This window comes from Engystomops pustulosus, chromosome 1 (assembly GCF_040894005.1).
Source record: "Engystomops pustulosus chromosome 1, aEngPut4.maternal, whole genome shotgun sequence".
Lineage (NCBI taxonomy): Eukaryota > Metazoa > Chordata > Amphibia > Anura > Leptodactylidae > Engystomops > Engystomops pustulosus.
The window spans coordinates 300,175,178-300,319,356 of record NC_092411.1 but is presented as its reverse complement, the minus strand read 5'-3'; the positions used below and the strand labels follow the sequence as shown (position 1 = coordinate 300,319,356).

The window sequence follows — 144,179 nt, the reverse complement described above, 5'->3', positions numbered from 1 at the left end:
TCATGTGATCAAAGGAATCATGTGATCGGGAAACAAGGGGGTGTGTATGTGTGTGTGCAAAGGTGTAGGCGGCGCCCGCACAGGACCGTCAGCTGACCAGTCAAGTTACGGACGTCGCCGACGGGCACAATCCCTCAAGCCGCTGTGTATACCAGAAACAAGGAAAAGTGAAACAAGAAACGGCAAGTTGCACATAATCCTAATGACATCACATAATTAAAAACAATATTCTATACAGTGTGGTATATCAAAAGGTTGCAGGGTGCAAGTCAGCTTGCTCCATATCTCTCTTCTAGCACCTAATACGTCTACAGGAAAACTGCCATGTCGTTTTTATCATTTAGTCCTACTGGACCTTCTGCTTCTGTCTTGAGGATCCATCTAGCCTCGCACCGGAGGAGCTCTCTATGTCTATCTCCTCCGTTGGTATTAACTGTTACTCTTTCTATTCCCGCAAAAGACAGTGCATCAGGGTTACCTGCATGCGCTGTGTGCACATGTTGTATCAATCTAGGGGAACCTTTCCCTGTGATGACTGAGCGATGGTGCTCCCTAAACCTAATGTAAAGAGGTCTAATAGTTTTTCCTACGTAGAATCGTCTACATGGGCAAAAAACAACATAGACTACGTAATCGGTTTTGCAACTAATAAAATGCTTCACAGTAGTTGTGACTCCTCCTATCCTGAGAGTCTTGTCCCTTAAATGGAATTTACAAAAATTACAATGGTGACATGGAAAATTACCTTGTGGGCTCGCTTTGTCTAACCATGTGGTTTTATCGTCTCCGAATCTACTTCTAACTAGAAGGTTCTTAAGAGTGGGGTTCCGTCTGAAAGCTATCATGGGTCTATTGACCGTGAGTGTTTTAAGCTCCGGGTCCCTTTCTAATATATTCCAGTTTTTCTGGATGGCCTTACGGATATTATTTTCATTGGGTCCGAAATCGAAGGTGAATGTAAATCTATCCTTCTCGTATTTTTTATTATTATTCCGACCCCCGTGTATTAGTTGCCTCCTCTCTAGCCTCGACGCCCTTTCAAAGGCCTTTCCAATAATGTCATCGGGGTACCCTCTGGTTCTTAGTCTATCCCTCAGTTCCACCGCTTGTTTTAAAAAGGATTCGTCTGTATCATTGATACGTCTCAAGCAGACGAACTGACCATAAGGGATGGCTCTCTTGACGTGATCTGGATGGGCACTATCGTAATGTAATAATGCATTGGTGGCTGTGGACTTACGAAACCCACTCACTAGGATGTGATCATGCAATGCGTCCACTTGAACATCTAAAAATTCCAGATGTGTATTGCCGAAAACGCTAGTAAAACGCATATTCATTTTGTTCCCCTCATTAAGGTAGTCTACAAAATTATTGAATTCCTGCTCAGATCCGGACCAGGCCATGAACACGTCGTCCACGTACCTTAAATAAGTGTGTATGTGTTTGATAAATGGATTGGCCGTATTGAGGATATACCTACTTTCAAACACGGCCAAAAAAATATTGGCAAAGGTACATGCGACCGGTGTGCCCATGGCCGTTCCTGTAATCTGGTTAAACCATTGGTTATTGAACAGGAACGAGTTGTGTGTAAGGATGAACAGTAAGGCTTCTCGTACAAACTCTATTAGAGCGTCACTTTTGTTTGTCTTACGTAGGACGAGGCAGATAGCCTCTACTCCCTCCTGGTGTGGGATCCTAGTGTAGAGACTTTCAACGTCAATGGATGTAAGCTTAAGGTCCTCTCGCCAGGGGATACCCTCTACGGCCCGTAAAAATGAATTAGTGTCTTTCAAATACGATGGAATATCGGCTAAGATAGGTCTAAGCAACCAGTCCACAAATTGTGACAAGGATTCTGTCACCGAGCCGATCCCCGCGACGATTGGTCGTCCAGGGGGTCGACTCGGTGATTTGTGAATCTTGGGGAGAAAATACCACGAGGGTTTTTTGGGGAATTTAGGGAGCAACTTCTCGGCTGTTTTATCTGTTAATACCCCTTTCTCCACTGCCCGTCTCAGGACCGAGCGCAAGAGTGACAAATACGTAGATGTGGGGTCTCCTGCCAACCGTATATAGGTAGAGGTGTCGTTAAGTTGCCTTTCGGCCTCTGCCACATAGTAGTCTACCTGCATGATCACTATGTTTCCGCCCTTGTCGGCCGGCTTAATAACAAGGGATTTATCCTTTTTTAGTTTTTGCAGGGCCTTCCACTCCTCGGTGGACAGATTAGGGGCCTGAGTGGGATAAATCAAGGCTTTCACTTCTCTACAGACCTGTTCGTAAAATATGTCGATGGAAGAGCCGGCCGGCAAGGGAGGACAAAAAGTGGATCGATTACCACCTCTAAATTCGGAGATGTTGGAAACGTGATTTACCGGGGTGTTATGTGTGGGGTCGTCATTATCCATCAATAGACCGTGTAATGTGTCCAGACAAATTAAATCTGTGCTTTCAAGGGGACTATTAATATGGAAGCCCAATGGTCCTATACAGGGTGTTTCTCCTTCTAGTTTTCCCTCATACGGTTTATCCCTAGAAATATTGACATCAAAAAACTTCCTTAATGCTATTTGCCTAATGGATTTATAAAGATCAATCTGAAATTGTACGAAATCAAAACTCCTAGGGATACTAAAATTCAAGCCCTTTGATAGGGCTGACAAACAGACATCGTCCAGAGTCGTTTTGGATAGATTTACAACGTTACAGTCCGAAGTTGGATCTGGGACAAGGTTAGTGGGTGCTAACGCCAGGAAACCTTCTTTCTTTTCTGGCTCGATCTCCATCTCCCTCTGCCTCTTCCGGCACCTTCCCCTCCGGATTCTGCGTCTCGGTTCGTTCCCCCTAAAGGGGTTCCCGATGTCGGAGTAATGGGTTCATCTCTGCCGTCAGTTGTAATCGGGCCTCGTTCCTCGGAGCTGCTAGAGTCTGATTCAGTCGTCCAAAAGTCTGTAGCACGGCGTTTGTTGGGTTTGTTTCGTTTTATGGGTTTCTTCGTTCGCCAACTAAAGATGCGACCCATTTCAAAATCGGTCTTATCACGCATGAACTTATCACGTTTCTTTTCTTTAATCTCCGCCTGTAATGGGACCAGCCTTTTTTCCAATTTTTTGTAGAAGATGTCATTCTGCTTTTCCGTAAGGCGGGTTCTCAACTCAATCTTAGCTCTGCAGCTCTTAGCTCTTGCAGCACAAGAAAGGCTTCGGCGGCACCTCCCTGTCCTATGCAGTAACTGAATAAAGAAGATTTCTGGGTGAGTGCCGCTCTCTATTGTCTTCATTTGAATGCATCCAACTGGTTGAACAAGCTGTGCACCACCCGTATACTTTGGTTTAATCAAGCCCGTTAGCACTGTGCCTGTGCCCCAAAGCCATCAATTACTTATACTCTTGGTCTGGCAGCGCCGACATCTCGCTGGGAGATTTGCCGGTCCCCGGCGTTTTTCTTGTTTTATTGACTTTGTGCATACTGTTGAGTCTGAGCACGCCGCAAGACCGTTATATTCAAGGAACTAGATGGAAATGGACACGAATCAGGAACCGGGCTGCAGCAACACTGCACTAAATATAGGCAGGGAGGATGCAAGCACATTCTTCGAACAGTGTGATCAAAAAGATGAGTTGCAAGTTTTAAGTACAAAAGCCTTGGAACAAAAAATCTCACATCTAGCAGAAAAAGAGATACGCCTCTTTTGGACTATCAAGTCCCTGAAAACCTACAACGAACACAATCGTGTTCCCAGAGGACTACGTCCATATAAAGAAGCATCACAGTACCAAGATGACCCCACTTTCTTGGAGAGATGGAATAGTATTCAACTTACCTGCTCCCTGGAACTCATGCGACTAGTACTTAGTAAAAACGAAGAAGATTATGAGCGTGTCACTTCCGACCTATGCAGAGCTAAGATTGAGTTGAGAACCCGCCTTACGGAAAAGCAGAATGACATCTTCTACAAAAAATTGGAAAAAAGGCTGGTCCCATTACAGGCGGAGATTAAAGAAAAGAAACGTGATAAGTTCATGCGTGATAAGACCGATTTTGAAATGGGTCGCATCTTTAGTTGGCGAACGAAGAAACCCATAAAACGAAACAAACCCAACAAACGCCGTGCTACAGACTTTTGGACGACTGAATCAGACTCTAGCAGCTCCGAGGAACGAGGCCCGATTACAACTGACGGCAGAGATGAACCCATTACTCCGACATCGGGAACCCCTTTAGGGGGAACGAACCGAGACGCAGAATCCGGAGGGGAAGGTGCCGGAAGAGGCAGAGGGAGATGGAGATCGAGCCAGAAAAGAAAGAAGGTTTCCTGGCGTTAGCACCCACTAACCTTGTCCCAGATCCAACTTCGGACTGTAACGTTGTAAATCTATCCAAAACGACTCTGGACGATGTCTGTTTGTCAGCCCTATCAAAGGGCTTGAATTTTAGTATCCCTAGGAGTTTTGATTTCGTACAATTTCAGATTGATCTTTATAAATCCATTAGGCAAATAGCATTAAGGAAGTTTTTTGATGTCAATATTTCTAGGGATAAACCGTATGAGGGAAAACTAGAAGGAGAAACACCCTGTATAGGACCATTGGGCTTCCATATTAATAGTCCCCTTGAAAGCACAGATTTAATTTGTCTGGACACATTACACGGTCTATTGATGGATAATGACGACCCCACACATAACACCCCGGTAAATCACGTTTCCAACATCTCCGAATTTAGAGGTGGTAATCGATCCACTTTTTGTCCTCCCTTGCCGGCCGGCTCTTCCATCGACATATTTTACGAACAGGTCTGTAGAGAAGTGAAAGCCTTGATTTATCCCACTCAGGCCCCTAATCTGTCCACCGAGGAGTGGAAGGCCCTGCAAAAACTAAAAAAGGATAAATCCCTTGTTATTAAGCCGGCCGACAAGGGCGGAAACATAGTGATCATGCAGGTAGACTACTATGTGGCAGAGGCCGAAAGGCAACTTAACGACACCTCTACCTATATACGGTTGGCAGGAGACCCCACATCTACGTATTTGTCACTCTTGCGCTCGGTCCTGAGACGGGCAGTGGAGAAAGGGGTATTAACAGATAAAACAGCCGAGAAGTTGCTCCCTAAATTCCCCAAAAAACCCTCGTGGTATTTTCTCCCCAAGATTCACAAATCACCGAGTCGACCCCCTGGACGACCAATCGTCGCGGGGATCGGCTCGGTGACAGAATCCTTGTCACAATTTGTGGACTGGTTGCTTAGACCTATCTTAGCCGATATTCCATCGTATTTGAAAGACACTAATTCATTTTTACGGGCCGTAGAGGGTATCCCCTGGCGAGAGGACCTTAAGCTTACATCCATTGACGTTGAAAGTCTCTACACTAGGATCCCACACCAGGAGGGAGTAGAGGCTATCTGCCTCGTCCTACGTAAGACAAACAAAAGTGACGCTCTAATAGAGTTTGTACGAGAAGCCTTACTGTTCATCCTTACACACAACTCGTTCCTGTTCAATAACCAATGGTTTAACCAGATTACAGGAACGGCCATGGGCACACCGGTCGCATGTACCTTTGCCAATATTTTTTTGGCCGTGTTTGAAAGTAGGTATATCCTCAATACGGCCAATCCATTTATCAAACACATACACACTTATTTAAGGTACGTGGACGACGTGTTCATGCAGAAATAAATAATAAAATATCCAGGAAAGATGGAAAATGTAACATAAAAATATGGAGGAGCCACTAATACGGCATACTCCCGTATATGCCACAAAGTCACAGAGTCAAAGATATAAAATTAGTGCTCTACTCCTTATACTGTTTGTCAAATGGCTAGAGCCTCTCACCACCTCTTCATGGACTGGAAATAAAAGATATCCCCGACTCCTTGCATCACCAATCGTCCTCCTTTAGTGGGTTGAAACACAATCCTCGTCTCGTTACCGTGTCCACGGTGTGTTCCCAATCCTACATCAGGAGGTATGCGAAAGGATAGTGCAGATTGCCAGGTTCAAAAAGGAAATAGTATTTATTGTATATACTCACATATTCCAATTTAAAAGCGCGCATGTAGTAAAAGCATAAGACGCCTAAAACACCTCGCCCGACCCAGGTTTCGCCTATTCAGGTGTTCATGGCCTGGTCCGGATCTGAGCAGGAATTCAATAATTTTGTAGACTACCTTAATGAGGGGAACAAAATGAATATGCGTTTTACTAGCGTTTTCGGCAATACACATCTGGAATTTTTAGATGTTCAAGTGGACGCATTGCATGATCACATCCTAGTGAGTGGGTTTCGTAAGTCCACAGCCACCAATGCATTATTACATTACGATAGTGCCCATCCAGATCACGTCAAGAGAGCCATCCCTTATGGTCAGTTCGTCTGCTTGAGACGTATCAATGATACAGACGAATCCTTTTTAAAACAAGCGGTGGAACTGAGGGATAGACTAAGAACCAGAGGGTACCCCGATGACATTATTGGAAAGGCCTTTGAAAGGGCGTCGAGGCTAGAGAGGAGGCAACTAATACACGGGGGTCGGAATAATAATAAAAAATACGAGAAGGATAGATTTACATTCACCTTCGATTTCGGACCCAATGAAAATAATATCCGTAAGGCCATCCAGAAAAACTGGAATATATTAGAAGCTTAAAACACTCACGGTCAATAGACCCATGATAGCTTTCAGACGGAACCCCACTCTTAAGAACCTTCTAGTTAGAAGTAGATTCGGAGACGATAAAACCACATGGTTAGACAAAGCGAGCCCACAAGGTAATTTTCCATGTCACCATTGTAATTTTTGTAAATTCCATTTAAGGGACAAGACTCTCAGGATAGGAGGAGTCACAACTACTGTGAAGCATTTTATTAGTTGCAAAACCGATTACATAGTCTATGTTGTTTTTTGCCCATGTAGACGATTCTACGTAGGAAAAACTATTAGACCTCTTTACATTAGGTTTAGGGAGCACCATCGCTCAGTCATCACAGGGAAAGGTTCCCCTAGATTGATACAACATGTGCACACAGCGCATGCAGGTAACCCTGATGCACTGTCTTTTGCGGGAATAGAAAGAGTAACAGTTAATACCAACGGAGGAGATAGACATAGAGAGCTCCTCCGGTGCGAGGCTAGATGGATCCTCAAGACAGAAGCAGAAGGTCCAGTAGGACTAAATGATAAAAACGACATGGCAGTTTTCCTGTAGACGTATTAGGTGCTAGAAGAGAGATATGGAGCAAGCTGACTTGCACCCTGCAACCTTTTGATATACCACACTGTATAGAATATTGTTTTTAATTATGTGATGTCATTAGGATTATGTGCAACTTGCCGTTTCTTGTTTCACTTTTCCTTGTTTCTGGTATACACAGCGGCTTGAGGGATTGTGCCCGTCGGCGACGTCCGTAACTTGACTGGTCAGCTGACGGTCCTGTGCGGGCGCCGCCTACACCTTTGCACACACACATACACACCCCCTTGTTTCCCGATCACATGATTCCTTTGATCACATGATCTCTCTATGAGTGACATCAGAGGGAGGACGGTTAAAACCCCAACTCCACCGGCGTCCCTCATACGGCTAGACGAAGCGCAGGAGTGCGCGAAACGGCCCGTCGCCGAAGCCTTTCTTGTGCTGCACCTCCCTGTCCTATGCAGTAACTGAATAAAGAAGATTTCTGGGTGAGTGCCGCTCTCTATTGTCTTCATTTGAATGCATCCATCTGGTTGAACAAGCTGTGCACCACCCGTATACTTTGGTTTAATCAAGCCCGTTAGCACTGTGCCTGTGCCCCAAAGCCATCAATTACTTATACTCTTGGTCTGGCAGTGCCGACATCTCGCTGGGAGACTTGCCGGTCCCCAGCGTTTTTCTTGTTTTATTACCTGATGTCCCTTTGCTCATAATGGGCGATTTTAATCAAGTTATGGACAGTGAGATGGATAGGTTCACAGACGCTGGTGGGCAAAGACAGGGTATGACATCCCTGGGGAGATGGTGCACGGAAATTGGGCTCCACGACTTGTGGCGGGAAAGGAACCCGGGAGTACGACAGTATTCATGTAGGTCATCTACGCATGAGTCATTGTCCCGCATTGACATGATACTGGGATCTGATGGAGTGATTCCTGTGGTGTTGGATATTGAATGCCAGCCAAGAATGCTGTCCGACCATTCGGCCCTATTGCTGAAAGTGGGGTGTGGGCGGAGGGATGGGCAAAGACAGTGTGGTTGGCGTTTGAATGCCTTTTGGCTGAAATTAATAGATGGGGGAGTAACAAGACATCACCTGAGGGAATATATTGAGTTTAATGAGGGGTCGGTACCGAGAGCTATTCTATGGGATGCTGTAAAGATGGAATTGAGAAATATTATAGGCAGGGAAATCAAAAGAGTGAAGACTAGGTCTAGGCAGATAGGGGCTGACTTAAGGGAAAAAGTGGTGAGAGCGGAGGAGAACTATATCATGTCTAATACTCACGAGGCGGAAAAGATATGGACAGAAGCGCAGGACCAGTTAACAACCCACATGCTCCAACAGAAAGATAATAAGCGTATGTTCTTAAAAGAACAATTTTATGCGGAAGGGGAACAAACTGGGAGGTTGCTAGCCAAAATGGCGCGGGCAAGGACAGAAAGAGCATATGTTTATGGCCTCAGGGAGGAAAGCGGAAATCTGGTAGAAGGAACAGAAGGGGTTCTAAGAGTTTTTGCGGATTTCTATAAGACATTATATACTACTAGAGTAGATTATACCGCAGAACAGTTGGAGAGTTTTCTAGGGGAGATCCGTATGCCACTCTTGAGCCCGGAGGCAAGGGAGATTTTGGAGGGACCCATTACACTGGAAGATCTGGAGCAAGCAGTTGCTGGTATGGCAAATGAGAAAGCCCCTGGCATGGATGGATTGCCGACTGAGATCCTGAAGGAATATGGGGATGTTTTGTTACCGCAATGGTGGGAAACTCTGAAAGAATGTTTTGATACTGGACGTTTGCCGGCCTCATGTTATGAAGCTGCAATTGTAGTGATCCCTAAGGAGGGGAAAGATGCGCAGTTGCCAGACTCTTATAGACCCATATCGCTCCTCACGTCTGATATTAAAGTATTGGCAAAGGTGCTGGCGACTAGACTGAGTTCGGTGGTGGGTTCAGTAGTGCATAGTGACCAGTCTGGATTTATCCCATCTAAGTCCACCGCCATTAATCTTAGAAGGTTGTATCTTAACTTGCAAGCTACAACGGCGGATAGAGAACATGCGGCAGTGGTTTCTTTAGATGCCACGAAAGCTTTTGACTGTGTAGAATGGGGTTACTTGTGGGCTGTGCTTAATAAATTGGGGTTTGGCCCTAATTTCATTAAATGGGTGCAGTTGATGTATGTAGCGCCATCAGCTAGACTGAGAGTGAACGGGGAATGGTCGGATAGATTCTATTTACAGCGGGGCACAAGACAGGGGTGTCCGCTCTCGCCGCTGCTGTTCGCTCTTGCAATAGAGCCGTTAGCATGTATGGTCCGGCAGCATCAGGATATAAAGGGATTCCAGTATAATGGAGGGGAGGAACGTATAGCCCTATATGCAGATGATGTATTGCTATTCCTCTCAGATGCAAGGCAGGCAATACCAGTGGTGGAGAATATTTTTGCTAGATTTGGGGGCTACTCAGGACTGCGTATTAACTGGGCGAAATCTGCAGTGATGCCTCTGACTTCTAGTACCCATACGCAGGTACAGGGGGGAGAAATACCGGTAGGGGATAAATTCACTTATCTGGGACTACATATTACTCGAACGGTCACGGACTTTATTGAATTAAATCTGGCTCCTCTCCTACAGGAACTGCGAGCACGTATAGTGATTTGGAATAAACTACCCCTGTCTGCACTAGGCCGTGCTAACCTGGTAAAAATGGTCCTGATGCCCCAACTTTTGTATGCCTTACACAATGCCCCAGTGTGGATTCCTAAATACTGGTTCCGTAGGTTCCATAGCCTGTTTAGGGATTTAGTATGGAAGAAAGGGATCCCAAGGATCCGGCTGGAAAAGCTACAGATGCCAAAAGACAAGGGGGGTCTGGGGAGTGTGTCCAAACGTTTCCTACGGCATTTCTGTACATAAGACCCAATAGATATCAGTTCCCCTCTAGCTACCAATTTATGTGCTTCCCATTGAAAAGGTTTAGTCAATTGCACATTAGTAGGGTGAGAGAAATGGGCATTCAGCTGTGCTTGATATGGTCACGATTGATTTGGTTATAGCATCACACAATGTAAGGGGATTTAACACGCCACAAAAAAGGAGCCAAGTGTTGAAATTATTAAAGAGACAAAAAGCATCGATTACACTGCTTCAGGAAACACATTTTAAAAATAACAAAATTCCCAATATACCAACTAGGGACTATGCGACATGGTTCCACTCCACATATTTAAAGGCAGCTAGTGGAGTCAGTATAGCTTTTAGTAAATCTCTTCCACTTAAAATTACTTCGGAACTAAAAGATACTGAAGGGCGATATCTCTTTAGGAGAAGAACAGGTAACAATAGCGAACCTATATGCCCCTAATATCAAACAACACCAGTGGACTGCCCAAACATTGGGAATACTAAGGGAATTTGCAGTAGGCGCTCTCATAGTAGGAGGGGACTTAAATCTGACACTTAATCCCGAACTAGACTCCAGCAGGGGGAATAGCCCTTCACAGAGGAAAATAGTAAAAGTGATAAAAGCACTTAAATCACTCAATATAACAAATACGTGGAGACTTCTCAACACAGATAGCCAAGATTACACATATTATTCAGCCACCCACCGGACCTTTCATCGGTTAGATTACATGTAGAGATGAGCGAGCACTAAAATGCTCGGGTACTCGTTATTCGAGACGAACTTTTCCCTATGCTCGAGAGCTCGTCTCGAATAACGAGCCCCATTGAAGTCAGTGGGAGACTCGAGCATTTTTCAAGGGGACCAAGGCTCTGCACAGAGAAGCTTGGCCAAACACCTGGGAACCTCAGAAAAGGATGGAAACACCACGGAAATGGACAGGAAACAGCAGGGGCAGCATGCATGGATGCCTCTGCGGCTGCTTAATCGCACCATTATGCCAAAATTATGGGCAACAGCATGGCCATGACAGAGTGACCGAATGAGGCTAGATAGCATCTAAAACATCCAATAATTGACCCTGACACTATAGGGGACGGCATGCAGAGGCAGCGGCAGCAGTGGCAGGCTAGAGAGTCTCATGGCGACATACCCTAAATGGACTCAGGTTTCACCAAAGGAGGTGAAATGATTTCCTATGTGAACAAAAGGTTGACGGTATATTTAGTCGATAACACAGCATGGTGGCGACATAGTGACCAAGTTCCATAACGTATCTGGTGAAACACCCGAAAAATTAGCTCTTTTGATAAGGGGACAACATGTGGAGGCAGCCATGGAGACGACTTCCATGATTAAGAGCTACAGTATGGGGCATTCATATTGCGCTGCTATGACTGCAACTTCAGGTCTCCAGCATGGCGGCGACAGATAGGCCGAGTTCCACTATGTATCTGGTGAAACACCTGAAAATTCTGCCTGACACAGCTCGTTTGATAAGGGGATGATGTGCTGCATATCCTCTCGTGCTCCAGCGTCTGGGGTATAGAGAGTTGAAATGAGATATTGGTGGACGCTGTTGAGGATCGTGGAGGCAAAATGGACAGGAAACAGCAGGGGCAGCATGCATGGATGCCTCTGAGGCTGCCTAATCTTGGGATGGAGCTGGCGGTCCACTGCCAGGCGAGCTTTCGCCTGTCCAAGCCCCTGTCTCTCGGCTCCTCCCCACCCAAAATGGGCTTGGGGGCCAGAAGCGTTTACTTTGAAAAAATTATAATTTTCAAATCAGGCCGGGTCGTTTGAATATTTCACCTAGGAATAATGGAATAGCATAGTGGTTCTATTTTTAATTGTTTTTACGGAAATGGTTCCATGATTAAGAGCGACAGTATGGGGCATCCATATTGCGCTGCTATGATTGCAACTTCAGGTCTCCAGCATGGCGGCGACAGATGGGCCGAGTTCCACTATGTATCTGGTGAAACACCTGAAAATTCTGCCTGACACAGCTCGTTTGATAAGGGGACGATGTATGGAGGCAGTGAACTAGTAGTAGATGAAAGGTGCTGCAGTTAAAACTATGTTAGTTGGATCTTGAGATGGAGCTGGCGCTTTGCTGCCAGGCGAGCTTTCGCCAATCCAAGCCCCTGTCTCTAGGCTACTCCCCAAACAGCACTTCTAAGAACCTTTTGTATAAGATCAAGTGTAGTAGCTTTCTTATAAGTTTAGGATATGGCGGGTGAGCGGAATGTAAACAGATGCGCAAGAAGCGCTGAAATAATATTGGTAAATGATAAAAGTTTGCCAGTATATTTTGTGGATTACACAGCAGGGTGGCGACAAAGTTAACAAGTTTGATGTGGAATCCATGAAAACAACCCAAAATTCTGCCTGACACAGCTCGTTTGATAAGGGGACGATGTATGGAGGCAGTGAACTAGTAGTAGATTAAAGGTGCTGCAGTTAAAACTATGTTAGTTGGATCTTGAGATGGAGCTGGCGCTCCGCTGCCAGGCGAGCTTTCGCCAATCCAAGCCCCTGTCTCTAGGCTACTCCACAAACAACACTTCTAAGAACCTTTTGTATAAGATCAAGTGCAGTAGCGTTCTTATAAGTTTGGGATATGGCGGGTGAGGGGAATGTTAACAGATGCGCAAGAAGCGCTGAAATAATATCGGTAAATGATAAAAGTTTGCCAGTATATTTTGTGGATTACACAGCAGGGTGGCGGCAAAGTTAACAAGTTTGATGTGGAATCCATGAAAACAACCCAAACTTCTGCCTGACACAGTTCGTTTGATAAGGAGACCATGTATGGAGGCAGCTATATGGACGACTTTTGGAGGCAGCTATGGCGATGATGTGTGGAGGTAGCAATGGAGACAACGTGTGGAGCAAGCTAAGAAGACGACATGTGGAGGCTGCTATGGAGATTTAATTTGGATAGTTCCTGTATTTGGCAGTCCAAAAAAGTTTTCAAACCAGAGGAGCAGGTTGGTGGTCCTCCAGAAAAATTAAATAAATTGAGTGCCTGTATGTGGCAGTCCAAAAAAGTTGTCAAACCAGAGGAGCAGGTAGGTGGTCCTCCAGAAAAATTAAATAGATTGCGTGCCTGTATGTGGCACTCCCAAAAATTGCTTAAAACAGAGGACCGGGTAGGTGGCCCTCCAGAAAAATTAAATACATAGAGTACTATAGCTAGAGCCAGTTGGCCCTGGCAAAAAATAGCCAGTTTCCTCTGCTTTAGTGTACAAAGAGGAGGAGAAGGAGGACAATGAGGAGGAGGAGTGCATACATTATTCAGGTTGAGCTTCTTTCTCCTGGCGGAGAATGAAAATCCGGAGAAAACCAGGCTTTATTCATCTTGATAAGCGTCAGCCTGTCAGCGCTGTCAGTCGACAGGCGTGTACGCTTATCGGTGATGATGCCACCAGCTGCACTGAAAACCCGCTTGGACAACACGCTAGCGGCAGGGCAGGCAAGAACCTCCAAGGCGTACAGCGCCAGTTCGTGCCACATGTCCAGCTTTGAAACCCAGTAGTTGTAGGGAGCTGTGTGATCATTTAGGACGATGGTATGGTCAGCTACGTACTCCCTCACCATCTTTCTGTAAAGATCAGCCCTACTCTGCCTTGACTGGTGACAGGTGACAGTGTCTTGCTGGCGTGACATAAAACTGGCAAAGGCCTTGTAAAGCGTACCCCTGCCAGTGCTGGAAAAGCTGCCTGCTCGCCTACTCTCCCTCGCTACTTGTCCCACAGAACTACGCACTCTGCCGCTAGTGTTGTCAGAAGGGAAATACTGTTTCAGCTTGTGCACCAGGGCCTGCTGGTATTCATGCATTCTCACACTCCTTTCCTCTCCAGGGATGAGAGTGGAAAGATTTTGCTTGTACCGTGGGTCCAGGAGAGTGACTACCCAGTAATCGGTGCTGGAATAAATTCTTTGAACGCGAGGGTCACGGGATAGGCAGCCTAGCATGAAATCTGCCATATGTGACAGAGTCCCAACGCGCAAGAATTCACTCCCCTCACTGGCCTGACTGCCCATTTCCTCCTCCTCCAACTCCTCCAACTCCTCTTCTTCTGCCCATACATGCTGAACAGTGAAGGACTGAACAATGGTCCCCTCTTCTGTCTCGCCAACATTCTCCTCCTCTTCCTCCTCATCCTCCTCCACCTCCTCCGATATGCGCTGAGAAACAGACCTAAGGGTGCTTTGGCTATCAACAAGGGAATCTTCTTCCCCCGTCTCTTGTGACGAGCGCAAAGCTTCCGACTTCATGCTGACCAGAGAGTTTTTGAACAGGCCAAGCAGCGGGATGGTGAGGCTGATGATGGCGGCATCGCTACTGACCATCTGTGTTGACTCCTCAAAGTTACTCAGCACCCGACAGATATCAGACATCCACGTCCACTCCTCATTGTAGACTTGGGGAAGCTGACTGACCTGACTACCAGTTCTGGTGGAAGTTGACATCTGGCAGTCTACAATCGCTCTGCGCTGCTGGTAAACTCTGGATAACATGGTTAATGTTGAATTCCACCTCGTGGGCACGTCGCACAACAGTCGGTGAGCGGGCAGTTGGAGGCGGCGCTGCGCTGCCCTGAGAGTGGCAGCATCTGTGCTGGACTTCCTAAAATGCGCACAGATGCGGCGCACCTTCGTGAGCAAATCAGACAGATTGGGGTATGTCTTGAGGAAACGCTGAACTATGAGATTTAACACATGGGCCAGGCATGGCCCATGTGTCAGTCTGCCGAGTTGCAGAGCCGCCACCAGGTTACGGCCGTTGTCACACACAACCATGCCTGGCTTCAGGTTCAGCGGTGCCAGCCACAGATCAGTCTGCGCCATGATGCCCTGTAATAGCTCTTGGGCGGTGTGCCTTTTATCCCCTAGGCTCAGCAGTTTGAGCACCGCCTGCTGTCGCTTAGCGATGACACTGCTGCTGTGCCTAGAGCTACCAACTGATGGCGCCATGCCCACGGATGGTAATTCGGAGGAGGAGGAGGTGGAGGAGGGGTGGGAGGAGACCTGGACTGAGGTAGGCCCCGCAATCCTCGGCGTCAGCAGTATCTGAGCAGCCCCAGGGTCAGACTCGGTCCCAGCCTCCACCAAGGTAACCCAATGTGCCGTCAGCGACATATAGTGGCCCTGCCCGGCAGCACTCGTCCACGTGTCCGTGGTCAGGTGGACCTTGTCAGAAGCGGCGTTGGTCAGGGCACAGATGATGTTATCTTACACGTGCTGGTGCAGTGCTGGGATGGCACATCGGGAAAAGTAGTGGCGGCTGGGGACCGAATACGGAAGGGCGGCCGACGCCAGCCTATAGGGCAGCATCTCCAGGCTAAGCAACTTGGAGATGTGGACATTGAGGGCTTGGGCGTGTGGGTGGGTTGCGCTATACTTCCTTTTGCGCTCCAGTGTCTGGGGTATGGAGAGCTGAACGCTGGTGGATGCTGTGGAGGATCGTGGAGGCGAAGATGGGGTTTTCGCACGGGAGGTGTTTGGGCCGTGGTCCTGGGCAGGGGAAGATGACTAGCAGATGACACAGGGGAAGAAGCAGTGGTGTGCCCGGCCGGAGGTGAACGGGCTTGTTGCCATTGAGTGGGGTGTTTAGCATTCATATGCCTGCGCATACTGGTGGTAGTTAAGCTAGTAGTGGTGGAACCCCTGCTGATCCTGGTTTGGCAAAGGTTGCACACCACAGTCCGTCGGTCATCCTGTGTTTCTTTAAAGAACCTCCAGACTTCTGAAAATCTAGCCCTCGCCACGGGAGCTTGACTACAGGCAACATTTGGCGCTGATGCACCAGCTCTGGCCCTGCCTCTCCGTCTGGCCCCACCACTGCCTCTTCCAACCTGTTCTGCTATAGGACTCGCCTCCGTCTCAGAAGCACTGTGTGCACCCGGCCTATCAACCCAGCTTGGGTCTGTCACCTCATCATCCTCCGATCCCTCAGTCTGCTCCCCCCTTGGACTTCCTGCCCTGACAACAACTTCACCACTGTCTGACAACCGTGTCTCCTCATCGTCCGACACCTCTTTACACACTTCTTCCACTACGTCAATAATGTCTTCATCACCCACAGACTGCGACCGGGGGAAAACCTGGGCATCGGAAAATTGCTCAGCAGCAAACGGACAAGTGGTTTGTTACTGTGGGAAGGGTTCAGAAAACAGTTCCTCAGAGTATGCCGGTTCAAATGCCAAATTTTGCTGGGAGGGGGCAGATTGGGGGGAAGGAGGCTGAGGTGGAGGAGCTGGAGGAGTGCTGATTTCGGTGACATGGGTGGACTGCGTGGAAGACTGGTGGACAAATGGCTAGAAGCATTGTCCGCAATCCACGACATCACCTCTTCGCACTGTTCTGGCCTCAACAGTGCTCTACCACGAGCCCCAGTAACTTGAGACATAATGAACCTAGGGAGTGTAGCTCTGCGGCGTTCCCCTGCTCCCTCATCAGCAGGTGGTGTCTCACCCCGCCCAGGACCATGGCCTCTGACCCCTGCAGTAGTTGGACGCCCACGTCCACTCCCTCGTCCTCTACCCCTAGCCCTCGGGTTAAACATTTTCAAAATTAAAGTGTAAACTTCAAATTTTTTTTTTTTGTGTTTTTTTTTTAAACAAAACAATGCTATCCTATTGCTATGGCTAGTTTCTAACCTACACTGACAGCACTCAACTGGATTTTGTGCTGTGCCAGATGACTTTGAGAAATAAACGTAAAAAAAAAATATATCAGCAGACTCGGCGTAATTCAAATCAAACCCCTAATAAATTTTCCCACTTTGATGTTTGATGTGGATATGTGTGTCACTAAGAGCTAAACACAACGATCGCAAGTCCCCCTGCAAATTCCTCACAATATGGTACTAGCTGCACTACTAATGCCAGCAAGCCCAGACACAAGCAAACCAAAAAAAAGGAAAATATAATGCTATTGTATTGTATTGAGGTGGATATGTGTGTCACTAAGAGCTAAACACAAGTCTCCCTGCAAATTACTCACAGTATGGTACTAGCTGCACTACTAGTGCCAGCAAACTCAGCCACAAGCAAACCAAAAAAAAGGAAAATAAAACGTTATTGTAGCCCTAAGAAGGACTATTGGGTTCTTGTAGAATCACTCCTGCCTAACACTATTCTAATAGAACACCCTAACGCTTTCCCTGACCAGCAGCAGCTCTCTCCCTAGCGGCATCCAGACAGAGAATGACGCGAGCAGCGCGGGCAGGGGCTAGTCTATTCCAGGGTCACCTGATCAGGCCAGCCAACCACTGCTATCGACGTGTAAGGGTACCACGTCATGCTGGGTGGAGTGCAGAGTCTCCTGGCTTGTGATTGGCTCTGTTTCTGGCCGCCAAAAAGCAAAACGGCGGGAGCTGCCATTTTCTCGAGCGGGCGAAGTATTCATCCGAGCAACAAGCAGTTTTGAGTACGCTAATGCTCGAACGAGCATCAAGCTCGGACGAGTATGTTCGCTTATCTCTAGTCCTTAACCTTTTCCCTTAGGAGAGTAAGCTCTTCCAGTTCCTTATTTGTGGCTATACATTTATTACTGTTTTCTAGTTTGGCTATACTTCCCAGCAATTGGTTCAGTTCCTTTGTTCTTTCTTTTTTAGTCCATGCCCCCAATGACATTAGTTCTCCACGTATGTATACTTTGTGCACTTCCCAAATGTTTGTTTGGGTGGTGTCCTTTAAGTTAGGGTCTCTAAAGTAGTTGTCTAGCTTCTTTTTTATATTGGCTAGGTTATTTTCCCTATCCAATAGTGTTCCATTTAACCTCCAAACACTAGTTCTTTCAGGTAAGGTTTTGAAGCTTAGGGTTGTTGTTACTAGTGCATGATCTGATATTGAGATGGGGGCTATATGCGAGCCCTTAAGCATGTCTGTCATGTGTCTGGCTACTAGTATGTGATCTAATCTTTCATAGGACTTATGCGTTTTGGAGAAGTACGAGTAGTCTATCCAACCTAATTGGGCTAAATATTTACAAAAGGCCTGTAGGACTTTCCTTGAGAACACTGATTTCCCTGTGGCGCTATCTAACTTTGGGTCTATTATTATGTTGAGGTCACCTCCTAGAATTTTTAACCCATCAGCTAGGGAATCCAATATAACAAGCGTTTCCTTTAGCCAACTGATCTGGCCGTTGTTGGGAGCATAGAGTGCTACTAGGGACACTGCTACTGAACCTATTTCACCGGTGACTAGCAAGAATCTGCCTTCCGGGTCTGAGCAAGTCAGAGTATGTGTGAAGGGAATATGTCTAGCAATTAGAATACTCACTCCCCTGGCAGCCTTCTTAAATGTGCTATGATAAGCATGTGAGAAGTATGTGGTGGGGAATTTTGGGATTTTGCCCGTTCTCGGGTGAGTTTCCTGTAACATACAGATATCAGATTTTTCCCTCTTGAGTAGGGTAACTATTTGAGATCTTTTTTGAGGTGTGTTCATGCCTCTGCCTCCCTCATCAGCAGGTGGTGTCTCACCCCGCCCAGGACCATGGCCTCTGACCCCTGCAGTAGTTGGACGCCCACGTCCACGCCCTCGTCCTCTACCCCTAGCCCTCGGGTTAAACATTTTCAAAATTAAAGTGTAAACTTCAAATTTTTTTTTTTTGGTGTTTTTTTTTTAAACAAAACAATGCTATCCTATTGCTATGGCTAGTTTCTAACCTACAATGACAGCACACAACTGGATTTTGTGCTGTGCCAGATGACTTTGAGAAATAAACGTAAAAAAAAAATATATCAGCAGACTCGGCGTAATTCAAATCAAACCCCTAATAAATTGCCCCACTTTGATGTTTGAGGTGGATATGTGTGTCACTAAGAGCTAAACACAACGATCGCAAGTCCCCCTGCAAATTCCTCACAATATGGTACTAGCTGCACTACTAATGCCAGCAAGCCCAGCCACAAGCAAACCAAAAAAAAGGAAAATAAAACGTTATTGTAGCCCTAAGAAGGACTATTGGGTTCTTGTAGAATCACTCCTGCCTAACACTATTCTAATAGAACACCCTAACGCTTTCCCATGCTATGATAAGCATGTGAGAAGTATGTGGTGGGGAATTTTGAGATTTTGCCCGTTCTCAGGTGAGTTTCCTGTAACATACAGATATCAGATTTTTCCCTCTTGAGTAGGGTAACTATTTGAGATCTTTTTTGAGGCGTGTTCATGCCTCTCACATTAAAAGTAGTTAAATTAATGTCAGATATATTGTTTAATTTGAATTGGATTGCATGTCTTCCTTATAAGTATATGTACACACCAGTGATTAACTATTAAAAGAGAGTATAACAGGGCCGCATTTAACATATGCCGCTTTAACAAAACAGACTTTTGATGAGTAGATGAGACTATAGTCTCTGGGGAAGGGTTGTGGGGCCAGGAGTCTGGTTCAGCCGATATAAGGGTATCTGCACGAACCAGGGCCCTGGGGGGGGGGGGTAGACCAGCACATGGTGGTGTGTGCCTGATCGGGTACTACAACTCTTACAACACTTCATTGTAAATAACAAGTTGTACAAGTTATGAGACCTCGATCTCTGTCAATTTGGGAATAAAAAGTTATATAACTCACGGGATCCGTGGTTAGGGACATTTAGAAAAGGATATCAGTTCCTGCTACATGCACTCCGGGAGAAGTCTGTAATTTCGACATAGTCCCTCAAGATGCTTCTAGGTCGCAGGTTGTCTTCTTCTTTTGCCTAGGTGATTTACCCTTCCCCGCCGGGGTCCACTTTTCCAGGCGTGGTAGGGTTGGTAGATCCATATGCTGTTCAGTGACCGGCATCCAGGACTGGATAACCAGTGGTTCGGTGTCCAGAATGTCCCATGTTTTGCCGAGATCCTTGGGGCTCTTGATGGTACATCTCCTGCCCTCTGATTGGAATGTTAGGCCAAAAGGGAAAAGCCACTTAAATATTATTTTCTTGATCCTCAAGAGGTCGGTAAGAGGCTTAAAGGAAACCTACCACTTCTGAAGGTAAGGAAAAGGCACAAAATTCCGGCACTTCAAGAAGGACGTCACAAGGTGCGATAACAAAGTGTTTCCTTTATTGTCTTAAAACGCCATGACACGGGGACTGATAGGTTGACGCGTTTCGACGGAGACCGTCTTAATCATAACCTGCCATACAATCTCTGAGCTTGCACCTTTTAAATCGTGCAGTTGTCACGTGGGTCGAGTCACACCCCCGAATCACATGACGAAAACTCCTCCCATCGTGGTCACATGACCGGGAGCGCGACTCGAACACATACAGCTCAGGTGGGTAAGTACATACTTAAAAACCTTAATTACATAAAAACATTTAACAAATCCATTTGTATATGTTGTTTACAATGTATACCAAATGGGTATCAGTAAATCTGTACAAAGGGAACAACCTATGATATAGCGGTGTATACTATGAATTATTCTTAACACAAAGTTTACTATTCAGAAGACATCTTACACTCATATCATTAGGTTATCAAAAGAAGTACATAATAATATATTATGGTCTGTTCTTTAGTGACATTCCTAGATAATTTAGAGGAAATAAGAAATGGAATTAGAGCATCGTGCAATACACATAAAATAACACATAGACCCCAATATGTATCTCATATATCCCATGAGCACCGTGCATTACGTTCATGTGTATATATAATACTCAAACTGCATGAATATATCCGATATATCCCATAAGCACTGTGCATGTTTATGAACATACATAACATGTCTATAATATTCCAAATATATATGATACGTAGCCATAGTCTTGGGATAAACTAAATCTGTAAAGTATACTGGAAATTCTAGAAGGGCTGAATCAGAGGAAATAACGTCATGCTGACTAATATGTTAGAATTATATCCTGCCTCTTGTTCATGCCCTGTGGGGTTCTGCTTTCCATTATGAAGATCCAGTAACTCTCCCTGTTTATTAGTTTCCTCTTCATATTGCCTCCTCTGATTGGTTGACTGACTTTTTCGAACCCAGTCCATGTGAAAAAATTTGTGGATTTTTTATGTGACTCTCTAAAATGCCTAGAGGCTGCTGATATTCCTACTGCTTCATTAGTGATGTCTGATAAATGACGACGTATTCTGACCTTAAGGGGGCCTGTAGTGTGTCCTATGTATTGGATGTTGCATTTAGTACATTTAATGGAATATATGGCATTGCATGTGTTGCAGTTAAGATATGACCGAATAGGATAGCTTTTATTGGTGGTACTTGATGTTATGTTTGTGTCTACCATAATGTGACTGCAGGCTTTACACTGTGTGTGTCCACATTTAAAGCAACCTTTAGTGTTTAACCATGATCCACTGGAGTTCTGACTCCTGAATAAACTAGGTGACAAAGACCCACCCAAAGTGGGAGCCCTTTTCGCCACACATTTAATGCCATCATTTAATATGGTGTATAGGGTTGGATCTTGTAACAAAATCGGAATAAATTTTTGAACAATTTTAGTTATTTCTTTGTATTGTCTGCTGTATGTTGTGGTAAACACTATTGGAGTTCTGGATTTCTTTGTATCTGGAGCATTACTCCCTCTCTCGTTTTTATCTCTATGTTCTTTGTCTTTTAATAAGTCTTCTTGTTTGATGTTACTAATCTTACATTCCGCTTTCTCTATACTGTCTTTTTTGTAGCCTCTCTGATAAAGCCTGGATTTAAGACTAACTCTCTCCCTTTCAAAGTCATCATTATCTGTGCAGTTTCTTCTCAGTCTTATAAGTTCTCCATATGGTATGTTCTGTGTCACATGTGGGGGATGGCAAGATGAGGCTAAAAGAGTAGTATTCCTCGCCATTTCCTTCCTGTAAGGTATACTTTTAACTCTGTTACTTTCTCCTATTAGAGTGACATCTAAAAATGGGATGGACTTACCCCCAAACATAGATGTGAATTTCAAATTCATGGGGTTATCATTAAGATAACCTACAAAGTCTTTGAAGGATGCTTCTGAATCCCTCCAAACCCACACCAGGTCGTCTATGTATCGGCCAAACCATACTATAGACGCCTGGTGTGGGTTGGATGATGAAAACACATATGCCTCCTCCCACTGTGACATATAGATATTAGCAAGGGAGGGGGAGAATTTTGCCCCCATTGGGGCCCCCTCCACTTGCAAATAATATCTCCCATCAAAGTAAAAAAAGTTGTTTTGAAGTAAAAAACCCGTGGCCAAAATTATGTATTCCTTTAGGGCTGCACTGTACGTACTATATCTATCCAAATGTCTCCGTAGGAATATCAATCCCAACTCGTGAGGGATAGATGAATATAGTGCGCTGACATCGCACGTGGCCCAGCTAAAGTTTTCATGCCATTCAAAATTTTTCATAATTTGTAGTAAATGTTTAGTGTCACGTAGAAAGGACGGAGTGACTCTGGTAATCGGTTGAAGGAAATGGTCAAGCCACTCCCCCAGCCTCTCACCCACTCCCCCGATCCCAGCCACTATTGGTCTCATGGGTGGTGGAAATACATTTTTATGGATCTTGGGGAGTGAGTGAAAGACTGGAGTGACCGGGTCCTCCACATATAGAAAATCCCTCTCCTTTTGTGAAATGATACCAAGTGTTAGCCCCTCATCCAAGATGTTTGATAGGCGTTTCTGGACTAGGTTGGTGGGGTTAGACTCAAGAGTGCGATAGGTGTTCCCATCCCTTAGCATGTTCTCATTAAGAAGTTTATATAGGGCGGCATCCATAACCACTATGGCCCCCCCCTTATCTGCTGACCTAATGACAACACCTGGATCCTCTTTAAGTTGTTGTAGGGCTTCTTTCTCGCCTTTAAGCAAATTCTGATGTGTATAATGTGAGCCCCTCTTTTTTGTTCTCTTATGTAGTGTAACAAGTTCTTTCTCTACTATGTCCTGGAAATTATCCAGAACAGAAACACGGGAGTTAATGGGGTAAAAGTCTACATTAGAGGTTTGGTATTTGCTGTTAACTGAATTGTTAACTTCACATTGTTCACAACTTAATGACCTTAGTGTCAACATATTGCCTTGTTCTTGAAAAGAACCCATATTAACATCAGACCTCATCAAATCCGCTATGTATTCATTATATTTATTGTTAACTAACTCTGGGCTATCAATTTGACCTACTGTATCAGTATCAGACACAATTACATCACTAAATTGTTTCTTTAACGTGATGTTTCGCGCTAATTTATTAATGTCCAGCAAAGTATTAAACAAGTTGAAATCCACTGTAGGAGAGTTGGCATGATGTCCTGAGCGAATGCTCAATAAAACTGATGCGCCTCATAGTGGAACAGGAACAAACAATCTTACAAGAAGTTAAAACTGAAATAAAAGAGGTGAGAGACTCACTTCAAAAAAACTCACCAGAATCAGCATATATACAGCAAACATCAGCTATAGAAGAGAAAGTTAAAGAATTGGAAGACCACATTACCACAATAAAAAGAAAGAAATTCGAACGTGATATCATAGATTACCGCAACAATGAAGTCTATGTCTGGAAACGTTATGAGCAGGGTGCACATATAAACACCAACACACCAAGATCAATTTTAAAAAAACGCAACAAGAGGGGAAAGAGGAGAAACTATAATCCTCGAGTAAGTTTCTCAGACACAGATGACTCTATGGATAGCTTGTCCTCTAGTCAGATGTTGACTCAAAAAGAAGGAGAATTGAGTGGAGCAAGACCGAAAAATCAAAATAAAGATGTTATGAATAAATCCAAATCAATAGAAGACCTGAGACCTCACAATAAACCGTCAAAAAACGGGTTAGAAGGTCGGGACGGAAACACAGGAGACATGGGAGTGAAAACTCGGGCCAAGAAGTCCAAATGACAGAGTCGGTGGTGAATCTATCCGGCAGGATTCTATCTGAGGATCAATTAAGATTACTTGCCAAAGGCCTTAAATTCTCCCCTACAGTGGATTTCAACTTGTTTAATACTTTGCTGGACATTAATAAATTAGCGCGAAACATCACGTTAAAGAAACATTTTAGTGATGTAATTGTGTCTGATACTGATACAGTAGGTCAAATTGATAGCCCAGAGTTAGTTAACAATAAATATAATGAATACATAGCGGATTTGATGAGGTCTGATGTTAATATGGGTTCTTTTCAAGAACAAGGCAATATGTTGACACTAAGGTCATTAAGTTGTGAACAATGTGAAGTTAACAATTCAGTTAACAGCAAATACCAAACCTCTAATGTAGACTTTTACCCCATTAACTCCCGTGTTTCTGTTCTGGATAATTTCCAGGACATAGTAGAGAAAGAACTTGTTACACTACATAAGAGAACAAAAAAGAGGGGCTCACATTATACACATCAGAATTTGCTTAAAGGCGAGAAAGAAGCCCTACAACAACTTAAAGAGGATCCAGGTGTTGTCATTAGGTCAGCAGATAAGGGGGGGGCCATAGTGGTTATGGATGCCGCCCTATATAAACTTCTTAATGAGAACATGCTAAGGGATGGGAACACCTATCGCACTCTTGAGTCTAACCCCACCAACCTAGTCCAGAAACGCCTATCAAACATCTTGGATGAGGGGCTAACACTTGGTATCATTTCACAAAAGGAGAGGGATTTTCTATATGTGGAGGACCCGGTCACTCCAGTCTTTCACTCACTCCCCAAGATCCATAAAAATGTATTTCCACCACCCATGAGACCAATAGTGGCTGGGATCGGGGGAGTGGGTGAGAGGCTGGGGGAGTGGCTTGACCATTTCCTTCAACCGATTACCAGAGTCACTCCGTCCTTTCTACGTGACACTAAACATTTACTACAAATTATGAAAAATTTTGAATGGCATGAAAACTTTAGCTGGGCCACGTGCGATGTCAGCGCACTATATTCATCTATCCCTCACGAGTTGGGATTGATATTCCTACGGAGACATTTGGATAGATATAGTACGTACAGTGCAGCCCTAAAGGAATACATAATTTTGGCCACGGGTTTTTTACTTCAAAACAACTTTTTTTACTTTGATGGGAGATATTATTTGCAAGTGGAGGGGGCCCCAATGGGGGCAAAATTCTCCCCCTCCCTTGCTAATATCTATATGTCACAGTGGGAGGAGGCATATGTGTTTTCATCATCCAACCCACACCAGGAGTCTATAGTATGGTTTGGCCGATACATAGACGACCTGGTGTGGGTTTGGAGGGATTCAGAAGCATCCTTCAAAGACTTTGTAGGTTATCTTAATGATAACCCCATGAATTTGAAATTCACATCTATGTTTGGGGGTAAGTCCATCCCATTTTTAGATGTCACTCTAATAGGAGAAAGTAACAGAGTTAAAAGTATACCTTACAGGAAGGAAATGGCGAGGAATACTACTCTTTTAGCCTCATCTTGCCATCCCCCACATGTGACACAGAACATACCATATGGAGAACTTATAAGACTGAGAAGAAACTGCACAGATAATGATGACTTTGAAAGGGAGAGAGTTAGTCTTAAATCCAGGCTTTATCAGAGAGGCTACAAAAAAGACAGTATAGAGAAAGCGGAATGTAAGATTAGTAACATCAAACAAGAAGACTTATTAAAAGACAAAGAACATAGAGATAAAAACGAGAGAGGGAGTAATGCTCCAGATACAAAGAAATCCAGAACTCCAATAGTGTTTACCACAACATACAGCAGACAATACAAAGAAATAACTAAAATTGTTCAAAAATTTATTCCGATTTTGTTACAAGATCCAACCCTATACACCATATTAAATGATGGCATTAAATGTGTGGCGAAAAGGGCTCCCACTTTGGGTGGGTCTTTGTCACCTAGTTTATTCAGGAGTCAGAACTCCAGTGGATCATGGTTAAACACTAAAGGTTGCTTTAAATGTGGACACACACAGTGTAAAGCCTGCAGTCACATTATGGTAGACACAAACATAACATCAAGTACCACCAATAAAAGCTATCCTATTCGGTCATATCTTAACTGCAACACATGCAATGCCATATATTCCATTAAATGTACTAAATGCAACATCCAATACATAGGACACACTACAGGCCCCCTTAAGGTCAGAATACGTCGTCATTTATCAGACATCACTAATGAAGCAGTAGGAATATCAGCAGCCTCTAGGCATTTTAGAGAGTCACATAAAAAATCCACAAATTTTTTCACATGGACTGGGTTCGAAAAAGTTAGTCAACCAATCAGAGGAGGCAATATGAAGAGGAAACTAATAAACAGGGAGAGTTACTGGATCTTCATAATGGAAAGCAGAACCCCACAGGGCATGAACAAGAGGCAGGATATAATTCTAACATATTAGTCAGCATGATGTTATTTCCTCTGATTCAGCCCTTCTAGAATTTCCAGTATACTTTACAGATTTAGTTTATCCCAAGACTATGGCTACGTATCATATATATTTGGAATATTATAGACATGTTATGTATGTTCATAAACATGCACAGTGCTTATGGGATATATCGGATATATTCATGCAGTTTGAGTATTATATATACACATGAACGTAATGCACGGTGCTCATGGGATATATGAGATACATATTGGGGTCTATGTGTTATTTTATGTGTATTGCATGATGCTCTAATTCCATTTCTTATTTCCTCTAAATTATCTAGGAATGTCACTAAAGAACAGACCATAATATATTATTATGTACTTCTTTTGATAACCTAATGATATGAGTGTAAGATGTCTTCTGAATAGTAAACTTTGTGTTAAGAATAATTCATAGTATACACCGCTATATCATAGGTTGTTCCCTTTGTACAGATTTACTGATACCCATTTGGTATACATTGTAAACAACATATACAAATGGATTTGTTAAATGTTTTTATGTAATTAAGGTTTTTAAGTATGTACTTACCCACCTGAGCTGTATGTGTTCGAGTCGCGCTCCCGGTCATGTGACCACGATGGGAGGAGTTTTCGTCATGTGATTCGGGGGTGTGACTCGACCCACGTGACAACTGCACAATTTAAAAGGTGCAAGCTCAGAGATTGTATGGCAGGTTATGATTAAGACGGTCTCCGTCGAAACGCGTCAACCTATCAGTCCCCGTGTCATGGCGTTTTAAGACAATAAAGGAAACACTTTGTTATCGCACCTTGTGACGTCCTTCTTGAAGTGCCGGAATTTTGTGCCTTTTCCTTGGATTTGCTACATGGCTATGGACTAGTTATCCGAGCACCAGAGGATCCTCACGGAGTGTGGACAACTAGGACGGTCTAAATGGTTGGGTGAGCTGGCTTATTTTTCTACTTTCCTCTACATAGTAGCGAAAGTGTTACTTACTTCTGAAGGTAGGTATGAGATGTAAACACCGGGCACCAGCTCAGGGTAAGCTGGTGCCGGAGCTTACCTTAGCTAGTGTTTTAAACCGCTATATCACGGTTTAAACACATTTTGATCTACAGCACCGAGGTAGCTTCGACGCTGCGCGCGGCCGTGCGCGCGTGGCGCCTCCGGCACTTTCTATGGAGGCGCGCGCGCGCACGCCGCGTGCATCGCCGAAGCTACCTCGGGGCTGTAAATCAAAATGTGTTTAAACCGCGCTATAGCAGTTTAAAACACTAGCTAAGGTAAGCTCCGGCACCAGCTCACCCTGAGCTGGTGCCCGGTGTTTACATCTCATACCTACCATCAGAAGTGGTAGGTTTCCTTTAAGGAGTCTTCGTTTATACAGCGTTGAGGGGGCTATATCCTGGTATATGAAGACTTGTTGATCCTCAACACTGATATCCCTCTTTTCTCCTGCTGCCCGCAGTATGTCTGCAGTGTTCTGGTAGCTTAATAGGCCGCATATAATGTCTCTGGGTGGTTCAGAGTCTTTATGTGGTGGACGAAGGGAGCGATGTATGCGCTCAATTGTAATGGCGTTAGCTTTCTCCGCGCCTAATAGGCCTCTGAAGAGCTTTTTGCTGTGGCCGGTAATTGCTCGTGGGAAATTCGGATTCTTATGTTTTTCCTTCTACTGCGGTTTTCTTGATCTTTTATGAGGAGTAATGCGCTGTTTAGGGCATCAGCCTGCTGGGATAAGTTATGAGCTATAGCTTCGCTGTGCTCTATAATGGCGGCCTGTTTGTCCTCCAGCACTTCTACCCTCTGCCCAATGGTGCGTACCTCTTTGTGTATGGCGCTAAGTTCCTCCATTACTGGCGAAAGCGCTTGTGATAGCAGCTTTTTCAGTGTAGCTCCGGATATCGGAGCATGCTGCAAGGTTGCGGCTTCATCCTGCACGCTCTCGTCCTCCGAGTCTTCTTGCTGCTCTGTCTCCTCTGTCAGCGCAGCGGCCATCTTGCGGAGTTTCGCGGGTGGTGTGGTGAGCTTTTTGTGGAGAAATTTCTCCATGTCTCCTTGGCCTTTGCTCCCTCTAGGTGTCTCGGTTCGGTCTAGTGACTTCTCACAAAGTGGTTTGCCCATTTTGCAGCCGATCGGGGTCGCTGAGTCGAGTGCTTCAGAGTTGTGTTGCGGGAGCTCACCGACACGCGTCCGCCATGCAGCTCTGTCAGGCCCCAAGAATATTGTTCTTTCAATGTGTTCTGCACGTAAATGTTCTTGTGTTCACTGTTTTTATTCTATTCTTCACTTTGCAGCTGTGCGCGCGTGTCTTCCGATAGGTTCGAAGATGTGCGCGCACAACTGCAAAGTGAAGAATAGTGTTATTTCAATGTGTTCTTACACGGAAAACATCTGGAAACATCTGCAATATTTTATTCTGCAATAAAAATACTCTTCTTCACTTTCTTTTATTCATTTAATGCTCGATGTTGAGCCCGCGAGATACTCGTCCGAGTAAAGAGCCGGTCCGCGTATGCTAATACTCCACCGAGCAGTATACTCGCTCATCTCTAGTTAGGATTAGTCATTAGGTTGCCTGCTGGCACATGACTGAGTAATATATTGGACAGCAGCCTTTTCACCCCCATGTATAGGCATTCACATATTTCCTTAACCTGACCTGACACGACTATGTAACTTGTTATGTCCAATGCTTCTTGAATCGCACATCTGTGAGGTCTGTTTTGTTGTTTTATGCTGTAAGGGAATGCACTAGTGGTGGAATTCCCATGTGACATTTATTTCTCAGTGGCAGTTACAGATCCCTCCAGATTACACACACCACATGCATCATTCAGTACAGTTTATCTGAAAATGTTAGGATTATATTCCGTGGAGTTTTGATAAGATCTCAATGGAGGAAGACCACTATTCAAGGGCCAAATCTGTTTTACTAATGATGGAGCAACATGCAAGCTACGCCATTGATTTACTGAGAATCTCTAGCTCAGGGGTTGTCATAGGCCTGGGAAAACAAGAAGAAGTATTAGGAACTTTACCAGTATCTTAAAGCCAGGGTTGGTTTGGCCTGCCGGGGTGCCGGTGAATCTTGCGTTGGGCCCCGACACCTGGCACTATGGCAGGTAGCTCCGTTTGTATCCATCGGAGGCCACTGCCAGTGGATGAAATAGTACTCGATGTGGCCGCAATGGGTGCTCGAGTACTATCACTGCAGCCACAGCTGTCAGTGCGAAGCGGCAGGATGCTTTCCAGTGCATGTCGCACTGTAAGATTCGCGGCCGCGCCATGGCGTCACAGCGCGGCCACGTCATGACATCATCGTGAGGCCGCGCATCTCTCCCATGGCAGTAGCAACAGGATGAGGTGAGTAATTTTTTTTTTTAACTATTGGCAAAAGAGTGTGTAGGGTGTGGAGGGGGGTTTGGGGAGGGAGGAGAAATGTGTATATGGTTGGGGGAAGTAATGTGTATATGGGTGAATAATGTGCATGGGGGGAAGAAATGTGTATGGGGGGTGGGGGGGCGAAGAAATGTGTATGGGTGGTGAGGATGTGTATAAGAAATGTGCATGGGGGGTGGGGGGGAAGAAATGTGTATGGGTGGTGGGGATGTGTATAAGAAATGTGTATGGGAGTGGGGGAAGAAAGGTGTATGGGGGTGGGGGAAAAATGTGTATGGAGGGGGTGGGGGTAATAAATGTGCATGGGGTGGGGGAAGAAATGTGTATGAGGGGGGTAAGAAATGTATATGGGGGGCAGGAGGAGAAATGTGTATGGGGGGCCTTAATAGAATCTGTAGGGGGGATGGCAATGTGTATGAGGGGCCTGCCAGCCCCCTGTAGTATACAGCCTGCCAGCCCCCTATAGTATACAGCCTGCCAGTCCCCTGTAGTATACAGCCTGCCAGCCCCCAGTAGTATATAGCCAGCCAGCCCCCAGTGGTATATAGCCAGCCAGCCCCCAGTAGTATATAGCCAGCCAGCCCCCAGTTGTATAAAGCCAGCCCTCTATAGTATAAAGCCAGACCCCAGTAGTATATAGCCAGCCCCATGTAGTATATAGCCAGCCAGCCCCCAGTAGTATATAGCCTGCCAGCCCCCAGTGGTATATAGCCTGCCAGACCCCAGTAGTATATAGCCTGCCAGCCCCCAGTAGTATATAGCCAGCCAGCCCCCAGTAGTAAATAGCCAGACCCCAGTATTATATAGTCAGACCCCAGTATTATATAGCCAGCCCACAGTATATAGGCAGCCAGACCCCAGTAGTATATATCCAGCCCCCAGTAGTATATAGTCAGCCAGCCCCCAGTAGTATATAGCCATCCAGCCCCCAGTAGTATATAGTCTGCCAGCCAGCCCCCAGGACTATATAGCCAGCCAATTCCCTGTTGTATATAGCCAGCCCCCTGTAGTATATAGCCTACCATCCAGCCCCCAGTAGTATATACCCTGCCAGCCAGCCCCCTGTAATATATAGCCAGCCAGCCCCCAGTAGTATATAGACTTCCAGCCCCCAGTGGTATGCAACCTGCCAGCCCCCAGTGGTATATAGCCTTCCAGCTCCCAGTGGTATATAGCATGCCAGCCCCTAGTAGTATATAGCCAGCCAGCCCCTAGTAGTATACAGCCAGGCCCCAGTAGTATATAGCCAGCCCCCTGTAGTATGTAGCCAGCCCCATGTAGTATATAGCCAGCCAGACCCCAGTAGTATATAGCCAGCCAGCCCCCAGTAGTATATAGCCATACCCTCAGTGGTATATAGCCAGCCCCCCAGTAGTATATGGCCAGCCCCCTATCAAGGAAATTTTATTCTAAAATGTGTAAGATTTGTTGAACTATTGGGCAATTACAAACTTTGTTGAAATATATGGCATCCATTGAAGTGTCCAGGCCTCATTTACAACATCCTGGAGATCCTTACAACCTGATAACCTCTGACCTGCAGAATGTTCTGTGGTGACCTCAAAAGCCATTTGGTCACCTCTCCTCTGCACCTACCCCCACCCCTGCATCTAGGGATTTGGAAACAAAGAACTGTTTAAATATTCCTGGACTCTCCCCCTTATTAAAACTTTGCCCAATCCTTAATGACCCTCTGGACTAATTAATGAACGGGAGGTTCTGAAACCTGAACCAAACTGAGAAGTTATAAAACAATACGAGATACAGGAAATCACATTTTGGGGGCTGCTTGATAAGCTGAGTGTGTTCCTTATTGTGTTCCCACCTCCAGGGAATCAGGATTTACTATAAGTTGTAAGTTTCTGTTATTTTTCGCCCTTTTTATTTTAAAACTGTTCTGCCGTCTTTTGTGTCATTTTATTTTGTAATTCTTTTGTTTTTAATATCTTTTTTATGCACTGATGAACTTTTTGTAATTAAAGAATTTCACTTTAATTTTGGTCCCTGTATTGTCTGCGAGCTCATAGCCTTGTGAAGTGTGGTTAGCTGTGTAACTGCTGGAGTGTGCACGTCTAGTGGTGTGACAGGGTGACTGCTAGAGAGCTGAGTGTGCATGTCTAGTGGTGTGACAAGGTGACTGCTTGAGTGCTGAGTGTGCATGTCTAGTGGTGTAACAAGGTCACTGCTAGAGTGCTGAGTATGCAAGCCTAGTGGTGTGACAAGGTGACTGCTTGAGTGCTGAGTGTGAATGTCTAGTGGTGTGACAGGGTGACTGCTAGAGAGCTGAGTGTGCATGTCTAGTGGTGTGACAAGGTGACTGCTGGAGAAGCAAGGGTTGATGTAGTGTGGGATACTTATTGGTCCCAGTATAAATGCAATATGTGGTGGCAGCGGATCTGGTGCTGGAGCTGTATGAGGTGTGATTTATGCTCAATTTGTGTCTGAGTGAAAGGTGAGCGCAAGTTTGAGTGGGATAAATTAACCCGTACAGTTGCACCCCAAGTCACGTGACGAGGCGGTGGCGTCCTTGCCGTGACAGATTGGTTGGCAGCGGTGGGATAAATTCATTTTTGTCAGAGCATTAAGTGTTGGGATTAAGCAACTAACCCCTGCACTTAAAGGAAACCTACCATTTAGAATGGCAGGGGTAAGCTATAACTACCGAGCACCAGCTCAGGGTGAGCTGGTGCCGTTACTTACTTTCGTTAGTGTTATAATCCGCGGTATCGCGGTTTTAACACTTTTTAAACTTTAGAGCAGAAGGGGCTTCGATCGTGCACACGCAGCGCCGAAGCGTCTTCTACTCTAAAGTTTAAAAAGTGTTAAAACCGCGATAACGCGGTTTATAACACTAACGATAGTAAGTACCGGCACCAGCTCACCCTGAGCTGGTGCTCGGTACTTACAACTTACCCCTACCATTCTAAATGGTAGGTTTCCTTTAAGGACTTGTGGAATCCTTGTGAGGAGTACCCTAGTTTTACACTGACCAAATCAGTGCTGTTCTAGGACACACGTGCAAACAGTTCCCCTTCCCCGTTTTTTTCTTTTCTATCTTTTATTTGGCAAAGGTTGCACTTAGTGATGGCAACCATCTACAAGAGACAGAGCAAGGAGGCTCTAGTCCACCTCTGTGAGCAGAGAGGTATCGACCCGGCTGACAAGTCCAAAGAGCTGCTGGTTTGTGCTTTGATGGAGCAAGATGCAGAGCAAGGATCTGGCACGGCTCAAGGGAGCCAAGATATGGACATTAATCCTGGAAGAGTTTCCCCTGAGGCTACCCACAGCAGGACCCATTAGGAAGGCATGGATGTGTCTCTACATATGGCCCTACAACAGCTAGGTGACTGTAATCCTAGCCTGCGTCTGCAGCTTATCCTTCAATTTAATCAGGCGGCCGCAGCGCGAGAGGAGAGAGCAGCGCGAGAGGAGAAAGAGGCCGCAGCGCGAGAGAAGGAGAGAAAGGTCGCAGAGCGTGAGCGCCAGGCTGGAAATGGCGCATATTGAAAGGGGTATCCATTCTGTGCAACCCCAATCCCAGGATGTAGACCCCAAAAGACCTTGTCAAGAACATTTTCCAGTACTGGACAAGGATGGGGACTTTTCTGCGGTCGTTTGAGAAGACCTGCAGACAATACCATCTGCCCCGGGATCAGTGGGCACAGTATTTAAGCCCAGGGTTAAGAGGCAAAGCCCTGGAAGTATTTGCTGACCTTCCTCTTGAGCTTGATGAGAACTATGACGCTATAAAAGCTGCTTTGATTAAAAAGTACAACTTCACTCCAGAGGTGTACCGCAAGAAATTCCAGAGCGTAAAGCGAGGACCAACTGACAGCTACGCTGATATAGTAGGCAACTTACGGACTACCTTTCTACAGTGGACCCGAACTTTCTTTCAACAGCCGTGAGGACCCGGAGGATCTCGTGATAAAAGATCAATTTCTGCACATTTTTCCTGTGGATGTACGACAGTTTGTTTGTGACAGGGAGCCTAAAACTGCGGATGAAGCTGTGCAGATTGCGGACACCCATGCCGCCAACAGGATGTCAGAACCCCGAAAGGCTGTTGCAAACAGCTGGAATGGAGGTAAGCCAGTGGGGAATTCCCCTTCTTCTGCCTACCAAGCACCAGGGCGACCTTTTTCTGGTGCTCAAGGGACTAAAACTGTTATTGACAATCGCAAATGTTTCACCTGTAACCAAGTGGGACATCTTAGTGTTGCATGTCCCAACAATAAGAATACTCCCAGAACACTGTCTGGATCATCACCCTCTGTTTTTTTTTGTGGCTGGGACAGTGGGGAAAAACAATGATAATCTTCAGTCTGTTACCGTGGGCAATAGGGTCACTGTTGGATTAAGGGACACTGGAGCAGAAACGACCCTTGTACGTCCAGAAATGGTGGACTTAAATGACATAATTCCAGGAAAAACATTGTCTGTAATAGGGGTTGGGGGAGCTAGCCCTGCTGTACCAATGGCCCATGTGTATCTAGACTGGGGTGCAGGAAGGGGTTTGAGGACGGTGGGGGTATCCAACACTATTCCAACTAATGTATTATTAGACACTGACCTTGGCAGAATGGTATCTCAATATTTTCCTACTAACCCCTTGATAACAATTGAGGATCACTGCTCTCCTCAAGTAGAGTGTAATGAATTTGAGAAAAGTAATGATGTGAAGGGAGGGATAAGATCAGATCCCCCTCTAACTGATATACTAGATTTGCCTGTAGGGGATGCTGGGGAAACTTCATATGTTGCAGCTGTGACTTGCAGTCAAAGTGAATTTAATCCTCAAACTGTGGTGTCCACAGGGGAAGAGGATGAATCGTGTAACCTTCTGCCTGGGGTTCAGTTAGTACACCACAAGAATCAAGCCTCTAGCTCTGGTCCAGCGCTTGCATCAGGCCTTGACTTACATACTGATAGTCAGAGCTTTATGCAGGCACTGCAGACAGATACTATCTTGGAGAAGTTAAAGCTTCTTGCAGGTAAACCTCCTACTGAGTCTGACAAAGAACGGGTGTTCTGGGAAGAAGGAAAGCTCTACATGGAGGGTATTCCCACTGATAAACAAAAATTCTGTGATTGTGAGAAAAACGCCTAGTTGTTCCCTATCAGTTCAGAGAAAGATTGCTGAAGGTTGCCCATGAAATCCCTCTGGCTGGGCACCTATGGATACAAAAAACCAAAGCTCGCTTGACGCACAATTATTATTGGCCCAAGATGGGCACTGACATTGCTAATTACTGTCGATCTTGCACAGTTTGCCAAAGGGTTAGAAAAACTGGGAATATTCATGAGGCTCCACTGATTCCTCTACCAGTAATCAATGAGCCTTTCCAGCGGGTGGCTGTAGATATCATTGGACCCCTTAACCCCTTCACGCTCCGTGACGGATATATCCGCCACGGAGCTATGAAGGGTGTATGAAGAAGGCTCACGGGCTGAGCCTTCTTCATACAGAGATGGGCTTTGCTGCATATCGCAGCAAAGACCCATCGCTATCACCCGCGGTCGGTGCTTGCACCGATCGCGGGTGTTAACCTTTTCTTTGCCGTTGGCAAAGTCGCCGGCGGCACTTTAAATTTGGCGGCGCATGGGCGCCGCCATCTTACCTCCGATCGCCGCTCCCCCGAACGTCATCGGGGGGTGGCGATCGGTTGCCATGGTAACCTCGGGTCTTCGTTTGACCCGAGGATACATGGCTTCTGCATATTCATTACAATGAGCCTGTGGCTCATTGTAATGTATAGTGAGCAGAAATGCCATATACTGCAATACAGTAGTATTGCAGTATATGGCAGGAGCAATCAGACCATCTAGGGTTAATTTACACTAGATGGTCTAAGAAATAGTGGAAAAAAAAAGAAAAAAAAAAGTTTAAAAAATGTAAAAAAATAATAAAATATTAAAAGTTCAAATCACCCCCCTTTCCCTAGAACTGATATAAAATATAATAAATAGTAAAAATCACAGACACATTAGGTATCGCCGCGTCCCAAAATGCCCGATCTATCAAAATATAAAAACGGTTATTGACGGCGGTGACCTCCGGAACGGCAAATGGCGCCCAAATGTCCAAAACGCGACTTTTACACCTTTTTAGATGACATAAAAAATGTAATAAAAAATGATCCAAATGTCGCACAGTCCTCAAAATGGTAGCAATGAGAACGTCGGCTCATTTCGCAAAAAATTACACCTCACACATGTCCGTGCACCAAAGTATGAAAAAGTTATTAGCGTCAGAAGATGGCAAAAAATTTTTTTCCTTTTTTGTACACATTCGTTTAATTTTTGAAAATGTATTAAAACGCAATAAAACCTATATAAATTTGGTATCACCGCGATTGTACCGAACCAAAGAATAAAGTAGAGTTGTTATTTGGAGCGCAGAGTGAAAGTCGTAAAAACTGAGCCCACAAGAACATGACGCACATGCAGTTTTTTTCAATTTTTCCACATTTGGAATTTTTTTGCGGCTTCCCACTACATGGCATGGAATAATAAATAACATCATGGGAAAGTAAAATTTGTTACGCACAAAATAAGCCCTCACACAGCTCTGTACACGGAAAAATGAAAAAGTTATGGATTTTTGAAGATGGAGAGCGAGAAATTAGCAAAAATACCCTGCGTCCTTAAGGGGTTAAAATACTTAGCAGCTCAGGAAAGAAATGTATTCTTACAGTAGTGGACTATGCCACTAGATACCCAGAAGCTGTAGCCCTGTCTTCCGTACGTGCAGATAAGGTAGCAGATGCATTATTGACTGTTTTCTCTTGTGTTGGGTTTCCCAGGGAAATGTTGACTTATCAAGGTACACACTTAATTCTAATTTAATGCAAAGCCCCTGTAAGAAAATGCAGGTAGAACATCTGGTAGCCACCCCCTATCACCCTCAGACTAATGGTTTGTGTGAACGTTTTATTGGGACCCTGAAACAAATGCTTAAAATGCTCATTGAGACTGTAGGGAGAGACTGGGAGCGGTACCTTCCCCATCTCTTGTTTGCTTACCGGGAAATACCACAAGCCTCCACTGGTTTCTCCCCATTTGAGCTTATTTATGGGTGAAGAGTAAGGGGGCCTCTTGATCTGATTAAGGACACTTGGGTGGGTAACGTAGGGACACAAGGAGTCTCTGTGGTAGAATATGTACTGAGACTCAGAGAAGATGCAGACCCTGAGTAACTTAGTGCATGAGAATATGTCCATAACCCAGACCAATCAGAAACTTTGGTATGACCGAAATGCCAGACAGAGGATATATGAAGAAGGGCAGAAGGTCTGGGTGCTGGTTCCCATGTTGCAAAACAAACTACAGGCTGCATGGGAGGGCCCCTATACTATATGCAAACGATTAAATGATGTTAACTATGTTGTGGCCCTTGATGAGGCAAACAAACGCCAAAAGGTTTTTCATGTTAACATGTTAAAAGCACATCATGACAGGGGAGCTGGTGTGATGCCTGTTTGCAGTTTGCCAGAGGAGGGGGAGGGGGATCCTCTATTAGACCTTGTGTCTGAGCCACAAAGCAAATGGTCCCTTGAGACTGCACAATTCAACCCCCAACTCTCCCATACTCAGAAGTGTGAGCTCAGGGAGGTACTCAATGCCTTCACAGATACCTTCACCCAGAAGCCTGGGAGAGCTCATTTAGCTATTCACAGGGTGGACACTGGCAATCACCTGCCCATAAGGCAATCTGCTTATCGGGTTTCAACTGAGGTCAAATCTAATATGAAGGATCAAATAGAAGAAATGTTGGCCCTGGGCGTAATACAAAAATCTAGGGATTTGGAAACAAAGAACTGTTTAACCCCTTAACGCCGAAGCCACTTTTCACCTTCCTGACACGGCCCATTTTTTAAAATCTGACATGTGTCTATTTAAGTGGTTATAACTTTGGAACGCTTTAACATATCCAGTTGATTTTGAGATTGTTTTTTCGTGACTAGAGATGAGCGAACATACTCGTCCGAGCTTGATGCTCGATCGAGCATTAGCGTACTCGTAACTGCTCGTTGCTCGGACGAGTATTTCGCCCGCTCGAGAAAATGGCAGCTCCCGCCGTTTTGCTTTTTGGCGGCCAGAAACAGAGCCAATCACAAGCCAGGAGACTCTGCACTCCACCCAGCATGACGTGGTACCCTTACACGTCGATAGCAGTGGTTGGCTGGCCAGATCAGGTGACCCTGGGATAGACTAGCCGCTGCCCGCGCTGCTCGGATCATTCTCTGTCTGGATGCCGCTAGGGAGAGAGCTGCTGCTGGTCAGGGAAAGCGTTAGGGTGTTCTATTAGCTTACTGTTAGGCAGGAGTGATTCTACAACAGCCCTTCTTAGGGCTACAATAACGTTATCCTTTTTTTTTTTATTTGCTTGTGGCTGGGCTTGCTGGCACTAGTAGTGCAGCTAGTACCATATTGTGAGGAATTTGCAGGGGGACTTGCTACCGTTGTGTTTAGCTCTTAGTGACGCACATATCCACCTCAAACACCAAAGTGGGAAAATTTATTAGGGGTTTGATTTCAATTAGGCACAGTCTGCCAGTTTCTTTTTATTTTACGTTTATTTTTTTCATAACTCAGCGTCATCTCATCAGTGTGCTTTAATACTTGGCTAGAAAATAGCCATAGGAGAATCCAAACGGCTTACTTACGCCTACAGTAGCGTTATATATATTTGATTTCTGGTTGATCTGCTGGTGGCTGTAGTTGCTGCAGTGCATCTACTAGCAAATTGTGAGGAATTTGGAGTGAGACTTGCTACCGTTGTGTTTTGCGCTTAGTGACGCACATATCCATCGCAAAGACCGAAGTGGGAAAATTTATTAGGGCCCGGGGTTGGATTTCAATTAGGCACAGTCTGCCATTTCCTTTTTTATTTTACGTTTATTTTTTTCATAACTCAGCGTCATCTCATCTGGCATAGTAGTGTGCTTTAATACTTGGCTAGAAAATAGCCATAGGAGAATCCAAACGGCTTACTTACGCCTACAGTAGCGTTATATATATTTGATTTCTGGTTGATCTGCTGGTGGCTGTAGTTGCTGCTGTGCATCTACTAGCAAATTGTGAGCAATTTGGAGTGAGACTTGCGACCACTGTGTTTTGCGCTTAGTGACGCACATATCCATCGCAAAGACCGAAGTGGGAAAATTTATTAGGGGTTGGATTTCAAATAGGCACAGTCTGCCATTTCCTTTTTTAATTTTACGTTTATTTTTTTCATAACTCAGCGTCATCTCATCTGGCATAGCAGTGTGCTTTCATACTTGGCTAGAAAATAGCCATAGCAATAGGATAGCATCGTTTGGTTTTAAAAACTAAAAAACACACACAAAAAAAAAAAAAAAAAAAAAAGTAAAAAAAAAAATTAAAGTTATAACTCTAATTTTCAAAATGTTTAACCCGAGGGCTAGGGGTAGAGGACGAGGGCGGGGACGTGGGCGTCCAACTACTGCAGGGGTCAGAGGCCGTGGTCCTGGGCGGGGTGAGACACCACCTGCTGATGAGGGAGCAGGGGAACGCCGCAGAGCTACACTCCCTAGGTTCATGTCTGAAGTTACTGGGACTCGTGGTAGAGCACTGTTGAGGCTAGAACAGTGCGAACAGGTGATGTCGTGGATTGCCGACAATGCTTCGAGCAATTTGTCCACCAGTCAGTCTTCCACGCAGTCCACCCATGTCACCGAAATCGGCACTCCTCCAGCTCCTGCACCTCAGCCTCCTCCCCCCCAGTCTGCCCCCTCCCAGCAAAATTTGCCATTTGAACCGGCATACTCTGAGGAACTGTTTTCTGGACCCTTCCCACAGTCACAAACCACTTGTCCGGTTGCTGATGAGCAATTTTCCGATGCCCAGGTTTTCCACCTGTCGCAGTCTGTGGGTGATGATGACCTTGTTGACGTAGTGGAAGAAGTGTGTAAAGAGGTGTCCGACGATGAGGAGACACGGTTGTCAGACAGTGGGGAAGTTGTTGTCAGGGCAGGAAGTCCGAGGGGGGAGCAGACTGAGGGATCGGAGGATGATGAGGTGACAGACCCAAGCTGGGTTGAGAGGCCGGGTGAACACAGTGCTTCTGAGACGGAGGAGAGTCCTCGACCAGAACAGGTTGGAAGAGGCAGTGGTGGGGCCAGACGGAGAGGCAGGGCCAGAGCTGGTGCATCAGCGCCAAATGTGTCAACTAGTGAAGCTCCCGTGGCGAGGGCTCTTGCGGCGAGGGCTAGATTTTCAGAAGTCTGAAGGTTCTTTAAGGAAACACCGGATGACCGACGGACTGTGGTGTGCCACATTTGCCAAACCAGGATCAGCAGGGGTTCCACCACTACTAGCTTAACTACCACCAGTATGCGCAGGCATATGAATGCTAAACACCCCACTCAGTGGCAACAAGCGCGTTCACCTCCGGCCGTGCACACCACTGCTCCTTCCCCTGTGTCAGCTGATAGTCAGCCCCCTGCCCAGGACCCTGCCACAAAAACCCCATCGTCGCCTCCACGATCCTCCACAGCATCCACCAGCGTTCAGCTCTCCATACCCCAGACGCTGGAGCGGAAACGCAAATATAGTGCAACCCACCTGCACGCCCAAGCCCTTAATGTGCACATCTCCAGATTGCTAAGCCTGGAGATGCTGCCCTATAGGCTAGTAGAGACCGAGGCATTTCGCAGCCTCATGGCGTCGGCCGCCCCTCGGTATTCGGTCCCCAGCCGCCACTACTTTTCCCGATGTGCCGTCCCAGCCCTGCACCAGCACGTGTCAGACAACATAATCCGTGCCCTGACCAACGCCGTTTCTGACAAGGTCCACCTGACCACGGACACGTGGACGAGTGCTGCCAGGCAGGGCCACTATATATCGCTGACGGCACATTGGGTTAACTTGGTGGAGGCTGGGACCGAGTCTGACCCTGCGGCTGGTCATATACTGCCGACGCCGAGGATTGCGGGGCCTACCTCGGTCCAGGTGTTTCAGGCCTACTATGCCTCCTCCTCCTCCCACCCCTCCTCCACCTCCTCCTCTGAACGACCATCCGTGGGCATGGCGCCATCAGTCGGTAGCTCTAGGCACAGCAGCAGTGCCGTCGGTAAGCGACAGCAGGCGGTGCTGAAACTGCTGAGCCTAGGCGATAAAAGGCACACCGCCCAAGAACTATTACAGGGCATCACGGCGCAGACTGATCTGAGGCTGGCACCGCTGAACCTGAAGCCAGGCATGGTTGTGTGTGACAACGGCCGTAACCTGGTGGCGGCTCTGCAACTCGGCAGACTGACACATGAGCCATGCCTGGCCCATGTGTTAAATCTGATAGTTCAGCGTTTCCTCAAGACATACCCCAATCTGTCTAATTTGCTCACGAAGGTGCGCCGCATCTGTGCGCATTTCAGGAAGTCCAGCACAGATGCTGCCACTCTCAGGGCAGCGCAGCGCCGCCTCCAACTGCCCGCTCACCGACTGTTGTGCGACGTGCCCACGAGGTGGAATTCAACACTGACCATGTTATCCAGAGTTTACCAGCAGCGCCGAGCCATTGTAGACTGCCAGATGTCAACTTCCACCAGAACTGGTAGTCAGGTCAGTCAGCTTCCTCAAGTCTACAATGAGGAGTGGACGTGGATGTCTGATATCTGTCAGGTGCTGAGTAACTTTGAGGAGTCAACACAGATGGTCAGTGGTGATGCCGCCATCATCAGCCTCACCATCCCGCTGCTTGGCCTGTTGAAAAACTCTCTGGTCAGCATGAAGTCGGAAGCTTTGCGCTCCTCACAAGAGACGGGGGAAGAAGATTCCCTTTTTGATAGCCAAAGCACCCTTAGGTCTGTTTCTCAGCGCATATCGGAGGAGGTGGAGGAGGATGAGGAGGAAGAGGAGGAGAATGTTGGCGAGACACTAGAGGGGACCATTGTTGAGTCCTTCACTGTTGAGCGTGTATGGGCAGAAGAAGAGGAGTTGGAGGAGGAGGAAATGGACAGTCAGGCCAGTGAGGAGAGTGAATTCTTACGCGTTGGTACTCTGGCGCATATGGCAGATTTCATGCTAGGCTGCCTATCCTGTGACCCTCGCATTTAAAGAATTTATTCCAGCACCAATTACTGGGTGTTCACTCTCCTGGACCCACGGTACAAGCAAAATCTTTCCACTCTCATCCCTGGAGAGGAAAGGAGTGTGAGAATGCATGAATACCAGCAGGCCCTGGTGCACAAGCTGAAACAGTATTTCCCTTCTGACAGCGCTAGCGGCAGAGTGCGTAGTTCTGCGGGACAAGTAGCGAGGGAGAGTAGGCGAGCAGGCAACTTGTCCAGCACTGGCAAGGGTACGCTTTACAAGGCTTTTGCCAGCTTTATGTCACCCCAGCAAGACACTGTCACCTGTCCCCAGTCTCGGCAGAGTAGGGCTGATCTTTACAGAAAGATGGTGAGGGAGTACGTAGCTGACCATACCATCGTCCTAAATGATCACACAGCTCCCTACAACTACTGGGTTTCAAAGCTGGACATGTGGCACGAACTGGCGCTGTACGCCTTGGAGGTTCTTGCCTGCCCTGCTGCTAGCGTCTTGTCCGAGCGGGTTTTCAGTGCAGCTGGTGGCATCATCACCGATAAGCGTACACGCCTGTCGACTGACAGCGCTGACAGGCTGACGCTTATCAAGATGAATAAAGCCTGGATTTCTCCTAATTTCCAATCTCCACCAGGTGAAGGAAGCTCAACCTGAATAATTTATCCACTCCTCCTCCTCCTCATTTTCCTCCTTCTCCTCCTCTTTGTACAGTAAAGCAGAGGAAACTGGCTATTTTTTACAGGGCCCACTGGCTCTAGCTATAGTACTTTATGCATTTAATTTTTATGGAGGGCCACCGACCCGGTCCTCTGTTTTAAACAATTTTCGGGAGTGCCACATACAGGCACTCAATCTATTCAATTTTTCTGGAGGGCCACCTACCTGCTCCTCTGGTTTGAAAACTTTTTTGGACTGCCACATACAGGCACTCAATCTATTCCATTTTTATGGAGGGCCACCTACCTGCTCCTCTGGTTTGAAAACTTTTTTGGACTGCCACATACAGGCACTCAATCTATTCCATTTTTATGGAGGGCCACCTACCTGCTCCTCTGGTTTGAAAACTTTTTTGGACTGCCACATACAGGCACTATCCAAATTAAATTGTCTCCATAGCAGCCTCCACATGTTGTCTCCATTGCTACCTCCAAAAGTCGTCCATATAGCTGCCTCCATACATCGTCCCTTTATCAAACGAGGTGTGTCAGGCCGAAATTTGGGTTGTTTTCATGGATTCCACATCAAAGTTGTTAACTTTGTCGCCACCCTGCTGTGTTATCCACAAAATACACTGGAAAACTTTTTTCATTTACGGATATTATTTCAGCGCTTCTTGCGCAGATGTTTACATTCCCCTCACCCGCCATATCCCAAACTTATAAGAACGCTACTACACTTGATCTTATACAAAAGGTTCTTAGAAGTGCTGTTTGGGGAGTAGCCTAGAGACAGGGGCTTGGATTGGCAAAAGCTCGCCTGGCAGCGGAGCGCCAGCTCCATGCCAAGATCCAACTAACATAGTTTTAACTGCAGCACCTTTAATCTACTACTAGTTCACTGCCTCCATACATGGTCCCCTTATCAAACGAGCTGTGTCAGGCAGAATTTTGGATTGTTTTCATGGCTTCCATGTTAACTTTGTCGCCACCCTGCTGTGTAATCCACAAAATATACTGGCAAACTTTTATCATGTACCGATATTATTTGAGCGCTTCTTGCTCACCTCCTTTGGTTCCTCTCTGCCACCCATTGGTTTGAAGCCTGAGTCCATTTAGGGTATGTTGCCATGCCACTCTCTAGCCTGCCGCTGCTGCCGCTGCCTCTGCATGCCGTCCCCTATAGTGTCAGGGTCAATTATTGGATGTTTTAGATGCTATCTAGCCTCATTCGGTCACTCTGTCATGGCCATGCTGTTGCCCATAATTTTGGCATAATGGTGCGATTAAGCAGCCTCAGAGGCATCCATGCATGCTGCCCCTGCTGTTTCCTGTCCATTTCCGTGGTGTTTCCATCCTTTTCTGAGGTTCCCAGGTGTTTGGCCAAGCTTCCCTGTGCAGAGCCTTGGTCCCCTTGAAAAATGCTCGAGTCTCCCATTGACTTCAATGGGGCTCGTTACTCGAAACGAGCACTCGAGCATCGGGAAAAGTTCGTCTCGAATAACGAGTACCCAAGCATTTTAGTGCTCGCTCATCTCTATTCGTGACACATTGTACTTCATTCTGGTTGAGAAATTTAATCAATATATTTAGTATTTATTTATGAAATAAATGGAAATTTGTCAAAAATTTTGAAAAAAACAATGTTTTCCAAATTCAAAATTTTCTACTTTTTGGAAAGTTGGTCATATCACTAAAATAACTTGATAACTAACATTTTCCATATGTATGCTTTAACTTGGCATCATTTTTCAAACATCTTTTCCTTTATTTAGGATGTTAGGAGGCTTATAACTTTAGGTGCAATTTTTCCGATTTTCACGAAAATCATCAAAACCTACTTTTGGAGGGTCAATTTAGTTAGAAGTGACTTTATAAGGCCCACATGACAGGAAACACCCACAAATGACACAATTTTAGAAACTACACCCCTCAAAATATTCAAAACAACCTTTGGGAATTTTGTTAACCCTTTGAGCGTTTCATGAGGGTGAAAGATAAATGAAAGTGAAATTACAGAAATGTAATTGTATCTTACTATAGATTCATTGAACACTAAAATTTGCACCTTCACAATGGGTTAAAAAGGAAAATGCATTTTACAATGTTTAGGGCAATTCCTCCTGAGTATGCCAATACCCATTTTGTCACTGTACCCTGCTGTACGGGCACATGGGGGCACTTGGAATGGAAAGAGCGTTGTTTCGTTTTTGCAGGGCAAATATGGCTGAAAACATTTTCATGTGTCAGGATGCATTTGGAGAGCCATAATGGTACCAAAACAGATGAAAGCCCCAACATGAGACACCATTTTGGAAAGTACACCCCTTGGAGAGTTTAGCAACGTGTAATTTGTGTATTTTCCCCAACAGGTGTTTGATTCAATTAGGCCCCAAAAGGGAAAAAAGGTGAAAATTTTCTCAAAAAAGTCACTTTTACCCAAAATTTTTGTAAGCCACAAGGGATAAAAGATGAAACAACCCCATAAATGTGTAAAACTATTTCTCCTAAGCACAGAACTGCACCACTTTTGCATATAAAGTGTTGTATGGGTACACAGTAGGGCTCAGAAGGGAAAGAGGGGCGTTGGCCTTTTAGAAGCCAGATTTGACAATCATCCTTTACATGTGTCAGGATGCATTTGGAGAGCCGTAGTGGTACCAAGACAGAGGGGAACCCCAACAAGTGTCACCATTTTGGAAAGTGCACCCTTTGGAGAATTTAGCAAGGTGTAATATGTGTATTTTCCCCTACAGGTGTTTGCTTCAATTAGGTCCCTAAAAGCAAAAAGATGAACATTTTCCCAAAAAAGTCACTTTTACGGCTAATTTTTGTATCCCATACGGCATTAAAGATGAAACAACCCCAAAAAATGTGTACTAGCATTTCTCCCGAGTATAAAATTGCCCCACACATGCAAATAAAATGTTGTATGGGTACGCAGTGAAGCTCAGAAGGGAAAGAGGGGCTTTGGCCTTTTAGAAGCCAAATTTGACAGACATCCTTTACATGTGTCAGGATGCATTTAGAGAGCCGTAGCGGTACCAAAACAGAGGGGAACCCCAACAAGTATCACCATTTTGGAAAGCACTTAGAGAATTTAGCAAGGTGTAATATGTGTATTTGTCCGTAAAGGTGTTTGATTTAATTAGGACTTAAATAGATAAAAGGTGAACATTTCCCTATAAAGGTCATTTTACTCCTAATTTTATATAGCCACAAGGGATAAAAAAAATGTAATAACCCCCCAAAATGTGTAAACCTATTTCTCTCAAGTGTAGAAGTACCCCACATGTGTATATAAAATGTTGTATGGGCGCACAGTAAAAGGAAAGGGGGATGTTTGCCTTTTAGAAGCCAAATTTGACAGAAATGTTTGACATGCATTTGGAGAACCCTAGTGGTATAAAACAGAGAAGAATCCGAAAAGTGTCCCTAATCTTTGAATGCACACCCCTTAGAGAATTTTGCAATGTGTAATATATGTATTTGCTCCTACAGGTGAATGATCCAAATAGGCCCTAATCATTAAAAAGGTGAAAATTTTCCTATAAATGTCACTTTACCCCTAATTTATGTAAGCCACAAGGGATAATATATTAAATAACCCCAAAAAAGGTGTAAAACTATTTCTCCCGAGTGTAGAAGTACCCCACATGTGCATATAAAATGCTTTATGGGCGCACAGTAGAGGAAAAGAGGGATGTTTGTCTTTTAGAGGCCAAATTTGCAAGAAATCCTTCACATGTGTCAGGATACATTTGGAGAGCCGTGGTGGTACCAAAACAGAGGAAAACCCGAAAAGTGACCCTAATTGTTGAATGTACACCCCTTGGGGAATATAGCAAGTGTATTATGTGGTGTAGTGTAATACACATGGTGAAATGAGCATTTTGAACATACAGGTGGTTTCCAAATACGATGTGCAATGGAGTCCAAGATGGAAATTGCAATTATTTCTGGAAAGTTCAGTGCCCATTATGTGGCGCCCCTTATGAAATAATGGAGGGTTATAGGAAGCAACGGGACATAACAGTTGTTACAATTATTCATTTTACCAAAATTAATTCACAACAGCTTGGGCGTGAATTGTGAATGTCTAGTGTATAAGGAGGTAGAATATACCAAGGGACCAACTAAACTTTTTTCACTCTGGAGGTGTCACAGGTCTCTTAGTAGTATGTAGTGTCCATCCTTAGTATATAGTGTCCATCCTAACTCCTCTTTTGGAACAGACTCTTTATTGACTCCTACGTTTAGAAGCAGCAGAATTCACCGGGAAAATGCTGTCCTGGCAAAACACAGGAACATCTAAACCAGAGGTACTGGGGCCCCGTCCTTCTTGTCCCAATATTAGTTTCCTAATATCTTCCTCTTGAAAACGGAGAAATGATACGGCAGGACCTGCACATTGGAACAGCTCGTAAGAGTTGTACAGCATCATCTGTACAATTTACACGGCCAGCGCTTTTGTACCATATCTTCGTTTTCTGTAGGGAAATTATCGCCAAGTGTTGCTCTTATTCACTCTAGCGATGCCCATTGTGACGAATATTGCTGCTTTTGGCTGGACCAAATCGACCAGCCAATAGCGGCAAACATGGACAGAGGGGGGCAACAAAACCCCTCTGGACCGCAAGGCAAAATTGGTGGCTGTCAGGAACAGCCGCCACCCTGCCCCGATCACCATGTCTACAGACATGGTGATCGGTATTACTGACGTCATAAGTAAATTCTCTTCTATTGGCTGGTCTGAATTGATGAGCCAATAGCAGCGATAATAAACTGGGGGTGTGTGGGGGGGACGTAACCCTTCTGGTCCTTGGGGCAGGATGGATAGCTGTCAGGAACAGCCGCAGTCTTACCCCGATCACTGTGTCTGACCGGTGTTGGCAAGTCACTACCCGCCGCATCGTTCTATAACAACGCTCGTTGGGAATAGGCTATACAATCTTTATTTATTTTTTAAGCAATTTAGACAAATAAGGGCTTATTTTTTGCGAGACGAGATGCACTGTAAAAAAAACTTTATTTTAGTGGGGTTTTAGCTTATCGAAGCAATTTTATTAACTTTTTACGTGTGGAGGAAAATAAAATCATCAATTCTTGTTTTGTATTTTTAGCATTTTTTGGGGGGGTGTTCACTGTAGCATAACAGTAATATATTATCTTTATTCTACGGATCACTACGATTACGGTGATACCTCATTTATATAGTTTTATTTTTATTTGTCCAATTTTATTGAAGGAAAACTAGAATAGAAAAAATTGCATTTGTTTTAGTATTGCCATTTTTATAGCGGCATAATTATAGTATTTTTTGGTTTACGGAGCTGGTTGTAAGCTTTTTATTGGTATCATTTTGGTGCTTGTAACTTTTTCGGATCACTTTTTAGAACATTTTTTGTAAAGCAATTTGATAAAAAGTTTTAATTTTTGGCAAGTTTTTGGGGTTTTTTTCTACCACGTTCACCGAGCGGATCCAATTATGATTATGATTTATTGTACAGATTGTTACGGACGCATCGATATCAAATAAGTGGGGTTTTTTCGTGATTTAGTGTTTTTTATACTTTATTACTTGTGTAAAGGGAAATGTGGTGTTTGGGGGGACTTTCACTTTCTTTTATTATTTATTTTTATTGTAAAAAACCTTTATTTATTTATTTTTCCTTTTTTTGCAGTGACTGACATCTAAGCTTGAACAAGTGATCTTCTGATCACTTGTTCAAGCTTTTTTACAGGTTACACAGTGCAATACAGATGTATTGCACTGTGTAATGTAAGACACTGAGCATGCTGCGCAGAAGGCAGGGACCCGGCTTCCGGAGGAGCAGCGGACCAGCGGACCCCCTGGTAAGCGCCGCGGGGGGGGTCCGATTCACCTTTAATTAACTTCAGATGCCTCTAACACGTTGCGGTCAGCGCGACCGCGGCATGTTAGGGGTTAACACCCGCGATCGGAGAAATCTCCGATCGCGGGTGTTAGAGGCGGGTGTCAGCTATAATATATAGCCGACACCCGCAGCTTCTGGCGCCGGCTCCGTTCAGGAGCCGGCGTCAGAAGCTTGACGTAATAGTACTGCATTTTGCGGGAACGCACCTCCCGCGATGCAGTACTATTACGTCAAATGTCGGGAAGGGGTTAAATATTCCTGGACTCTCCCCCTCATTAAAACTTTGCCCAATCCTGAATGACCCTCTGGACTAATTAATGAACGGGAGGTTCTGAAACCTCAACCAAACTGAGAAGTTATAAAACAATACGAGATACAGGAAATCGCGTTCACATTTTGGGGGCTGCATGAAAAGCTGAGTGTATTCCTTATTTCTCCCACCTCCAGGGATCAGGATTTACTTTAAGTTGTAAGTTTCTGTTATTTTTCTCCCTTTTTATTTTATAACTGTTTTGCCGTATTGTGTGTCATTTTATAATTCTTTTGTTTTTAATATTTTTTATGCACTGATCAACTTTTTGTAATTAAAGCTTTTCACTTTAATTTTGGTCCCTGTATTCTCTGCGAGCTCATAGCCTTGTGAAGTGTGGTTAGCTGTGTAACTGCTGGAGTGCTGAGTGTGCACGTCTAGTGGTGTGACAGGGTGACTGCTAGAGAGCTGAGTGTGCATGTCTAGTGGTGTGACAAGGTGACTGCTTGAGAAGCAAGAATTGATGTAGAGTGGGATACTTATTGGTCCCAGTATAAATGCAATAAGTGGTGGCAGCGGGTCTGGTGCTGGAGCTGTATGAGGTGTGATTTATGCTCAATTTGTGTCCTGAGTGAATGGTGAGGCTAAATTAACCCGTACAGTTGCACCCCAATCACGTGACGAGGCGGTGGCATCCTCGCCGTGACACCCCCAGTAGTGCATAGCCATTCCCCAGTTGTATATAGCTAGCCAGCCCCCAGTAGTATATAGCTAGCCAGCCCCCAGTATTATGTAGCCTGCCAGCCATCCCACAGTAGTATGTAGCCTGCCAGCAAGCCAGGCCCCAGTAGTATATAACCTGCCAACCAGCCCCCAGTAGTTTATAACTTGCCAGCCAGCCCCCAGTATTATATAGCCTGCCAGCCTGCCCCTAGTATTATATAACCTGCCAGCCATCCCACAGTAGTATATAGCCTGCCAGCAAGCCAGGCCCCAGTAGTATATAACCTGCCAACCAGCCCCCAGTAGTTTATAACTTGCCAGCCAGCCCCCAGTATTATATAGCCTTCCAGCCTGCCCCTAGTATTATATAACCTGCCAGCCAGCCCCCAGTATTATATAGCCTGACAGCCAGCCCCCAGTAGTAAACAGCCTGCCAGCCCCCAGTAGGATATAGCCTGCCAGCCCCCAGTAGGATATAGCCTGCCAGACCCCAATAGGATATCGCCGGCCAGCCCTCATTAGGATATAGCCTGCCAGGGCTGGCAGACTATATACTACAGGGAGCTGGCAGGCTACATACTACAGGGAGCTGGCAGGCTATATACTAAAGGGGGCTGGCAGGCTATATACACACATACTTTTTAATGGTACAGTATTATTTATTCACTGCAGACTGTAGTATAGTAATATATTTTGGGGTAAAAATGTAATTTTTGATATGCTGGGGCACAGAGGGGTTTCTTATGTAGATTCTTTAGAAGTACAGCGTGGGACATTATTTTATCCAGGTGACATTATACTATCATTAACTGTGATATTTTTAGGGGTGAAGTGAGGGGGATTTTCTTCCCACAGCTATACACATCTGCAAGAAACTTCTGCAACCAGATTTTATGACGATTCTGGATGTTAAGGAGAAGACATGTCACCTGTGAGGTACCAGATTCTACTTCTTCCTGTTTAAGAACATATTGTAGTCACTAACTTACCTTCTATTGTGAGAGAGCTCTCAGAGTATGTACTGTTATATCTATAGGTTCAGAGAGCCATTTGTGACTTGTCTATGTGGTGCAGGATGCCAGAGTAGGGTTACATGTATTGTCATCAGTTTCATGGAAGGTTGGTGTGCAGTGCGAACACTTACATCCCTAAACACAGCCCAGTCGCCAGCAGAAAGCCCTGGAAACCAGGAGTAACTCTTATACTATCCCTAACATTAATGCCCTGAGGTAACATCTCCACTGCAGCCCCTGTACACAAACCAAGAGCCTAGCACTAGCAGAGAGGGAGGGAGAAAGGGATCAGCTTATCCTTTATTTCACTGTCCCCGTTAGTGCTTAGAAATTCCCTTAATTCAGAATAATTCTATGTAGTAGTAGGTGGGCCCCTAAAATCAAATTCACTGGTGGGCCCCAGGTAGCCCGGTCCAACCCTGGATACAGCAACAAAGACATTTATGCTTGTCCTCATCAGCATCGGCTGTTCCCAGGATTCCCTGCCGGATCTGTGAGCTCATTTACCTTACTGAAAGCTTCTTGTGAGTACTTGTTCCTTGCCTGCCTTGCCTGCATTCCTGTTGTTACCTTGGACTTGACCTCTGACCTCTGCATCTCTGACGCCTACCCTGAGTTTGTGCCTGTGCCTGACGTTGAGCCTGGATTACAATTCTGTACTGCGACCTTGGCGGCCACCGCGGGCTAGTATCACCTGTGGAACGCCGTGGTGGCACCCTGCCATAGCAAGACCGTCCCACTTTGCAGCGGGCTTTAATGAAGACCATGTGCCACGTAGATTCCGGTTCCGCTCGCGGTGGTGCATGGCGTACACTGACCCTGAATCCTGGCAGGAAGATCCGACCATTGACCCCGCTGAGGTGCCGCTTCCGATACTGGTTGATATTTCCAGGGTTGTTGCCCAGCAGTCCCAGCAGATTGCTTCTCATGAAGAACTACTTGGTCAAGTCACCATCACACTGCAACAGTTTATTTCCTCTGTGCACCAGCTTCTGGTTCTAGCGACCACTCCCGCGGCAGTTCCTGCAACCCCTCCTGTTACTCCGACTTGTCTACCATTGGCAGAACCTATGCTCAGACTTTCTATGCCTGAAAAGTATGATGGCGATCCCAAGTTGTGCAGGGGCTTTATTACCCAGTACGCTTTATTACCCAGCTCGCTGTACATAGAACTGATGCCTTCCCAGTTTGTCACCGAATGCTCCAAGGTGACACTCACAGTCAGTCTACTTTCTGAGCAGGCCCTGGCCTGGGCTATCCCTCTATGGGACAGAGGCGATCTAGTCATAGCCACCCATAATGCATTCCTGGCTTAATTCCGCTCCATGCTTGAGGAACCCGCATGAGCCTCCTCAGCTGAAACGGCGCTGCTAGATCTGCGCCAAGGAGACTCGACACCCGGCGAGTATGCCGTCAAGTTCTGTACTCTGGCTTCTGAACTTTCCTGGAATGACGCTGCCCTGGCTGCTACTTTCATAAAGGGTCTTCCCAGCCTCCCAGGTAAAGGACGCATTGGCCGCTCGTGACCTGCCATCTACTCTGAGTGGTCTCATCACCCTGGCCACCCGAATAGATGTGTGGTTCATGGAGCATGCTGGGGAATTGCATCACAAGCAACCACAGACTCTGCTTCCACAGCTACCTTGTTGGGCTCCGGTCTCCCAAAGGCCGCTTCAGCCTCCGGGCGCACAGTCTGAAGTGGAGCCTATGCAAGTTGACAGAGCTGCAGCAAGACCATCCCGCTTTGTGGAGGGCTCTGGTGAAGACCAAGTGCCACTTAGATTCCGGGCCCAGGTGTCAGCTAGTACCATCTCCCGCAGTGGTCCAATGAACCCAAACCCTGACATGAAATATGTACAAAAGCGCAATATTCTCCAACAGGACAAACTTTAACAACTATAAAGGGCCACACTTTTTGGCTGATGTAGTAAATGAAAATAATCCTTTCTGGTCTTTGTTAGTATTGCTGTTGAATCCTCAGAATCAGTAGGAATATCCCTGCACTGATGCAATTCTTCAGAGTTCCCTTACAGGGGCAATTATTTCAGATTTTCACCTGTTCCTACTAAGAGCAGCTTCTTCTATACATCACAGTGCTCTGTCAGGGCAATTAATGCTGTTTAATAAGTATGTAATGCTGTTTTCTGTATGTAATGGCATCTGGACATGTGACCATGTGACCCTGCTCTTATAGTGAAGTGTCACATGTCCAGCCTAGCCAATCACAGGCAATACGACAGAGGACATGGCTATGGTTGGATGTCTGCTTTGCATACTTTTCTGCACACTAACCCAGATTTCGAATCATGATGTGTGTTCGGGCTCTGGTCCGTGGGTCCTTTAAAGTTTGGAAAGACCAGGTCTGGGGTCAAATGCTATCAATGCCTGTACTATTCCCGAATGCAATAAACTCTTCCAGACACTTTCTAGAGACTTATTACACCACAGTTCACCAATAATTAAACAAATAATTCATTATTTCTTCCGACTTTCGTTGGGTAAAAAAGTTTTTGATATTTAGTTTATATCAGACAAAAATCTGTCCAGAATGATTGTTGCTTTGTGTCCTGTAGATCAGCTATGGAGCCATCGACCCCTCGTTATCTGATAGACTCCTCTATCCACACGTCTTCCGAACAGTCCAAAGCAGCCACACCCACAATATGGTGATCATTGAGCTGTTGAAGTATTTTGGCTGGACCTGGGTCGGGATTTTAGTATCAGATGATGATAACGGAGAGAGAGAACTGCAGATACTGACAAAGTACATGAGAGAGAACGGGATCTGTGTCGCCTTCACCATAACAATGACAGATGAAAATTCTGAATATGATTCTAAATATACAGATGAGATTTCACATGTTATAAGAAATCCACAAGTCAGTGTCATTATAATGTGCGGGACCATGTCTATTATTGAAATAAGTTTACTATACAACCAAAAACTTGTATTAGTGAACAAAACCCTCGTCCTTCCCCCATCCTGGGTCTCCAGTCCTGTCCTTATGGAGTATCACTACGAGAACCTGAATGTGAGTCTAGCGGTGGACTTCTCATCACAGCCTTTTGTAGGAGAGGAAGATTTTGTGACCAATTACAGGAAATTACCCCAAATATTTCAGGGTGAAACCTACTGGGAAATATTAGATTTTATAGCAGAAAACAAAAAATATAATAACTTTATTTCAATTTACACAAACACAAGTGGAGAAATGATGTTGTATATCTATAGTTCCCCAAATCTGAGAACCCTCCTCTCCTCCGGGGTGACCCCGCGATTGTATGAGGCAGTAGAAATCCTGGCAAAGTCTCTACATGAAATGTTCTTACATATAAAAGACAAATATAAAGAAAACCCAATAACTGGACTTGTACAATACACAGGGAAGTTACAGCGCTACATACAGAGGATGAAGAATTCCCGGGACCCAATGTCTCCTTCATATTACTTTACTGACCAGGGGGAAGCTCGACATCCATATAAGATCATGAACTGGATGTTTACAGAAGAGGCCACAGGGGACGGGGAAGTAGGAAATTTTACCCCATGGGCTGCCAGTGGTCAGAAGCTTTACATAAATCCCCAGTCTATAACCTGGAGACACACACAGGAGGTAAGTAGCCTTACATTATATGTATATGGATGTGTAACGCTTTGGTTTGCTGTTGATCCTCTTATACTGCAGGTTACATATAGAAGTGACAGTTTTATATAGGGAAGAGAGTAGGCACCATATTAGGGATGACCACAGGGACCTCCTGCTCATCAAAATTTGAGTTAGTGCTAAAGACCTCTAACTGCAGATCCTATGAGCCGGACGAGGTCCAGGTATTGTGTCTGTAATAGAGAAACACATATTTCCTTATCGTCCGTTGGGCAGCACATATGGGATTCTTCCCCTAGGTACAACCAGAAGAGAACAGGTAACAAGCAGTAGTAGACAATAAACCAATGAATGCCTTGGCTGACTCCACCTATAGGACGGAGCACACACAGCCCTTGTATTTAGTTTTTTCTCTTTAGGTTCATTATAGAAGAGTCAGGTCACCTCTGTGTGTCCTGCATTATAAGGACTGACATACGTCCTGTGACTGTCTCCAGGCTCCCTGCTCCGCAGGTCACTTGCCTGAAGGGCCACCGTACACCTCATGAAGCCTGGAGGCTCGGTGCGGCCTGGTTGCTTCTTAGCACCTCTTGCCTCTGTAGCTGCTCTCATGCACCTCATGGCATTATGGTTACTAGAGCCTCGGGCACGCTTATGTGATGCAAGTGGGACTGAGTCCCCTGGAGGATCACCTCCTCATATCCGGGGTAAGTGTCACTCAGTATAATGACTATGGAGCAGTCTTGCTGTGTACCTCGCCAGCTTGGGCGCCCTGTCTTGGGTATGTGTACCCCATGTCTGCTGACGACACAGGTGTTGTCAGTATAATTGCTGGTTTGGAGCTGTTTGGTGCAGGTGTGAGGTTGAGCACCTACCTGGGCTGTATTCCATTGCACATGCTGGTGCTTGTCCAGGAAGAGCCTGGACATCTCTGGCACATGAGATCCTCCTGCATCTCTCCTGCAGCGCTGCTCCTGATATTAACCATTCATGTATCTGGATGTAGAGAGCACATCCTATCAGTGAGTATATTCCAGGCTGTATACAAGGCAGCGCGGGTCCATAATACACCTGTGATATGTTATACCCTGTTATCGCCTGCTGTATAGAAATCACTGCATGTTACTGGGTATGATTCGCTATTATCAGCCACTGGGCAGATATCGCTTTTGCAGGTGGCAAAGCATTGTACATTAACTGTATACAAAGAACGTGGAAATTTGAGTATATCATGCAATTAATCGTATAGCCAACACACCCTATACAACATTAAATCAAGACCAAAAAAACAAGTTGGTGTGTAAAGGCTAAATGGTATACACGTTTATTTATTTAGAAAATATGGGACACACATGTGAAAAATGCCATGCATCACATTGCATAAAAACATTTAAAAAGTGTATAAAATACACATAACAAGTGGAACGGTGCCAATCCAACCGATCCACACACGGCCACCAGTCACCATTGGGTAAGAACGGTAGCCCCCATGTAAAGTTAAGAAAAATATATAGCCAACAATAAATACAAAATGGCACAACGGTCTATCAAGTATTTGAAGAAATAGGCAAACTCCTAAATAGAGACATGAAACCCAGGAAATGGACAAAAAAGGGGGAGTAAGCCACTAAATGGTAAATGGACCAGCCAAAAGATAATTGAATGACTAAAAAGATACAAAGTAAACCATGGGGGGACAAAGGTGAAAAAAGGCGAAGGACGAGTGGCCGGAGGCACCCCACGCGTTACGTCGCGAGCCTGCGACTTCCTCAGGGGTCTAAATAAATAAAATTTGTATACCATTTAGCCTTTACACACCAACTTGTTTTTTTGGTTTTGATTTAAAGCATTGTACGTTACTAACATTTGGCTACTCCTGCAGCTCCTGAGCGATGTGATGATTGTGAGCACCAGGCTGTGCGCCATCTGCAGGTCTGCATTCACCAACTGCAGCCGCCATCATTGTGCAACCTCACAACATTAACCAAATTGTTACATCTTTATACAGAAAACCGACAGCTGGCGATTCTACTCTGCATGCTTCAAGCTGTCACAAAAAACCCACCACTAAAAAGGTACCAATCGGTGAATTCAATCATGCTGAACGGTCCTGTAGCTCCCCCCCTATACACTCCATTCGGAGTATAAACATGTCCACACCAGACTACAAATCAGAGGTTGCTGTAAACTCATCATAAAAAGGGCCAAATCTATTGTCTTGTGTAAGTCTCGCGAAGATGAAGATTTCTTATTTGGCAATACCAAAGCCTCTACTATAATTTCAGAATCTACTATTGAGAACCATAACAAAGCAGTTGTATTCAGCACCACATATAGGGGCACATTTACTAAGGGTCCGTTGGACGCATTTCCATCAGGTTTCGCAAATTTTCCCGATTTGCACAGGGGATTTTGGTGCACGCGATCGTATTGTGGCGCATCGGCGCCGGCTTTAATGCCACACAAATCGGAGGGGGATGGACGTCGGACAACCCGACTGATTCGGACAAAACGCTGAATTTAAAAAATAAATTGTGTCGCAAGATCAGCACTTACATGCTCCAGGAAGAAGAAGGTGAACTCCAGGGACCTGAGCAGGGAAGCGACACATGCAGGATATCGGGTGCAGGATCTTAGTGACTCCCCGCACAGCACATTATACACAGACAATGCACTTACATGCTCCAGGAAGAAGAAGGTGAACTCCAGGGACCTGAGCGGGGAAGCAACACATGCAGGATATCGGGTGCAGGATCTTAGTGACTCCCGCACAGCGCATTATACACGGACAATGCACTTACATGCTCCAGGAAGAAGAAGGTGAACTCCGGGGACCTGAGCGTGGAAGCGACACATGCAGGATATCGGACGCAGGATCTTAGTGACTCCCCGCACAGGACATTATACAAGGACAATGCACTTACATGCACCAGGAAGAAGAAGGTGAACTCCAGGGACCTGAGCGGGGAAGTGACACATGCAGGATATCGGGCGCAGGATCTTAGTGACTCCCCGCACAGCGCATTATACACGGACAATGCACTTACATGCACCAGGAAAAAGAAGGTGAACTCCGGGGACCTGAGCGGGGAAGCGACACATGCAGGATATCGGGCACAGGATCTTAGTGACTCCCTGCACAGCGCATTATACACGGACAATGCACTTACATGCACCAGGAAGAAGAAGGTGAACTCCGGGAACCTGAGCGGGGAAGTGACACATGCAGGATATCGGGCGCAGGATCTTAGTGACTCCCCGCACAGAGCATTATACACGGACAATCCACTTCCATGCACCAGGAAGAAGAAGGTGAACTCCAGGGACCTGAGCGGGGAAGTGACACATGCAGGATTTCGGACGCACGATCTTAGTGACTCCCCGCACAGCACATTATACATGGACAATGCACTTACATTCACCAGGAATAAGGTGAACTCCAGGGACCTGAGCGGGGAAGCGACACATGCAGGATATCGGGCGCAGGATCTTAGTGACTCCCCGCACAGCGCATTATACACGGACAGAGCACTTACATGCACCAGGAAGAAGAAGGTGAACTCCAGGGACCTGAGCGGGGAAGCGACACATGCAGGATATCGGGGACAGGATCTTAGTGACTCGCCGCACAGCGCATTATACACGGACAATGCACTTACATGCACCAGGAAGAAGAAGGTGAACTCCGGGGACCAGAGCGGTGAAGAGACACATGCAGGATATCGGGCGCAGGATCTTAGTGACTCGCCGCACAGCACATTATACACAGACAATGCACTTACATTCACCAGGAATAAGGTGAACTCCGGGGTCCTGAGCGGGGAAGCGACACATGCAGGCGCACACGATCGGATTTGGGTGCAATCGCGCTGACTTTCATGCAACGCAAATCGGGGGGCGTGACCGTCAGACAACCCGCCAGGTTCGGACTATGCGCGGGATTTAACTTTAAAATTGTGTCAGAAGTCACGCACTTAAAAGCACCGGGAAGAAGAAGCACCTCAGGGATTGCGCAGGGACCAGGTAAGTAAATGTGTCCCAGTATTTTTCATTACCTGCAACTCATGCAAAATACAAAATATTGGTTGCACTATACGTAACTAAAAAAAAAAGAATGGTGGAACACGAATGGTGCCAACATTTCTCCTGATTCCTTCTGTGGAAATAAAATATCCAGCGTATCTAAACATTTTCGCGATGTTCACTCCTCTTCTTTCAGCTCTACGACCGTACAAGGCATAGAAAGAGGTAACTGCCCTACTAGAGGTGGAGACTGGAGAAGACTTCTCCTATCACGTGAGGGTTGCTGGATTCTGACCTTAAAAACCAGTTCCCCTCACGGTCTAAATTTCAAACCAGATTTATTATATCTATAGTATTTTTTATCATCTCTGTGGCATGTATCTACATGATTATCTTGCATTGGCTTGTTTTGTATTGGTTTTCCTGCTTTTCCTTTCCTTGTTGCGTCACATCCTTTTCTGATATAAACATGTGTCATTTCATTTGTATGTAGTTACGATTAAGGACGCAGCTCTGTCCGAAATGCGTCATCTTTCTGTACCCTGTGCACATTACCCTGTTTTTATCTAATCATGGAATGATTAATGTTTTTACTGGACTCGCTGGAATCCCCTCAGTGTGGACCCTCACAATGAACTCACCTGAAGCAACTCAATGGGGCAGATTTATCAAGCAGTCTGAAAGTCATAATATTTCCAGTTGCCCGTGGCAACCAATCACAGCTCCCCTTTAAAATATTCATGAGCACTGGTGAAATGAAAGCTGAGCTGTGATTGGTTGCCATGGGCAACTGGAAATATTATGACTTTCAGACTGCTTGATAAATCTGCCCCAATGTTTTCTTCCATGCAATGTCCTTCATACCTCCAGTCCACATGATCATCTGTATTTGGTGAGCTGTATTTTTCTTCTTTTAACCTCACAACAGGCCTCAGCTGCTAAACAACTTCTGAGACAAGGTAAGCCGAACGCTCAGGTGTCCTATCTACCTGCCAAACACTCAGGTGTCCTACCTACCTGCCAAAAGCTCAGGTGTCCTATCTACCTGCCAAACACTCAGGTGTCCTATCTACCTGCCAAAAGCTCAGGTGTCCTATCTACCTGCCAAACACTCAGGTGTCCTATCTACCTGCCAAAAGCTCAGGTGTCGTATCTACCTGCCGAACGCTCAGGTGTCATATCTACCTGCCGAACGCTCAGGTGTCGTATCTACCTGCCAAAAGCTCAGGTGTCGTATCTACCTGACGAACGCTCAGGTGTCATATCTACCTGCCGAACGCTCAGGTGTCCTATCTACTTGCTGAAAGCTCAGGTGTCATATCTACCTGCTGAAAGCTCAGGTGTCCTATCTACCTGCCGAAAGCTCAGGTGTCGTATCTACCTGCCGAAAGCTCAGGTGTCCCATCTACCTGCTGAAAGCTCAGGTGTCCTATCTACCTGCCGAAAGCTCAGGTGTCGTATCTACCTGCCGAAAGCTCAGGTGTCCCATCTACCTGCTGAAAGCTCAGGTGTCCTATCTACCTGCCGAAAGCTCAGTTGTCCTATCTACCTGCCAAACACTCAGGTGTCCTATCTACCTGCCGAAAGCTCAGGTGTCGTATCTACCTGCCGAAAGCTCAGGTGTCGTATCTACCTGCCGAAAGCTCAGGTGTCGTATCTACCTGCCGAAAGCTCAGGTGTCGTATCTACCTGCCGAAAGCTCAGGTGTCGTATCTACCTGCCGAACGCTCAGGTGTCGTATCTACCTGCCGAAAGCTCAGGTGTCGTATCTACCTGCCGAAAGCTCAGGTGTCGTATCTACCTGACGAACGCTCAGGTGTCGTATCTACCTGCCGAAAGCTCAGGTGTCGTATCTACCTGCCGAAAGCTCAGGTGTCGTATCTACCTGCCGAAAGCTCAGGTGTCGTATCTACCTGCCGAAAGCTCAGGTGTCGTATCTACCTGCCGAAAGCTCAGGTGTCGTATCTACCTGCCGAATGCTCAGGTGTCGTATCTACCTGTCAAAGGCTCAGATATGTAGTATCTACCGGATAGATGCACATATCTATATTATTGATGAGAAGCTACATGATAAGTCAGTAACCTGCATGAAACCTGCCTATAAAGTACAGAGTCTGTGAATTTTATCTATGCTTGTGTATGATATGTGTATAATCTGCTCTCAGGTGGGCTGAGCATATGCCTAGTCTTCTCTATTAGGTATGTAATAGATATAGAGGATTATATTCACTGTACTAAGCCTTCGCTAACGGGTATATAATTATGAGGTACCTGAGATCTGTATATTGTACAGTGGTAGATTAGGCTTCCCCAGGCCTGCACCCTTGGCTAGAATGGTTTAAGGACACATAGCAGACTGATACTGGGTCTCTAGGTTCTGTCATGTGCAACACCCCTGCCAATGCATAGGGAGGTGAGAAGTTGCGAAAAGTGCCCTCTCTAGTTTAGCAGCTGTTAGGGAGACTGATGACCTCTCTTGCAAGGTTCTGGAAGCTGGTTGGAGGAGTGCTACCACCTGACCAGGGGAGTATAAATACCTCTGCTGGGTGGAATCACATGGTCTTGAATACAGTCAGTAGAGCTGGTGTCCAGACCCACTACCAGTAAGAAGAGGTACCTCAGGAAGCTGCCTGATACCTGAGGGCGAGTCAGGAGACTCAAGCCCAGAACTGCAGCTTCCATTATTGGACACAGTTCCCCCTAAATCAATCCAGCCTGCATCTTCTACCAGGCACAGAGTAACCTGCGGATAAGCTACCTTCTACCGGCTTGTGGAATCTACTGCTGTTACGTTTGGCCGTTGTCTGCTGTTCAATAAAGAACTGTAAGTTGATTTGCACAACGTTGCCTCCGTCTGATCCCTGGATACGGCTGTCTACCACCATGGTCTCTCCCATCCATTAAGCAGGGACCTATCTTACAGACACTCAGGGGTTGCCCCAGGGAGAACCAGTATATCAGCCTCTCCCTCCATATTTCTTGCACACACCACCTGCTGGAGACCTGCCAGGCTGTAGGACAGCCCTCCAGTCCCCCATACCAAGCACCGTGACACTAGCGTGCCCTAGGTCGCAATCACCAGCCACTCCGGTATTCTGGGCTCCGGCAGCCTCCAGGCCCCAAGGAAAGGCTAGGCCCCGGTGGGGGATGTTGCACATGTTCTCCATAATTGGCATTAGAGAGAAGGAAACTCTTATATCCAGGCAGCAGAGGTCCTCATACCATAAGCTTAGCTGCATCCATCAAACCCAGCAGTGTTCACATATATCTGGCTTGTTGTACACCTCCTACTAATGTGTCCTTTGTGTTTCCACTAGACGTCCTCTCCTGAGCGGCTGTCACAGACCCCTATGAGAGGTGGAAGGAGGAGAAGGATAACAAGGCAGAGGTTATGTCCTCACCCATTGCCTATAGAGTATGAGTCTAATATCTGTTTCTCCTGTGTTTTCCAGAGCATACTTAGCCAGAGATACACAGAAGTCACAGGCTGAAGCCATCATATTCTGGATCAGGATGAGGCTAGCTCATCTCAGAAAGAATATATCTCACTAGGAAAGGAATCTGATGACCAATAGGAGATATTCCCACTGAGAGAGGAGAATATACTGAAATCACCAGGGGGACAAAGATGATTCTATTTCTCAGTCACTGATGTTGAAGTCCTCCCTAGTCTATTGGTCTTGTCTATAACCCTCCAGCTTGGACAGATCAAACCTACTAAGAAGCATTGCCCTTATATCAGGTCCAGGCACCCCAGAGCCATAAGCTAAGGGGGACGTAAATTTGGCACGGGGGGACCTATAAAGCTGGCATGTTTATGTAGTAGTATTCCTTTATTATGGGTGGGTTCTGCTTTGAAAAGTCAGAGTATGTAGTGTCTATGGTGGTACTGTGAGAGGGCAGAGTATGTAGTGTATAGGGTGTACTGTGAGAGGGCAGAGTATGTAGTGTGTAGGGTGGTACTGTGGGAGGGCAGAGTCTGTAGTGTCTAGGGTGGTACTGTGAGAGGGCAGAGTATGTAGTGTATAGGGTGGTAATGTGAGAGGGCAGAGTATGTAGGGTCTAGGGTGGTAATGTGAGAGGGCAGAGTATGTAGTGTATAGGGTGTACTGTGAGAGGGCAGAGTATGTAGTGTATAGGGTGTACTGTGGGAGGGCAGAGTATGTAGTTTCTAGGGTGGTACTGTGAGAGGGCAGAGTATGTAGTGTCTAGGGTGGTACTGTGAGAGGGCAGAGTATGTAGTGTATAGGGTGTACTGTGAGAGGGCAGAGTATGTAGTGTATAGGGTGTACTGTGGGAGGGCAGAGTATGTAGTTTCTAGGGTGGTACTGTGAGAGGGCAGAGTATGTAGTGTATAGGGTGTACTGTGAGAGGGCAGAGTATGTAGTGTATAGGGTGGTAATGTGAGAGGGCAGAGTATGTAGTGTATACGGTGGTACTATGAGAGTGCAGAGTATGTAGTGTAGGGTGTACTGTGAGAGGGCAGAGTATGTAGTGTATAGGGTGGTACTATGAGAGTGCAGAGTATGTAGTGTAGGGTGTACTGTGAGAGGGCAGAGTATGTAGTGTATAGGGTGGTAATGTGAGAGGGCAGAGTATGTAGTGTATAGGGTGGTACTATGAGAGTGCAGAGTATGTAGTGTAGGGTGTACTGTGAGAGGGCAGAGTATGTAGTGTAGGGTGTACTGTAAGAGGGCAGAGTATGTAGGGCAGGTTGTACTGTGAGAGGGCAGAGTATGTAGTGTCTATGGTGTTACTGTGAGAGTGCAGAGTATGTAGTGTCTATGGTGTTACTGTGAGAGGGCAGAGTATGTAGTGTTTATGGTGGTAATGTGAGAGGGCAGAGTATGTAGTGTCTAGGGTATACTGTGAGAGGGCAGAGTATGTAGTGTGAAGGGTGTACTGTGAGAGGACAGAGTATGTAGTGTCTATGTTGGTAATGTGAGAGGGCAGAGTATGTAGTGTCTAGGGTGTACTGTGAGAGGGCAGAGTATGTAGTGTCTAGGGTGTACTGTGAGAGGGCAGAGTATGTAGTGTCTAGGGTGTACTGTGAGAGGGCAGAGTATGTAGTGTGTAGGGTGTACTGTGGGAGGGCAAAATATGTAGTGTATAGGGTGTACTGTGAGAGGGCAGAGTATGTAGGGTCTAGGGTGATACTGTGAGAGGGCAGAGTATGTAGTGTCTATGGTGGTAATGTGAGAGGGCAGAGTATGTAGGGTCTAGGGTGGTACTGTGAGAGGGCAGAGTATGTAGGGTCTAGGGTGGTAATGTGAGAGGGCAGAGTATGTAGTGTCTATGGTGGTAATGTGAGAGGGCAGAGTATGTAGTGTCTAGGGTGTACTGTGAGAGGGCAGAGTATGTAGTGTCTAGGGTGGTACTGTGAGAGGGCAGAGTATGTAGGGTCTGGGGTGATACTGTGAGAGGGCAGAGTATGTAGTGTCTATGGTGGTAATGTGAGAGGGCAGAGTATGTAGGGTCTAGGGTGGTACTGTGAGAGGGCAGAGTATGTAGGGTCTAGGGTGGTAATGTGAGAGGGCAGAGTATGTAGTGTCTATGGTGGTAATGTGAGAGGGCAGAGTATGTAGTGTCTAGGGTGTACTGTGAGAGGGCAGAGTATGTAGTGTCTAGGGTGGTAATGTGAGAGGGCAGAGTATGTAGTGTATAGGGTGGTACTATGAGAGTGCAGAGTATGTAGTGTAGGGTGTACTGTGAGAGGGCAGAGTATGTAGTGTATAGGGTGGTACTATGAGAGTGCAGAGTATGTAGTGTAGGGTGTACTGTGAGAGGGCAGAGTATGTAGTGTATAGGGTGGTACTATGAGAGTGCAGAGTATGTAGTGTAGGGTGGTAATGTGAGAGGGCAGAGTATGTAGTGTAGGGTGTTCTGTAAGAGGGCAGAGTATGTAGAGCAGGTTGTACTGTGAGAGGGCAGAGTATGTAGTGTCTATGGTGGTACTGTGAGAGGGCAGAGTATGTAGTGTCTATGGTGGTACTGTGAGAGGGCAGAGTATGTAGTGTGTAGGGTATACTGTTAGAGGGCAGAGTATGTAGTGTATAGGGTGTACTGTGAGAGGGCAGAGTATGTAGGGCAGGTTGTACTGTGAGAGGGCAGAGTATGTAGTGTTTATGGTGGTACTGTGAGAGGGCAGAGTATGTAGTGTCTAGGGTGTACTGTGAGAGGGCAGAGTATGTAGTGTATAGGGTGGTAATGTGAGAGGGCAGAGTATGTAGTGTATAGGGTGGTACTGTGACAGGGCAGAGTATGTAGTGTGTAGGGTGTATTGTGAGAGGGCAGAGTATGTAGTGTATAGGGTGGTACTGTGACAGGGCAGAGTATGTAGTGTATAGGGTGGTAATGTGAGAGGGCAGAGTATATAGTGTATAGGGTGTACTGTGAAAGGGCAGAGTATGTAGTGTGTAGGGTGTACTGTGAGAGGGCAGAGTATGTAGTGTATAGGGTGGTACTGTGAGAGGGCAGAGTATGTAGTGTATAGGGAGGTAATGTGAGAGGGCAGAGTATGTAGTGTATAGGGAGGTAATGTGAGAAGGCAGAGTATGAAGTGTATAGGGAGGTAATGTGAGAGGGCAGAGTATGAAGTGTATAGGGTGTACTGTGAGAGGGCATAGTATGTAGTGTATAGGGTGGTAATGTGAGAGGGCAGAGTATGTAGTGTGTAGGGTGGTAATGTGAGAGGGCAGAGTATGTAGTGTATAGGGTGGTACTGTGACAGGGCAGAGTATGTAGTGTATAGGGTGGTACTGTGAGAGGGCAGAGTATGTAGGGTCTGGGGTGATACTGTGAGAGGGCAGAGTATGTAGGGTCTGGGGTGATACTGTGAGAGGGCAGAGTATGTAGTGTATAGGGTGGTAATGTGAGAGGGCAGAGTATGTAGTGTATAGGGTGGTAATGTGAGAGGGCAGAGTATGTAGTGTATAGGGTGGTAATGTGAGAGGGCAGAGTATGTAGTGTGTAGGGTGGTACTGTGAGAGGGCAGAGTATGTAGTGTGTAGGGTGTACTGTGAGAGGGCAGAGTATGTAGTGTATAGAGTGGTACTGTGAGAGGGCAGAGTATGTAGTGTATAGGGTGGTAATGTGAGAGGGCAGAGTATGTAGTGTATAGGGTGGTATTGTGAGAGGGCAGAGTATGTAGTGTATAGGGTGGTAATGTGAGAGCTCAGAGTATGTAGTGTGTAGGGTGGTAATGTGAGAGGGCAGAGTATGTAGTGTGTAGGGTGTACTGTGAGAGGGCAGAGTATGTAGTGTGTAGGGTGGTACTGTGAGAGGGCAGAGTATGTAGTGTATAGGGTGGTAATGTGAGAGGGCAGAGTATGTAGTGTATAGGGTGGTAATGTGAGAGGGCAGAGTATGTAGTGTATAGGGTGGTAATGTGAGAGGGCAGAGTATGTAGTGTGTAGGGTGGTACTGTGAGAGGGCAGAGTATGTAGTGTGTAGGGTGGTACTGTGAGAGGGCAGAGTATGTAGTGTGTAGGGTGTACTGTGAGAGGGCAGAGTATGTAGTGTATAGGGTGGTACTGTGAGAGGGCAGAGTATGTAGTGTATAGGGTGGTAATGTGAGAGGGCAGAGTATGTAGTGTGTAGGGTGGTATTGTGAGAGGGCAGAGTATGCAGTGTATAGGGTGTACTGTGGGAGGGGAGAGTATGTAGTGTATAGGGTGTACTGTGGGAGGGCAGAGTATGTAGTGTATAGGGTGGTACTGTGGGAGGGCAAACTATGTAGTGTATAGGGTGTACTTTGGGAGGGCAGAGTATGTAGTGTATAGGGTGTGCTGTGAGAGGGCAGAGTATGTAGTGTATAGGGTGTACTGTGGGAGGGCAGAGTATGTAGTGTATAGGGTGTACTGTGGGAGGGCAGAGTATGTAGTGTGTAGGGTGTACTGTGAGAGGGCAGAGTATGTAGTGTATAGGGTGTACTGTGGGAGGGCAGAGTATGTAGTGTGTAGGGTGTACTGTGAGAGGGCAGAGTATGTAGTGTATAGGGTGTACTGTGAGAGGGCAGAGTATGTAGTGTATAGGGAGGTAATGTGGGAGGGCAGAGTATGTAGTGTATAGGGTGGTAATGTGAGAGGGCAGAGTATGTAGTGTATAGGGTGTACTGTGGGAGGGCAGAGTATGTAGTGTGTAGGGTGTACTGTGAGAGGGCAGAGTATGTAGTGTATAGGGTGTACTGTGGGAGGGCAGAGTATGTAGTGTATAGGGTGTACTGTGAGAGGGCAGAGTATGTAGTGTATAGGGTGTACTGTGGGAGGGCAGAGTATGTAGTGTGTAGGGTGTACTGTGAGAGGGCAGAGTATGTAGTGTATCGGGTGTACTGTGAGAGGGCAGAGTTTGTAGGGCAGGATGTACTGTGAGAGGGCAGAGTATGTAGTGTATAGGGTGTACTGTGGGAGGGCAGAGTATGTAGTGTATAGGGTGGTACTGTGAGAGGGCAGAGTATGTAAAGCAGGTTGTACTGTGAGAGGACAGAGCATGTAGTATCTATGGTGGTACTGAGAGAGTGCAGAGTATATAGGGTTTAGGGTGGTACTGTGAGAGGGCAGAGTATGTAGGGTCTAGGGTGGTACTGTGAGAGGGCAGTGTATGTAGGGTCTAGGGTGGTAATGTGAGATGGCAGAGTATGTAGGGCAGGTTGTACTGTGAGAGGACAGAGTATTTAGGGTATAGGGTGGTACTGTGAGAGGGCAGTGTATGTAGGGTCTAGGGTGGTACTGTGAGAGGGCAGAGTATGTAGGGTCTAGGGTGGTACTGTGAGAGAGCAGAGTACGTAGGGCAGGTTGTACTGTGAAAGGGCAAAGTATGTATTGTCTAGGGTGGTAATGTGAGAGTGCAGAGTATGTAGGGTTTAGGGTGGTACTGTGAGAGGGCAGATTATGTAGTGTCTATGGTGGTACTGTGAGAGTGCAAAGTATGTAGGGTTTAGGGTGGTACTGTGAGAGGGCAGATTATGTAGTGTCTATGGTGGTACTGTGAGAGGGCAGAGTATGTAGTGTATAGGGTGGTACTGTGAGAGGGCAGAGTATGTAGTGTATAGGGTGGGACTGTGAGAGGGCAGAGTATGTAGAGTAGAGTGTACTGTGAAAGGGCAGAGTATTTAGGGTCTAGGGTGGTACTGTGAGAGGGCAGAGTATGTAGTATCTAGGGTGGTAATGTGAGAGGGCAGAGTATGTAGGGCAGGTTGTACTTTGAGAGGGCAGAGTATGTAGTGTATAGGGTGGTACTGTGAGAGGGCAGAGTATGTAGGGCAGGTTGTACTGTGAGAGGGCAGAGTATGTAGTGTCTATGGTGATACTGTGAGACGGCAGAGTATGTAGTGTCTATGGTGGTACTGTGAGAGGGCAGAGTATGTAGGGTTTAGGGTGGTACTATGAGAGGGCAGAGTATGTAGTGTCTAGGGTGGTACTTTGAGAGGGCAGAGTATGTAGAGTATAGGGTGGAAATGTGAGAGGGCAGAGTATGTAGTGTCTATGGTGGTACTGTGGGAGGGCAGAGTATGTAGTGTCTATGGTGGTACTGTGAGAGTGCAAAGTATGTAGGGTCTAGGGTGGTAATGTGAGATGACAAAGTATGTAGGGCAGGTTGTACTGTGAGAGGGCAGAGTATGTAGGGTTTAGGGTGGTACTGTGAGAGGGCAGAGTATGTAGGGTCTAGGGTGGTAATGTGAGATGGCAGAGTGTATAGGGCAGGTTGTACTGTGAGAGGGCAGAGTATGTAGGGTCTAGGGTGGTACTGTGAGAGGGCAGAGTATGTAGGGTTTAGGGTGGTACTGTAAGAGGGCAGAGTATGTAGTGTCTATGGTGGTACTGTGAGTGGGCAGATTATGTAGTGTCTATGGTGGTACTGTGAGAGGGCAGAGTATGTAGTGTATAGGCTGGTACTGTGAGAGGGCAGAGTATGTATGGTAGGGTGTACTGTGAGAGGGCAGAGTATTTAGGGTCTAGGGTGGTACTGTGAGAGGGCAGAGTATGTAGGGTCTAGGGTGGTACTGTGAGAGGGCAGAGTATGTAGGGTCTAGGGTGGTACTGTGAGAGGGCAGAGTATGTAGGGCAGGTTGTACTGTGAGAGGGCAGAGTATGTAGTGTATAGGGTGGTAATGTGAGAGTGCAGAGTATGTAGTGTCTATGGTGGTACTGTGAGAGGGCAGAGTATGTAGTGTCTATGGTGGTACTGTGAGAGTGCAGAGTATGTAGGGTTTAGGGTGGTACTGTAAGAGGGCAGAGTATGTAGGGTCTATGGTGGTACTGTGAGAGGGCAGATTATGTAGTATCTATGGTGGTACTGTGAGAGGGCAGAGTATGTAGTGTATAGGGTGGTACTGTGAGAGGGCAGAGTATGTAGTGTATAGGGTGGTACTGTGAGAGGGCAGAGTATGTAGGGTAGAGTGTACTGTGAGAGGGCAGAGTATTTAGGGTCTAGGGTGGTACTGTGAGAGGGCAGAGTATGTAGTGTCTAGGGTGGTAATTTGAGAGGGCAAAGTATGTAGGGCAGGTTGTACTTTGAGAGGGCAGAGTATGTAGTGTATAGGGTGGTAATGTGAGAGGGCAGAGTATGTAGTGTCTATGGTGATACTGTGAGACGGCAGAGTATGTAGTGTCTATGGTGGTACTGTGAGAGGGCAGAGTATGTAGGGTTTAGGGTGGTACTATGAGAGTGCAGAGTATGTAGGGTCTAGGGTGGTACTGTGAGAGGGCAGAGTATGTAGAGTATAGGGTGGTAATGTGAGAGGGCAGAGTATGTAGTGTCTATGGTGGTACTGTGAGAGGGCAGAGTATATAGTGTATAGGGTGGTACTGTGAGAGGGCAGAGTATGTAGGGTAGAGTGTACTGTGAGAGGGCAGAGTATTTAGGGTCTAGGGTGGTATTGTGAGAGGGCAGAGTATGTACTGTCTAGGGTGGTAATGTGAGAGGGCAGAGTATGTAGGGCAGGTTGTACTGTGAAAGGGCAGAGTATGTAGGGCAGGTTGTACTGTGAGAGGGCAGAGTATGTAGGGCAGGTTGTACTGTGAGAGGGCAGAGTATGTAGTGTCTATGGTGGTACTGTGAGAGGGCAGAGTATGTAGCGTCCATGGTGGTACTGTGAGAGGGCAGAGTATGTAGTGTCTATGGTGATACTGTGAGACGGCAGAGTATGTAGTGTCTATGGTGGTACTGTGAGAGGGCAGAGTATGTAGGGTTTAGGGTGGTACTATGAGAGGGCAGAGTATGTAGGGTCTAGGGTGGTACTGTGAGAGGGCAGAGTATGTAGTGTCTATGGTGGTACTGTGAGAGGGCAGAGTATATAGTGTATAGGGTGGTACTGTGAGAGGGCAGAGTATGTAGGGTAGAGTGTACTGTGAGAGGGCAGAGTATGTAGGGCAGGTTGTACTGTGAGAGGGCAGAGTATGTAGTGTCTATGGTGGTACTGTAAGAGGGCAGAGTATGTAGCGTCCATGGTGGTACTGTGAGAGGGCAGAGTATGTAGTGTCTATGGTGATACTGTGAGAGGGCAGAGTATTTAGCGTCTAGGGTGGTACTGTGAGAGGGCAGAGTATTTACTGTCTAGGGTGGTAATGTGAGGGGGCAGAGTATGTAGGGCAGGTTGTACTGTGAGAGGGCAGAGTATGTAGGGCAGGTTGTACTGTGAGAGGGCAGAGTATGTAGTGTCTATGGTGGTACTGTAAGAGGGCAGAGTATGTAGTGTCTATGGTGGTACTGTGAGAGGGCAGAGTATGTAGGGTTTAGGGTGGTACTATGAGAGGGCAGAGTATGTAGGGTCTAGGGTGGTACAGTGAGAGGGCAGAGTATGTAGTGTCTATGGTGGTACTGTGAGAGGGCAGAGTATATAGTGTATAGGGTGGTACTGTGAGAGGGCAGAGTATGTAGGGTAGAGTGTACTGTGAGAGGGCAGAGTATTTAGCGTCTAGGGTGGTACTGTGAGAGGGCAGAGTATTTACTGTCTAGGGTGGTAATGTGAGGGGGCAGAGTATGTAGGGCAGGTTGTACTGTGAGAGGGCAGATTATGTAGGGCAGGTTGTACTGTGAGAGGGCAGAGTATGTAGTGTCTATGGTGGTACTGTGAGAGGGCAGAGCATGTAGCGTCCATGGTGGTACTGTGAGAGGGCAGAGTATGTAGTGTCTATGGTGGTACTTTGAGAGGGCAGAGTATGTAGCGTCCATGGTGGTACTGTGAGAGGGCAGATTATGTAGTGTCTATGGTGGTACTGTGAGAGGGCAGAATATGTAGGGTTTAGGGTGGTACTGTGAGAGGGCAGAGTATGTAGGGTCTAGGGTGGTACTGTGAGAGGGCAGAGTATGTAGTGTCTATGGTGGTACTGTGAGAGGGCAGAGTATGTAGGGTCTAGGGTGGTACTATGAGAGGGCAGAGTATGTAGTGTCTAGGGTGGTACCGTGAGAGGGCAGAGTATGTTGTGTATAGGGTGGTACTGTGAGAGGGCAGAGTATGTAGGGTCTAGAGTGGTAATGTGAGAGGGCAGATTATGTAGCATCTAGCATGGTAATGTGAGAGGGCAGAGTATGTAGGGTCTAGGGTGGTACTGTGAGAGGGCAGAGTTTGTAGGGTCTAGGGTGGTAATGTGAGAGGGCAGAGTTCGTAGTGTCTAGGGTGGTACTGTGAGAGGGCAGAGTATGTAGGGTCTAGGGTGGTACTGTGTGAGAGTAGAGTATGTAGGATAGGGTGGTACTGTGAGAGGGCAGAGTATGTAGGGTCTAGGGTGGTACTGTGAGAGGGCAGAGTATGTAGGGTCTAGGATGGTACTGTGAGAGGGCAGAGTATGTAGGGTCTAGGGTGGTAATGTGTGAGGGTAGAGTATGTAGGGTAGGGTGGTACTGTGAGAGGGCAGAGTATGTAGGGAAGAGTAATCTTTGAGAGGGCAGAGTATGTAGGGTCTAGGGTGGTAATGTGTGAGGGTAGAGTATGTAGGGTAGGGTGGTACTGTGAGAGGGCAGAGTATGTAGGGTAGAGTATACTGTGAGAGGGCAGAGTATGTAGGGTCTAGGGTTGTACTGTGAGAGGGCAGAGTATGTAGGGTCTAGCATGGTAATTTGAGAGGGCAGAGTATGTAGGGTCTAGGGTGGTACTGTGAGAGGGCAGAGTTTGTAGGGTCTAGGGTGGTAATGTGAGAGGGCAGAGTATGTAGTGTCTAGCGTGGTACTGTGAGAGGGCAGAGTATGTAGTGTCTAGGGTGGTAATGTGAGTGGGCAGAGTATGTAGTGTCTAGGGTGGTACTGTGAGAGGGCAGAGTATGTAGGTTCTAGGGTGGTACTGTGTGAGAGTAGAGTATGTAGTATCTAGGGTGGTAATGTGAGAGGGCAGAGTATGTAGTGTCTAGGGTGGTACTGTGAGAGGGCAGAGTATGTAGGGTCTAGGATGGTACTGTGAGAGGGCAGAGTATGTAGGGTCTAGGGTGGTAATGTGTGAGGGTAGAGTATGTAGGGTAGGGTGGTACTGTGAGAGGGCAGAGTATGTAGGGTAGAGTATACTGTGAGAGGGCAGAGTATGTAGGGTCTAGGGTGGTAATGTGTGAGGGTAGAGTATGTAGGGTAGGGTGGTACTGTGAGAGGGCAGAGTATGTAGGGTAGAGTATACTGTGAGAGGGCAGAGTATGTAGGGTCTAGGGTGGTAATGTGAGAGGACTACACTACAACACCTGTTCACATCCCCCTACCATTGTCTGCAGCTGTGTTTATGGCCCTTTCACTCCATTATCACCTCAATGGAAGTCTCTGGAAGATTCCTCCCAAATGGCTGGAAGGTTTATTCCAGAAATATGTACAAGAATATTCCACCAGAATTTTCCAATATAACTCTCTCTCCTTCCTACATAAGGCCACATACTTAAATTTTAATACAGACCAACCACTCCAACACAGTCTACCACCAAGTGAGACAACCCTCTTTTTTGCTGATTTGATGTCTTTTTGTGGCCCAGAATTTTGTTCCACACGCTCAGGGGTGCTGAGATATAAGCACATTTCTGCAGCCTCCAATAAGTCCAGTTTCCGTGCTTCCCCTTGGTTGCATCTTCAGCTTTTCCACTGGTATTTCAGCAGCTTAGTGATAGCGTCTAGATAGGTCATTTTATTTGGAAGCCTCACCCTCCGGAGGTGCACACCGTCCTCTTCATGGGTGTTCCACTATTCTTCAAGTGATTTAGAATACATTAAAACGTTAAGTATCATTCACACTTCAGTCGGCTTTGTGACAATCTGTATTTCAGTATCTTTTGTGTTAATTAAACCCACTCCTACTCCTGCTTCGCCCACCATTGTACCTACAATGTCCTCTTTTGATCTTTGATGTTGAGATTGAAGCACAATGGGGCTCATTTACTGAGGGCTCTGCGGCCACACCTTCGTCGGGTTTCCCGACTTTTTTCAGTTTTGCGCCAAATTCCGCTGGGATTTTGGCACACACGATCGGATTTCAGTGCATCAACGTCAGGTTGCATGCAACGGAAATTGGGGGCGTGGCCATCGGAAAACCCGACAGATTCGGAAAAATCACGGTATTTTTTAAAAAAGTGTCAATTGACAAACACTTACATGCACCAAGAAGAAGATGGTGAACTCCAGCGGACCTCGGCTGACCTCGGCGCAGCAGGGAGAACGTACAGCTTGATCGCTATAGGACTGGGTAAGTAAATGAGCCCCAATATATTAAAACTAGAGATGAGCGACACACTCGTCCGAGCTTGATGCTCATTCCAGCATTAGCATACTCGTAACTGCTCGTTGCTCGGACCAATACTTCGCCAGCTCGAGAAAATGGCATCTCCCGCCGTTTTGATTTTTGGCGGCCAGAAACAGAGCCAATCACAAGCCAGGAGACTCTGCACACAACCCAGCATGACGTGGTACCCTTACACGTCGATAGCAGTGGTTGGCTGGCCAGATCAGGTGACCCTGGGATAGACTAGCCGCTGCCCGCGCTGCTCGGATCATTCTGTGTCTGGATGCCGCTAGGGAGAGAGCTGCTGCTGGTCAGGGAAAGCGTTAGGGTGTTCTATTAGAATAGTGTTAGGCAGGAGTGATTCTACAAGAACCCAACAGCCCTTCTTAGGGCTACAATAACGTTTTATTTTTTTTTTTTGGTTTGCTTGTGGCTGGGCTTGCTGGCACTAGTAGTGCAGCTAGTACCATATTGTGAGGAATTTGCAGGGGGACTTGCTACCGTTGTGTTTAGCTCTTAGTGACGCACATATCCACCTCAAACACCGAAGTGGGACAATTTATTAGGGGTTTGATTGAATTAGGCACAGTCTGACGTTTTTTGTTTTTTTTTCAACTTAAAGTGACTTAAAATCCTGTTGTGTGCTGTCAGTGTAGGTTAGAAACTAGCCATACAAGAACCCAACCGGCTTTGTTAGGGCTACAATAGCGTTATATATTTTATTTTTTGTTTATTTGCTTGTGGCTGGGCTTGCTGGTACTAGTAGTGCAGCTAGTACTATATTGTGACGAATTTGCAGGGAGACTTGCGAACGTTCTATTTAGCTCTTAGTGACACACATATCCATCTCAAACACCTAAGTGAAACAATTTATTAGGGGTTTGATTGAATTAGGCAGAGTCTGCTTTTTCTTTTCTTTTTTTTTTTTTTTTTCAAAACTAAAAGTCATCAGACACAGCACAAAATCCTGTTGTGTGCTGTCAGTGTAGGTTAGAAACTAGCCATAGCAATAGGATAGCATTGTTTTGTTAAAAAAACAAAAACACAAAAAACACAAAAAAAACACAAAAAAATGTACAGTTTACACTTTAATTTTGAAAATGTTAAACCCGAGGGCTAGGGGTAGAGGACGTGGGCATGGGCGTCCAAATACTGCAGGGGTCAGAGGCCGTGGACCTGGGCGGGGTGAGACACCACCTGCTGATGAGGGAGCAGGGAGACGCCACAGAGCTACACTCCCTAGCTTCATGTCTCAAGTTACTGGGACTTGTGGTAGAGCACTGTTGAGGCCTGAATAGTGTGAACAGGTGATGTCGTAGATTGCGGACAATGCTTCTAGCCATTTGTCCACCACTCATTCTTCAACGCAGTCCACCCATGTCACCGAAATCAGCACTCCTCCAGCTCCTCCACCTCAGCCTCCTTCCCCCCAGTCTACCCCCTCCCAGGAAAATTTGGCATTTGAACCGGCATACTCTGAGGAACTGTTTTCTGGACCCTTCTCAGAGTCACAAACCACTTGTCCGGTTACTGCTGAGCTCTTTTCCGATGCCCAGGTTTTCCACCGGTCGCAATCTGTGGGTGATGATGACATTGTTGATGTAGTGGAAGAAGTGTGTAAAGAGGTGTCCGACGATGAGGAGACACGGTTGTCAGACAGTGGTGAAGTTGTTGTCAGGGCAGGAAGTCCGAGGGGGGAGCAGACTTAGGGATCGGAGGATGATGAGGTGAACCCAAGCTGGGTTGATAGGCCGGGTGAACACAGTCCTTCTGAGACGGAGGCGAGTCCTATAGCAGAACAGGTTGGAAGAGGCAGTGGTGGGGCCAGACGGAGAGGCCGGGTCAGAGCTTTTGCATCACCACCAAATGATTTACGTAGTGAAGCTCCCGTGGCGAGGGCTAGATTTTCGGAAGTCTGGAGGTTCTTTAAGGAAACACCGGATGACCGACGGACTGTGGTGTGCAACCTGTGCCACACCAGGATAAACAGGGGATCCACCACTACCAGCTTTACCACCACCAGTATGCGCAGGCATATGAATGCTAAACACCCCACTCATTGGAACCAAGGCTGTTCACCTCCGGCCGGGCACACCACTGCTCCTTCCCCTGTGTCTCCTGCTGCCTCTGATAGTCAGCCCCCTGCCCAGGAACCCGGCCCAAACACCCCCCATGCGAAAACCACACCTTCGCCTCCACGATCCTCCACAGCATCCACCGATGTCTCCATGTGCAGCGTTCAGCTGTCTAAACACCAGAAGCTGGAGCGCAAGAGGAAATACAGTGCAACCCACCCACAAGCCCAAGCCCTCAACGTCCACATCTCCAAACTACTTAGCCTGGAGGTGCTGCCCTATAGGCTGGTAGAGAGGCCTTTCGAGAGGCCTTTCGCAACCTCATGGCGGCGGCCGCCCCTTGGTATTCGGTCCCTAGCCACCACTACTTTTCCCGATGTGGAGTCCCAGCCCTGCACCAGCACGTGTCAGACAACAACAACCGTGCCCTGATCAATGCTTCTGACAAGGTCCACCTGACCACGGACACGTGGACGAGTGCTGCCGGGCAGGGCCACTATATATCGCTGACGGCACATTGGGTTAACTTGGTGGAGGCTGGGACCGAGTCTGACCCTGGGGCTGCTCATAAACTGCTGAGGATTGCGGGGCCTACCTCGTTCCAGGTCTCTCAGGCTTACTATGACTCCTCCTCCTCTTCCCACCCCTCCTCCACCTCCTCCTCCGAATTACCATCCGTGGGCATGGGGCCATCAGTCGGTAGCTCTAGGCACAGCAGCAGTGCCGTCGCTAAGCGACAGCAGGCGGTGCTCAAACTGCTGAGCCTAGGCGATAAAAGGCACACTGCCCAAGAGCTATTACAGGGCATCACGGCGCAGACTGATCTGTGGCTGGCACCGCTGAACCTGAAGCAAGGCATGGTTGTGTGTGACAACGGCCGTAACCTGGTGGCGGCTCTGCAACTCGGCAGACTGACACATGTGCCATACCTGGCCCTTGTGTTAAATCTCATAGTTCAGCGGTTCCTCAAGACATACCCCAATCTGTCTGATTTGCTCACGAAGGTGCGCTGCATCTGTTCGCATTTCAGGAAGTCCAGCACAGATGCTGCCACTCTTAGGGCAGCGCAGCGCCGCCTCCAACTGCCTACTCACTGACTGTTGTGCGATGTGCATGAGGTGGAATTCAACATTAACCATGTTATCCAGAGTTTACCAGCAGCGGAGTGCGATAGTAGACTGCCAGATTTCAACTTCCACCAGAACTGGCAGTCAGGTCAGTCAGCTTCCTCAAGTCTACAATGAGGAGTGGACGTGGATGTCTGATATCTGTCAGGTGCTGAGTAACTTTGAGGAGTCAACACAGATGGTCAGTGGTGATGCCACCATCATCAACCTCACCATCCCGCTGCTTGGCCTTTTGAAAAACTCTCTGGTCAGCATGAAGTCGGAATCTTTGCGCTCGTCACAAGAGACAGATGAAGAAGATTCCCTTGTTGATAGCCAGAGCACACTCCGGTCTGTTTCTCAGCGAGTATCGGAGGAGGTGGAGGAGGACGAGGAGGAAGAGGAGGAGAATGTCGGCGAGGCAGAAGAGGGGACCATTGCTCAGTCCTTAACTGTTCAGCGTGTATGGGAAGAAGAAGAGGAGTTGGAGGAGGAGGAAATGGACAGTCAGGCCAGTGAGGGGAGTGAATTCTTGCGCGTTGGGACGCTGGTGCATATGGCAGATTTCATGCTAGGCTGCCTATCCCATGACCCTCGCGTTCAAAGAATTTATTCCAGCACCAATTTCCCTGGAGAGGAAAGGACTGTGAGACTGCATGAATACCAGCAGGCCCTGGTGCACAAGCTGAAACAGTATTTCCCTTCTGACAGCGCTAGCGGCAGAGGGCGTACATCTGCGGTACAAGTAGCGATGGAGAGTAGGCGAGCAGGCAGCTTTTCCAGCACTGGCAGGGGTACGCTTTACAAGGCCTTTGCCAGTTTTATGTCACCCCAGCAAGACACTGTCACCTGTCCCCATTCTCGGCAGAGTAGGGCTGATCTTTACAGAAAGATGGTGAGGGAGTACGTAGCTGACCATACCATCGTCCTAAATGATCACACAGCTCCCTACAACTACTTTGTATTCAAAGCTGGACCTGTGGCACGAACTGGCGCTGTACGCCTTGGAGGTTCTTGCCTGCCCTGCCGCTAGCGTGTTGTCCGAGCAGGTTTTCAGTGCAGCTGGTGGCATCATCACCGATAAGCGTACACGCCTGTCGACTGACAGCGCTGACAGGCTGTTGCTTATCAAGATGAATAAAGCCTGGATTTCTCAGGATTTCCATTCTCCACCAGGTGAAAGCAGCTCAACCTGAATAATGTATGCACTCCTCCTCCTACTCATTTTCCTCCTTCTCCTCCTCTTTGTACACTAAAGCAGAGGAAAATGACTATTTTTTGCCAGGGCCAACTGGCTCTAGGTATAGTACTCTATGTATTTAATTTTTCTGGAGGGCCACCTACCTGGTCCTCTGTTTTAAACAATTTTTGGGAGTGCCACATACAGGTACTCTATGTGTTTAATTTTTCTGGAGGGCCACCCACCCGGTCCTCTGGTTTGAAAACTTTTTTGGACTGCCACATACAGGCACTCAATCTATTTAATTTTTCTGGAAGACCACCTACCTGCACCTATGGTTTGAAAACTTTTTTGGACTGCCACATACAGGCACTATCCAAATTAAATTATCTCCATAGCAGCCTCCACACGTCGTTTTTATAGCTACCTCCACACTTTGTCTCCATTGCTACCTCCACACATCATCTCCATAGCTGCCTCCCAAATTCGTCCATATAGCTGCCTCCATAAATCGTCCCCTTAGCAAACGAACTGTGTCAGGCAGAATTTTGGTTTGTTTTCATGGCTTCCACATCAAACTTGTTAACTTTGTCACCAACCTGCTGTGTTATCCACAAAATATACTGGCAAACTTTTATCATTTACTGATATTATTTCAGCGCTTCTTGTGCATCTGTTTACATTCCCCTCACCCGCCATAACCAAGCCAATTACTTATAAGAACAGTAATACACTTGATCTTATACAAAAGGTTCTTAGAAGTGCTGTTTGTAGCCCCGGCCTGCTTTGAAAAGTAAACGCTTCTGGCCCACAGGGCCATTTTGGGTGGGGAGGAGCCGAGAGACGGGGGCTTGCACAGGCGAAGGCAGCCTCAGAGGCATCCATGCATGCTGCCCCTGCTGTTTCCTGTCCATTTCGCCTCCACGATCTTCCACAGCGTCCACCAATGTCTCCATGCGCAACTTTCAACTATCTTTACCGCAGGCGCTGGAGCACAAGAGGATATACAGCACATCATCAAAAGAGCTGTGTCAGGCAGATTTTCAGGTGTTTCACCAGATACATAATGGAACTCGGCCCATCTGTCACCATGCTGGAGACCTGAAGTTTCAATCATAGAAGCAATATGGATGCCCCAGTAGTCACTCTTAATCATGGAAGTCGTCTCTATGGCTGCCTCCACATCTCGTACCTAAATCAGGTAATGTTGTCCCATCCCGCCATCTTACCTGAACTGAGCCAATCTAGAATATCATTGTCAGGATTCAGGATCAGTAGATCCTCTGGACCACCGCGGGAGATGGTACTAGCCGACACCTGGGACCAGAGTCTAAGTGGCACCTGGTCTTCACCAGAGCCCGTCGCAAAGAGGGATGGTCTTGATGCGGCAGGGTACCACCAGGTCGTTCCACAGATGCGACTAGCCCGCGGTGGCAGCCGAGGTCGAGGTACCTTAGCAGGAGACAGACTTGTGGTCAGGTCCAGGCACAGGATCAGGGCAGATGCAAGGTCAAGTCCAATCCATGGTCAGCAACGGGAGGTCTAGAATGATTGGAATGGGAACCCAGGCACACAGGAACACAGGACACGGGAACTCAGGGGCAGGAACACACAGGAACACAGAAACACACGGGGATGCAGGAATATTGCAGGGGAGCTTTCACAATGGCGTAGGCACACAAAGATCCAGCGAGGCAGGAATGGAGGTGCCGGATTATAGGGAAAATGTTCAGCCAGCGCACCAAATATACTCACAAAATATTTGTAAATATAGCAGCACGCCAGTCACACATGTCCACCCGACCCTGGGTTTCGCCTACACATCTTCTTCCGGGGTAACAAGTCTCTGAAGATGTCATTAACAAACTCCTGAAAAACGGCTGGCGCATTACAGAGTCCAAAAGGCATAACTAAATATTCAAAATGACCATCACGGGTGTTATAGGCGGTCTTCCACTCAACCCCCTCCCTGTTGCGGATGAGCTTGTAGGCCCCACGAAGATCCAATTTGGAGAAAACACTTGCGCCCCATAGACGGTCAAACAGCTCCCTGAACAGCGGCAGAGTATATATCGATTTTTAACGGTGACCTTGTTAAGACCGCAATAGTCAATACAGGGGCGGAGGGAACCATCCGTGTTGGAGACAAAAAAGAAACCTGCGCCGGCTGGAGAAGAGGATATGTATATGAAGCCCCTTTGCAGATGTACTCAGACATGGCAGCAGTCTCAGGAACCGAGAGCGGATATACCTGACCCAGCGATGGAGAGGAGCCGGGCAGCAGGTCAATGGGGCAATTGTTGGGACGATGTGGAAGAAGAATCTCAGCCTGCTTCTTGGAGAACACATCTGTGAAGCCCCTCCAGAGACAATGTCGAAGTCCTGACAGGTAGCAGACGAGGAATCTCCATACAGTGTGCGTAACAATTCAGGCCCCAATGCAAAATCTCCCCAGAGGACCAGTCCAGAACAGGAGCATGATGCTGCAACCAGGGGAGAGGAGAGGGAAGGAGAGCGGAAGTGCATTGGGGTAGCACAAACAAAGAAAGTCTCTCTTTGTGTAGAGCACCAACTTGCAGGAGTAGGGGTTCCGTGCAGAACCAGATAGGCACGGAGAGAATCTGGCTGCTGACCGAGGCAATGGACAATGGTTTCTTGAGACGAACCAATGGGAAGTGATGCTGGGAGACCAGAGCAGCATCCACAAAGTTTGCTGTAGAGCCCGAATCCCGGAAAGCAGAAACCTGTAGGGGGCACCAGACCCAGAGCCAAGCAGCACGGGAATGTTCAATCTTGGAGAAGCCTCTGTCACACCTAGGGACACTTCTCCCATTAAGCCTAGGTGATAACATCCTCCCGGACGCTGGGGGTGAACGGGACACGTTTTGAGAAGATGTCCAGGAGAGGCACAATATATGAAGAGGTTCTCCAGCCGTTGCCCGGAACGTTCTTGCGGAGAAAGCCAGGACCTATCCATTTGCATGGGTTCCTCAGCAGCAGGGAAGACCGGAAACTGGGCAGGCCTTTGAAAAACAGGGTCCAAGCAATATAAGCGTTGGACCAGAGGTTGGGCCTGTTCCAAGCGTAGTTCCTTGGAAATCTGAAAAACGGATATCTATCTGAGTGGCTAGTGAGCTGAGACCACTCAGATTAGATGGCAAGTCCAGGGCAGACAGAGTGTCCTTTATGTGGCTAGAAAGTCCCTTTTTAAAGGACGCCAACAAAGCCACTTCGTTCCAGGATAACTCAGAAGCCAGGGTGCGAAAACGGACAGCATAATCATCCACAGATGCATCTTCTTACGTCAGATTCAGCAGTGCCGTCTCAGCCAAAGATGCATGGGCAGGTTCCTCAAAGACTGAACGGAACCCCATGAAGAAGGAAGAGATGTCAGCCGTAATGGGATCCTTCTTGTCCCAGAAGGGTGTTGCCCATGCCAGGGCCTTCCCGGATAGAAGACTGATAATAAACGCCACCTTGAACCGCTTAGAGACAACCTGTGAAGGCATAAGTTCAATATGCAGGGAGCACTGGGTGATGAAGCACCTGCACAGTTTGGGATCCCCGTCATATTTGGACGGTAAGGAAAGTGTCAACATGGGTTCAGCAGGAGGCAAGCAAACCGGAGGAGCTGTTGACGCTTGCTGTGGCGGATGCGGCTGGGAAGTCCATAGATGATGCAGCATGGCAGTGATCTGATCAAGTAGATGACCTTGTCTGTTGATCCGCTGGGACTGTCAAGCCAGAAGAGTGGTGATATCTGCCAGCTCAGAGAGCGGAACCTCAGCGGGATCAATGGCCGGATCTTATTGTCAGGATTCAGGATCAGTGGATCCTCTAGACCCCCCTGACACCTGGGACGGGGGGTCTAAATGGCACCTGATCTTCACCAGAGAACGCTGCAGAGTGGGATGGTCTTGCTGTGGCAGGGTACTACCAGGTCATTCCACAGGTGCGACTAAGCTCCGGTGGCAGCTGAGGTCGAGGTACCTTAGTAGGAGAGAGTCTCGTGGTCAGTTCCAGGCACAGGGTCAGGGCAGGCGGCAGAGATGCAATGTCAAGTCCAATCCGGGGTCGGCAACGGGATGCCCAGGCAGATGAATACTGGAACAAAGGCACACAGGAATGCAAAACCCGGGAACTTGCAGGAACACACAGGAACACAGGAATAATGCAGGGGAGCTTTCACAATGGCGTAGGCACACAAAGATCTGGCAAGGCAGGAAGGGAGGTGGAGGATTATAAGGAAAATGTTCATCCAGTGCACCAATCAGCGGTGAGCTGGCATTTAAACTTCCTACAGCCGGCGCGTGCGCGCCCTAGGATAGGGGGACCCGCACGCATGGCATTCCGCTGGAGCACCGGAGCCAGGGCAGGTGAGTCCGAGAGGAGCGGAGCCTGGGCACACGGAGGCACACGGAGGAACACGGGTGCGCCCGTGACCCGAGACAGATTCGTGACAATCATCAAAATCATAATAACATAACATTCTGACGTCCCCATGTCCAAAAACTAAATTCTTGTTTTAAAATTCAGTTTCCCAAACCTCCCCTGTTATCCTAAAGTCCAGTGCAATCTCCTAGGACATTAAACATATTCAAACTTGTGGGTTCCATTGGTCTCTTGATTTGTTCATGTAATGTTTTTGGATGTCTTCTTCTGATGTTTGGTTATACAAATGTTCATGGTCCGTGATGTATGAAAAAAACAAACAAGCTTTTCCATCTTTATGTCAAAAAGAAAAAAAGAAAAATCTACAAAGGATCAAAGACAGAATCAGTCCTTATAGTTTAATTCCAAACTGGTAAAACATGACTTGCAATCTTTGCTGCACCTAGACCTTTATTTTCCATTGGTTTAATTTGCTCCCTAATATCAGACAGCAAACTTCCATTTTGGGTCTTGACCACATTAAATGGATCCCTTCTATGTCTGGGGCAATACCTTGCAATGTGACCCACCTTCCAACATGCAAAACATTCAATCCTATTGTTTCTTCGACAATATTTAGCAATATGCCCTAGACGACCACAAGAAAAGCACCTAACTGGCTTAGTAGTTTTATGTTTACATTGCACCATAATGTCATTACCCGAATCTTTGCCACCCACTTTTTTGGAATAATCAAAATTGTCTTTAACTGGCAATCCAGGCATCAATGTTGTTTCTGACCCCGTATAAATTAGGGTATTAATTTTCTCCCCATCTACCCACACATCACATGTAGGTCTCCCCTATTGATCCACATGCAGGGGCACACTTGAATCGGTGGTGGAAGAAGAGAAAACACCCCCCTAGTCAGTTTTATCATAGAATATTGTATCTCCTTTTGCCTCTGACAGTTCAGCACAAGGGGTTCATTAAGATTCTTTCAATTGCTTCCTGCGCTCATTAACTGTCTCTTGCAATTTATTTTTCTCCTCCATTACCTGTCTAAACGAATCCATTTACCAGTTCTACTTACACCCCGACCTCGATCGTGTCACCTTTCTCTATCCCTAAAACTGCTTTATCTTTCGACTCTCCAGGTATTACCCCTAGTGGATATTTGTCCACCATCATTCCAAATCCTGCGCTGTTAATTCTGCAGCTCAGGCGCCACCTTCCAGACTTTATCACACTCCAACTATAACCACTGGGTCCACTTATCATATTCTATGTCCTCCTGCACTGTCAGCCTCATATGGGTCGCTACTAGAGATGAGCGAGCACTAAAATGCTCGGGTACTCGTTATTCGAGACGAACTTTTCCCGATGCTCGAGTGCTCGTCTCGAATAACGAACCCCATTGAAGTCAATGGGAGACTCGAGCATTTTTCAAGGGGACCAAGGCTCTGCACAGGGAAGCTTGGCCAAACACCTGGGAACCTCAGAAAAGGATGGAAACACCACGGAAATGGACAGGAAACAGCAGGGGCAGCATGCATGGATGCCTCTGAGGCTGCTTAATCGCACCATTATGCCAAAATTATGGGCAACAGCATGGCCATGACAGAGTGACAGAATGAAGCTGGATAGCATCTAAAACATGCAATAATTGACCCTGACACTATAGGGGACGGCATGCAGAGGCAGCGGCAGCAGGCTAGAGAGTGGCATGGCGACATACCCTAAATGGACTCAGGCTTCAAACCAATGGGTGGCAGAGAGGAACCAAAGGAGGTGAGCAAGAAGCGCTCAAATAATATCGGTACATGATAAAAGTTTGCCAGTATATTTTGTGTATTACACAGCAGGGTGGCGACAAAGTTAACATGGAAGCCATGAAAACAACCCAAAATTCTGCCTGACACAGCTCGTTTGATAAGGGGACCATGTATGGAGGCAGTGAACTAGTAGTAGATTAAAGGTTCTGCAGTTAAAATTATGTTAGTTGGATCTTGGCATGGAGTTGGCGCTCCGCTGCCAGGCGAGCTTTCGCCAATCCAAGCCCCTGTCTCTAGGCTACTCCCCAAACAGCACTTCTAAGAACCTTTTGTATAAGATCAAGTGTAGTAGCGTTCTTATAAGTTTAGGATATGGCGGGTGAGGGGAATGTAAACAGATGCGCAAGAAGCGCTGAAATAATATTGGTAAATGATAAAAGTTTATTAGTATATTTTGTGGATAACACAGCTGGGTGGCGACAAAGTTAACAACTTTGATGTGGAATCCATGAAAACAACCCAAATTTCTGCCTGACACACCTCGTTTGATAAAGGGACGATGTATGGAGGCAGCTATATGGACGACTTTTGGAGGTAGCAATGGAGACAACGTGTGGAGGCTGCTATGGAGACAATTTAATTTGGATAGTGCCTGTATGTGGCAGTCCCAAAAATTTTTCAAACCAGAGGAGCAGGTAGGTGGCCCTCCAGAAAAATAGAATAGATTGAGTGCCTGTATGTGGCAGTCCCAAAAAGTTTTCAAACCAGAGGAGCAGGTAGGTGGCCCTCCAGAAAAATTGAATAGATTGAGTGCCTGTAAGTGGCAGTCCCAAAAAGTTTTCAAACCAGAGGAGCAGGTAGGTGGCCCTCCAGAAAAATTGAATAGATTGAGTGCCTGTATGTGGCAGTCCCAAAAAGTTTTCAAACCAGAGGAGCAGGTAGGTGGCCCTCCAGAAAAATTGAATAGATTGAGTGCCTGTATGTGGCAGTCCCAAAAAGTTTTCAAACCAGAGGAGCAGGTAGGTGGCCCTCCAGAAAAATTGAATAGATTGAGTGCCTGTATGTGGCAGTCCCAAAAAGTTTTCAAACCAGAGGAGCAGGTAGGTGGCCCTCCAGAAAAATAGAATAGATTGAGTGCCTGTATGTGGCAGTCCCAAAAAGTTTTCAAAACAGAGGAGCAGGTAGGTGGCCCTCCAGAAAAATGGAATTGATTGAGTGCCTGTATGTGGCAGTCCCAAAAAGTTTTCAAACCAGAGGAGCAGGTAGGTGGCCCTCCAGAAAAATAGAATAGATTGAGTGCCTGTATGTGGCACTCCCAAAAATTGTTTAAAACAGAGGAACGGGTCGGTGGCCCTCCAGAAAAATTGAATAGATTGAGTGCCTGTATGTGGCACTCCCAAAAATTGTTTAAAACAGAGGACCGGGTCGGTGGCCCTCCAGAAAAATTAAATGCATAAAGTACTATAGCAAGAGCCAGTGGGCCCTGTCAAAAAAGTTTCCTCTGCTTTACTGTACAAAGAGGAGGAGAAGGAGGAAAATTAGGAGGAGGAGGAGTGGATCAATTATTCAGGTTGAGCTTCCTTCACCTGGTGGAGATTGGAAATTATGAGAAATCCAGGCTTTATTCATCTTAATAAGCGTCAGCCTGTCAGCGCTGTCAGTCGACAGGCGTGTACGCTTATCGGTGATGATGCCACCAGCTGCACTGAAAACCCGCTCGGACAAGACGCTAGCGGCAGGGCAGGCAAGAACCTCCAAGGCGTACAGCGCCAGTTCGTGCCACATGTCCAGCTTTGAAACCCAGTAGTTGTAGGGAGCTGTGTGATCATTTAGGACGATGGTATGGTCAGCTACGTACTCCCTCACCATCTTTCTGTAAAGATCAGCCCTACTCTGCCGAGACTGGGGACAGGTGACAGTGTCTTGCTGGGGTGACATAAAGCTGGCAAAAGCCTTGTAAAGCGTACCTTTGCCAGTGCTGGACAAGCTGCCTGCTCGCCTACTCTCCCTCGCTACTTGTCCCGCAGAACTACGCACTCTGCCGCTAGCGCTGTCAGAAGGGAAATACTGTTTCAGCTTGTGCACCAGGGCCTGCTGGTATTCATGCATTCTCACACTCCTTTCCTCTGCAGGGATGAGAGTGGAAAGATTTTGCTTGTACCGTGGGTCCAGGAGAGTGAACACCCAGTAATCGGTGCTGGAATAAATTCTTTGAACGCGAGGGTCACGGGATAGGCAGCCTAGCATGAAATCTGCCATATGCGCCAGAGTACCAACGCGTAAGAATTCACTCCCCTCACTGGCCTGACTGTCCATTTCCTCCTCCTCCAACTCCTCCAACTCCTCTTCTTCTGCCCATACACGCTGAACAGTAAAGGACTCAACAATGGTCCCCTCTTGTGTCTCGCCAACATTCTCCTCCTCTTCCTCCTCATCCTCCTCCACCTCCACCTCCTCCGATATGCGCTGAGAAACAGACCTAAGGGTGCTTTGGCTATCAACAAGGGAATCTTCTTCCCCCTCTCTTGTGACGAGCGCAAAGCTTCCGACTTCATGCTGATCAGAGAGTTTTTCAACAGGCCAAGCAGCGGGATGGTGAGGCTGATGATGGCGGCATCGCCACTGACCATCTGTGTTGACTCCTCAAAGTTACTCAGCACCTGACAGATATCAGACATCCACGTCCACTCCTCATTGTAGACTTGAGGAAGCTGACTGACCTGACTACCAGTTCTGGTGGAAGTTGACATCTGGCAGTCTACAATGGCTCGGCGCTGCTGGTAAACTCTGGATAACATGGTCAGTGTTGAATTCCACCTCGTGGGCACGTCGCACAACAGTCGGTGAGCGGGCAGTTGGAGGCGGCGCTGCGCTGCCCTGAGAGTGGCAGCATCTGTGCTGGACTTCCTGAAATGCGCACAGATGCGGCGCACCTTCGTGAGCAAATCTGACAGATTGGGGTATGTCTTGAGGAAACGCTGAACTATCAGATTTAACACATGGGCCAGGCATGGCACATGTGTCAGTCTGCCGAGTTGCAGAGCCGCCACCAGGTTACGGCCGTTGTCACACACAACCATGCCTGGCTTCAGGTTCAGCGGTGCCAGCCACAGATCAGTCTGCGCCGTGATGCCCTGTAATAGCTCTTGGGCGGTGTGCCTTTTATCGCCTAGGCTCAGCAGTTTGAGCACCGCCTGCTGTCGCTTAGCAACGGCACTGCTGCTGTGCCTAGAGCTACCGACTGATGGCGCCGTGCCCACGGATGGTAGTTCGGAGGAGGAGGTGGAGGAGGGGTGGGAGGAGGAGGAGGCATAGTAGGCCTGAAACACCTGGACCGAGGTAGGCCCCGCAATCCTCGGCGTCGGCAGTATATGACCAGCCGCAGGGTCAGACTCGGTCCCAGCCTCCACCAAGTTAACCCAATGTGCCGTCAGCGATATATAGTGGCCCTGCCCGGCAGCACTCCTCCACGTGTCCGTGGTCAGGTGGACCTTGTCAGAAACGGCGTTGGTCAGGGCACGGGTGATGTTGTCTGACACGTGCTGGTGCAGGGCTGGGACGGCACATCGGGAAAAGTAGTGGCGGCTGGGGACCGAATACCGAGGGGCGGCCGCCGCCATGAGGTTGCGAAAGGCCTCGGTCTCTACTAGCCTATAGGGCAGCATCTCCAGGCTAAGCAATCTGGAGATGTGCACATTAAGGGCTTGGGCGTGCGGGTGGGTTGCACTATATTTGCGTTTCCGCTCCAGCGTCTGGGGTATGGAGAGCTGAACGCTGGTGGATGCTGTGGAGGATCGTGGAGGCGACAATGGGGTTTTTGTGGCAGGGTCCTGGGCAGGGGGCTGACTATCAGCTGACACAGGGGAAGGAGCAGTGGTGTGCACGGCCGGAGGTGAACGGGCTTGTTGCCACTGAGTGGGGTGTTTAGCATTCATATGCCTGCGCATACTGGTGGTAGTTAAGCTAGTAGTGGTGGAACCCCTGCTGAGCCTGGTTTGGCAAATGTTGCACACCACAGTCCGTCGGTCATCCGGTGTTTCCTTAAAGAACCTCCAGACTTCTGAAGATCTAGCCCTCGCCGCAAGAGCCCTCGCCACGGGAGCTTCACTAGTTGACACATTTGGCGCTGATGCACCAGCTCTGGCCCTGCCTCTCCGTCTGGCCCCACCACTGCCTCTTCCAACCTGTTCTGGTCGAGGACTCTCCTCCGTCTCAGAAGCACTGTGTTCACCCGGCCTCTCAACCCAGCTTGGGTCTGTCACCTTATCATCCTCCGATCCCTCAGTCTGCTCCCCCCTCGGACTTCCTGCCCTGACAACAACTTCCCCACTGTCTGAAAACCGTGTCTCCTCATCGTCGGACACCTCTTTACACACTTCCACTACGTCAAGAAGGTCATCATCACCCACAGACTGTGACTGGTGGAAAACCTGGGCATCGGAAAATTGCTCAGCAGCAACCGGACAAGTGGTTTGTGACTGTGGGAAGGGTCCAGAAAACAGTTCCTCAGAGTATGCCGGTTCAAATGCCAAATTTTCCTGGGAGGGGGCAGACTGGGGGGGAGGAGGCTGAGGTGCAGGAGCTGGAGGAGTGGCGATTTCGGAGACATGGGTGGACTGCGTGGAAGACTGACTGGTGGACAAATTGCTCGAAGCATTGTCAGCAATCCACGACATCACCTGTTCGCACTGTTCTGGCCTCAACAGTGCTCTACCACGAGTCCCAGTAACTTCAGACATGAACCTAGGGAGTGTAGCTCTGCGGCGTTCCCCTGCTCCCTCATAAGCAGGTGGTGTCTCACCCCGGCCAGGACCACGGCCTCTGACCCCTGCAGTAGTTGGACGCCCACGTCCCCGCCCTCGTCCTCTACCCCTAGCCCTCGGGTTAAACATTTTTAAAATGAGAGTTATAGCTTTAATTTTTTTTGTGTTTTTTTTGTGTTTTTTTTTTTTTTTGTGTTTTTGAGTTTTTAAAACCAAACAATGCTATCCTATTGCTATGGCTATTTTCTAGCCAAGTATGAAAGCACACTACTATGCCAGATGAGATGACACCGAGTTATTAAACAAAATAAACGTAAAATAAAAAAGGACAAATGGCAGACTGTGCCTAATTGAAGTCCAACCCCTACTAAATTTTCCCACTTCGGTCTTTGCAATGGATATGTGCGTCACTAAGCGCAAAACACAGCGGTTGCAAGTCTCACTACAAATTGCTGACAATTGGCTAGTAGATGCACTGCAGCAAGTACAGCCACCAGCAGATCAACCAGAAATCAAATATATAACGCTACTGTAGGCGTAAGCCGTTTGGATTCTCCTATGGCTATTTTCTAGCCAAGTATGAAAGCACACTACTATGCCAGATGAGATGACGCTGAGTTATTAAACAAAATAAACGTAAAATAAAAAAGGACAAATGGCAGACTGTGCCTAATTGAAATCCAACCCCTACTAAATTTTCCCACTTCCGTCTTTGCAATGGATATGTGCGTCACTAAGCGCAAAACACAGCGGTCGCAAGTCTCACTACAAATTGCTCACAATTGGCTAGTAGATGCACTGCAGCAAGTACAGCCACCAGCAGATCAACCAGAAATCAAATATATAACGCTACTGTAGGCGTAAGCCGTTTGGATTCTCCTATGGCTATTTTCTAGCCAAGTATGAAAGCACACTACTATGCCAGATGAGATGACGCTGAGTTATTAAACAAAATAAACGTAAAATAAAAAAGGACAAATGGCAGACTGTGCCTAATTGAAGTCCAACCCCTACTAAATTTTCCCACTTCGGTCTTTGCAATGGATATGTGCGTCACTAAGCGCAAAACACAGCGGTCGCAAGTCTCACTACAAATTGCTGACAATTGGCTAGTAGATGCACTGCAGCAAGTACAGCCACCAGCAGATCAACCAGAAATCAAATATATAACGCTACTGTAGGCGTAAGCCGTTTGGATTCTCCTATGGCTATTTTCTAGCCAAGTATGAAAGCACACTACTATGCCAGATGAGATGACGCTGAGTTATTAAACAAAATAAACGTAAAATAAAAAAGGACAAATGGCAGACTGTGCCTAATTGAAATCCAACCCCTACTAAATTTTCCCACTTTGGTGTTTGAGGTGGATATGTGTGCCACTAAGAGCTAAACACAACGGTAGCAAGTCCCCCTGCTAATTCCTCACAAAATGGTACTAGATGCAAATAAAAAAAAAAAAAAGTATAACGTTATTGTAGCCCTAAGAAGGGCTGTTGGGTTCTTGGAGAATCACTCCTGCCTAACAGTAAGCTAATAGAACACCCTAACGCTTTCCCTGACCAGCAGCAGCTCTCTCCCTAGCGGCATCCAGACACAGAATGATCCGAGCAGCGCGGGCAGCGGCTAGTCTATCCCAGGGTCACCTGATCTGGCCAGCCAACCACTGCTATTGACGTGTAAGGGTACCACGTCATGCTGGGTGGAGTGCAGAGTCTCCTGGCTTGTGATTGGCTCTGTTTCTGGCCGCCAAAAAGCAAAACGGCGGGAGCTGCCATTTTCTCGAGCGGGCGAAGTATTCGTCCGAGCAACGAGCAGTTTCGAGTACGCTAATGCTCGAATGAGCATCAAGCTCGGACGAGCATGTTCGCTCATCTCTAGTCGCTACCTCCTGTGGTACCAGAGACAGAACTGTAACCACTGAATCCACTTATCATATTCTATGTCCTCCTGCACTGTCAGCCTCATATGGGTCGCTACCTCCTGTGGTACCAGAGACAGAACTGTAACCACTGGATCCACTTATCATATTCTATGTCCTCCTGCACTGTCAGCCTCATATGGGTCGCTACCTCCTGTGGTACCAGAGACAGAACTGTAACCACTGAATCCACTTTTCATATTCTATGTCCTCCTGCACTGTTAGCCTCATATGGGTCGCTACCTCCTGTGGTACCAGAGACAGAACTGTAACCACTGAATCCACTTTTCATATTCTATGTCCTCCTGCACTGTCAGCCTTATATGGGTCGCTACCTCCTGTGGTACCAGAGACAGAACTGTAACCACTGAATCCACTTATAATATTCTTTTTCCTCCTGCACTGTCAGCCTCATATGGGTCGCTACCTCCTGTGGTACCAGAGACAGAACTGTAACCACTGAATCCACTTATTATATTCTTTTTCCTCCTGCACTGTCAGCCTCATATGGGTCGCTACCTCCTGTGGTACCAGAGACAGAACTGTAACCACTGAATCCACTTATTATATTCTATGTCCTCCTGCACTGTCAGCCTCATATGGGTCGCTACCTCCTGTGGTACCAGAGACAGAACTGTAACCACTGAATCCACTTATTATATTCTATGTCCTCCTGCACAGGGGAGGGAAAAAGAATAATAAAATATTACTAGGGGTTTGTTATAAGGCTCCAAATATAATGGAGGCAGCAGAGGAAATTCTGATAAGTGAAATGGATGCGGCTTCAATGCATGGTGAAGTACTTATCATGGGGGACTTCAATTACCCAGATATTGACTGGGGGGCAGAAACATGCAGGTCCTTCAAAGGCAGCAGGTTCTTGTCAACAACAAAAGACAATTACCTGTCGCAACTAGTCCTGGAGCCAACAAGAAGGGGGGCACTGCTGGACCTTATCCTGACCAACAGACCTGATAGGGTATCAAAACTACAGGTTGGGGGGAACCTGGGGAATAGTGATCATAATATGATTGATTTTGTATTACGCTTTACTAAGAGCGTTAGTGAAGGGGCAACCAACACTCTAAACTTCAGGAGGGCAAATTTTCAGCAACTAAGGGAAGACCTTAAAGGCATAGACTGGGATAATGTTCTCAAAGACAAAAGCCCCCCCCCAAAAATGGGACTTTTTTGCATATATTCTGAAAAAGTCCTGTGAGAAACACATACCTTATGGGAAAAAGCATAAAAGGAACAAGAAAAACCCTATGTGGCTAACTAGTCTTGTAAGGAAATCAATAAGCGAGAAAGATAAAGCGTTTAAGGTGCTAAAACGTGAAGGTAGCGATGAGGCATTACAGGATTATAGAGAGAAAAATAAATCCTGTAAAAAGCAGATAAAGACCGCAAAAATAGAGACTGAGAGAAATATTGCCAGGGAGAGCAAAAATAATCCCAAATTATTTTTCAAGTATATAAATGATAAGAAACTAAAAACAGAGAGTGTGGGTCCCCTTAGAAATAACATGGGGGTCATGGTGGAAGGAGATGAGGAAATGGCCAGTCTACTGAATGTCGCCTTCTCAACTGTCTTTACCCAGGAAAATCCCCTGGAAAATCCCCTGGACACAATGAGGAATGATGTAAATTCTTTTTATAATGTCAACAGTTTAACCCAGGAAGAAGTACGGCGCCGCCTCTCAACCACTAAGATAGATAAATCACCTGGGCCAGATGGCATACACCCCCGGGTTCTGCATGAATTATGTACGGTGATAGACAAACCGTTATTTTTAATATTTGAAGATTCACTGAGGACTGGTTATGTTCCACAGGAGTGGCGCATAGCAAATGTGGTACCAATATACAAAAAAGGATCAAATAGTGATCCTGGAAACTACAGACCCGTGAGTCTAACTGCTGTGGTGGGGAAAATATTTGAGGGGTTTATTAGAGATGCAATCCTGGAGTATCTCACTGTGCACAACCTTATAACCCAGCGTCAGCATGGGTTTATGAGAGATCGGTCCTGTCAGACTAATCTGATTGGTTTCTACGAGGAGGTAAGTTCAAGACTGGATCTGGGGGACGCTGTGGATGTTGTATATTTGGACTTTTCAAAGGCATTTGACACCGTGCCACATAAAAGGTTGGTATATAAAATGAGAGGCTGGGAATAGGAGAAAATCTGTGTATTTGGGTAAGTAATTGGCTTAGTGATAGAAAACAGAGGGTGGTCATTAATGGCACATTCTCAGATTGGGTTGATGTTACCAGTGGAGTGCCACAGGGGTCGGTATTGGGGCCACTTCTTTTTAATATTTTTATTAATGACCTTGTAGTGGGTTTACACAGTCAAGTTTCAATATTTGCAGATGATACTAAGCTGTGTAAAGTAATAAATACTGAGGTCGATAGTTTAGCATTACAGAGGGATTTGTGGAAGCTTGAGGGATGGGCAGAGAAATGGTTGATGAGGTTCAATGTAGATAAATGTAAAGTTATGCACTTGGGCCATGGAAACAAAAAGTATAATTATGTTCTAAACGGTCAATTACTTAGTAAAACTGAAGCTGAAAAGGACTTGGGGGTATTGGTGGATGGTAAACTTAATTTTAGTGACCAGAGCCAGGCGGCTGCTGCTAAAGCAAATTAAATAATGGGATGTATCAAGAGAGGAATAGATTCTCATGATAAAGACATAGTTTTGACCTTATACAAATCCCTGGTCAGACCACACATGGAATATTGTGTACAGTTTTGGGCACCACTGTATAAAAAGGATATAGTAGAGATGGAACGGGTGCAGAGGAGAGCAACCAGGATTATTAGGGGAATGGGGGAACTAGAATACACTGACAGATTAAAAATTTGGGATTATTCAGTTTAGAAAAAAGACGGCTGAGGGGAGACCTCATTACAATGTACAAATACCTGAACGGACAGTACAAGGATCTCTCCAAAGATCTTTTTATACCTCGGCCTGTGACCAGGACAAGGGGGCATCCTCTACGCCTAGAGGAGAGGCGATTCTACCATCAACATAGACAAAGGTTATTTACTGTAAGAGCAGTGAGACTATGGAACTCTCTGCCGCAGGAGGTTGTTATGGCCGACTCTATGTACATGTTCAAGAGAGGCCTGGATGACATTCTGGAGAGAAAAAATATCACGGGTTATGGGGATAAAACATTTATTTAATTCTTAAAGGTTGGACTTGATGGACTTGTGTCTCCTTCCAGCCTTATATACTATGATACTATGATACTATGATACTGTCAGCCTCATATGGGTCGCTACCTCCTGTGGTACCAGAGACAGAACTGTAACCACTGGATCCACTTATCATATTCTATGTCCTCCTGCACTGTCAGCCTCATATGGGTCGCTACCTCCTGTGGTACCAGAGACAGAACTGTAACCACTGAATCCACTTATTATATTCTATGTCCTCCTGCACTGTCAGCCTCATATGGGTCGCTATCTCTTGTGGTACCAGAGACAGAACTGTAACCACTGAATCCACTTATTATATTCTATGTCCTCCTGCACTGTCAGCCTCATATGGGTCGCTACCTCCTGTGGTACCAGAGACAGAACTGTAACCACTGAATCCACTTATTATATTCTATGTCCTCCTGCACTGTCAGCCTCATATGGGTCGCTACCTCCTGTGGTACCAGAGACAGAACTGTAACCACTGAATCCACTTATCATATTGTATGTCCTCCTGCACTGTCAGCCTCATATGGGTCGCTACCTCCTGTGGTACCAGAGACAGAACTGTAACCACTGAATCCTCTTGTCATATTCTATGTCCTCCTGCACTGTCAGCCTCATATGGGTCGCTATCTCTTGTGGTACCAGAGACAGAACTATAACCACTGGATCCACTTATTATATTCTATGTCCTCCTGCACTGTCAGCCTCATATGGGTCGCTACCTCCTGTGGTACCAGAGACAGAACTGTAACCACTGAATCCTCTTGTCATATTTAATGTCCTCCTGCACTGTCAGCCTCATATGGGTCGCTACCTCCTGTGGTACCAGAGACAGAACTGTAACCACTGAATCCTCTTGTCATATTCTATGTCCTCCTGCACTGTCAGCCTCATATGGGTCGCTATCTCTTGTGGTACCAGAGACAGAACTATAACCACTGGATCCACTTATTATATTCTATGTCCTCCTGCACTGTCAGCCTCATATGGGTCGCTACCTCCTGTGGTACCAGAGACAGAACTGTAACCACTGAATCCTCTTGTCATATTTAATGTCCTCCTGCACTGTCAGCCTCAAATGGGTCACTACTAGAGATGAGCGAGCACTAAAATGCTCGGGTACTCGTTATTCGAGACGAACTTTTCCCGATGCTCGAGTGCTCGTCTCGAATAACGAGCCCCATTGAAGTCAATGGGAGACTCGAGCATTTTTCAAGGGGACCAAGGCTCTGCACAGGGAAGCTTGGCCAAACACCTGGGAACCTCAGAAAAGGATGGAAACACCACGGAAATGGACAGGAAACAGCAGGGGCAGCATGCATGGATGCCTCTGAGGCTGCTTAATCGCACCATTACGCCAAAATTATGGGCAACAGCATGGCCATGACAGAGTGACAGAATGAGGCTAGATAGCATCTAAAATATGCAATAATTGACCCTGACACTATAGGGGACGGCATGCAGAGGCAGCGGCAGCAGCGGCAGGCTAGAGAGTGGCATGGCGACATACCCTAAATGGACTCAGGCTTCAAACCAATGGGTGGCAGAGAGGAACCAAAGGAGGTGAGCAAGAAGCGCTCAAATAATATCGGTACATGATAAAAGTTTGCCAGTATATTTTGTGGATTACACAGCAGGGTGGCGACAAAGTTAACATGGAAGCCATGAAAACAACCCAAAATTCTGCCTGACACAGCTCGTTTGATAAGGGGACCATGTATGGAGGCAGTGAACTAGTAGTAGATTAAAGGTGCTGTAGTTAAAACTATGTTAGTTGGATCTTGGCATGGAGCTGGCGCTGCGCTGCCAGGCGAGCTTTCGCCAATCCAAGCCCCTGTCTCTAGGCTACTCCCCAAACAGCACTTCTAAGAACCTTTTGTATAAGATCAAGTGTAGTAGCGTTCTTATAAGTTTAGGATATGGCGGGTGAGGGGAATGTAAACAGAAGCGCAAGAAGCGCTGAAATAATATTGGTAAATGATAAAAGTTTGCCAGTATATTTTGTGGATAACACAGCTGGGTGGCGACAAAGTTAACAACTTTGATGTGGAATCCATGAAAACAACCCAAATTTCTGCCTGACACACCTCGTTTGATAAAGGGACGATGTATGGAGGCAGCTATATGGACGACTTTTGGAGGTAGCAATGGAGACAACGTGTGGAGGCTGCTATGGAGACAATTTAATTTGGATAGTGCCTCTATGTGGCAGTCCAAAAAAGTTTTCAAACCAGAGGAGTAGGTAGGTGGCCCTCCAGAAAAATGAAATAGATAGAGTGCCTGTATGTGGCAGTCCAAAAAAGTTTTCAAACCAGAGGAGCAGGTAGGTGGCCCTCCAGAAAAATGAAATAGATTGAGTGCCTGTATGTGGCAGTCCAAAAAAGTTTTCAAACCAGAGGAGCAGGTAGGTGGCCCTCCAGAAAAATGAAATAGATTGAGTGCCTGTATGTGGCAGTCCAAAAAAGTTTTCAAACCAGAGGAGCAGGTAGGTGGCCCTCCAGAAAAATTGAATAGATTGAGTGCCTGTATGTGGCAGTCCAAAAAAGTTTTCAAACCAGAGGAGCAGGTAGGTGGCCCTCCAGAAAAATGGAATAGATTGAGTGCCTGTATGTGGCAGTCCAAAAAAGTTTTCAAACCAGAGGAGCAGGTAGGTGGCCCTCCAGAAAAATGGAATAGATTGAGTGCCTGTATGTGGCACTTCCAAAAATTGTTTAAAACAGAGGACCGGGTCAGTGGCCCTCCAGAAAAATTAAATGCATAAAGTACTATAGCTAGAGCCAGTGGGCCCTGTCAAAAAATAGCCAGTTTCCTCTGCTTTACTGTACAAAGAGGAGGAGAAGGAGGAAAATGAGGAGGAGGAGTGGATAAATTTTTCAGGTTAAGCTTCCTTCACCTGGTGGAGATTGCAAATTATGAGAAATCCAGGCTTTATTCATCTTAATAAGCGTCAGCCTGTCAGCGCTGTCAGTCGACAGGCGTGTACGCTTATCGGTGATGATGCCACCAGCTGCACTGAAAACCTGCTCGGACAAGACGCTAGCGGCAGGGCAGGCAAGAACCTCCAAGGCGTACAGCGCCAGTTCGTGCCACATGTCCAGCTTTGAAACCCAGTAGTTGTAGGGAGCTGTGTGATCATTTAGGACGATGGTATGGTCAGCTACGTACTCCCTCACCATCTTTCTGTAAAGATCAGCCCTACTCTGCCGAGACTGGGGACAGGTGACAGTGTCTTGCTGGGGTGACATAAAGCTGGCAAAAGCCTTGTAAAGCGTACCCCTGCCAGTGCTGGACAAGCTGCCTGCTCGTCTACTCTCCCTCGCTACTTGTCCCGCAGAACTACGCACTCTGCCGCTAGCGCTGTCAGAAGGGAAATACTGTTTCAGCTTGTGCACCAGGGCCTGCTGGTATTCATGCATTCTCACACTCCTTTCCTCTCCAGGGATGAGAGTGGAAAGATTTTGCTTGTACCGTGGGTCCAGGAGAGTGAACACCCAGTAATCGGTGCTGGAATAAATTCTTTGAACGCGAGGGTCACGGGATAGGCAGCCTAGCATGAAATCTGCCATATGCGCCAGAGTACCAACGCGTAAGAATTCACTCCCCTCACTGGCCTGACTGTCCATTTCCTCCTCCTCCAACTCCTCCAACTCCTCTTCTTCTGCCCATACACGCTGAACAGTGAAGGACTCAGCAATGGTCCCCTCTTGTGTCTCGCCAACATTCTCCTCCTCTTCCTCCTCATCCTCCTCCACCTTCACCTCCTCCGATATGCGCTGAGAAACAGACCTAAGGGTGCTTTGGCTATCAACAAGGGAATCTTCTTCCCCCGTCTCTTGTGACGAGCGCAAAGCTTCCGACTTCATGCTGATCAGAGAGTTTTTCAACAGGCCAAGCAGCGGGATGGTGAGGCTGATGATGGCAGCATCGCCACTGACCATCTGTGTTGACTCCTCAAAGTTACTCAGCACCTGACAGATATCAGACATCCACGTACACTCCTCATTGTAGACTTGAGGAAGCTGACTGACCTGACTACCAGTTCTGGTGGAAGTTGACATCTGGCAGTCTACAATGGCTCGGCGCTGCTGGTAAACTCTGGATAACATGGTCAGTGTTGAATTCCACCTTGTGGGCACGTCGCACAACAGTCGGTGAGCGGGCAGTTGGAGGCGGCGCTGCGCTGCCCTGAGAGTGGCTGCATCTGTGCTGGACTTCCTGAAATGCGCACAGATGCGGCGCACCTTCGTGAGCAAATCAGACAGATTGGGGTATGTCTTGAGGAAACGCTGAACTATCAGATTTAACACATGGGCCAGGCATGGCACATGTGTCAGTCTGCCGAGTTGCAGAGCCGCCACCAGGTTACGGCCGTTGTCACACACAACCATGCCTGGCTTCAGGTTCAGCGGTGCCAGCCACAGATCAGTCTGCGCCGTGATGCCCTGTAATAGTTCTTGGGCGGTGTGCCTTTTATCGCCTAGGCTCAGCAGTTTGAGCACCGCCTGCTGTCGCTTAGCGACGGCACTGCTGCTGTGCCTAGAGCTACCGACTGATGGCGCCATGCCCACGGATGGTAGTTCGGAGGAGGAGGTGGAGGAGGGGTGGGAGGAGGAGGAGGCATAGTAGGCCTGAAACACCTGGGCCGAGGTAGGCCCCGCAATCCTCGGCGTCGGCAGTATATGACCAGCCGCAGGGTCAGACTCGGTCCCAGCCTCCACCAAGTTAACCCAATGTGCCGTCAGCGATATATAGTGGCCCTGCCTGGCAGCACTCGTCCACGTGTCCGTGGTCAGGTGGACCTTGTCAGAAACGGCGTTGGTCAGGGCACGGATGATGTTGTCTGACACGTGCTGGTGCAGGGCTGGGACGGCACATCGGGAAAAGTAGTGGCGGCTGGGGACCGAATACCGAGGGGCGGCCACCGCCATGAGGTTGCGAAAGGCCTCGGTCTCTACTAGCCTATAGGGCAGCATCTCCAGGCTAAGCAATCTGGAGATGTGGACATTAAGGGCTTGGGCATGCGGGTGGGTTGCACTATATTTGCGTTTCCGCTCCAGCGTCTGGGGTATGGAGAGCTGAACGCTGGTGGATGCTGTGGAGGATCGTGGAGGCGACGATGGGGTTTTTGTGGCAGGGTCCTGGGCAGGGGGCTGACTATCAGCTGACACAGGGGAAGGAGCAGTGGTGTGCACGGCCGGAGGTGAACGGGCTTGTTGCCACTGAGTGGGGTGTTTAGCATTCATATGCCTGCGCATACTGGTGGTAGTTAAGCTATTAGTGGTGGAACCCCTGCTGATCCTGGTTTGGCAAATGTTGCACACCACAGTCCGTCGGTCATCCGGTGTTTCCTTAAAGAACCTCCAGACTTCTGAAAATCTAGCCCTCGCCGCAGGAGCCCTCGCCACGGGAGCTTCACTAGTTGACACATTTGGCGCTGATGCACCAGCTCTGGCCCTGCCTCTCCGTCTGGCCCCACCACTGCCTCTTCCAACCTGTTCTGGTCGAGGACTCTCCTCCGTCTCAGAAGCACTGTGTTCACCCGGCCTATCAACCCAGCTTGGGTCTGTCACCTCATCACCCTCCGATCCCTCAGTCTGCTCCCCCCTCGGACTTCCTGCCCTGACAACAACTTCCCCACTGTCTGACAACCGTGTCTCCTCATCGTCGGACACCTCTTTACACACTTCTTCCACTACGTCAAGAAGGTCATCATCACCCACAGACTGTGACTGGTGGAAAACCTGGGCATCGGAAAATTGCTCAGCAGCAACCAGACAAGTGGTTTGTGAGTGTGGGAAGGGTCCAGAAAACAGTTCCTCAGAGTATGCCGGTTCAAATGCCAAATTTTCCTGGGAGGGGGCAGACTGGGGGGGAGGAGGCTGAGGTGCAGGAGCTGGAGGAGTGGCGATTTCGGTGACATGGGTGGACTGCGTGGAAAACTGACTGGTGGACAAATTGCTCGAAGCATTGTCGGCAATCCACGACATCACCTGTTCGCACTGTTCTGGCCTCAACAGTGTTCTACCACGAGTCCCAGTAACTTCAGACATGAACCTAGGGAGTGTAGCTCTGCGGCGTTCCCCTGCTCCCTCATAAGCAGGTGGTGTCTCACCGCGCCCAGGACCACGGCCTCTGACCCCTGCAGTAGTTTGACACCCACATCCCCGCCCTCGTCCTCTACCCCTAGCCCTCGGGTTAAACATTTTGAAAATGAGAGTTATAACTTTAATTTTTTTTTAACTTTTTTTTGTGTTTTTTGTTTTTTTTTGTGTTTTTTAGTTTTTAAAACCAAACGATGCTATCCTATTGCTATGGCTATTTTCTAGCCAAGTATGAAAGCACACTACTATGCCAGATGAGATGACGCTGAGTTATTAAAAAAATAAACGTAAAATAAAAAAGGAAATGGCAGACTGTGCCTAATTGAAATCCAACCCCTAATAAATTTTCCCACTTCGGTCTTTGCAATGGATATGTGCGTCACTAAGCGCAAAACACAGCGGTCGCAAGTCTCACTACAAATTGCTCACAATTTGCTAGTAGATGCACTGCAGCAAGTACAGCCACCAGCAGATCAACCAGAAATCAAATATATATAACGCTACTGTAGGCGTAAGTAAGCCGTTTGGATTCTCCTATGGCTATTTTCTAGCCAAGTATGAAAGCACACTACTATGCCAGATGAGATGACACTGAGTTATTAAAAAAATAAACTTAAAATAAAAAGTAAATGGCAGACTGTGCCTAATTGAAATCAAACCCCTAATAAATTTTCCCACTTTGGTGTTTGAGGTGGATATGTGTGTCACTAAGAGCTAAACACAACGGTAGCAAGTCCCCCTGCAAATTCCTCACAATATGGTACTAGCTGGAAATAAAAAAAAAAAAAGTATAACGTTATTGTAGCCCTAAGAAGGGCTGTTGGGTTCTTGGAGAATCACTCCTGCCTAACACTATTCTAATTGAACACCCTAACGCTTTCCCTGACCAGCAGCAGCTCTCTCCCTAGCGGCATCCAGACACAGAATGATCCGAGCAGCACGGGCAGCGGCTAGTCTATCCCAGGGTCACCTGATCTGGCCAGCCAACCACTGCTATCGACGTGTAAGGGTACCACGTCATGCTGGGTGGAGTGCAGAGTCTCCTGGCTTGTGATTGGCTCTGTTTCTGGCCGCCAAAAAGCAAAACGGCGGGAGCTGCCATTTTCTCGAGCGGGCGAAGTATTCGTCCGAGCAACGAGCAGTTTTGAGTACGCTAATGCTCGACCGAGCATCAAGCTCGGACGAGTATGTTCGCTCATCTCTAGTCACTACCTCTTGTGGTACCAGAGACAGAACTGTAACCACTGAATCCACTTATTATATTCTATGTCCTCCTGCACTGTCAGCCTCATATGGGTCGCTACCTCCTGTGGTACCAGAGACAGAACTGTAACCACTGAGTCCACTTATTATATTCTATGTCCTCCTGCACTGTCAGCCTCATATGGGTCGCTACCTCCTGTGGTACCAGAGACAGAACTGTAACCACTGAATCCACTTATTATATTCTATGTCCTCCTGCACTGTCAGCCTCATATGGGTCGCTACCTCCTGTGGTACCAGAGACAGAACTGTAACCACTGAATCCACTTATTATATTCTATGTCCTCCTGCACTGTCAGCCTCATATGGGTCGCTACCTCCTGTGGTACCAGAGACAGAACTGTAACCACTGAATCCACCTATTATATTCTATGTCCTCCTGCACTGTCAGCCTCATATGGGTCGCTACCTCCTGTGGTACCAGAGACAGAACTGTAACCACTGAATCCACTTATCATATTCTATGTCCTCCTGCACTGTCAGCCTCATATGGGTCGCTACCTCTTGGGGTACCAGAGACAGAAACAACTCTCTACATTCCTTTCCTTTCTCTAGAAAAAGCCTCACCTGCTCTCTCCTGTCCAGATCCAATGCCCCCTTATCAGCCACAGCTAAGAAGCTTATGATCCTCTGGCCCCACTAGTAATAGACTCATGAGGCAGTAAAGATATCATCCTATATGCCTGGAAATTACTTTGAACATTAAAAATCTTTCCTTTACATCTTTGCAAAAAGGTAGGAAATCCTTGTGTAAAGCCCTCAACATCTATTCTCCTGTCCCCAAGACCCCTGAGTGCAATATTCATCAAATCCTGATCACTGATAATACTTGTCTTACCCCATTGTAATATACCATCTATCCATAAACCTGTTTAGATCTGACAAAGGAGCCAGCCCAATATCTGACGACAACATCTTGGTATCTGTAATTTTCAGGGATGATTTGTTGGAGGCTCCTCCCTGATTACAAACAATTGTCCTCGATCTTAGCTCCTCACATTCCTTCTGCCACATGTCCCTTTCCTCAGCCGCCTGTGGATACTCCTTCTTTGCATGTCTTTCCCATCTCTCCATTTCATCTAAATAGTATTTTGTGGCTGAATCTCCTGCATCCGATTTACCTGGTTTTATAGGGGGATCTTGTAGGGGACATAGAGGAGTTACAGTAGATGGAGATGCATTGTATGGTGGTGGTATATGAGGGTACAATCTTTCATGGGATACAGGTTCTACAGGTGCAGTAGGATACGTCTCCATTGAAAAATCTCTTTCTAGTCTCTCATCTATAACACTTTTTGTCCAGTTTATCATTTTTGTCATTTTCATGCAAAAATCCTAAATCCTATATCTGCACAGTGGCAATTTGTAGCCATTTGCTGGAACCTTTGTGTGGGGTTACAAATTCTCCATTACCAGTTTTTGTTCCATACAATTTAATGCAAGGCTGAGAATTTTAATTTTATTTTGCAAACTTTCTATCGCCTTTTCTAACTCCACATTTTTCAATAGACTCTCATCCAAGAAAGCAGAAGTATGAGTAGAAGTCTGCACCAATAATCGTATATCTTCCATACAACTTTCTGCATTCCCTAACTCTTCTCTCAATGCAGCAATATCCTGAGACAACTTCTCACCATCCCTATTCAACACTCTGAATAACTCTTCCCCATTTTGATTTCTTCTGCTTCACCGAGGGAGTCTCACTCATAGCAACTTTTACACCATCCAAAGTGCTATCATCCACATCTTTCCAGGAAAATGGACCCCCATAGCTAGCAACCAACTCCTGCACCAAATCAGCAAAAACATTAGTACACCGCCCCTCAACTATAACCTCATCAGCAATTTCTCTAGTTTTTGATCCTTCTTTAACTGTTGAGAAATTTTTTAAAAAACTTTCATATTTACCGTATTCCGTTTGAACCCTTCAAACGAACAGCAATATGGCACCTTCAGAAGAGCCTTTTTCCTGCTTAAGATCTTTACCACGCTGATGATTCCTTATTGGAGACCTGGTACCTGAGGAATACTCCTTATCGATGAGACTCGATATTTCCTTGATTCTTTTGCGTTGAAGCTGGTACTTCCTCTAGGATGAATCAACCAGACGAGCCCCCAAGATCTCAGAGTTTAGATGGTTTATATGTGCAACGAAGAAGTTGTTTCTGGCCCGTGTGAGTTCCGATTCACTCACCCACTAGAGACTACGTCCACAGTTGCAGATTCTCAAGGTTCGATAATAACGATCCAAGCAGGTTTGCTCAGTTGCAGTTTTATTACTGTGATGTTCACAGGGTGACAGCAGGTTAGAAACTGTTACCCTGAGACTAAGGACACAGTGGGGGTCATTTACTAAGGGCCCTATTCGCGTTTTCCCGACGTGTTATCCGAATATTTCCGATTTGCGCCGTTTTTCCCTGAATTGTCCCGGGATTTTGGCGCACGCAAGCAGTTTGTGGCACATCGGCGCTGGCATGCACGCGACGGAAATCGGGGGGGGGCGAACTGTAACCCGACGGATTCGGAAAAAACGCCGCATTTAAAAAAAATAATTGTTGCACGGGCCATACTAACATGTACCACGATGAAGACAATGAACTCCGGGGCACCTCGGCAGACTTCGGGGCGCAGAACCTTCATGAATCGCCGGAAGACCCGAACGCTCGTCAGAGAAGCCGCCGCTGGAACGCGAATGGAACGGGTAAGTAAATGTGCCCCAGTGTGTATGTATGTATGTATATATTAACACTACAACACCTGTTCACATCCCCCTACCATTGTCTGCAGCTGTGTTTATGGCCCTTTCACTCCATTATCACCTCAATGGAAGTCTCGAGAAGATTCCTCCCAAGTGGCTGGAAGGTTTATTCCACAAACATCCCTGTCTAACCAGAATGTACTAGAATATTCCTCCAGAATATTCCAATATAACTCTCTCTCCTTCCTACAAGGGAGACCTCTCTGATTTCTGCAAACAGTGCCGCATGCCACAGTATTTCTCGAAGAGGGGCACTTGAAAAGGGTGGAGTTGGTGTAGAAATTGTCCAGGTAGAGGTGGTAGCCCTGGACCAAATCTCACACTATCTTCGCAGTAATACCCAGGAAGGGGGGGGGGGGGCATTCTGAGGGCACATCATATACTTTGAACTTGTAGGTATACCCTGATGTACTTTCGCACAGTATATACACTCACCGGCCACTTTATTAGGTACACCATGCTAGTAACGGTTTGGACCCCCTTTTGCCTTCAGAACTTCCTCAATTCTTCGTGGCATAGATTCAACAAGGTGCTGGAAGCATCCTCAGAGATTTTGGTCCATATTGACATAATGGCATCACACAGTTGCCGCAGATTTGTCGCCTGCACATCCATGATGCGAATCTCCCGTTCCACCACATCCTCAATAGATACTCTATTGGATTGAGATCTGGTGACTGTGGAGGCCATTTGAGTACAGTGACCTCATTGTCATGTTCAAGAAACCAGTCTGAGATGATTCCAGCTTTATGACATGGCGCATTATCCTGATGAAAGTAGCCATCAGATGTTACAGGGTACATTGTGCTCATAAAGGGATGGACATGGGTAGCAACAATACTCAGGTAGGCTGTGGCGTTGCAACGATGCTCAATTGGTACCAAGGGGCCCAAAGAGTGCCAAGAAAATATTCCCCACACCATGACACCACCACCACCAGCCTGAACCGTTGATACAAGGCAGGATAGATCCATGCTTTCATGTTGTTGATGCCAAATTCTGACCCTACCATCCGAATGTCGCAGCAGAAATCGAGACTCATCAGACCAGGCAACGTTTTTCCAATCTTCTACTGTCCAATTTCGATGAGCTTGTGCAAATTGTAGCCTCAGTTTCCTGTTCTTAGCTGAAAGGAGTGGCACCCGGTGTGGTCTTCTGCTGCTGTAGCCCATCTGCCTCAAAGTCCGACGTACTGTGCATTCAGAGATGCTCTTCTGCCTACCTTGGTTGCAACAGGTGGCGATTTGAGTCACTGTTGCCTTTCTATCAGCTCAAACCAGTCTGCCCATTCTCCTCTGACCTCTGGCATCAACAAGGCATTTCCGCCCACAGAACTGCCGCTCACTGGATGTTTTTTCTTATTCGGACCATTCTCTGTAAACCCTAGAGATGGTTGTGCGTGAAAATCCCAGTAGATCAGCAGTTTCTGAAATACTCAGACCAGCCCTTCTGGCACCAACAACCATGCCACGTTCAAAGGCACTCAAATGACCTTTCTTCCCCAAACTGATGCTCGGGAGAACTGCAGGAGATTGTCTGGACCATGTCTACATGCCTAAATGCACTGAGTTGCCGCCTTGTGATTGGCTGATTAGAAATTAAGTGTTAACGAGCAGTTGGACAGGTGTACCTAATAAAGTGGCCAGTGAGTGTACATCTTCATGCCATACCTTGTCCTCTTATTGGGCAGGTACTGGCGAAGTCTCCCTTTAAATTGTACCAGGGACTCGTCTATGCTCACATGTTTGGCAGGGGTATATGCCTGGGCAAACTTGGCTGTAAAATGGCCTAATATTGGCCTGACTTTAGACAAACCATCATAACAGGGGTCATCTCTGGGTGGGCGCTGTGTGTTGTCGTTGTAGTACATAAACTTATGAATGGATTCAAAGCTGCTGCTGCTGTGCTGCTGCTGCTCCTGAGCTCCAGGGAAAAACACCTCCACGTGGGGCCTGCTCTCTCCTCTCCCAGGGAGGGAGTGGGTTTCCAGGCATGAGCCAGGGCAGCAAGTCCCAGGCTCCTGCTTCCCGGTCTAGGCCGGCGGGAGGCAGGGGTAGCCAGGAACCGGCCAGCGCTGCGGAAGCCTTGGGGGTGAGAAGATCTGCAAGGAACAGCAGCAATGCTGCTCCAAGTACCCCCAGGCCAGCTAAGGCTTCAAAAAGCGCCAAAACCCCAGGAAAGCTGGACACCTCGGGAAAGCTGGGTACCTCGGAAAAGCTGGATACCGCGGGAAAGCTGAGTGCTCAGAGAGGTGAGGCTGACCTCAGTGAAGAGGGCTGGGGAATGCTGAGGACCCGGGAGTCTATTTCCACCTATGCCTCCCGGGCTCTGGGCCACCTCTCTGAGTACGAAGAAGCCAGCAAGACGGTGAGGAGACTGCGGGAGGAGCTCAGGTGCGCCCATGCCAGGGCAGGCTCTGCCCCAAAGAGGAAAAAGGAGCAGATTCTGGCAGAGATTTCCAGGCTCCAGACTGACATCCAGGCCTTGGAGGAGAGGAAGGCTTACCTGCTAGAGAGCGGTCCGTTTAAAGAAAAGATCCTTAATGATGAGCGGTTCCGGGAGATGGAGGAGGAGAAGCAGAGGCGGCTGATGGGGCTTCAGCCAGAGAGTCAGATGGAGGAGGAAAGTCCGGTACCGTGCAGTGGGCCCCCTGCAGGACAAGCGGCTATGTCATCTGGCTGCGGTTCTGCCGGCCCGGGTGAGGATAGTGACAGCCACCAGGGAGGGGCGCTGATGGAGGAGATCAGACGGCTCGAGTCCCCTGTGCACCTCCAGGACTTTACTTTTGGAGACGATCTGCCGGAGGATGCACCGGGGGGCAGCAAACCACGAAAGAAGAAGACCAAATCCGTGGAAGTGGTGAGTCTAGTCTACAGCCCCCTCCCCGTAAAACCCGAGTCGGCCGCAGGGTCAGCTCACTGTGCGAGCCCCGTTACACAGCCCAGCGCGGGTCCTGCAGTGGACTCAGTGCCAGGGAGCGGGGAGATTACAGGTGTGACATCTGATGTGGCGATGGGCTCCGTCTCTGTTTGTGGTAACAGTGGGGGAGCAGGGGAGGCATCGGCCGCAAGGCCGGACAGTAAGGGCGGCTCGGCTGTTGCGATACCATCCAAATCCAGTGCTGTGGTGCGTCCCCCAGTGGGAGGGGGGGATAGCCCGGCACTGGTGGCAGCTTCCGGTGCCTCGGCGCCTCTTCATGCTGTTGCCGCTGATCACTTGGTGGTGGGGCGGCGGCAGCGTGGAGGGGTCGCTGAGGCTGAGGGCTCTGGACCTCCCAAGCCTAAAGTACTGTTTTGTGTTGGTGTTGGAGACAGTCTGCAGAGGAGTGCTGAGGAAGGTGGGGATCAGCGGTGCCACATACCAGCCAAAGATCAGCGGCGACTCCTACCTTCCTCTAAGAAAAGTAAAATAACATCTGCTACCGATGATGTGGAGGGCACAAGTGTGACACAAGTTGGGGTCCCCTCTGGGCGATGCGCTGCGGGGGGACCCCCGTCCCTTGTACCTGAAGATGCGGAGGTGGTCATGTCCCCTAATGTTGTTGCTGGTCCAGCCAGTGTGAGTGGTGTTAGTAATGTTGTGGTGGATAATGTGAGTGGTGGAGAATCTTTGCCAGCTTTGGGGGTGGGTGATGGAGTGACTGGTGGTGTGAGTGGCGCGGCTGAGTGTAACATGCAGGTGGGTAGTGTTAATGTGGTGGGTGCAGGGGTTGGTCCGGTTGCTCCCCCAGTGGCGGCCCCTATTAAGAGCTATGCCAGTGTCGCTGCTGGGGGAAGTAGGGTTCCATCATCCTCGTCTCTGGGCTCTGGGGACGGCTTTTTGCAACGGCGCCTCCTGCAGGCCTTACAGAAGGGAGAAAGGACGATCAATGTAGTGGGGCAGGAGGTTGATTTGTCGTTTTGGATAGAGAGGCACGGCCTGTCTGCCTTCCGAGAGCAAAGAGGCAGGGAGACATCATGGTCGCTCCCGACAACCGGGCCGGGTGCTAACCGTAGGAATGTGGTCCGTCTTCGGTGGCGTGGCAGTGATGTGTGTCTTCCTCGGGCACGGGTAGTTGAGCTGCTGCTGAAGATGGACTTCAAGGCGGCTGACATCTTTGCCTTGATCCATCCCTATGGTACATCTGAGTTTGATATCAGCTTTGTTCGGCCGGAGGGGCTTGAGCTCTTCTGGTCCAACTATGAGCTGAGATACAACGAGCCCGAGTGGCGGGACTTTGCTGTGCAAGCAGTGTCCCGCCAGAGCGAACTCAAGAAAGTGACCGTTCTTACCCGTAACGAATCACTATCTTGCTTTGACATCATGACCTGGATGAATCGTTATGGAGAGGTAATGGGAGTACCCGAGAAAAATCGTGATGAGTATGGTATCTGGTCAGGGGCCTGGACCTTCATGGTGAAGTTGAGGCGTTCAGGTAACTCAGTCGCCCACATCCCTTCATCAGCCTTCCTGGGGAGGGATCGGATCCTGATCTTCTACCGGGGGCAGCCTAAGCTGTGTCACAGGTGCGGTGACCCCACACATTTCAGCGCAAACTGCACCGTGCAGAAGTGTGCGTTGTGTGGGGGTGTCGGCCATCTCGCTGCATCCTGTACAGGGCAGATTAGGTGTAACCTGTGTGGTGATCTCGGTCACCCGTACAGTCGTTGTCCTCTTTCCTTCGCTAATGCAGGCTCAACCTCAGCGGATGAAAGCCATGAGGCTGAATCTGCTGGGGAGGGGACTAGCAAAGGCGGAGGAATGGAGGGGCCAGGGAAGAAAGACAGGAAAAAGACGCCTGCCCAGCTAAGGCGTCTAGAGAAGCGTCAACAGGAGAGAGAGCGGGGGGAGTCTCGGGCTGCTGGGACAACCTCTGGCGCTATCCTGGAGACCACACCTGTCGCTGAGGCCCCAGTGGATGATGTACTGGATGAGGAGGTCAGGAGGATCGAGAGAGAGGAAGGTGCCACGTCCTCAGACTCCTCCCATTATGAGAGTATGGACGAGGATAATAGGGCGTGGCTAGAGGAAAAGCGTAAGCGTGGCGCCAAAAAGAAGAAAAAGGGTAAAAAGAAGGGAGGTGTAAGATCTTCTCCCTCCCTGACTAAGGTACCCAAGGAAGGTGCAACCAACCCCCCGCTGGTCGAACTTTCAAATCGTTTCCTGGCCCTGGACGGAGCCTCTCCTGCCGATGGAGGGCCTGAGGGTGAAGGGCCAGAAGTGGCGGAGGGGCCTGCAGGGGGTGCCGAGTCTCCCCCTGGGGAGTCAGGGTCTTCAGGAGGGGAGACTGGCCCAGAGTCTGGAGACGAGGATGAGGGGGCAGGTCCTGGATCTGCCCCTGAAGCATCAGAGGTGCGGGAGATGGACACCACAATATGTCTAAAAAGGGGGTGTTCATTTCCCGAGGGTGGTGGTAAGATGGGTAAAAAGAAAGCCGTCTAACTCAATCACTCATGATGGCGGCACCCACTCCGTTGACGCTGGCGTCCATTAATGTCGCCAGCATTAAGTCTGATGCGGCTAGATTTGCGGCCTTTGATTTTCTCGGCCGCGTTGAAGCCGACATTTTATTTTTGCAGGAGACCAGGCTGCCAGATTTGGCGGCCGTGTTTAAAGCTAAGAGGGAATGGAGACACGGGCCTTCCTATTGGTCTCTTGCGGCCGAGCCGTATAGCGGAGTGGCGGTCCTTTTTACCGCACCGGTAGAATGCCGACGAGTTATTGAGTTAGAAATGGGGAGGTGCCTGATCCTGGATGTCCTCATGAAGGGACAAGAACTTCGCCTAATTAACATCTATGGTCCCCAGTCCAAGTGGGACAGGAAGTGTCTCTTTATGAGGATCAAGCCCTACCTTTTTACAAGTCGGCAGGTGGTCTTTGGAGGGGACTTCAATGCTGTCACGAGGTCCCAGGATAGGGGAGGTTCCAGAGACAAGCTGACTTATGATAGCGTCGCTCTTAATAGCATAGCTAGTGAGGCTCGCCTGGTGGATGTCCACATCCGGCACACCCCAGGCCACGCGGGGTTCACCTATTATAGGGGTAGCTGCAGGTCTAGAATAGACAGGTTTTATTTAAAGGAGGAAGCCATTTCTTCACCAATTTCTGTTGTTGAGGTGGAGTTCTCCGACCACTGTCTAATTTTGTTTTCTCTGAATGTTACAGAGACCCCCCGGATGGGAAGAGGCTACTGGAAGCTCAATTCGTCTCTCCTGGAAGAAGCGGAGATCAGACAATCCTTTGAGGACTTTCTTCAGAGCCAGGTACCTTTGCTGGGCCTTTGTAGCAGTAAGTCAGAGTGGTGGGAGATGCTCAAGAAAAGGGTGGCGAGATTCTTCCGCCAGCTCTCGAGCCTCAGGAGCCTGGACAGGTACCGCCTGTATCAGGGCCTGAGGAGGAAACTCGAGCATCTCGTCTCGACTGGAGGTAGTCATGAGGACATCTCCAGAGTGAAATCCTTGCTGAAGAGGTGTCAGTACGATAGACACGCATCTTTGGTTTTTGAGAGGTATTACGGGAAATACCGCTCGCCCGACCCTTACAGAAACTGCAAGATGTCAGTGAATGGTAAAGTTGTCACAGGACTGGTTGACAGTACGGGATCCCTGAAAAGGTCCAGATCGGGGATTCTGGAGGTCGTCAGAACCTTCTACTCGCACCTCTTGGGCAGGAAGGATCTAGATCGGGATGTGATGTCGGATTTCCTGGCTGAAGCTGTCCCTGAGCCAGGAGTAGACCCCTCTCTTGATATTTTGACAGAGATGATCAGGGAAGAGGAAGTCAGGCGGGCGATTGAAGGGCTCGCCCTCAAGAAATCGCCGGGTCCGGATGGCTTAACATCCGAGTTTTATAAGACCTTTAAGGACGCCTTGGTTCCCCTCTTGACCGAGGTATATAATGAGTGTCTTTCCTCGGGCGCTCTGCCGAAGTCAATGAGGAGGTCTGCCCTGATCATTCTGTCAAAGGGTAAGGACCGATCTCGTGTTGAGAACTGGCGTCCCATAGCGCTTCTCAATACGGACAGAAAGGTTTTGGCAAAGGTGCTGTTTAATCGGCTGGTGCAGTTTGCGCCCCGGCTCCTTTCGGGGACCCAGCACTGCTCTGTTCCAGGCCGCAGTACATTTAGTGCTGTGCTTTGTGTCCGGGAGGCAGTGGAGCAGGGCAGGGCTGGTAACTGGAAGGGGTACTTGCTGTCCTTGGATCAGGCAAAAGCGTTTGATCGGGTTAACCACGAGTACCTCTGGTCTGTCCTTCTGAGGTATGGCCTGCCGGGTGGGTTTGTCAATTGGCTTAAGGTTTTGTACGCAGGGGCAGAGAGTTTCCCGCTTGTGAACGGTTGGATTGGCCGCTCTTTTGAGGTCGGGTCTGGTGTTCGCCAGGGTTGTCCTCTGAGCCCACTACTGTACGTGTTCGCGAACGACCCATTCCTTAGGAGGGTTGATTGTGGGCCGTTGGTGGGAGTCGGGATGGATCCGATGATGTCACCGTTTTCGTGTCCTCGGGAGGGGAGGCGCAATGGGTGATGTCAGAGGTTGACCGCTACTCAGAGGCTTCTGGGTCCAAGATCAACCGGGATAAGTGTGAGAGTCTCTGGCTGGGAGAGGGAGGTCCAGGCTTTGATCTCCCGGACACTCTTCCAGGGCCCCAAGACTCTGCCAAAGTTCTCGGCATCGAATTTGGCCAGGGGGATTACCCCATGCAAAACTGGGACGGCAGGCTTAAGATCGCCGCTCAGAGGGTGGACCAGTGGAAGGGTTGGTCTTTGACCCTCAGAGAAAGGGTTAACCTGATTAAAACTTACCTGCTCCCATTGCTGATATATCTGGGCAGTGTGTGCATGTTGCCAGAACCCCTCTGGACTCGGGTCTACAGTCTGTTCTTCCAGCTGTTATGGGGGAATAGGCTGAACCTAATCAAGAGGGAGGTTACTTACCGCACGAGGAGACAAGGAGGGTTGTGTATGGTCAACCCTGTGGTGTTCCTAGTGAATACCTTTCTTAAGATCAATGTGGCAAACCTCTGGAAAGAGAGGGCTCCTCCGTGGGTATACTCCTGCAGGGGATGGTTTCGGCCTTTCTTCCAGGAATGGGAGACAGGAGGACAAGTGAAGGATCTTCGCACACCGCATGGGCATCTTCCGGCTTACGCTACCCCGGTTCTGAAGGTGATTCGCCAGTGGGGTCTGGGAATGTGGGAGATCAGGACCATGTCGAGGAAAGTCCTTGACAAGAGGGTTCTGTTGACCCATTTCCAGAAGCCTCTGGCCCTCAGGGATTGCCCAAGTCGGGATCTGGGGGTGGGTTTGAGTTTATTGAATTCCATCAGGATCCCCTTGAAGTTTTGGGACGTGACTTGGCGCTGCTTCCATGGAAAGCTGTGTGTGAGGGACAATCTGAAGTGTAGGAGCTCTGAGGAAAGGGGCTGTCCCCGGGAGGAGTGCGGTGGCCTGCTGGAGAGCATGGACCACTTCCTGCTTCAGTGCCCCTTTAACACAGAGGTGTACAACCGGGTGGGCGCTTCCATCCATTGGCCCGGGTTGGCCGGTCTCTCCTATGCGGAGTGGGCCTATGGAGCATTCAGAAGCCTGGGTGGCCGGGACCGCTGCACGTTATTCCTAGTCAGTCTAGTGGTCAGGTACCACACGTGGAACGCACGGTGTTTAGTTTCGACGCAGCGTAAAATCCTCCCGGTGGATGAGGTGCTTAGGCACATTCTGGGGGACCTGGTGAAGGTGCGCTCTCTGGAGTATGAGAGGCTGGGCACGGGGAGGGCCTCTCTCCTTTGGAGGGGGTTCTCCTTTAGTGTCCCTTAGTCTGTCATCTCCTCTCCTGGTGTTGGGCTGATGCTGCACTGTAGATTTTTGTTTTGTGTTCTGGGCATGTAGTGATGTAGGGGCTTGCAGGCACCGAACCTGGGCTTTATGTGGTTTTGATTGATGTTGTTGAGATTTTATTTGTATTCTGTTTTCTTCATGTTATGTTGTAAATACTGTATATATTGTATATATTGTATATAGTGGGGTTTGGGACATAGTGTTAGGTTGGGAGGGGGGTGATGGTGGTGGGATTTACGAACTGATTTGGACTCTAAGACCCTGGGCACTGGTCTGGACTACTTAACGCAAACTTTGGACGTTAGACCAGTGTCTGGGGGAAGGGGAGGGTGCGGGCGAGGGATTTAGTTTAGTGTAGTGTTGTGTGTATTTGTTATTATATATTTAAAAAAAAAAAAATAATGGGTGTGGGATGTGATCTGTGTGGGGTGGTTTGTTATTAGAGGGTGTGGGGTGGGTTTATGTATATTTATAGTCATTTATGTTTTATTTGTGGGTGTGGCTTGTCTTATTGTTTATTGGTTTGGTTTAGGTTGTTTGGTTTTCATTCATTTCGGTGTATTTTAAGTTATTGTTTTTACTAGGTGTGAATGTGGCTGGACCAGCAAGTAAGATATTGTATATATTGTATATTATGTTTTGTTTGTATTGTTATGTTTTTTATGGACTGCACCAGCAGCAGATAGTGAGTGCATCTCTGGTGTTGCTCGTCAGCTCGTTAGCTGTCTGTTGCTGTGAGAGGCTGTGTGCTGCTGCTGCTCCTGAGCTCCAGGGAAAACCACCTCTACCTGGGGCCTGCTCTCTCCTCTCCCAGGGAGGGAGTGGGTTTCCAGGCATGAGCCAGGGCAGCAAGTCCCAGGCTCCTGCTTCCCGGTCTAGGCCGGCGGGAGGCAGGGGTAGCCAGGAACCGGCCAGCGCTGCGGAAGCCTTGGGGGTAAGAAGATCTGCAAGGAACATCAGCAAGTGTGCCCCAAACCCCCCCAGGCCAGCTAAGGCTTCAAAAAGCAGCAAGATCTCAGAAAAGCTGGATACCTCGGGAAAGCTGGATACCTCGGGAAAGCTGGATACCTCGGGAAAGCTGGATACCTCGGGAAAGCTGGATACCGCAGGAAAGCTGAGTGCTCAGGGAGGTGAGGCTGACCTCAGTGAAGAGGGCTGGGGAATGCTGAGGACCCGGGAGTCTATTTCCACCTATGCCTCCCGGGCTCTGGGCCACCTCTCTGAGTACGAAGAAGCCAGCAAGACGGTGAGGAGACTGCGGGAGGAGCTCAGGTGCGCCCATGCCAGGGCAAGCTCTGCCCCAAAGAGGAAGAAGGAGCAGATTCTGGCAGAGATTTCCAGGCTCCAGACTAACATCCAGGCCTTGGAGGAGAGGAAGGCTTACCTGCTGGAGAGGAGCGGTCCGTTTAAAGAAAAAATTCTTAATGATGAGAGATTCCAGGAGATGGAGGAGGAGAAGCAGAGGCGGCTGATGGGGCTTCAGCCAGAGAGTCAGATGGAGGAGGAAAGTCCGGTACCGTGCAGTGGGCCCCCTGCAGGACAAGCGGCTATGTCATCTGGCTGCGGTTCTGCCGGCCCGGGTGAGGATAGTGACAGCCACCAGGGAGGGGCGCTGATGGAGGAGATCCGACGGCTCGAGTCCCCTGTGCACCTCCAGGACTTTACTTTTGGAGACGATCTGCCGGAGGATGCACCGGGGGGCAGCAAACCACGAAAGAAGAAGACCAAATCCGTGGAAGTGGTGAGTCTAGTCTACAGCCCCCTCCCCGTAAAACCCGAGTCGGCCGCAGGGTCAGCTCACTGTGCGAGCCCCGTTACCCAGCCCAGCGCGGGTCCTGCAGTGGACTCAGTGCCAGGGAGCGGGGAGATTACAGGTGTGACATCTGATGTGGCGATGGGCTCCGTCTCTGTTTGTGGTAACAGTGGGGGAGCAGGGGAGGCATCGGCCGTGAGGCCGGACAGTAAGGGCGGCTCGGCAGTGGTGATACCATCGAAATCCAGTGCTGTGGTGCGTCCCCCAGTGGGAGGGGGGGATAGCCCGGCACTGGTGGCAGCTTCCGGTGCCTCGACGCCTCTTCATGCTGTTGCCGCTAATCACTCGGTTATGGGGCGGCGGCAGTGTGGAGGGGTCGCTGAGGCTGAGGGCTCCAGACCTCCCAAGCCTAAAGTCCTATTTTGTGTCGGTGTTGGAGATAGTCTGCAGAGGAGTGCTGAGGAAGGTGGGGATCAGCGGTGCCACATACCAGCCAAAGATCAGCGGCGACTCCTACCTTCCTATAAGAAAAGTAAAATAACATCTGCTACCGATGATGTGGAGGGCACAAGTGTGACACAAGTTGGGGTCCCCTCTGGGCGATGCGCTGTCCCTTGTGCCTGAAGATGCGAAGGTGGTCTTGTCTGCTAATATTGTTGCTGGTCCAGCCAGTGTGAGTGGAGTCAGTAAAGTTGTGGTGGATAATGTGAATGGTGTGAGTGGTGGAGAATCTTTTCCAGCTTTGCGGGTGGGTGATGGAGTGACTGGTGGTGTGAGTGGCGTGGCTGAGTGTAACATGCAGGTGGGTAGTGTTAATGTGGTGGGTGCAGGGGTTGGTCCGGTTGCTCCCCCAGTGGCGGCCCCTATTAAGAGCTATGCCAGTGTCGCTGCTGGGGGACGTAGGGTTCCATCATCCTCGTCTCTGGGCTCTGGGGACGGCTTTTTGCAACGGCGCCTCCTGCAGGCCTTACAGAAGGGAGAAAGGACAATCAATGTAGCGGGGCAGGTTGATTTGTCGTTTTGGATTGAGAGGCACGGCCTGTCTGCCTTCCGAGAGCAAAGAGGCAGGGAGACACCATGGTCGCTTCCGACAACCGGGCCGGGTGCTAACCGTAGGAATGTGGTCCGTCTTCGGTGGCGTGGCAGTGATGTGTGTCCCCCTCGGGCACGGGTAGTTGAGCTGCTGCTGAAGATGGATTTCAAGGCGGCTGACATCTTTGCCTTGATCCATCCCTATGGTACATCTGAGTTTGATATCAGCTTTGTTCGGCCGGAGGGGCTTGAGCTCTTCTGGTCCAACTATGAGCTGAGATACAACGAGCCCGAGTGGCGGGACTTTGCTGTGCAAGCAGTGTCCCGCCAGAGCGAGGTCAAGAAAGTGACCGTTCTTACCCGTAACAAATCACTATCTTGCTTTGACATCATGACCTGGATGAATCGTTATGGAGAGGTACTGGGAGTACCTGAGAAAAATCGAGACGAGTTTGGTATCTGGTCAGGGGCCTGGACCTTCATGGTGAAGTTGAGGCGTTCAGGTAACTCAGTTGCCCACATCCCTTCATCAGCCTTCCTGGGGAGGGATCGGATCCTGATCTTCTACCGGGGGCAGCCTAAGCTGTGTCACAGGTGCGGTGACCCCACACATTTCAGCGCAAACTGCACCGTGCAGAAGTGTGCGTTGTGTGGGGGTGTCGGCCATCTCGCTGCATCCTGTACAGGGCAGATTAGGTGTAACCTGTGTGGTGATCTCGGTCACCCGTATAGTCGTTGTCCTCTTTCCTTCGCTAATGCAGGCTCAGCCTCAGCGGATGAAAGCCATGAGGCTGAATCTGCTGGGGAGGGGACTAGCAGAGGCAGAGGAATGGAGGGGCCAGGGAAGAAAGACAGGAAAAAGACGCCTGCCCAGCTAAGGCGTCTAGAGAAGCGTCAACAGGAGAGAGAGCGGGGGGAGTCTCGGGCTGCTGGGACAACCTCTGGCGCTATCCTGGAGACCACACCTGTCGCTGAGGCCCCAGTGGATGATGTACTGGATGAGGAGGTCAGGAGGATCGAGAGAGAGGAAGGTGCCACGTCCTCAGACTCCTCCCATTATGAGATTATGGACGAGGATAATAGGGCGTGGCTAGAGGAAAAGCGTAAGCGTGGCGCCAAAAAGAAGAAAAAGGGTAAAAAGAAGGGAGGTGTAAGATCTTCTCCCTCCCTGACTAAGGTACCCAAGGAAGGTGCAACCGACCCCCCGCTGGTCGAACTTTCAAATCGTTTCCTGGCCCTGGACGGAGCCTCTCCTGCCGATGGAGGGGCTGAGGGTGAAGGACCAGAGGTGGCGGAGGGGCCTGCAGGGGGTGCCGAGTCTCCCCCTGGGGAATAAGGGTCCTCAGGAGGGGAGACTTGCCCAGAGATTGGAGACGAGGATGAGGGGGCAGGTCCTGGATCTGCCCCTGAAGCATCAGAGGTGCGGGAGATGGACACCACAATAAGTCTAAAAAGGGGGTGTTCATTTCCCGAGGGTGGTGGTAAGATGGGTAAAAAGAAAGCCGTCTAACTCAATCACTCATGATGGCGGCACCCACTCCGTTGACGCTGGCGTCCATTAATGTCGCCAGCATTAAGTCTGATGCGGCTAGATTTGCGGCCTTTGATTTTCTCGGCCGCGTTGAAGCCGACATTTTATTTTTGCAGGAGACCAGGCTGCCAGATTTGGCGGCCGTGTATAAAGCTAAGAGGGAATGGAGACACGGGCCTTCCTATTGGTCTCTTGCGGCCGAGCCGTATAGCGGAGTGGCGGTCCTTTTTACCGCACCGGTAGAATGCCGACGAGTTATTGAGTTAGAAATGGGGAGGTGCCTGATCCTGGATGTCCTCATGAAGGGACAAGAACTTCGCCTAATTAACATCTATGGTCCCCAGTCCAAGTGGGACAGGAAGTGTCTCTTTATGAGGATCAAGCCCTACCTTTTTACAAGTCGGCAGGTGGTCTTTGGAGGGGACTTCAATGCTGTCACGAGGTCCCAAGATAGGGGAGGTTCCAGAGACAAGCTGACTTATGATAGCGTCGCTCTTAATAGCATAGCTAGTGAGGCTCGCCTGGTGGATGTCCACATCCGGCACACCCCAGGCCACGCAGGGTTCACCTATTATAGGGGTAGCTGCAAGTCTAGAATAGACAGGTTTTATTTAAAGGAGGAAGCCATTTCTTCACCAGTTTCTGTTGTTGAGGTGGAGTTCTCCGACCACTGTTTAATTTTGTTTTCTCTGAATGTTACAGAGACCCCCGGATGGGAAGAGGCTACTGGAAGCTCAATTCGTCTCTCCTGGAGGAAGCGGAGATCAGACAATCCTTTGAGGACTTTCTTCAGAGCCAGGTACCTTTGCTGGGCCTTTGTAGCAGTAAGTCAGAGTGGTGGGAGATGCTCAAGAAAAGGGTGGCGAGATTCTTCCGCCAGCTCTCGAGCCTCAGGAGCCTGGACAGGTACCGCCTGTATCAGGACCTGAGGAGGAAACTCGAGCATCTCGTCTCGACTGGAGGTAGTCGTGAGGACATCTCCAGAGTGAAATCCTTGCTGAAGAGGTGTCAGTACGATAGACACGCATCTTTGGTTTTTGAGAGGGATTACGGGAAATACTGCTCGCCCGACCCTTACAGAAACTGCAAGATGTCAGTGAATGGTAAAGTTGTCACGGGACTGGTTGACAGTACGGGATCCCTGAAAAGGTCCAGATCAGGGATTCTGGAAGTCGTCAGATCCTTCTACTCGCACCTCTTGGGCAGGAAGGATCTAGATCGGGATGTGATGTCGGCTTTCCTGGCAGAAACTGTCCCTGAGACAGGAGTAGACCCTTCTCTTGATGTTTTGACAGAGATGATTAGGGAAGAGGAAGTCAGCCTGGCGATTGAAGGGCTCGCCCTCAAGAAATCGCCAGGTCCAGATGGCTTAACATCCGAGTTTTATAAGACCTTTAAGGACGCCTTGGTTCCCCTCTTGACTGAGGTATTCAATGAGTGTCTTTCCTCGGGCGCTCTACCGAAGTCAATGAGGAGGTCAGCCCTGATCATTCTGTCAAAGGGTAAGGACCGATCTCGTATTGAGAACTGGCGTCCCATAGCGCTTCTCAATACGGACAGAAAGGTTTTGGCAAAGGTGCTGTTTAATCGGCTGGTGCAGTTTGCGCCCCGGCTCCTTTCGGGGACCCAGCACTGCTCTGTTCCAGGCCGCAGTACATTTAGTGCTGTGCTTTGTGTCCGGGAGGCAGTGGAGCAGGGCAGGGCTGGTAACTGGAAGGGGTACTTGCTGTCCTTGGATCAGGCAAAAGCGTTTGATCGGGTTAACCACGAGTACCTCTGGTCTGTACTTCTGAGGTATGGCCTGCCGGGTGGGTTTGTCAATTGGCTGAAAGTTTTGTACGCAGGGGCAGAGAGTTTCCCGCTTGTGAACGGTTGGATTGGCCGCTCTTTTGAGGTTGGGTCTGGTGTTCGCCAGGGTTGTCCTCTGAGCCCACTTTTATACGTGTTCGCGATTGACCCATTCCTTAGGAGGGTTGATCGTGGGCCGTTGGTGGGAGTCGGGATGGATCGGGCAGCACCGGAAGCCACTCTAAGGGTGGTAGCGTATGCCGATGATGTCACCGTTTTCGTGTCCTCGGGAGGGGAGGCGCAATGGGTGATGTCAGAGGTTGACCGCTACTCAGAGGCTTCTGGGTCCAAGATCAACCGGGATAAGTGTGAGAGTCTCTGGCTGGGAGAGGGAGGTCCGGGCTTTGATCTCCCTGACACTCTTCCAGGGCCCCAGGACTCTGCCAAAGTTCTCGGCATCGAATTTGGCCAGGGGGATTACCCCATGCAAAACTGGGACGGCAGGCTTAAGATCGCCGCCCAGAAGGTGGACCAGTGGAAGGGTTGGTCTTTGACCCTCAGAGAAAGGGTTAATCTGATCAAAACCTACCTGCTCCCGTTACTGATTTATCTGGGCAGTGTGTGCATGTTGCCAGAACCCCTCTGGACTCGGGTCTACAGTCTGTTCTTCCAGCTGTTATGGGGGAATAGGCTGAACCTAATCAAGAGGGAGGTTACTTACCGCACGAGGAGACAAGGAGGGTTGTGTATGGTCAACCCTGTGGTGTTCCTAGTGAATACCTTTCTTAAGATCAATGTAGCAAACCTCTGGAAAGAGAGGGCTCCTCCGTGGGTATACTCCTGCAGGGGATGGTTTCGGCCTTTCTTCCAGGAATGGGAGACAGGAGGGCAAGTGAAGGATCTTCGCACACCGCATGGGCATCTTCCGGCTTACGCTACCCCGGTTCTGAAGGTGATTCGCCAGTGGGGTCTGGGAATGTGGGAGATCAGGACCATGTCGAGGAAACTCCTTGACAAGAGGGTTCTGTTGACCCATTTCCAGAAGCCTCTGGCCCTCAGGGATTGCCCAAGTCGGATCTGGGGGTGGGTTTGAGTTTATTGAATTCCATCAGGATCCCCTTGAAGTTTTGGGACTTGACTTGGCGCTGCTTCCATGGAAAGCTGTGTGTGAGGGATAATCTGAAGTGTAGGAGCTCTGAGGAAAGGGGTTGTCCCCGGGAGGAGTGCGGTGGCCTGCTGGAGAGCATGGACCACTTCCTGCTTTAGTGCCCCTTTAACACAGAGGTGTACAACCGGGTGGGCGCTTCCATCCATTGGCCCGGGTTGGCCGGTCTCTCCTATGCGGAGTGGGCCTATGGAGCATTCAGAGGCCTGGGTGGCCGGGACCACTGCACGTTATTTCTAGTTAGCCTAGTGGTCAGGTACCACACGTGGAACGCACGGTGTTTAGTATCGACGCAGCGTAAAATCCTCCCGGTGGATGAGGTGGTTAGGAACATTCTGGGTGACCTGGTGAAGGTGCGCTCTCTGGAGTATGAGAGGCTGGGCACGGGGAGGGCCTCTCTCCTTTGGAGGGGGTTCTCCTTTAGTGTCCCTTAGTCTGTCATCTCCTCTCCTGGTGTGGGGCTGATGCTGCACTGTAGATTTTTGTTTTGTATCTGAGCATGTAGTGATATTGGGCTTGCAGGCGCCGAACCTGGGCTTTATGTGATTTGTATTTATGTTGTTCAGGTTTTATTTGTATTCTGTTTTCTTTATTCTATGTTGTAAATACTGTATATATTGTATATAGTGTATATAGTGGGGTTTGGGATCTAGTGTTAGGTTAAGAGGGGGGTGATGGTGGTGGGACTTCTGAACTGACCTTGGACACTGGTCTGGACTACTTAACGCAAACTTTGGACGTTAGACCAGTGTCTGGGGGGAAGGGGAGGGTGCGGGCGAGGGATCTAGTTTAGTGTAGTGTTATGTGTATTATGTATTCGGTGTTTGTTATTATATATTTATAAAAAAAAAAAAAAAAATGGGTGTGGGATGTGATCTGTGTGGGGTGGTTTGTTATTAGAGGGTGTGGGGTGGGTTTGTGTATATTTATAGTCATTTATGTTTATTTGTGGGTGTGGCTTGTCTTATTGTTTATTGGTTTGGTTATTGGTGTTTATTCATTTCGGTGTATTGTAAGTTATTGTTTTTTGCTAGGTGTGAATGTGGCTGGACCAGCAGGTAAGAGATTGTATATATTTTGTATATATTGTATATTATGTTTGGTTTGTATTGTTATGTTTTTTATTTTTATATAAAATAAAAGATCTACAGAATGTCTGGGCTCCAGGAGTCCATGATTGCTGGCTTCTTTAGAAGCCCCCAGAAGAAGCCATGAAGGCGAAACACGTGTCGCCCCATAAGCCCCATAAGTAGTAATATACCCCAATACTTCTCCATCTCTGCTGCAGTGACAGGGGTCCACCTGTAGGGTTGTGCATGAAATGATACGGGGTTTTGGGCAATATACTGTGCAGATTTGTCTTTACTACAATTAAATTCAACAGCTCCTCATCAAAATAATATTTAAAAAAGTCCACAGCTCTGAGCCCTGCCGTGGCAAATTTAATTCCAGGTTGGCCCAAAAAGTCTGGGACCTGAGGGGTATAATTATCTCGGGCTACCCATGTGGGGTCAGTGAAAGTCCCAGGCACTTCTCCCGCAAAATTCCCAGGCACTTCTTCAGCACGTTTTCCCAATGTGTTACCCGTCGGAACAGTGCATCCAGTACAGAACAATGCTAACACAGCGCACTGAACAGTGCATCCAGTACAGAACAACGCTAACACAGCGCACTGAACAGTGCATCCAGTACAGAACAATGCTAACACAGCACACAGAACAGTGCATCCAGTATAGAACAACGCTAACACAGCGCACTGAACAGTGCATCCAGTACAGAACAACGCTAACACAGCGCACTGAGCAGTGCATCCAGTATAGAACAACGCTAACACAGCGCACTGAACAGTGCATCCAGTATAGAACAACGCTAACACAGCACACTGAACAGTGTATCCAGTACAGAACAGCGCTAACACAGCGCACTGAACAGTGCATCCAGTATAGAACAACACTAACACAGCGCACTGAACAGTGCATCCAGTACAGAACAACACTAACACAGCGCACTGAACAGTGCATCCAGTACAGAACAACACTAACACAGCGCACTGCACAGTGCATCCAGTATAGAACAACGCTAACACAGCGCACTGAACAGTGCATCCAGTACAGAACAACACTAACACAGCGCACTGAACAGTGCATCCAGTATAGTACAACACTAACACAGCGCACTGAACAGTGCATCCAGTATAGAACAACGCTAACACAGCGCACTGAACAGTGCATCCAGTACAGAACAACACTAACACAGCGCACTGAACAGTGCATCCAGTACAGAACAACGCTAACACAGTGCACTGAACAGTACATTCAGTATAGAACAACGCTAACACAGTGCACTGAACAGTGCATCCAGTACAGAACAACGCTAACACAGCGCACTGAACAGTGCATCCAGTACAGAACAACGCTAACACAGCGCACTGAACAGTGCATCCAGTACAGAACAACGCTAACACAGCGCACTGAACAGTGCAACCAGTATAGAACAACGCTAACACAGCGCACTGAACAGTGCATCCAGTACAGAACAATGCTAACACAGCGCACTGACCAGTGCATCCAGTACAGAACAACGCTAACACAGCGCACTGACCAGTGCAAACAGTACAGAACAACACTAACAGAGCGCACTGAGCAATGCATCCAGTACAGAACAACGCTAACACAGCGCACTGAACAGTGCATCCAGTACAGAACAACGCTAACACAGCGCACTGAACAGTGCATCCAGTACAGAACAACGCTAACACAGCGCACTGAACAGTGCATCCAGTACAGAACAACGCTAACACAGCGCACTGAGCAGTGCATCCAGTACAGAACAACACTAACACAGCGCACTGAACAGTGCATCCAGTACAGAACAACGCTAACACAGCACACTGAACAGTGCATCCAGTATAGAACAACGCTAACACAGCGCACTGACCAGTGCAACCAGTACAGAACAACACTAACACAGCGCACTGAGCAGTGCATCCAGTACAGAACAAAAGTAACACAGCACACTGAACAGTGCATCCAGTATAGAACAACACTAACACGGCGCAATGAGCAGTGCATCCAGTACAGAACAACACTAACACAGCGCACTGAACAGTGCATCCAGTACAGAACAACGCTAACACAGCACACTGAACAGTGCATCCAGTACAGAACAACGCTAACACAGCGCACTGAGCAGTGCATACAGTACAGAACAACACTAACACAGCGCACTGAACAGTGCATCCAGTACAGAACAACGCTAACACAGCACACTGAGCAGTGCATCCAGTACAGAACAACGCCAACACAGCGCACTGAACAGTGCATCCAGTATAGAACAACGCTAACACAGCGCACTGACCAGTGCAACCAGTACAGAACAACACTAACACAGCGCACTGAGCAGTGCATCCAGTACAGAACAACACTAACACAGCGCACTGAACAGTGCATCCAGTACAGAACAACGCTAACACAGAGCACTGAACAGTGCATCCAGTATAGAACAACACTAACACGGCGCAATGAGCAGTGCATCCAGTATAGAACAACACTAACACAGCGCACTGAACAGTGCATCCAGTACAGAACAACGCTAACACAGCACACTGAGCAGTGCATCCAGTACAGAACAACGCCAACACAGCGCACTGAACAGTGCATCCAGTATAGAACAACGCTAACACAGCGCACTGACCAGTGCAACCAGTACAGAACAACACTAACACAGCGCACTGAGCAGTGCATCCAGTACAGAACAACACTAACACAGCGCACTGAACAGTGCATCCAGTATAGAACAACACTAACACGGCGCAATGAGCAGTGCATCCAGTATAGAACAACACTAACACAGCGCACTGAACAGTGCATCCAGTATAGGACAACAAAGCGCACTGAACAGTGCATCCAGTACAGAACAACGCTAACACAGCACACTGAACAGTGCATACAGTACAGAACAACCCTAACACAGTGCACTGAACAGTGCATCCAGTATAGAACAACACTAACACAGCGCACTGAACCGTGCATTCAGTATAGAACAACACTAACACGGAGCACTGAACAGTGCATCCAGTACAGAACAACGCTAACACAGCGCACTGAACAGTGCATCCAGTACAGAACAACACTAACACAGCGCACTGAGCAGTGCATCCAGTACAGAACAACACTAACACAGCGCACTGAACAGTGCATCCAGTACAGAACAACCCTAACACAGCACACTGAGCAGTGCATCCAGTACAGAACAACACTAACACTGCGCACTGAGCAGTGCATCCAGTACAGAACAACGCTAACACAGTGCACTGAACAGTGCATCCAGTACAGAACAACACTAACACAGCGCACTGAGCAGTGCATCCAGTATAGAGCAACGCTAACACAGCGCACTGAACAGTGCATCCAGTACAGAACAACGCTAACACAGCGCACTGAACAGTGCATCCAGTACAGAACAACGCTAACACAGCGCACTGAACAGTGCATCCAGTACAGAACAACGCTAACACAGCGCACTGAGCAGTGCATACAGTACAGAACAACACTAACACAGCGCACTGAACAGTGCATCCAGTACAGAACAACGCTAACACAGAGCACTGAACAGTGCATCCAGTATAGAACAACACTAACACGGCGCAATGAGCAGTGCATCCAGTATAGAACAACACTAACACAGCGCACTGAACAGTGCATCCAGTATAGGACAACAAAGCGCACTGAACAGTGCATCCAGTACAGAACAACGCTAACACAGCACACTGAACAGTGCATACAGTACAGAACAACCCTAACACAGTGCACTGAACAGTGCATCCAGTATAGAACAACACTAACACAGCGCACTGAACCGTGCATTCAGTATAGAACAACACTAACACGGAGCACTGAACAGTGCATCCAGTACAGAACAACGCTAACACAGCGCACTGAACAGTGCATCCAGTACAGAACAACACTAACACAGCGCACTGAGCAGTGCATCCAGTACAGAACAACACTAACACAGCGCACTGAACAGTGCATCCAGTACAGAACAACCCTAACACAGCACACTGAGCAGTGCATCCAGTACAGAACAACACTAACACTGCGCACTGAGCAGTGCATCCAGTACAGAACAACGCTAACACAGTGCACTGAACAGTGCATCCAGTACAGAACAACACTAACACAGCGCACTGAGCAGTGCATCCAGTATAGAGCAACGCTAACACAGCGCACTGAACAGTGCATCCAGTACAGAACAACGCTAACACAGCGCACTGAACAGTGCATCCAGTACAGAACAACGCTAACACAGCGCACTGAACAGTGCATCCAGTACAGAACAACGCTAACACAGCGCACTGAGCAGTGCATACAGTACAGAACAACACTAACACAGCGCACTGAACAGTGCATCCAGTACAGAACAACGCTAACACAGCACACTGAACAGTGCATCCAGTATAGAACAACGCTAACACAGTGCACTGACCAGTGCAACCAGTACAGAACAACACTAACACAGCGCACTGAGCAGTGCATCCAGTACAGAACAACACTAACACAGCACACTGAACAGTGCATCCAGTATAGAACAACACTAACACGGCGCAATGAGCAGTGCATCCAGTACAGAACAACACTAACACAGCGCACTGAACAGTGCATCCAGTACAGAACAACGCTAACACAGCACACTGAACAGTGCATCCAGTACAGAACAACGCTAACACAGCGCACTGAGCAGTGCATACAGTACAGAACAACACTAACACAGCGCACTGAACAGTGCATCCAGTACAGAACAACGCTAACACAGCACACTGAGCAGTGCATCCAGTACAGAACAACGCCAACACAGCGCACTGAACAGTGCATCCAGTATAGAACAACGCTAACACAGCGCACTGACCAGTGCAACCAGTACAGAAAAACACTAACACAGCACACTGAGCAGTGCATCCAGTACAGAACAACACTAACACAGCGCACTGAACAGTGCATCCAGTACAGAACAACGCTAACACAGAGCACTGAACAGTGCATCCAGTATAGAACAACACTAACACGGCGCAATGAGCAGTGCATCCAGTACAGAACAACACTAACACAGCGCACTGAACAGTGCATCCAGTATAGGACAACAAAGCGCACTGAACAGTGCATCCAGTACAGAACAACGCTAACACAGCACACTGAACAGTGCATACAGTACAGAAAAACCCTAACACAGTGCACTGAACAGTGCATCCAGTATAGAACAACACTAACACAGCGCACTGAACAGTGCATCCAGTACAGAACAACGCTAACACAGAGCACTGAACAGTGCATCCAGTATAGAACAACACTAACACAGCGCACTGAACAGTGCATCCAGTACAGAACAACACTAACACAGCGCACTGAACAGTGCATCCAGTACAGAACAACACTAACACAGCGCACTGAACAGTGCATCCAGTACAGAACAACGATACCACAGCACACTGAGCAGTGCATCCAGTACAGAACAATGCTAACACAGTGCACTGAACAGTGCATCCAGTAAAGAACAACACTAACACAGCGCACTGAGCAGTGCATCCAGTACAGAACAACAATAACACAGCGCATTGAGCAGTGCTTCCAATACAGAACAACACTAACACAGCGCACTGAGCAGTGCATCCAGTACAGAACAACACTAACACAGAGCACTGAACAGTGCATCCAGTATAGAACAACACTAACACAGCGCACTGAACAGTGCATCCAGTATAGAACAACGCGAACACAGCGCACTGAACAGTGCATCCAGTATAGAACAACGCTAACACAGCACACTGAACAGTGCATCCAGTACAGAACAACACTAACACAGCGCACTGAACAGTGCATCCAGTAGAGAACAACACTAACACAGCGCACTGAACAGTGCATCCAGTATAGAACAACGCTAACACAGCGCACTGAACAGTGCATCCAGTAAAGAACAACGCTAACACAGCGCACTGAACAGTGCATCCAGTATAGAACAAAGCTAACACAGTGCACTGAACAGTGCATCCAGTACAGAACAACACTAACACAGCGCACTGAACAGTGCATCCAGTACAGAAAAACACTAACACAGCGCACTGAACAGTGCATCCAGTACAGAACAACACTAACACAGCGCATTGAACAGTGCATCCAGTACAGAACAACGCTAACACAGCACACTGAACAGTGCATCCACTACAGAACAACACTAACACAGCGCACTGAACAGTGCATCCAGTACAGAACAACACTAACACAGCGCATTGAACAGTGCATCCAGTACAGAACAACGCTAACACAGCACACTGAACAGTGCATCCACTACAGAACAACACTAACACAGTGCACTGAACAGTGCATCCAGTACAGAACAACGCTAACACAGCACACTGAACAGTGCATCCAGTACAGAACAACACTAACACAGCGCACTGAGCAGTGCATCCAGTACAGAACAACGCTAACACAGCGCACTGAACAGTGCATCCAGTACAGAACAACACTAACACAGCGCACTGAGCAGTGCATCCAGTACAGAACAACGCTAACACAGCGCACTGAACAGTGCATCCAGTACAGAACAACACTAACACAGCGCTCTGAACAGTACATCCAGTACAGAACAATACTAACACAGCGCACTGAGCAGTGCATCCAGTACAGAACAACACTAACACAGAGCACTGAACAGTGCATCCAGTATAGAACGACACTAACACAGCGCACTGAACAGTGCATCCAGTACAGAACAACGCTAACACAGCGCATTGAACAGTGCATCCAGTACAGAACAACGCTAACACAGCTCACTGAATAGTGCATTTAGTACAGAACAACTCTAACACAGCGCACTGAACAGTGCATCCAGTATAGAACAACGCTAACACAGCACACTGAACAGTGCATCCAGTACAGAACAACTCTAACACAGTGCACTGAACAGTGCATCCAGTACAGAACAACGCTAACACAGTGCACTGAACAGTGCATCCAGTACAGAACAACACTAACACAGCGCACTGAACAGTGCATCCAGTACAGAACAACACTAACTCAGCACACTGAACAGTGCATCCAGTACAGAACAACACTAACACAGCGCACTGAACAGTGCATCCAGTACAGAACAACGCTAACACAGCGCACTGAACAGTGCATCCAGTATAGAACAACACTAACACAGCGCATTGAACAGTGCATCCAGTATAGAACAACGCTAACACAGCGTACTGAACAGTGCATCCAGTACAGAACAACACTAACACAGCGCACTGAACAGTGCATCCAGTACAGAACAACACTAACACAGCGCACTGAACAGTGCATCCAGTAAAGAACAACACTAACACAGCACACTAAACAGTGCATCCAGTACAGAACAACACTAACACAGCGCACTGAACAGTGCATCCAGTACAGAACAACGCTAACACAGCACACTGAACAGTGCATCCAGTACAGAACAACACTAACACAGCGCTCTGAACAGTACATCCAGTACAGAACAACACTAACACAGCGCACTGAGCAGTGCATCCAGTACAGAACAACACTAACACAGAGCACTGAACAGTGCATCCAGTATAGAACGACACTAACACAGCGCACTGAACAGTGCATCCAGTACAGAACAACGCTAACACAGTGCACTGAACAGTGCATCCAGTACAGAACAACACTAACACAGCGCACTGAACAGTGCATGCAGTACAGAACAACACTAACACAGCGCACTGAACAGTGCATGCAGTACAGAACAACGCTAACACAGCGCACTGAACAGTGCATCCAGTACAGAACAACGCTAACACAGTGCACTGAACAGTGCATCCAGTACAGAACAACACTAACACAGCGCACTGAACAGTGCATGCAGTACAGAACAACGCTAACACAGTGCACTGAACAGTGCATCCAGTACAGAACAACACTAACACAGCGCACTGAACAGTGCATGCAGTACAGAACAACGCTAACACAGCACACTGAATAGTGCATCCAGTACAGAACAACACTAAGACGGCGCAATGAGCAGTGCATCCAGTACAGAACAACACTAACACAGCGCACTGAACAGTGCATCCAGTATAGGACAACAAAGCGCACTGAACAGTGCATCCAGTACAGAACAACGCTAACACAGCACACTGAACAGTGCATACAGTACAGAACAACCCTAACACAGTGCACTGAACAGTGCATCCAGTATAGAACAACACTAACACAGCGCACTGAACCGTGCATCCAGTATAGAACAACACTAACACGGAGCACTGAACAGTGCATCCAGTACAGAACAACGCTAACACAGCGCACTGAGCAGTGCATCCAGTATAGAACAACACTAACACAGCGCACTGAACAGTGCATCCAGTACAGAACAACACTAACACAGCGCACTGAACAGTGCATCCAGTACAGAACAACACTAACACAGCACACTGAACAGTGCATCCAGTACAGAACAACGCTAACACAGCGCACTGAGCAGTGCATCCAGTACAGAACAACGCTAACACAGCACACTGAATAGTGCATCCAGTACAGAACAACACTAACACAGCGCACTGAGCAGTGCATCCAGTACAGAACAACGCTAACACAGCGCACTGAACAGTGCATCCAGTACAGAACAACACCAACACAGTGCACTGAACAGTGCATCCAGTACAGAACAACGCTAACACAGCACACTGAACAGTGCATCCAGTACAGAACAACGCTAACACAGCGCACTGAACAGTGCATCCAGTACAGAACAACACTAACACAGCGCACTGAACAGTGCATCCAGTACAGAACAACGCTAACACAGCGCACTGAACAGTGCATCCATTACAGAACAACAATAACACAGTGCACTGAACAGTGTATCCAGTATAGAACAACGCTAACACAGCGCACTGAGCAGTGCATCCAGTACAGAACAACACTAACACAGCGCACTGAACAGTGCATCCAGTGCAGAACAACGCTAACACAGCGCACTGAACAGTGCATACAGTATAGAACAACGCTAACACAGGGCACTGAACAGTGCATCCAGTACAGAAAAACGCTAACACAGTGCACTGAACAGTGCATCCAGTACAGAACAACACTAACACAGCGCACTGAACAGTGCATCCAGTACAGAACAACACTAACACAGCGCACTGACCAGTGCAACCAGTACAGAACAACACTAACACAGCGCACTGAGCAGTGCATCCAGTACAGAACAACACTATCACAGCACACTGAACAGTGCATCCAGTATAGAACAACACTAACACGGCGCAATGAGCAGTGCATCCAGTACAGAACAACACTAACACAGCGCACTGAACAGTGCATCCAGTATAGGACAACAAAGCGCACTGAACAGTGCATCCAGTACAGAACAACGCTAGCACAGCACACTGAACAGGGCATACAGTACAGAACAACCCTAACACAGTGCACTGAACAGTGCATCCAGTATAGAACAACACTAACACAGCGCACTGAACCGTGCATCCAGTATAGAACAACACTAACACGGAGCACTGAACAGTGCATCCAGTACAGAACAACGCTAACACAGCGCACTGCGCAGTGCATCCAGTATAGAACAACACTAACACAGCGCACTGAACAGTGCATCCAGTACAGAACAACACTAACACAGCGCACTGAACAGTGCATCCAGTACAGAACAACACTAACACAGCACACTGAACAGTGCATCCAGTACAGAACAACACTAACACAGCGCACTGAACAGTGCATCCAGTACAGAACAACGCTAACACAGCACACTGAACAGTGCATCCAGTACAGAACAACACTATCACAGCACACTGAACAGTGCATCCAGTATAGAACAACACTAACACGGCGCAATGAGCAGTGCATCCAGTACAGAACAACACTAACACAGCGCACTGAACAGTGCATCCAGTATAGGACAACAAAGCGCACTGAACAGTGCATCCAGTACAGAACAACGCTAGCACAGCACACTGAACAGTGCATACAGTACAGAACAACCCTAACACAGTGCACTGAACAGTGCATCCAGTATAGAACAACACTAACACAGCGCACTGAACCGTGCATCCAGTATAGAACAACACTAACACGGAGCACTGAACAGTGCATCCAGTATAGAACAACGCTAACACAGCGCACTGCGCAGTGCATCCAGTATAGAACAACACTAACACAGCGCACTGAACAGTGCATCCAGTACAGAACAACACTAACACAGCGCACTGAACAGTGCATCCAGTACAGAACAACACTAACACAGCACACTGAACAGTGCATCCAGTACAGAACAACACTAACACAGCGCACTGAACAGTGCATCCAGTACAGAACAAAACTAACATAGCACACTGAACAGTGCATCCAGTACAGAACAACGCTAACACAGCGCACTGAACAGTGCATCCAGTACAGAACAACGCTAACACAGCGCACTGAACAGTGCATCCAGTACAGAACAACAATAACACAGTGCACTGAACAGTGCATCCAGTATAGAACAACGCTAACACAGCGCACTGAACAGTGCATCCAGTACAGAACAACACTAACACAGCGCACTGAACAGTGCATCCAGTGCAGAACAACACTAACACAGCGCACTGAACAGTGCATCCAGTATAGAACAACTCTAACACAGCGCACTGATCAGTGCATCCAGTATAGAGCAACACTAACACAGCGCATTGAACAGTGCATCCAGTATAGAACAACATTAACACAGAGCACTGAACAGTGCATCCAGTACAGAACAACGCTAACACAGCACACTGAACAGTGCATCCAGTACAGAACAACGATACCACAGCACACTGAGCAGTGCATCCAGTACAGAACAATGCTAACACAGCGCACTGAACAGTGCATCCAGTAAAGAACAACACTAACACAGCGCACTGAGCAGTGCATCTAGTACAGAACAACAATAACACAGCGCACTGAGCAGTGCTTCCAATACAGAACAACACTAACACAGCGCACTGAGCAGTGCATCCAGTACAGAACAACACTAACACAGAGCACTGAACAGTTCATCCAGTATAGAACAACACTAACACAGCGCACTGAACAGTGCATCCAGTACAGAACAACACTAACACAGCGCACTGATTAGTGCATCCAGTACAGAACAACACTAACAAAGCGCACTGAACAGTGCATCCAGTATAGAACAACACTAACACAGCGCACAGAACAGTGCATCCAGTACAGAACAACGCTAACACAGCGCACTGAACAGTGCATCCAGTATAGAACAACGCTATCACAGCACAATGAACAGTGCATCCAGTACAGAACAACGCTAACTCAGCGCACTGAACAGTGCATCCAGTACAGAACAACGCTAACACAGCGCACTGAACAGTGCATCCAGTATAGAACAACACTAACACAGCGCACTGAACAGTGCATCCAGTATAGAACAACACTAACACAGCGCACTGAACAGTGCATCCAGTACAGAACAACACTAACACAGCGCACTGAACAGTGCATCCAGTATAGAACAACACTAACACAGCGCACTGAACAGTGCATCCAGTATAGAACAAAGCTAACACAGTGCACTGAACAGTGCATCCAGTACAGAACAACACTAACACAGCGCACTGAACAGTGCATCCAGTATAGAACAACACTAACACAGCACAATGAACAGTGCATCCAGTACAGAACAACACTAACACAGCGCACTGAACAGTGCATCTAGTATAGAACAACTCTAACGCAGCGCACTGAGCAGTGCATCCAGTACAGAATAACACTAACACAGCGCACTGAACAGTGCATCCAGTACAGAACAACGCTAACACAGCGCACAGAACAGTGCATCCAGTACAGAACAACGCTAACACAGCGCACTGAACAGTGCATCTAGTATAGAACAACGCTAACACAGCGCACTGAACAGTGCATCCAGTATAGAACAACGCTAACACAGAGCACTGAACAGTGCATCCAGTACAGAACAACACTAACACAGCGCACTGAACAGTGCATCCAGTACAGAACAAAACTAACACAGCGCACTGAACAGTGCATCCAGTATAGAACGACACTAACACAGCGCACTGAACAGTGCATCCAGTACAGAACAACACTAACACAGCGCACTGAACAGTGCATCCAGTACAGAACAACGCTAACACAGCGCACTGAACAGTGCATCCAGTACAGAACAACACCAACACAGTGCACTGAACAGTGCATCCAGTACAGAACAACGCTAACACAGCACACTGAACAGTGCATCCAGTACAGAACAACGCTAACACAGCGCACTGAACAGTGCATCCAGTACAGAACAACACTAACACAGCGCACTGAACAGTGCATCCAGTACAGAACAACACTAACACAGCGCACTGAACAGTGCATCCAGTACAGAACAACACTAACACAGTGCACTGAACAGTGCATCCAGTACAGAACAACGCTAACACAGCGCACTGAACAGTGCATCCAGTACAGAACAACGCTAACACAGCGCACTGAACAGTGCATCCAGTACAGAACAACACTAACACAGCGCACTGAACAGTGCATCCAGTACAGAACAACACTAACACAGCGCACTGAACAGTGCATCCAGTACAGAACAACACTAACACAGCGCACTGAGCAGTGCATCCAGTACAGAACAACACTAACACAGAGCACTGAACAGTGCATCCAGTATAGAACGACACTAACACAGCGCACTGAACAGTGCATCCAGTACAGAACGACGCTAACACAGCGCACTGAACAGTGCATCCAGTACAGAACAACACTAACACAGCGCACTGAGCAGTGCATCCAGTACAGAACAACACTAACACAGAGCACTGAACAGTGCATCCAGTACAGAACAACACTAACACAGCGCTCTGATCAGTACATCCAGTACAGAACAGCGCTAACACAGCGCACTGAACAGTGCATCCAGTACAGAACAACACTAACACAGCGCACTGAACAGTGCATCCAGTACAGAACAACACTAACACAGCGCACTGAGCAGTGCATCCAGTACAGAACAACGCTAACACAGCGCTCTGAACAGTGCATCCAGTACAGAACAACACTAACACGGCGCAATGAGCAGTGCATCCAGTACAGAACAACACTAACACAGCGCACTGAACAGTGCATCCAGTACAGAACAACGCTAACACAGCACACTGAACAGTGCATCCAGTATAGAACAACGCTAACACAGCGCACTTACCAGTGCAATCAGTACAGAAAAACACTAACACAGCGCACTGAGCAGTGCATCCAGTACAGAACAACACTAACACAGCGCACTGAACAGTGCATCCAGTACAGAACAACGCTAACACAGAGCAGTGAACAGTGCATCCAGTATAGAACAACACTAACACGGCGCACTGAACAATGCATCCAGTATAGAACAACACTAACACAGTGCACTGAACAGTGCATCCAGTACAGAACAACGCTAACACAGCGCACTGAGCAGTGCATCCAGTATAGAACAACGCTAACTCAGCGCACTGAACAGTGCATCCAGTACAGAACAACACTAACACAGCGCACTGAACAGTATATCCAGTATAGAACAACACTAACACAGCGCACTGAACAGTGCATCCAGTACAGAACAACACTAACACAGCGTTTCAGAAGGGACAGACAGGAGATGGGAAACAGATGAAAAGTGTAATCACACAATGTGATCAAACAGGGAATACACATGATGCAGGGAAGGATCTGGAGGGAACAGATAGGGATCACATAGGTAGGATAAACAGGAGGAAACTTCATATGACTGGATCACTTGTATCACATATGTACAATTTGATGTGTTATTCTGGTAAGTTTCTTGTCTTTCCCCTCAGATCCCAGTCTCCCGCTGCTCCGGTCCATGTTTACCTGGAAGCCGGAAAATGAAAGGATCCACCATTCACATCTGCTGCTATGACTGTGTCCCATGTTCAGAGGGAGAGATCTCCAATATAACAGGTACATGGTAGTAGGAGTAGTAGTGTCTGACCAGCGCTGAGGAGGACAATGATGTCCTAGAGGGAGGACAACACAATCACATCTGGGATTGGGTCACACATTGGCCACATTTATCAAAACTAATGTGCAGTTGCCTGTAGAGGGCGCAGAGTGTGACAGATTAATGAGAAGTGTCACACATTCTTCATGAATCTGGTGAATTTTTTGTGATACACTTTCTCCACTCTGCAGAATTGTGGTGCACAGTCCAACTGTATCTAATTGTATCCTTATTAGAGATGAGCGAACACGCTCGTCCGAGCTTGATGCTCGATCGAGCATTAGCGTACTCGTAACTGCTCGTTGCTCAGGCGAATACTTCGCCAGCTCAAGAAAATGGCATCTCCCGCCGTTTTGATTTTTTGCGGCCAGAAACAGATTTCTTTTTGACATATAATTATTGCAACTTGGCACCTTTACTGTACCCATCTGTATATATAGACTCCCTTTTTTTCATGCATGGGCACTTTCTCATTCTGGGTTGAGTGATAATTTACATTGCCATTTTTTTGCACTTGACATAATACTGGCAGTTATCGCAGTGTATACACAAGCATGTGTCTCATGTAATTACAAACATTGGTATTGTGGTGATGGCCTTTTTTGGACCTTCAAGAACGATCCAAACTAACAATTTGTAGATATTCACAAATGTTGTAAATTGTTTGTCTATTTTAAATATTAATTCTCAATAAAGAATGGAATATTTTAAGGAACCTCTTTGTAGGATTCGATTTGTAAGAACCATTGTTCACTCTTGCGCTTTCTTTGGATTGAGTGACTTATAAGAACAGTACTACACTTGATCTTACCCAAAAGGTTTTTAGAAATGCTGTTTGTAGCCCCCACATGCTTTGAAAATGATAATTTTTTCAAAGTAAACACTTCGGGCCCCCAGGTTCATTTTGGGTGGTGAGGAGCCGAGAGGAAGGGGCTTGGACAGGCGAAAGCTCGCCTGGCAGCGGACCGCCAGCTCCATTCCAAGATCCAACTAAGATCGTTTTAACTGCAGCAACTTTAATCTACTACTATAACCTTTTAACCTTTTACCTCTAAAATCTATCTTTTCACTCCTCTTTCCTCACCTCCTTATGTTCACCTCGGGTGCCATAACTGTCCCCATTGCCTCCAGACGTCATCTACATAGCAGCCTCCACACGCTGTCTCCATAGCTGCCTCCACACGTTGTCTCCATAGCAGCCTCCACATGTTGTCTCCATAGCTGCCTCCAAAAGTCGTCCACATAGCTGCCTCCATACATCGTTCCCTTAGCAAACGAGCTGTGTCAGGCTAATTTTTTGGGTGTTTCACCAGATACGTTATGGAACTTAATCACTCTGTCGCCGCCATGCTGTGTTATTGACTAAATATACCGTCAACCCTTTGTTCACATATGAAATCATTTCAGCGCTTCTTGCTCACCTCCTTTGGTTCCTCTCTGCCGCCATAACCAGGCCAAATACTGATACGTACAGTGCTACACGTTATCCTCGCCAAAAGGAATTTTTTAAATTGGTTTGAAGCCTGAGTCCATTTGGTGTATGTCGCCATGCCACTCTCTAGCCTGCCGCTGCTGCCGCTGCCTCTGCATGCCGTCCTGTATAGTGTCAGGGTCAATTATTGGATGTTTTAGATGCTATCTAGCTTCATTCTGTCACTCTGTCATCGCCATGCTGTTGCCCATAATTTTGGCATAATGGTGCGATTAAGCAGTCTCAGAGGCATCCATGCATGCTGCCCCTGCTGTTTCCTGTCCATTTCCGTGGTGTTTCCATCCTTTTCTGAGGTTCCCAGGTGTTTGGCCAAGCTTCCCTGTGCAGAGCCTTGGTCCCCTTGAAAAATGCTTGAGTCTCCCATTGACTTCAATGGGGTTCTTTATTCGAAACGAGCACTTGAGCATGGGAAAAGTTTGACTCGAGTAACGAACACTCGAGCATTTTAGTGCTCGCTCATCTCTACTCATCACTAATCACTAAAGAATTGCAGAAGATACAACAATCTGTCGGAGTCCCCACCTGAATAGTGATACAGCAGTTACCTCCATGTCTGATGCTCAGGGTTGCGATACATCTTGATAGGACAGAGATATATTGACGGACGTCCAATGCTGAAGATCTAATAGTGTCAATGTAATTGTGTAGGGGAATGTTAACCCCTTCACGCCTCGCATCCTACATGTACGGCACAGAACGCTGGTAATTAACGCTGGTAATTAAAAAACCCTGCAACACATCAGGACTGTATAAAGTAAACAATGAGACCCTTTTGGAACCCGTCATCACTGACAAATGCCCTTTGTGATGAGAAGTTCCCTTAAACACCTGTGATTGGTGACAGCAATGATAGTGGGTGTTTGCTCCAATATGCATCATATTCCCACCTTGTATGGAGAGGGCTTTACCATACACAGGGCCCGACGCTGCCCGTAGTAGTACAGCACATGTCAGGTACGAGTTAAACAAATATTCCTTTACTAACTCTTGTTCTTTGTATACATCTAACAACAAGTAACTGCTGTATATAGTAATAGATAAGATATTAATCGCAATCAGATAAAATCTATAAGACTACACAGTCAATGATGTGTTGGAGATCAACTGCTGCCCTGGTCCATATGTCGCCTTCTTACTGCTGATGTGATGTTCCAATGTTACTGGGCGACTTTCTCTGGATATAACTGATTCCTTAGAATGGGTTTCATACGTCTATAATGTATCTTGACTACACACAGGGGCTACTAATACAGGAAGTACTAGAATGTGTATCATCATTTAGTTTGTACTATTTTTCTATTTATAATTTTATGTGTAAGAATAAGGTTTACTTCATCTTTGGTGTTTTGTTGTGTATTTTCTTTTTTAGGGAATGGTAATTGCTGATATTGGCCCTTTTGCCCCTTGGTAAAGGTGTTGTGTATTCTCTACATCTTATTTTTATCACCTACTTATCTTAGTTATTTTTTCTGGGTTGTAAACTGATGCCTAAAACTTCCAAATCCCCTTGTAAGTATCTCAATCTCCAAATCCATATCAGCACTTGTCATTCTCCTCCCCAGATAGAGATTATCACCCTGTAATATGATTTGTAATATTCCTACAGATGCCGACAACTGTATACAATGTGAAAGTGATGAATGGCCAAATGAGGAGAGAGACCGATGTCTCCCCAAAGTAACAGAATTCATCTCTTACCAGAATGACCCAATGGCTTCTGTATTCTCCTGTCTCTCGCTCTTCGGATGTCTTGTCACCGGCTCCATATTCACAATATTTATTTCCTACCGGGACACTCCTATTGTTAAAGCTAATAACCGGAACCTGAGTTACCTCCTCCTGGTCTCCATCTTCCTCAGCTTCCTCTCTGTCTTCTTGTTTCTTGGTCGTCCCAGTGATGTCACTTGTAGATTACGTGAAACCAGTTTTGGAGTCTTCTTCTCAGTTGCTGTCTCTTCACTTCTCGCCAAGACTGTGATGGTTTGTGTTGCTTTTAAGTCCACCAAGCCTGGAAGCCCCTGGAGAAGATGGCTGAGTGTGAAGCTGCCCTACACCATAGTGTTGTTGTGTTCATCCATACAAGTTGTCATCTGTGTTATCTGGTTGTCTATTTCTCCCCCATTCCAGGACCTGGACACTCAGTCTTCTCCTGGGAAGATCATCATTCAGTGTAATGAGGGGTCAGATATCTGCTTCTACTCCATGTTGGGTTATATGGGGCTCCTGGCAGCGGGCAGCTTTCTTCTGGCTTTCATGGTGAGGACATTACCGGACAGTTTTAATGAGGCCAAGTACATCACCTTCAGCATGCTGCTGTTCTGCAGTGTCTGGATCTCCATGATCCCGGCTTATCTGAGCACCAGAGGGAAATACATGGTGGCTGTGGAGATATTTGCAGTAATGGCTTCCAGTGCTGGACTCTTAGGTTGTGTGTTTTTCCCAAAATGTTTTATCATTTTATTTAGATCTGCAAACAATAAAAAAACGGATCTGCTGGGGAGAAGAAAGGAATGACTCTAGAATATTAGCCTCAGTAATATAGCATATAATAGAAATCTTAATGATTTTTGCAATATGGATTATAGGTAGGACATCCAGAGTGTGCGCCCAGTCCCCCACCAGTGAAGAAGATTAGGGGTCCCCACCATCCTGCCTGCCTTTAAAGCAGCAATAATAGTCTACTGAGGACGACACTGATACTACGGAATACTATATAATATGCACGATCCTTGTTCCAGGTCACCCTAGACACGGCAGAGGAGCAGAGCATCCACCATGCATTCCCAGGACTACAGACATAAGAGCAGTGGCCTTATTAATTTTGATTAAACTGTATATTCAGTGTCAGTTTTCAGGCATTACTGTAACTCAGAATTAACTGGGAATTAACCATCTGCTCAGATGAGAGTGAACAGGACACTGTCCCTGTCCTTTTCTTATAAAAATCGGTAGGGGTGCCCACTCTCCCCTATACTTTTCATACTATGCATAGAAGCGCTTAACCAGCACATATGACTAGACTCTGAGGTTAGGGGGATGGTGACAGGAGGCAGCACCTATAAGCTAACTGCATTTTCAGGCCACCTCATATTTCTAGTTTCTAACCCTAAAGAGGCTTTACCCCTGCTGTGTGAACACTTTGAGCTGTAAGCTGACTTTAAAATAAATATAAACAAGTCAAAGATCCTGAACATCTATCCCCGTCGGTGGTGAAGGACTTTAAGCCCCTGTCTCCTTTCCCCTGACAGTCGGAGTCCAACAAGTAACTCTCGGGTGACCCAAGTCTCTATATAAGTTGAATTTTTCCCCACTACTGGCTACCATTAAGCAGATACTAGAGAAATATGAATTACCGAACATCTCATGGATGGGTAGGAAAAATGTGCTAAAAGTGTAAGATCTTATACCCTCTGCTGATGCTACCCATATTCACTTCACAGAAGTTAAGAAAATGTTTTCTTCCTATCTATGGAAGTGCCCTAGACTTGCACACTCACTGTTGACATATAAGAAATGAGAGGGAGGTCTGGGGCTAAAGGATGTGAAATCTTTTTACTGGGCGATGCATGCAGCAAGGGGAGTCTCGTGGTGGGCTAGGGAGGAGACCTCCTCACTGCCTCCAGCTAGGTCACAAATGGAGAATGCTTATGGGGGGGGGGTCTATGGATCCAATCCCCGTGGCACAGAAACCTGGATCATATTGATAGAGTGTCGAGACACGTCTTGGAAACTTGGCATAAGGTTAATAAACGCTGTGCGATATATAAAAAATGGTCAGCCAAGAAAACCCAATCCCTTAGAACTAACAATAGAAATAAGAGAATCTAGGACAACTAAGGTCTCATACATCCAGAATTACTTACTGAATTCCAAATTCCCCTCTCCACCTCTGTACATAGCAGCATGGGAGAAAGAGCTGGGCCTCACCCTAACAGACAAACTAGAGATGAGCGAACATACTCGTCCGAGCTTGATGCTCGTTCGAGCATTAGCGTACTCGTAACTGCTCGTTGCTCAGACGAATACTTCGCCAGCTCGAGAAAATGGCATCTCCCGCCTTTTTGATTTTTGGAGGCCAGAAACAGAGCCAATCACATGCCAGGAGACTCTGCACTCCACCCAGCATGACGTGGTACCCTTACACGTCGATAGCAGTGGTTGGCTGGCCTGATCAGGTGACCCTGGAATAGACTAGCCCCTGCCCGCGCTGCTTGGATCATTCTGTGTCTGGATGCCGTTAGGGAGAGAGCTGCTGCTGCAGGGATAGCGTTAGGGTGTTCTATTAGCTTACTGTTAGGTAGGAGTGAGTCTACAAGAACCCAACAGGTCTATTTAGGGCTACAATAGCGTTATATATATATATTTTTTTTTTTGTTTGCTTGTGGCTGGGCTTGCTGGCACTAGTAGTGCAGCTAGTACCATATTGTGAGGAATTTGCAGGGAAACTTGCGAATGTTCTATTTAGCTCTTAGTGACAGACATATCCATCTCAAACACCTAAGTGGGACAATTTATTATGGGTTTGATTGAATTAGGCAGTCAGACGATTTTTTTTTTTTTCAAGACTTAAAGTAACTTAAAATCCAGTTGTTGTGTGCTGTCAGTGTAGGTTAGAAACTAGGCATACAAGAACCCAACCGACTTTCTTAGGCCTACAATAGCGTTATATATAGCTTCTGTATAGCTCTATACACATATCCATCTCAAACACCTAAGTGGGACCATTTATTAGGGGTTTGATTGAATTAGGCACAGTCTGCTTTTTCATTTTTTTTTTTTTTTTTTTTCAAAACTAAAAGTCATCAGGCACTGCACAGAATCCTGTTGTGTGCTGTCAGTGTAGGTTAGAAACTAGCCATAGCAATAGGATAGCAATGTTTTCTTAAAAAAAACAAAAACACAAAAAAAAACACAAAAGAAATTTACAGTTTACACTTTAATTTTGAAAATGTTTAACCCGAGGGCTAGGGATAGAGGATGAGGGCGTGGACGTGGGCGTCCCACTACTGCAGGGGTCAGAGGCCGTGGTCCTGGGCGGGGTGAGACACCACCTGCTGATTAGGGAGCAGGGGAACTCCACAGAGCTACACTCCCTAGGTTCATGTCTCAAGTTACTGGGACTCGTGGTAGAGCACTGTTGAGGCCAAAACAGTGCGAACAGGTGATGTCGTGGATTGCGGACAATGCTTCTAGCCATTTGTCCACCAGTCAGTCTTCCACGCAGTCCACCCATGTCACCGAAATCAGCACTCCTGCACCTCAGCCTCCTTCCCCCCAGTCTGCCCCCTCCCAGGAAAATTTGGCATTTGAACCGGCATACTCTGAGGAACTGTTTTCTGGACCCTTCCCACAGTCACAAACCACTTGTCCGGTTGCTGCTGAGCTCTTTTCCGATGCCCTGGTTTTCCACCGGTCGCAGTCTGTGGGTGATGATGACATTGTTGACGTAGTGGAAGAAGTGTGTAAAGAGGTGTCGGACGATGAGGAGACACGGTTGTTAGACAGTGGTGAAGTTGTTGTCAGGGCAGGAAGTCCGAGGGGGGAGCAGACTGAGGGATCGGAGGATGATGAGGTGACAGACCCAAGCTGGGTTGATAGGCCGGGTGAACACAGTGCTTCTGAGATAGAGGAGAGTCTTTGACGAGAACAGGTTGGAAGAGGCAGTAGTGGGGCCAGACGGAGAGGCAGGGCCAGAGCTGGTGCATCAGCGCCAAATGTTTCATGTAGTGAAGCTCCCAAGGCGAGGGCTAGATTTTCGGAAGTCTGGAGGTTCTTTAAAGAAACACCGGATGACCGACAGACTGTGGTGTGCAACCTGTGCCACACCAGGATCAGCAGGGGTTCCACCACAACTAGCTTAATCACCAACAGTATGCGCAGGCATATGAATGCTAAACACCCCACTTAATGGAACCAAGGCCATTCACCTCCGGCCGTGCACACCACTGCTCCTTGCCCTGTGTCATCTGCTGCCTCTGCTAGTGCAACCCACCAACACGCCCAAGCCCTCAACGTCCACAGCTCCAAACTACTTAGCCTGGAGATGCTGCCCTATAGGCTGATAAAGACCGAGGCCTTTCGCAACCTTATGGTGGCGGCCGCCCCTTGGTATTCGGTACCCAGCCGCCACTACTTTTCCTGATGTGCCGTCCCAGCCCTGCACCAGCACGTGTCAGACAACATCATCCGTTCCCTGACCAACACCGCCACTGACAAGGTCCACCTGACCACGGACACGTTGACGAGTGCTGCCGGGGAGGGCCACTATATATCGCTGACGGCACAGTGGGTTAACTTTGGGGAGGCTGGGACCGAGTCTGACCCTGGGGCTGCTCATATACTGCCGACGCCGAGGTTTGCGGGGCCTACCTTGGTCCAGGTCTCTCAGGCCTACTACGCCTCCTCCTCCTTTGCGCTCGTCACAAGAGACGAGGGAAGAAGATTCCCTCGTTGATAGCCAAAGCACCCTCAGGTCTGTTTCTCAGCGCATATCGGAGGAGGTGGAGGAGGATGAGGAGGAAGAGGAGGAGAATGTTGGCGAGACAGAAGAGGGGAGCATTGCTCAGTCCTTCACTGTTTAGCGTGTATGAGCAGAAGAAGAGGAGTTGGAGGAGTTGGAGATGGAAAGTCAGGCTAGTGAGGGGAGGGAATTCTTGCGCGTTGGGACTCTGGCGCATATGGCAGATTTCATGCTAGGCTGCCTATCCTGTGACCCTTGCGTTCAAAGAATTTATTCCAGCACCGATTACTGGGTATTCACTCTCCTGGACCCACGGTACAAGCAAAATCTTTCCACTCTCATCCCTGGAGAGGAAAGGAGTGTGAGAATGCATGAATACCAGCAGGCCCTGGTGCACAAGCTGAAACAGTATTTCCCTTCTGACAGCGCTAGCGGCAGAGTGCGTAGTTCTGCGGGACAAGTAGCGAGGGAGAGTAGGCGAGCAGGCAGCTTGTCCAGCACTGGCAAGGGTACGCTTTACAAGGCTTTTGCCAGCTTTATGTCACCCCAGCAAGACACTGTCACCTGTCCCCAGTCGCGGCAGAGTAGGGCTGATCTTTACAGAAAGATGGTGAGGGAGTACGTAGCTGACCATACAATCGTCCTAAATGATCACACAACTCTCTACAACTACTGGGTTTCAAAGCTGGACATGTGGCACGAACTGGCGCTGTACGCCTTAGAGCAGTGATGGCAAACCTTTTAGAGACCGAGTGCCCAAACTACAACAAAGACCCGCTTATTTATCGCTAAGTGCCAACACAGAAATTCTATTTGTGATTTATACTCCCTTCTCTGTCACAGTTTTCATTGATACCAGTGCTCTGAGGACACCAATAAAGCTGAAAACAGTCCCAGGTTGAGCTGTAACTTTAAAATAGCTCTGTGCACAGCAAGTTCTGGGCTGTCTGGGACTGCAGGAAGATACCTGGAGTCATCTCTGGTAATGGCCTGAGTGCCCACAGAAAGGGCTCTGAGTGCCACCTCTGGCACCAGTGCCATAGGTTAGCCATCACTGCCTTAGAGGTATTTGCCTACCCTGCCGCTAGCATGTTGTCCGAGCGGGTTTTCAGTGCAGCTGGTGGCATAATCACCAATAAGCGTACACACCTGTCGACTGACAGCGCTTACAGGCTGATGCTTATCAACATGAATAAAGCCTGAATTTCTCAGGATTTCCATTCTCCACCAGGTGAAGGAAGCTCAACCTGAATAATTTATGCACTCCTCCTCCTCATTTTCCTCCTTCTCCTCCTCTTTGTACACTAAAGCAGAGGAAACTGGCTATTTTTTGACAGGGCCAACTGGCTCTAGCTATAGTACTCAATGTATTTAATTTTTCGGGAGGGCCACCTACACGGTCCTCTGTTTTAAACAATTTTTGGGAGTGCCACATACAGGCACTCAATCTATTTAATTTTTCTGGAGGACCACCTACCTGCTCCTCTGGTTTGAAAACTTTTTTGGACTGCCACATACAGGCACTATCCAAATTTAATTGTCTCCATTACAGCCTCCACACGTCGTCTTTATAGCTGCCTCCACACTTTGTCTCCATTGCTACCTCCACACATCATCTCCATAGCTGCCTCCATACATCGTCCCCTTAGCAAACGAGCTGTGTCAGGCAGAATTTTGGGTTGTTTTCATGGCTTCCACATCAAACTTGTTAACTTTGTCGCCACCCTGCTGTGTTATCCACAAAATATACTGGCAAACTTTTATCATTTACCGATATTATTTCAGCGCTTCTTGCGCATCT

The 144,179-nt window shown here is 47.6% G+C and overlaps 1 protein-coding gene across 1 annotated transcript; it reads left to right on the top strand.

Annotated features, from left to right (window-relative positions):
* The first annotated feature begins 51,266 nt into the window (after positions 1 to 51,266).
* On the top strand, positions 51,267 to 138,719 carry LOC140132964 (vomeronasal type-2 receptor 26-like). Its single transcript, XM_072152494.1, has 6 exons — positions 51,267 to 51,671; positions 53,037 to 54,077; positions 134,263 to 134,386; positions 137,288 to 137,293; positions 137,525 to 138,243; positions 138,657 to 138,719. The coding sequence occupies exons 1-6, from the start codon at positions 51,267 to 51,269 to the stop codon at positions 138,717 to 138,719; spliced, it is 2,358 nt and encodes a 785-aa protein (XP_072008595.1).
* Positions 138,720 to 144,179: the final 5,460 nt, after the last annotated feature.

What these genes read in the sequence shown, in the direction of transcription:
- LOC140132964 (XM_072152494.1), top strand. Translation starts at nt 51,267, where the DNA reads ATGGCGTACACTGACCCTGAATCCTGGCAGGAAGATCCGACCATTGAC. An exon ending in TTGTCACCGAATGCTCCAAG is followed by an intron (nt 51,672 to 53,036) that starts GTGACACTCACA and finishes TGTGTCCTGTAG; the next exon opens with ATCAGCTATGGAGCCATCGA. An exon ending in GCATGCTGCTGTTCTGCAGT is followed by an intron (nt 138,244 to 138,656) that starts GTCTGGATCTCC and finishes TCCTTGTTCCAG; the next exon opens with GTCACCCTAGACACGGCAGA.